General features: G+C 41.1%; 2 protein-coding genes and 1 long non-coding RNA gene across 4 annotated transcripts; 1 reads left to right on the plus strand and 2 right to left on the minus strand.

Moving 5' to 3' along the window:
- Positions 1 to 5,564: 5,564 nt before the first annotated feature.
- LOC114276721 (uncharacterized) lies at positions 5,565 to 34,035 on the minus strand. 2 transcript variants are annotated; one of them, XM_082920156.1, is made up of 11 exons: positions 33,997 to 34,035; positions 32,440 to 32,540; positions 32,211 to 32,320; positions 29,694 to 29,763; positions 28,934 to 28,990; positions 28,736 to 28,803; positions 28,550 to 28,630; positions 12,950 to 13,027; positions 12,670 to 12,825; positions 10,334 to 10,486; positions 5,565 to 5,847 (listed from the first exon to the last, which is right to left on the minus strand). In XM_082920156.1, exons 3-11 carry the CDS (start codon positions 32,301 to 32,303, stop codon positions 5,764 to 5,766), a joined length of 840 nt encoding a protein of 279 aa, XP_082776282.1. In that variant the 5' UTR covers positions 32,304 to 32,320; positions 32,440 to 32,540; positions 33,997 to 34,035; the 3' UTR covers positions 5,565 to 5,763. The 2 variants fall into 2 exon arrangements, with proteins under 2 accessions (XP_082776282.1, XP_082776283.1); XM_082920157.1 differs by lacking the exon at positions 33,997 to 34,035 and having other exon boundaries at positions 32,440 to 32,548.
- LOC145822630 (uncharacterized) lies at positions 7,393 to 12,829 on the plus strand. Its single transcript, XR_014364211.1, has 2 exons — positions 7,393 to 7,559; positions 11,794 to 12,829. It is a non-coding gene; the product is annotated as an uncharacterized LOC145822630 (long non-coding RNA).
- An 18,817-nt stretch (positions 34,036 to 52,852) lies between the features above and the next one.
- On the minus strand, positions 52,853 to 87,385 carry LOC145821046 (F-box protein SKIP31-like). The gene is made up of 10 exons (XM_082917654.1): positions 86,757 to 87,385; positions 85,405 to 85,480; positions 85,181 to 85,237; positions 84,499 to 84,666; positions 84,266 to 84,384; positions 83,025 to 83,141; positions 80,407 to 80,498; positions 79,406 to 79,525; positions 53,491 to 53,611; positions 52,853 to 53,111 (listed from the first exon to the last, which is right to left on the minus strand). Exons 2-7 carry the CDS (start codon positions 85,471 to 85,473, stop codon positions 80,492 to 80,494), a joined length of 537 nt encoding a protein of 178 aa, XP_082773780.1. The 5' UTR covers positions 85,474 to 85,480; positions 86,757 to 87,385; the 3' UTR covers positions 52,853 to 53,111; positions 53,491 to 53,611; positions 79,406 to 79,525; positions 80,407 to 80,491.
- Positions 87,386 to 144,179: the final 56,794 nt, after the last annotated feature.

Below are 144,179 nucleotides of genomic sequence, written 5' to 3' on the forward strand. Positions count from 1 at the left end.
AAACTCAAACTGAACAAATTGTGTAACTCAAAAAAATTAAAAAGTTAAAAACTAACTTTTAACTAAAATTCCAAAATTGGCCATTAATGAAATATGACAAATATCTTCTATCACTCGTAATGCTTCAAGTTTTTGTAGACAACTTGTAGGCAATGTGATGAAGCAGCAAGTAAGTCAATGCCAGTACCACAAACACCCTCAAATTTCTAAAAAAAACTTCTCCCCTGCAATGTCAAAAAAAATAATAAATAATAAATAAAAATTAAATTAAATAAATTCTTACCAAGAAGTCAAAAGTTTCAAATGTGCTTCAGCTTGGTAACATAAATAACAATGTTAGAGGGCCACAATTTTTGTGACCATAATGGCTTAAAATTGTCAAAACGACGTCGTTTTGGTATGTTTTGCACCCAAAACGACGTCGTTTTGACAGTTTTGAACTATTGTAGCCACAAAAATTATGGTACTCAAACATTTTCCGTAACATAAAATATAAAATTTAAAACTTAGTTACTATACATAATGTAAATGAAGGATCGCCTCAACCCTTGGCGAGTTATGCATAATGGCAGATTATGATGGCACATTCAAAATATTGTATTTTTTCATCACCACAAATATTTGGAAAAATATTTTCGTCACCAATTTCGTCGCTATATAATTGTCACTAAAAGCCTCCATAAAGAAAATGCATTTCGTCAACAATGCAGTAACTTTAGGGTCGAAATTTTTCATCACCCATTAGAGAGCATTTTATCACAAAAAACCTTCTATTTGGCCACTAAAGACAAATCCAGTATTATATATATAGAATTTTGAGTAAATTATATAAATAGTCCCTGTAGTTTACGTAATGTGTTAATTTGATCACTATTATTTCAATTTTCTTAATTTTACCCTTTAATTTAATAGATTGTATCAATTTAGTCCAATAAAGCTTGGTGGACTGAAAGTCATACTATGTGTCAATTTGATTCCTATAGTTTACATTAGTTTACATAATGTGTTAATTTGATCCCTATAGTTTACACAAACTATGTGTCAAATTGATTGAAAGTCAAACTCTTTGCTTGATTTTGACAGGGATCAAATTGACACATTATGTAAATTACGGGGACCAAATTGATACACTGTTTAGATTTTTCGTCCACCAAACTTAACAACAATTATTTATTGGATTAAAATAATACAATTTGTTAAATTAATGGGTAAAATTGAGCAAATTAAAACAACATGGACCAAATTGACACATCGTGTAAACTACAAAGACTATTTATATAATTTATCCTAGAATTTTTGTTGACAAAAAAAATTTTGTCACAAATTTTTGTCACTGGCGAGGAAATATATTTTATCACGATAAGTTGTGTATGTGATGAAATTTTTCATCACAAAAAAAAAGAATAAAAAAAAGTTATTGTTGCAAGGAATACACATTTCATCACAGTAAAAAAAGTATAAGTAATGAAACATTTGGTCACAAAACATGTTTTTCTCTATATGGGCAAATTTTATTTTACTGAGTTACGTATGGCTTACCTCCTCAACGTTTGAAAATGATCACATAACCCTCACATGATTTTGTGAATTACAATGCACCGTTAAACTTTCCGTCCAATTTAATAGTAAATGTGAAATACGTGGCAGATATAAGGAGATTATATGTTTATTTTCAAATTTCAAGGGGATAAATTGTGTAGAGAATAAAGTGTAGGAGTTAAAGTGCACTTTACCTTCCAAACAAATCATGAAAATATCCATAATTTACAAATTTAAGTTACTTATATATTGGAATATTTTAATTTTTTTTATTAAATCGTTAACGGGCCTAACAATACAATGCATTTCAATCCACAAGCCACAAGGAATTATGTAGTCATTTCCAAACATTAGAGTAATAAATCATATATGGCCCAAACTATGAGAAATAAAATAATATTTGCCATGTATTTCAAATTTCAATTTAAATTATTTTTCACAAATACCGTTGTTGAATGCTCAAACGTGGAAAATCTAATAACAATCCACTAACTATTCAAATCTAAAAACATTACACTTTAGTAATACCTTGGTATTACTAGTCCCAATGCCCTTCCTATAGCCCAAAACAAACGGGGCCTAACTGTTATAAGCAATTCCATAAAATAATTCATTAAACAACTCGTATTATAAATCAAAATATATCCATCAAATAAATTTTATGATCTATAAATTCTAAAACAATAAAAATATCACAATCAATCCTAACATCAACAAAGTAACAGTTCCCAAAAATCAACACTTAATTTTGCTTTGCAAAACAAGCTACCTACAAAGAATCTATCCACAAAAACCAACAAAATGAACACTTGATCTGGCTTTTACCAACGAAGTATCTGAATCTAAAGGATCAATTCCAACAAATATTGAACTTAAAATAAAAAGCTAAATTGATTTATTTCTAAAATTTTAATATTTAATAAATGGGAGGAAACCCATTCTTCCAATTTGTTGCTTGTTTTGTTAATGAATTGAGTGAATTTCCTTTCTTTTTTTTTTTTTTTTTGATCAGCAAATAGAATCTTTATCGATGACAAATCCATACAATACATATGGGGGGACATCAATAAAGATGAGAAACAAGGAAAGGGAAAAGAGAACCAAACAAAATGTTGGTGAGGAACCAACAAAGCACACTCAGACAAACAGCAGCAACCACACCAAAAACCAGTAGTATAACAACACCAATGTAGCAGCAGTATAACAACAGCAGCAACCACATCAGCAGTATAACAGCACCAAAAACCAGTCAAAGCAGCTTCTATCAACCAGCACTCCACCTGATTTGGTGTAAATTGGATACTATATCATGAACTGAGTAGTCGACCTTCAAATGCCATTTGGTCCATAAGGCAATCTGCAATTTAACCTTCTCAGTAAAAACTTGAAAATCAGGATGGGCTCCCTTGAACAAACACTCATTCCTCAACTTCCACACAGACCAAAAAACAAAAGAGGGGATAATCTGCCAGATTTTAAGCTCCCAAGACTTGTACCTGAATTTACCAGCAGACCACCAATGTAGCAGCCCTGCTACTGAACCTGCAATAGCCCAGACCAGATCCCACCAGTCTACCAGATGAGACCAACACTTCCACACCAGAGGGCAGAACAGAAACACATAATCGACAGTTTCCACCTCAGCTTGGCAAAAAGTACACAGATTGTTAGCACTTTCAGCAAAGGCCCCTATTCTTTGGAGGAAGGAAGCTGTTTTAGCCTGCCACGCCAAGCCAACCAACATAGAAATTGCATTTTTGGAGGGGCAAAACTTACCCACACCCCTGCTGGGAGTGAATTTCCATATGCACAAGCCCATTTCGTCTTGTGATTCTTTCATTGTAAAGAAATACAATAGTTTATATTTACAATTTGTCTTGAACATCACATCAAACAAGCGAAAGAAACAAACAGAAAATTATTTATAGATATTTACCATTTGTTCCTTATGATAACTGGGTTCATGAATTACAGTCAACAAACAGTACAACAAATGGTACGACAAAGTTTCATTATTACCTTATTCCACACGAATCATGTACCAGTAACTATTCAATACACTTATGAAAATGGATCACATCGGAGTGATTTCATAGCTAAATCCACTTTGAATTTGTTAAATGCATTGCTTGTGAAGTATGTATTTGCGTATGCTCTATAGATCTACCCGTTGTTGATTGGAAACAAATATTTGAAAGAAACGGTTGCTTAATTACAATATTGATTTTGAAATTTGTCTATTTTGTGGCAATTGCAGAACATTTAAATAAGTTTGATTCTTTATTGGAAATATGTGTCTAAATTTTCTGTGTTTAGGACAGTTCTAGAACAATCTAAAAATTAAAAAAATCCAACGAAAAGTTCATGAAAGACAAAAACAACATTAAATATCATGTTAAAAAAAAAAAATTAGTGTACTTTTTTCAAAAAAAAAAAAAATATAGTTTCTTTTTTTTTTTATTAACTTTTTTGATCTGTTTAATCTAGTAGGACCTAAAAGTACATTTTTAAAAAAAAAAATTTCACTAAATAAAAAAACTGCTGAAAAGCAATAACCAAAACAAGGGTTGCACTTACAGTTCAAAAAAATAAAAAAATAAATAAGGGTTGCACTTTTCACGTCTGTCTAATAATCTATGTGATATGTATGTTTGAACTTTGAAATCATAAAGTTAAGTTTGGTTAAGAAAGTGGTAGAAATTAAAAAAAAATTAAAAAAAAAAATATATATATATATATATCTTTTGGTACAATTCATGATAGCATGATAAATGATTATGTTTGTAGTTTCTTGCAAATAAATACAAGAAAAAATAAATTTATTATAAAAGTAGTTACTTATAATTAAAAATCCTATTTTTCCTTTTCTTGCAAAATTTGTATCCAAATCAAATTCGTACAATATAGGGAAAATAAGCAGAACCAGAGAAGGTTGCAATTTGCTGAGCTGGTGAACCTCTGAATGCTTGATTTATGTGTTTTAGGCCGTTAAGATACAGAAACAAGCACTTGTCAGCCTTAGATCTGAATCAAGTAGTAGCTTCTTCAAGGACATCCACATCTACTTTTGTTTGTTAATGCATTTAATAACTCTCTCTGTATTGATAATACCTGTTCGGTTAGGCCTCGTTTGGAAACAAACTATTTTAATAATTTTTTGACTTTTTACAAAAAAAAGTGCCGAAAAGTAGAGAGAATGATGTGACAACTTATAGTAATTTTTTGACTTTTTAGCTAAAACATGTAGTCGCCAAACGAGGCCTTAATACCCTTTTAATCCATTAGGTAATGCTCCCATGCATCCCTTAAAAAATGGTGTACATATGCAAGTTATGATATATTACAAAGTATCATAACTATATCACTTTATGTCATAATTGAATGAATCATAACTGACCACTTTTGAAGTATAGCCAAACATCTTTTTAGTCATAATCAAAATTACAATCACGATATATCATAACTGAATCATAATTAATACCACAATGTATCATAATCAAATATCACAATAAATCATAATCAAATACCATAAAGATCATAATTAAAACATATGATACATACGTTTTAATGTGTGTACTATAGAATTTCTTCTAATCGATATTATAAGAATGGGAAAAAAAGAAAGATGGCATTTCCCGGAAGTTACACCGGGGGTAGAATAGAACCGGAAGTGGGAGAAAAATTATAAGTCAACGTTTGATGTTAATCATGCAACTTGTAAGGTCATTGTGTGGATGCTGATATAAGACTGCTAGTTTTGTATTTTTAGGGAAGTAAGCGGCCAGTTCATATTTAAGTGTGGTTCTCAATAGGAGATAAATTACAAGAATAATGCTTGGGACCCCCTTTTGGGGGTCACCCCCTCACCCCCCTTTGCCACGTGGCAGGGGGTGATTGGAGGAGCAGGAAAAAAAAGAAAAAGAAAAAGAAAAGGTAACCAATGAGAGAGAGAGGGGGTCAAAGGGGGTGGGGGGAAAAGGGGGATGAATCATTACTCAAATTACAAATATACTGAGAATTACATCTAACGGAAAATTAAACTTTCAAAGAATTTTCAAAGACCAACATACAATCACAAACATAGAACAAATCTAATAAACACAATTCAAAGACGGTCAACAAATATAAAAGGGGAAAGACCCGCAAATAAGTGCGAAGATTCACGGGGCACAAATGACACACATGAATGATCTGAAGCCAGCCACAAACAATTACTAAGCAACATCAAAATCTAGTCCTTTTCCTAATGATTCCAGCTATGATTTGTCCGAGCTCTTCACCACAATCCTCCTGTACATGATGCCCTGCCTGAAAAGGCAACAAATCGTATATATTTATCTCCAAACAAAACTTCTCTTAAGGACAATGGCACTCAAAACAGAAAAAGAGTGTGTGACAGCCCAAAGAACATCAAGTGCCATAATCATATTATTAACCAACCTTGAATACCTTACGTTAAATTCACTATCTTATTATATAAAGTACACAAGGTAAAGTAGAAATTGGTGATTAAGAAGCTTGAAACATAAACATGTGAGTTATACTATCAACCATTAAGACTTAAGAACTAGTCACCTCTCGAATATAGCAAGCAAACAAATATTACATCAAGTATGCTTACATAATATGACTGAAACTTATCTTGATTTAATTACCTCGCAATATCCTAAAGATAGAGATATGAAAATGTTCGTTATGAGAAAATGCAGAAGGTGTTAAATATGAATAGGGGACCTAGCTAGCTTTGATGGACCAGAATGTGAAACTTTAAGAATGAAAACTTAATTTGTATTGAAGAGTTAGGGAAACTATTTGAAATGGAAAGTTGAATGTTTAGACGATTTAGAAAACCTTAAGTGAGGAGTTTAATCATTTTAGTTTAATGAGCAGAGTTTAATGGATACTTCATTAAAAATTAAGCAGGATTAGTAAAAGTTAAGAGAGATTAACTAAGCCTAAGCAAGATTAATGAAGCTAATGAAGATTAAGAACTAAACATGATTAATTAGAACTAAACATGGTTAATTAGACTAATGGAGCAATTAGTGATTAAGCTAATCAAATCATACGAAATAAAAGAGAAGAATTTAGAGAGATGGAGAAGAGTCAAGAAGTTGGGTGTTCTTGAGCTCAAGAAGAAGAAAGCAAAAAGAAAAAGAATAGAAAAATGAAGAAAAATCAAAGGAAGGTAGAATTTAAGCCTAGAAATCAAAGAAAAATCATCCATAGGTAAGAAACTCAAACCTCTTTCATATTTTAATACCATAATCTAGCTAGAAATTCATTTGAACTAAGTTCTAGGAAGATTAATGTGAAAGAAAATAGAAAAGTTAGAAGTTAGAAAAGGGTTTAATGATTTGCTTGAAAAACTAAGTTTTGAATGGTTCTTACCTTCTACGTTACACGGACTCGGGTACAGGTATGGGTATCGGGTACCGATGCGTATCTAGGGGTCAGATACTTCAAAATTAAAAATTGAAGATACTTGGATATAGATCTAAATTTGAATACGGGTACGGAAATAAGTTAAACAGTTATTTTTTAAATATATTTATTATACGAAGATGAGTTAAAAAAAACTAAGGAAAAACAAATTTTGTTTAAAAAAAATAACGAATAAAATTATAAAAATTATTTTAGACATAAAATAAATTATATTATATATGATAAAAAAATTATTTTTATTTTAGACATAAAAATTATATTATTTGTGATATATTATATTATACAATATTTTTTTAGATAAATAATATAATATAATATGAATAATATATGGCAACTTCTGGAGGATATAGCATCAGAAAGAAAAAATATTGTATTATATAATAATAATATAAATCTAATAAAAAAGAAGAGAAAGAGAAGTCAACAGAAGAAGAGAGAGAGAGAAAGTAGAAGAACAGGGAGATCGAGAGATGAAAGAGAAGATAGAGAAGGAGATCGAGCATTGAGCAAAAATCGAAGCCCACGGCCAAGTCAACAATTAGATCGATGTCTTCACCCTTTCGAACGGCGACCAGGTTCTCTCTTGCTATCTCCTCTTTGATTTCTTCTGCTGTATCCGCTTGTAAAGAGCTGTATCCCGGCCGTATCCCACACCCGTATCCGTGTCGTGTCAACGCGGGTACCTCCGAAAATCTAAAAAGTTTGTGTAACGTAGCTTACCCTAGATTTGAGTTATATAAATGCTATACTATGAATCTATATCATTTCTTCATACCTAGGAGCCTTAAAATCATGTATTTGAGGATTGGAAGTGGTGAAATAAAAAGAAGTTTGGAAAAGATATGAAACTTGAATCAAATCACATCTTTTAGTTGTTTGATCTCAAAATCAACACATAAAAATGAGTTTCTATTGATTTTCCATCATATTTCTACGCATTAGGGAGTTATATAACATGTTTTAGGTTTTGGAAGCTTGAAAAATGGATTTTGAACCTCAAGAATAGCCAAGAACAGCAAGAATTCGAAGCTGCCCAAATCTATCGCACGTGCGGCAGCAAAAACTGCACATGTAGCGTGCCCTCTGCACATGCGGCAACCCAACCCTGAACCAAATTGGAGGCTTGAAATAATTGCGCGTGCGTCCCGCACATGCAGCCCTGGATCCCGCACGTGCGGAAATCAGGGTAGTTGCCTGTTTTCTTTTCTTTTCGATCCTTTCAACCCTCAGATACCCTTACGCACGTTTTGAACCTAAATGAAAGATGAACACGATTCGAAATCAATCTAAAACATATTTAACTAGAAAAGAAAAAGCTAAGTTAAGATAATTTAACTATTAAATCTTTGCTTTATCAATATTTGTATTCTTATGTTTAAACCGAGACCGTTAAGGAGTAAAGCCGAGCATGAGCCATCTGTGAGTAATATTTTTGTTAAGTTATGTTTGAAAAAGTGTTTTATAAAGTGAAAAGTGTTTTGTTTATGAAATGTTTATTTTATTCAGAATAAATGAATATTCTATATTTCTGTGAATCTAGTAGTGACATCCTTTAGTGAGGCCCAGTGAGGCTCTTGCCATGGGGGGGTATAATACCATGGCCCTTCGATTATTGATTTGCAGAGATCTTCATTTGACAACCATGTATGGTTGGATAGTTTACTCTATTGGATGTACCATGTTATTATGCTTTTGATTATAAGCTATTCGTATGAATTATTCGAATGCTTTTGAAATCATGAACTGGAATGGATCTTTTGTAAATGCTTGGAATTCATTTATTTACCACTTTACTTTAATATTATTCACTAGGCAATGGCTCACCCCTCACCTTATATATATGTATGATATATGTTTCATTTCATATAGCAAAGCACTGCTTTGAATTGATGTTTTAATTGGACTCAATATAGGTAATTAATGACTTCTACACTCTTTTGTAAAGAAACTTTTTGCCCCAACTATCATAAGAGTCCAGTTTGATTTGATTTTTGTTCACCCAGGCCTTCGGTAGTCAGCGACTACTGGCCGGTCACCTCACCATCCTATTTGGGACGGGTTGGGGTCGTGAGAGAGAGAGAGAGAGAGAGAGAGAGAGAGAGAGAGAGAGAGAGAGAGAGAGAGAGAGAGAGAGAGAGAGAACCATACTACATTTGGAAGTAGAGAAGACAGATGTAAATTGGAATAGCTAACCCAAGGGGCAAGCATGAGAAATTATGAATACTGATTAGTGGAAACAACTTAGAATACTGAAGAACCTGATGAGAACCTCCATGACGAACTATTTCAAATGCAACATAAGCATTGACATAACATGAGATAGCATACAGAGAACCAGTTTAAAAGGCAATTTATCAAAAAAATTGTGTTAATGTTTCCAATTCGAATTCTTAAACGTCTTAAAATAAGTTCCTACATGAAAGATGTCATTTATGGGTGTGTTTTTGACAATGGAAAATACCACTTGAAAAAACTATTACCTCATGTTCTTCAAGCATTCCGCTTTATTTTCAAATTTGATTTTTAAAAATAAAGTTCTCCCTCATACCATATGGACAGGAGGAAAACTGAAACATTTTAAATCTAAATGCATACATAAGCTCAGTTCCCAAAAGAAAAATACCCACATATGTGGAGGATCCAAAGATTGAAAGGAAAAGGTTTCATTTTCTAGAATGCCATAAAATGAAATGAACTGTTAAACCTTTGCATATAAAAAATTATCAGGTTAGTCAGGAACACCAGTGTGGCAGTATGCTTGTCCAATTACACACATTCAAGTGTTCACTTTGTTCCTATTTTTTTTCGGAAAAATGGTGACATGCCACCTATTGTTGGTGGGCACATGACCTTACGGCGTTCCAGGAACACCAAATAACTTCTTGCTATATAATGTGTGTTCTCTATGTTCCACTTTTAAAGAAAACACCTATGGATTTTCTGATGCGGAATGTGTGTCCACCATGGATATTTTATAATTTTTCTTTATTTAATCTGTTTTAATATTTTGTTTTAATTATAGTTTAATTTAGAGATTTAGTTTGGTTAAGATTTTATTATTATTTGTTTCCATATTCTAATAGGATCTGGTTTCCTTTTCTATTAGGGTTTTTAGCCTATATAAGTATTAGGTTTGCATTGTATTCTTCAGCTTTGATTAATGAGAGTTGAAGTATTAAGGCTGTGGCCGTTGTGTTAGGACTGTGGTCCTCTTCATCCTGCCCTCTCTTTCTTCTCTCTTATCTTGCTCTAAAGCATTCTACATCATTTTCCTTTTTCAAGGTAAATGGAAGGTAAAACATGTTTCCCCAAACAATTCACATTAGTTAGTAAAAAGAACTGTTAATACCATAGGAAGTTCGATGAGTCTATGCTTTGAAATTTCACAGAAATCTTCGACTCCATCATAGGTTAACCAGCGGTCTCTTTGGCCCCAACATATTGTGGTTGGAACTCCCCAATTTTTGTCCATAAGTATCTTCCTCATTTCTTCAACATAGGTCTGCATTAACAAAAAAAGAAATGAAGTTGAATTAAAAATCAGCATCATCTTTTTCTATGATACATTGGGTTCTGGAATTTCTGCATGCACCATTTGGAATAAATGGACTATTAACCCAATAGAATGTAGCAGAGTCTAGTCAGTTCCCTAAATCTTGGCATAAGGCACAAAGTTTGAAGCTGTCTAAAGCATGCACCATGCATCATATCCCACCAAGATATTTCTTGAACTTAATTTTGGGATGAATAATGAACCTTTCACATACAATGTTTTTGTTTTAGTAGGGGAGAGTAAATACAAACTTCTATGTCAAAATAATTGTCATAGAACCTTTTAAAAACCAATCATGAAAAAATTATGCTACAACTGCACAGAGCATTTAAGATTCAAAAAAACAAATACCATCTCAATTCACAGACTTCCAACTATCATTAGTCACCTCTCTCTTACAATAACAAATAATATCCTCAATAATAATGATTGAATAGGCCTCACTTTAGCACTAAATTTTTTTTTTTTAAAAAAAAGTACACAGTTTAATACCCCCTGGATTGGATCTGGGAGGGGTAGATTCGGTACAGACCTAACTCATGTTCAAACTGACAACCCTAAGGTTAGAATAGGCTAAGGTTTAACCACTGAATTAGTGGCCCTTATACTATGTTCAGGTTAGTAGGCCTCACTTTTGCATTGGTATCAATGATAGAATCCACTCTAGTCCAGCCCTAGGAGGGCTGAACACCTCTGCAACGTTGTGTTCCTGTTAGTCCCCCAATACAATTACCTAGTACTTCCTTAGTTCAACTGATCAACAAGCTTAGCATCCATCGTAAGCCTTATTCAGTCATATAGTGTGTGTGTGTGTGTGTGCGGGCGCGCGTCCCAAATTTGTAGCTGCCTTCATTCTATCATGATGTAGAACATAGCACAGCAAATGCTTAGACTACAATACAGACACATCCTGAACATGAAAATATGCATAATGGTTTCTATAGAACAAACAAGTCATCTCAATTTAGGAGTTCCATATCCAAGGATCTGTCCCACCATATCTTCGTCCTGGAGTGCATGAGGAACAACACTGAGGATACTGCTACCTTTGTGCTTTTCCATTGCGTTGGTCTCTACTTCTCAAAAGTGAGTGGGTCCATGAGTTCAAGGATTTTCAGACCCCCAGCATGGCCACAAGCCTTTATGTGATCATCTTGAAGTCCTCTACATATGTTCAGTTATTACCCTTCAATAATCTCTCCCTGGTTTACCATTGTTAGATGGAGACATTAACAAATGATTTATGGCATTCTCAGCAAGCATGGACACAAGAAGGATGGTTCCTAGATCCATTGTTTACGTGTTTGAGTGTATCAAAGAAGTCTTGGTGTCTGACACAACATCAACATGGAGACAACTCTACAGAGAGTTCCCAAGTTACCTAGATGATCATACCAACAGTGGTGTAGAACCAGAAAACGAAGAAGTACAATTAGAGTTTCTGAATTCTCTCAATCAATATTCATCAAGCAAAACATGAGTATCTCCCTTACAGAATCCCATGTATGTGTGTGTGTTCCATAACCAAATAAGGAAATTCAGCGAAAAAATTAGAAAAAAAAATCCTAAAATTATTAGGCTGTCAATTGGCGCCTCTTGAACCTAAAATATGTCTTCATGCCTTTCCTTGCTTGATCACCATCAAACAGCTAAAGATATTTTTTGTATTGTAATTTTTTTTTTTTTTTTTGGCAAGTCATTTATGTATTGTAATGTTATTATAACTTGATTTTTATTTTTTTATTTTCGCTTGGAAAGATTTACCTGTGACTACCCCAACCTCCCCACCTCCCTATACAACCTAAGTGAAATAATAGAAACATATTGGCTATTTTTTTTATTCTAAGCATTCACATATGTATATTTTTTTTCAACTAGGCAACAATCACACTTAAACCCAACATAATGTTGGGATACCGAGGGGATACCATCTAGCCCACTTTCCTCTTCAGTTTTTTTGACTTGGAAAGGTACTTACAAACAGGTGAAAAACTGCCACCAGTAGAACTTAACATTGAGTTTGTTATCTCTGAATGTATACCCCTTCTTTTGAACATAACATTCATAATGTGCTAGAACAAAAGTGTCCAGGTAACTAGACCAAAAAAGACAATGGGAAACCATAACTGTACCTCAAGTTCCTTCTTCATTGCCCTACTGATCGCATTCAATGCAAACCCTGAGGAACCAGATGTGAGGTAAGGTCTTCGATAAACCATTGCATCATCTTCTTTCATTTTGTAAGGACCACAGCTTGTCAAGGCTTTATCACTGGCCCTCAGAGGATCCTGGATAGCAGATGAGCTGGATCAAAAATCAAATACTAACATCTATATTGTAAAATCTTCAAATAAAAGATAAAATGATCCACATGAGTATGATAATCTTAAAATTTTCTTGCACTCTTCCTACCTGGGAAAATATTTCACCCAACAAAAAGTTGCTGAATATGGACAATGTTGATGGCAGGTTGGCATGTTTTGCTGTTAGCTTTAGTACACCATGAAGAAAAAACAGTATTAGGTTTCATCATTTGAAAAAAGGCAAAGAACATGCATGCATCACGCCTAAACGAAATTGAATAAAAATATGCACACTAGTGTAGACGTCCCCAAACGCCCCGGGAGGACGAGGCCCCCCATTCTGTTCGTATGTGGGCTCACTACAGTTCGGACTCTCAAATTGTCACGGTTCTAAATCTGAACCAAAGAGTCCAAATTCGGCAAATCGTTTTGAGAAAACAGGTTTTGAAAGAAGTGCCAAACATGGACTGCTTTGCCAGATACAGAGTCGCCACCTAATATTTTTTATGGGGGAATTTAGGAAACCCTGACTTGGTGCCAAAGACCACGTGTCCGTCATCACCAAAGTTGCCTCGGCTCGGGAGCTTGGGTATGATTGGGGAAGGTCAGCTATGAGCACCCCCTCTCGCCCGATCCGAAGATCGGCCTCTACTAACCATGATATCCAGTTTTGAAAACGTTATGTGTTCTTATTCCATTTATTAGCCTAGAATTACTATGTTATGCGCGCAGCAAACAAGTATAGACCAAATCGCCTAAATTGGAACAAAACATTGCATATCCGTTTGTTTGGAAAGCGCTTTGGAATTTGCTACTTACAAGTAGGTTAAAACACGGATTTCAACGAGTTATCCCAACTCAAACAATCCAACCTTCACCCACGGGCATTCAAGCAATTTATATCACATAAGCATCTAGCCTCATGGTAGTCATGCTATTATGTTAACGTTCACACTCATGTGAGATGCTAAATCATAAAGAGCTCACCTAGTACTCCGTGCCAAAACAAGAACATGTTAGCAATCATGCATGATCCAAGTCCATGTTTAAATGCCTAATGCAACGCATACGGAATGTCATTAGAGTAGGCTCGGCTAGTCTATAAATGACATGTTAAAATGCACAAGTAGCACGTATTCAAGTTAGATTTGAAATACTTATGCAGTTAGTATGATGCGCCGAGCCTGGTACATGCAAGACTAATGAATGATGCACGCATGCATAGCATAAGATATGCTAAAGTAAACATGTCCTAGTACTAACCATCAAAGCAGGTAAGTAAAAGGGAGAAAAAAGTGGGGGTTGGAAGACAAGCACACACGCACCCACACTTATTACAAATTCACCTTCGCTCGGAGGGACCAAAAGAATAATACAAATTAATTAACCTACAAGCTAATTAATTATTACAGACCACCTAATTAATTAAGCAAATTAACTAAGCTAAGAAAGTAGTAAAGGCCTCAGGAAGAGGATCCAATGCGCGCATGCTCGGGTTTGCTCGGAAATCCAACGCCATGCACAAGTTTGCCTCTGCTTTGACTGTTTTGCTTCTCTGAAAATTGCACAACTCCCAAGGTTGCTTCTCTGAGTGTTGTAGAACACCACCGGCTGAGTGGGATCATCACTGGCCATTTTGAAGTGGTCATCGACCATCAATTGAACTCTCGGCCAAACATTATTTGCCGCTCGGCACTAAACACTGCCGGCCGGCCAAATCTTCCTGCTGAATCTGTTTTGACAGCAGCAGAGGACAGAACTTGGCATGGCAATGTATTTCAAGCAATGTATGCACCAATCACACCCCTTATCATGTGTCTGGCTCAAAGGGACATGGTCTTCGATTCTCGGACCACCAATCGCGCATTTCCATGCATGATGGCCCAAAGAATCAAGTGTGTATCTTGATATGGAATGCAATGCACATAATCAAACAAATTGAACTCAACCTCTATCATACTCACTTCAAGAGGTCAAGCATGCATACTCATGCAATGCAATCCTAAGCATGTGAACTAGCACACAACATGGCAATGCAATGCGAATATGCAAGTATGCAAGCAAACATACAGGGTGAGCACACAATCAAGCAAAGGGGATGGACTTAAACTAATTTAGGATGACTCGCAAGCATGCCAAAATCAGTGGCCGAAGCTATGGAAATGATAACCAATACACACACACACATGCATGCAAATAGGCTAACACTTGAACATCACATAAGCAACCACTCAGAAAATATGAGGAAGGAATATATTTTTAATCACTTAAAGAATGAGAACATGATTCTCTCTTATAAAGAGAGCAATTACAACAGAAAAGGAAACTAATTAAAGCTAATATTTGACAGCTTCTACTTTCCTATTTTTCCTGATTCTATATAGCCTTTACTTTCCATATTTACATAGGAAAAAACAGATCCTAGAATATTGACTAAATCAAGGCAATAATAACCAAATTTTCAGCACTCCCCCTCAAGCTGGTTTGAAGATATCTTCCATAGCCAGCTTGCTAGTCAGCTTATCAAATTGCTTCTTGTGTAGTCCCTTCGTTAGCACATCAGCTAATTGTTCACCTGTTGGAAGGTAGGTCATACATATTATGCCAGCATTGATTTTCTCCTTGATGAAATGTTTATCCACTTCTATATGTTTTGTGCGATCATGTAGAACTGGATTATGAGCTATGGATATAGCTGCTTTGTTGTCACAATAGACCTTCATAGGAGTCGGTCGAGAAAGCTTTAATTCTTCAAGAATTCTTTTAATCCACATTACTTCACAGATTCCATGGGCAACAACTCTGAACTCTGCTTCTGCACTACTTCTAGCTACCACATTCTGTTTTTTACTCCGCCATGTAACTAGGTTCCCACCTACAAAGGAGCAGTATCCGGATGTTGATCTCTTGTCTGTAACACTTCCTGCCCAGTTTGCATCTGTGTATGCTTCAACTTGAAGATGTCCATATTTCTTGAACAGTAAACCTCTTCCTGGAGTTCCTTTCAGATATCTTAAGATCTTATAAACGGCCTCAAAGTGCTCTGCCCCTGGTGAGTGCATGAACTGACTTACCATGCTGACTGCAAAGGCAATATCAGGCCGCGTATGAGACAAGTAAATCAATTTCCCTACAAGTCGCTGATATTGTTCCCTCTCTTTGATTTCTTCAGCCTTAGTAGCTTGTAACTTCAAGTTAGGCTCGATCGGAGTCTCCACCATCTTACAACCAAGCATACCTATTTCTCCAAGGAGATCAAGAACATATTTTCTCTGATTAACGAATATACCTTCCTTGGATCTTGCAAATTCCATTCCGAGGAAATACTTGAGGGCTCCCAGATCCTTAATTTGAAATTCTTTTGCGAGTTTCTCTTTGAGGGCTACTAACTCTGCTTCATCATCACCAGTTAAAATGATGTCATCAACATAAACAATCAAAATTGCAATTTTACTGTCTTTTGAATGTTTATAAAATATTGTGTGATCTGCTTGACTTTGCGAGAAGCCACAACTGATAACTACCTTTCCAAAGCGTTCAAAGCACGCTCTTGGTGATTGTTTGAGTCCGTATAATGACTTGTTCAATCTGCATACTTTGTCGCTACCAAGTCTCTGCTCAAATCCCGGCGGTAGGCTCATGAACACCTCCTCTTCAAGATCACCATTGAGAAATGCATTTTTAATGTCAAGTTGATGTAGAGGCCAATCTGAATTTACTGCAAGAGATAACAGTACTCTGATGGAATTTATTTTAGCAACAGGAGAAAACGTCTCCTGATAGTCGATCCCATAAATTTGAGTGAAGCCTTTAGCCACCAGTCTCGCCTTGTATCTCTCAACGCTTCCATCTGCGTTACATTTTATCGTAAACACCCATTTACACCCAACTGTTTTCTTGTCTTTGGGTAGATCAACTATCTCCCAAGTACCACTTCTCCTTAAAGCATTTATCTCCTCCATAACTGCTAATTTCCAATTCGGATAATCCAATGCTTCTTGTATATTCCTTGGAACAAACAAGTGTGAAATCCTAGATGTGAAAGCTCTATGGTTTTTAGACAGTCTTTGATAGGAGAGGTAATTTGTAATAGGATGTTTAATGCAATTTTGGACACATTTCCTAATTGTTATAGGAACATCAAGGTCGGAAATAGAAGGAATAGGATTACCTAAAATTTCGATGCCAGAACCCGGGTGGACATTCGGGTCATTAGGATGAACATTCGGGTCATTATTCCTCAGATGAAATCGCTTCCTAGTATAAACCCGAAGCTCAGAATTTAGATCATTTTGTAGTACTTCTCTCCCTAAACAAGAATCTTCTTGACTAGGCACCAAAGAACTTGGTTCTCCTAAGTGATCATTATCAGACAGATGTGCTTTTTGTGTAGGATAAATGACATTGGGGAGTGGGATAGAAATATTCCAAAAATTGTCTTCTACTCCACTTGTCTCCCCCTGAAGAGAATTGTTGGGGAAGTAGGATTTTGTTTCCACAAATGACACATCCATACTCACATGAAATTTCTTGGTTTGAGGATCGAAACACTTATACCCCTTTTGGTTTGAGGAATAACCCAAAAAAAACACATTTTATAGCACGGGGGTCAAGTTTTGAACGAAATTGACTGGGAACATGAACATAGGCAGTACATCCAAAAACTTTGGCGGGTAAATCAGAAAACAACCTCGTGTCAGGGAAAAAAGTTTTGAGACAATCAAAAGGTGTTTTGTATGTTAACACCTTTGTAGGCATCCTATTTATCAAATAAGAGGCTGTTAAAATTGCTTCACCCCATAAATATTTAGGAATATGCATGTAAAACATTATAGCACGTGCTACTTCAAGTAAATGTTTATTTTTTTGTTCTGCAATGCCATTTTGTTGAGGGGTATCCCGACATGTAGATTGATGAAAAATCCCCTTTTTTGCCAAAAACTCACCCAACTGCTCATTGAAATATTCTGTTCCATTATCAGAATGTAAAATACTAATTTTGGTTTGAAATTGGTTTTCAATCATATTGTAAAAATTTGTGAATAAAGTTTTCACGTCAGATTTTTTATTCATCAAATAAATCCAACATAAGCGGGTATGGTCATCAATAAATGTAACAAACCATCTTTTACCAGAAAGAGTAGTGATTTTAGAAGGGCCCCAAACATCACTATGAATCAAATAAAAAGTTTGGAAGCCTGGTAATGTTTTGGCAAATAAGTAGAGCGATGAAATTTTGCAAAAATGCAACTTTCACAATAAAAAGAAGAACAATCAATCCCTTTAAATAGTTCTGGAAATAAATGTTTCAGATAAAGAAAACTAGGATGTCCTAGCCTATAGTGCCATAGCATTATTTTTTCTCGAACAGAGATTGAACTAGTACTATTAAAACTCTGAGCTTTTTTATTACTAAAAGGTACTTCATCAAAGTAGTAAAGACCTTCAAGCATCCTAGCACGCCCAATCATCATCCCCGAGTTCTGGTCCTGAAATTCACAATGGGATTCAAAAAATGTAACACGACAATTAGAATCCTTAGATAGTTTACTGACAGACAAAAGGCTACAGGCTAAGTTGGGGACGTGAAGAACAGAATTGAGATTAATTTTCTCAGTTAGTTTAATAAATCATTTTTCTGCAAAAGGTGAAAAACTACCATCAGCTATTCTGATTTTGTCATGACCAGAACAAGGGAAATAGGTACTAAATAAATGGGAAAAACTAGTCATGTGATCGGAGGCACCGGAATCTATGATCCACGGAGAGAAGTTTAGGCAAGAGAAGGCTTTAGGATTTCTACCTGTTTGTGCCAAAAAAACACTAGGAGTACCTGATGAGGAGTTGGATTTTATCAGCTTTAAGAGTTGATCAATCTGCTCTTTGTTAAAGGGACCTGAATCGGCTTCATTAGCAGTAGGAAAGCCACGATTCTTCTCTCTTTGTTTGCTGCTTTTCCAGTTGACAGGTATGCCATGGATCTTCCAACACGTTTCGCGTGTATGGCGAGGCTTGTTGCAAAAATCACACCAGACCCGTGGCTTATCATCAAACCCGCGCTGGTAATTTGCAGCCTTGTTGGCCGCAGCATCGCTAATTAAAGCAGAAATTTCAATTGACTCACCAGTACCTTTTTTCTTAAGCATGACGCTCCTTCGGCTCTCTTCCCTTCTGACTTCGGCAAATACTTCGCCAATGGATGGGAGAGGAGGGCTGCCAATAATTCTTCCTTGCACTTTATCGAACTCAATGTTGAGGCCGGCAAGAAACTTGTAAATACGGTTGTCTTCCACAGTTTTCTTGTGGTGGTTGCAGTCGTCAACTGATTTCCATTCGTATGTGTTGAAGATGTCAAGATCCTGCCACAACCTTTTCAACGAATTGAAATATTTTGTGACGGAATCATCTCCTTGACGAATCTCTCCCAACTTCAAAGTCAATTCGAAAACTTGAGATTGATTTCCTAGGTTAGAATACATCTGACTAACATTATCCCACAACTCTTGTGCAGTAGTATAGCACATGTAATTAGAGCTTATATCCTCCTCCATGGAATTGACCAACCATGTCATAACCATGGAGTTTTCAGCGTCCCAACTGTCGAACAGCGGATCATTAACAGCAGGAGCCTTCTTGTCACCAGTGATGTAATCGATCTTTCCTTGCCCACGGATATACATCCGGATAGATTGTGACCAACGGAGAAAATTATCACCATTTAGGCGGATGGTGGTGGTTTGGACAGAGTGAGAGTTGGACGTTTTCACCGGAATGGTAGCGGCAGGGGTTGAAGTGGTTTCGGACATGACTTCCGACATGGCTACGATGGTTTTAGGCTGCTGTGTTTTTTGCTCTGATACCAACTCAGAAAATATGAGGAAGGAATATATTTTTAATCACTTAAAGAATGAGAACATGATTCTCTCTTATAAAGAGAGCAATTACAACAGAAAAGGAAACTAATTAAAGCTAATATTTGACAGCTTCTACTTTCTTATTTTTCCTAATTCTATACAGCCTTTACTTTCCATATTTACATAGGAAAAAACAGATCCTAGAATATTGACTAAATCAAGGCAATAATAACCAAATTTCCAGCACAACCTTTAAGCACACTTAATAGGAAGACAAACATGGGCATATGGCATGTGTCATAAGCTCTGAAATTGCATGAAAGAGAGGTGCCAAACCAATTAATCAAAACAAGCAAAGCATGCAATAATAGTCCAAGTACTTAAGGCAAGCTAAGGAGGTATTGAACTACCCTTAGCAAAACCAAACATGGCATGAATTAAATGATCAAAACAGAGTTTCAACATATTAAAACAAAGCCTAAAGACCACTTAGATGGTCTCTAAATGACTTAAATTTAAGGGCATGCACAATGACCAAATATGGAGCACAAGGCACAACCTCATAAGGCATCAAAGAGGCATCAAAGGCAAGCATACAAGCATGTCATAAGGACTGAAATAACATGGTAAGTGGTTCCAAACCACTGAAACGATGCAAGTAATGCATGCTAGAGAGGCCACAACTTAAGGCATTCAAGAGGGATTGCATGGTAGCTATACAAAGCAAGACTTGAATGACTCAAATGACCTAAAATAGTCCTTTAGCACATCAAAATATGCATGTAAGCTTCACAAAGCTAAGTCTAAATCATGCTAGAACAAGGGTCTACACCTAAAGCATGTTAAGGCAAAAATGTGGCATTACAAGACATGTATGCAAGGCATGCAAGGTGTAGAGGCATCAAAGGCAAGCATACAAGCATGTCATAAGGACTGAAATAACATGGTAAGTGGTTCCAAACCACTGAAACGATGCAAGTAATGCATGCTAGAGAGGCCACAACTTAAGGCATTCAAGAGGGATTGCATGGTAGCTATACAAAGCAAGACTTGAATGACTCAAATGACCTAAAATAGTCCTTTAGCACATCAAAATATGCATGTAAGCTTCACAAAGCTAAGTCTAAATCATGCTAGAACAAGGGTCTACACCTAAAGCATGTTAAGGCAAAAATGTGGCATTACAAGACATGTATGCAAGGCATGCAAGGTGTGTCCAAACCAACTGAAAATAGAGCTATATTATGACATAATAAGCACAAAAATCAGTTAAAGCATGGCCAACATACACTTAAACAAGATGCTCCCTCAAGAGGCAAAAATGACACTTTTCAAGGACAACAAGGAGAGGGGGTGGCCCTCTCCTTCCTAGGACCTCAAGGCACCATCCTCATCATTGAAATCCCTCAAAATTTCAGTGGTGAGGAGGCCCAAACACAATGGTCCCGGAGCTCAACCGAAATGGCACAAAACAAAGGCCAAACAAGCCTTAAGAGGGGTCAAACAACCCCAAAGCTTAAAACACCCTTAACAAACTATTTAGAGCACTCAAAAACAAGACTTTTCTATGTTATATGTTAAGCTCAAAAACAGTTGCAAATATGGCAAAACAAGCTATGAAAAAAAAGCTTAAAAGAGGTAAAAGCTCACCCTTGAAGCACAACAGCAAATCAGCAACTTTTGAACCAAAAAAAGGCTTCAAATCACCCCAAAAATCACCTTCAAGGACCTCAACTCAATAAAGGGAGTAGAGAACTAGGTGTTTGTATGCAAAAGTGCAAAGAAAATGCACTTTTGAGCACAAACAAGCCCTAAACCTTAGAGAGAGAGAGGCAGAAAATGTAGAGAGAGAGAGAGATTTTTTTGCTCCAAGTTGTATATCTCTTTTTCCCCCTTGTTCCTTCTCTCCTCCTCCTATGTGAGAGAGCTTGATTGATATAGATATGTATCAATCTGCAGCTCCTCAGAACACCCACGTCCAGGTATGGGCTGGGGTATGGCCTAGAATGACAACTGCCAGCTGTCTACAGAAATATCTGTTGAAAACCACATTTGGCCGGCCGGCCGGCCGGCCATCAAAGTGGACGACCGGCAGTCAAATTGGCCGGCCGGCCATCACATTTGGCCGATGGCAACAAAACACAGCCAGTGGCCTCAAGCCATGGCCGGTGGAATGTTGGGATGTCCCAAAAGCCATTCCCTGCCCTCAAAAGCAAAAACACAAGTGTTTGGTGCAAAACCAAACACAAAACGATCGAGTCGAGAGATCCTGAGGCAAGGCGCGTAGCCGAGGCCTCCGGGAACTCAAGACGAACACAAACATGGATGATCACCGAGTGTTCAAGCGATGACGTCCAAGTCTTGAGGACGGTCAAAAATGGGGTGTCTACAACTGGCTTGTGTGTACAGAATTTGCTTCCATCAAACTTGTCATGAATAAATTTAATACACTGAAAATTGCAGAACATCCACTAAGGTTTTTCAGAGTTTCACTGCGTTTCCAAGAGGATTTTGCCCTTATCGACATAAAATTTGTTACGAGACAATGCGTGCTAGAATAGAAATAATTTAATGAAAATTAAAACTGAAAAGAGGCAAGGGTAAACCAATACAAAACTCAGGGGAGTTTAGATTACTGCAAAAACCTTAAGGGGGAGAGCCATAATTTCAAAAATGTCATGGGAGGTCAGTATTGTGAGAATATGTGTATATTCTATATTTGGCATGATTGTGATTGTACATATTATGGGCGTAATTGTGTATAGGCGTGATTGTATTTTCCTTTTTTGGTTTTAGTGTTAGAGCTATATAATCTAGGTCTTCTTGTAATCAATTACACAATTGGAATATACAGAAATACAGAAAGCTTACATGGTATCAGAGCCACGTCTGAAATCCTGGGTCTGGCCTTGATCATTCGAAGTTCTCTCTCTTCGTTCCCGCTTGCTCGTTTGAAGTCTTCTCTGGTCTTCTCCAAAGCCACGAAGGTCTTTCTAGGCTTCTCCGGAGTCGCAACAGTCTTCTCCGAAGTCACCACAGCCCTCTCTGTCTCCGCCGAAGTCGCGACTGACTTCTGGTGCTTGGTTTGACGTTGCGACTCTAGCCTGGGTTTGAGGGATCTCTCTCTCTCTCTCTCTCTCTCTCTCTCTCTCTCTCTCTCTCTATCGCGACCTCTGTTTTGGCTCGATTTTTGGTTTTCTCTCTCTGGCTGTGTCAATCAAAGCTTCTACTTTGGCTTTCTCTGGTCTTTGCTCTCGATTTTAGTTCTCTTTCTGCTCCCTGGTCTCTGTTTTTTTATTCCAGTCCACTAGTATTTGACCCCTCTGTCTCAACTTTGGGTTATTACAGTTTGACCCCTCAAATTTATTGGGTTTTATCACTTTGCCCCATCAGTTCCCTTCTCTTTTATTTCTAGTTCATTATAACATCAGAAGATAAAATCCAAACTATTAAATGCAAATTTATAGGTGACAACTATGCTTATTGGTCTAGTATTATGAGAAATTTTCTTCTCGGTCAAAAAAAATAGGAATATGTTTTTGTTTCTGTTTCTGGTTCTGGTTCTGGTTCTGGTTCTGTTCCTCGTCTATCGGATCTTAAACAAGAAGAATATCTAATTTCCTATGACACTTGGGATTGTGATAATGCTCAAGTTTTGACCTGGTTCCATAACTCTGTGGATGACCGTATTGAGATGATGTTCTCTAAATATAGCACTGCCAAAGAGATGTGGGATTACTTACAAAGTGTTTATCAATAGTCCAACTTTGCCAAACGATATGAGTTGGAGACAGCTATTCAGGAGCTCGTCAGCAGGATCTATCTATTCAAGATTTCTATATTGAAATGACAGGTCTCTGGGATTAGTTGGCTCTTATGGAACCTTCCAGCCTCAAGGTTCTAGATGCTTATATTGAGTTTCAGGAGCAGGGTCGTTTAGTGCAGTTCTTAACGGCTCTCTCCCCTCAGTATGAGACTATCCGTGGTGGCATTCTTCACCGGTATCCTCTTCTCTCTGTGGATGCCATTGTTCATAAGCTTCTCTCCGAGGAAACCCGTCTCAAAATGGCCAGTCAGACTCCGTCTCCATGTATCTTCCTAGCTCCTGCTCAACCTCCACTATTATCGACCTCACCGGTTCAGGCCACTGCCAAGCCAAAAACAAGGCCCTTAACATCCGATGAGTGTGCTTTTTGTCATCAGAAAGGTTATTGAAAGTACAACTGTCCCAAGAAGGGACGCTCATCATCTCAGCAGTCTCAGTCCCGAGCTCCTACTCAGAGTTCTTTCCAGCCTCACGCTGCTTATACTGCATCCACTCTGGCTTCACGTCTTGATTTGGCCTTCTTGAGTACTCAGCTTGCTAAACTTCAGCAGATCTTGTCCACCGCTCAGTCATCTTTATCTACCTTTGCTCTCACCTCTCTTCATTCAGGTTTGCTTGGGTCCTCTTTAGGTATTCCTTTGTCTATTTGGCTTTTTGATTCTGGTGCCTCTCATCATATGACTCCTTACCTTTCCTTACTCCAAAATTGTATCCCCCCTCATTTTCCTATTACTATTAATCCTGCTAATGGGTCTGATATGTTTCTTTCTTATCTATTGGGTCTGTTTTACCCTTTGCCATGTCTACTGTTACTATTCCTTCTATTCTTTACGTTCCTCAACTATTTGACAGCTTACTTTCTATCAGTCAACTTGATACTTCTGGTTTTGATGTTATCTTTTTGTCTTGCATCTGTTGTGTGTAGGATCGGGTGTTCAAGAAATAGATTGGCACTAGCTGTAAAGTTGGAGATCTCTATGTGGTGAAAGGCCTGCATTTTCCTCTATTTACCTCTCCCGTTGCACGTTCATCTTTTCAGTTAGATTCTCAGTCGAGTCAGTTTTATTTATGGTATTCTCGCCTAAGTCATTTGTCTGTTGACCGTTTACGATCTTTAGCTCAGTCAGGATTATTGGATAAAGTTTCTCCTAGTCAAATTAATAAATGTCAAGGATGTAAACTTGCTAAAATGACAGCTTTACTTTTTACTAAAAGTTCCTCTATTTTTGTTTCTTTTTTTTTTCTTGTCCATACTGATGTCTGGGGACCCTCTCCTATTCTCACTAAAGGGGGTTCTACATACTATGTATCCTTTGTTGATGATTGTACCTGATATACCTGGGTTTATCTTATGGATCATAAATTTGACTTTTACTCGATCTATCGTACCTTTCAGTCCATGATCACTGCACAGTTTGGGACTATAATTAAAATGCTAAGGTCTGACTTGGGTGGGGAATACTTTAAAACTGAATTTTGTGAGTATTTGACCAATTTAGGTACCACCGTTCATCAAACTTCTTGTACTGATACACCTACCCAAAATGGTCGTGTTGAGCATAAACAACGGCATCTCCTTGAGACAACTTGATCTCTCCTTCTCTCTGCCTCTGTCCCGGCCCCATCCTGGGGTGAGACCGTTCTTACTATTACTTTTCTACTCCACCACATGCCGACACCTCTCATTTCTAGGCGATCTCCTTATAAGACTCTGTATTCCCAACCTCCTAATTATTCCCTCCTACGTGTTTTTGGGTCTGCTTGTTTTGTCCTTCTTCCCTGTAAAGATAGGACCAAACTTAGTGCCCGGTCTGTTCTATGTGTCTTTTTGGGTTACAGTTTTACACAGAAAGGCTACCACTGTAACGACCCTGTCTCTCACCATGTTGCCTTTCTCGAACGTCTGTCTTACTTTAAGCTTCCCCCTCTCACTGCTCTAGTCTCAAAAGCAAATTTGGTTGCTTCACGTTAACCCATTTCCTTTTGAGGTCCCGTCTGATGTGTATATCTCCACTGTTCCTCCTGAACTTCTCCTCCTGCTTCTCCTCCTACTTCCCCTTTAGCTACTACCCCTCCTTCGGCTTCTTCTTCTCCTTCATTGTCAGTCTATTCTCGTTGTCAGGCTCCCCCTCCACCAGTTGTCTTGGGCCCGGTTGCTGCCCCTTCTGCTTCTTAAGACTTTGATCTTGCTCCACATCGATATCCTACTCAAGCGCGTCATTCTCCAAACAGGTTGGGCTAGTCTAATACATGTTTTTCTACTTCCTATAGTACTTTTTTGTCTGCTATTCATTCTTTTTCAGAATCTCAGTCTTACAAGGAGGCCTGTTAGGATCCCAATTAGGCTCGAGCTATTGATGATGAGTTGTCTACTTTGCATAAAACTCGTACTTGGGAGTTGGTTCCTTTGCCTATTGGTAAGAATCTGGTTGGTTGCAAATGGGTCTACAAAGTTAAGACTCATTCTGATGGTTCTCTTGAGCTTTACAAGGCTCGCCTGGTTGCCAAGGGTTTTTCCCAAGAGTATGGTATTGATTATAAGGAGATCTTTGCCCCTATCGCCAAGATGAATACTCTCTGTACTTTGATATCTGTCGCTACTGTTTGCCATTGGCCTCTTTTTCAAATGGATGTCAAGAATGCTTTTCTTAATGGTCATCTCACTGAGGAGGTTTACATGCGTACTCCCCCTGGCCTTCACTATTTCACTGGACAGGTTTGTCGTCTTCAGCGTGCTCTGTATGATCTAAAGCAATTTTTTCGTGCTTGGTATGATCGCTTTTAGACTATTATTACTGTACTTGAGTTTCATTCTTCTGCTTCTGACTCTGCTTTATTTCTGTGCCATACCTCGGCTGGTTTTGTTGCTCTCTTACTATATGTGGATGATATGATCATCAGTAGCTCTGACTCTTCTGCTATCTCTGATGTCAAGCAGCATCTCTTCTGCACCTTCGGCGGATATACCGATCCGCCAAAACCGACCGAACCAAACCAATCCGCCGCATTTTGGACAGATGCGTGATGACGAGCGGACAGTTACTGATTGATTTTTTCCAATTCGCCAATCTGGCGGACGGATGACGGATTTGAGATTCCTTTGGCCGCAACCGAACCGCCAAACCTCGAGCACCCCTAGTAATTTATAAGACTTTATGTTTTCAGTTTGTTTAAATATTTTGTTTGTATTTTCAATTAAAAAAGAGTTTAAATATTCCGTTGAAAAAAGTTTTCAACTTGAATATCTTTTTTGAATTGAAAAAAATAAACGTATTATTTATCTATATTTTTTTGTTTTTAAATCTATCACTAAAAATAATAAATAGAAATATGATATATGCTGGTTGGTTTTTTATTTCAAAAACAGATATAGATTGTTTTGTTTATGGTTTTGGTGGTTTGAATTGTTTTTATATTTTAAGAACCACAGATTGTAATACTTTATGTGGATGAGGCATGCAGTGATTGTGGTATGTGGATGAGGCATGCAGTGATTGTGATATTCTAAAGTTTCAAACTTTATTGCTTTGGATGAGACATGCAGTAATTGTAATATTTTTTTAAGTCATTGACTGTAATACTTTCGTCTTCTTTTTTTTGAGGAAGTGCACAAGTTGAATTATGTTGAAAATTTATAAAATTTTAAACCTCCAAACCGATTCGCATCTATCTGCCAAACCGTCAATCCGCTCAATCCACATCCGCCGAATTAGCGGACGGATGCGAATTGATTTTCTTCAATTCGCCAATCTGGCGGACAGATGGCGGATTGGAGGTTCCGTGGCCGCAACCGACCCGCGCCCACCCTTAGATCTGTGTCCCTTGCGGTATTTTCTTGGTATTGAGGTTGTTTCTTCTCCAAAGGACTATTTTCTGTCTCAGGCTAAGTATGCTAATGAGGACATTCACCATACTGGTCTTACTGATCCTAAGGTTGCTGAGACACCTATTGAGCTTAATGTGAAGCTCAACTCTACTGATGGTGTCCCTCTGAATGATCCCACTTTATATCGTGAGCTTGTGAGTTGTTTAGTTTATTTGACTGTCACTCGTCCTGATCTTACTTATGTTGTTCATATGGTTAGTCAGTTCGTTTCTGCTCCTCACTCTACCCATTGAGCTGATTTGGTTCACATTCTTCGCTATCTCAGGGGTACCATCTTTCAGGGCTTACTATTGTCCTCTACGTTCTCTTTGGACTTGGTAGCCTATGCCGATTCTGATTGGGTTGATAATGTTGCTGATCGCAAGTCTACATCTGGTTTCAGTATGTTTCTTAGTGATTCCTTGATCTCTTGGAAAAGTAAGAAACAACTCGTTGTTGCTCGCTCTACTGCCAAAGCTGAGTATCGTGCTATAACTCATGCCACTGCTGAGATTGTTTGGCTTCACTGTCTCCTATTTGATTTGGGTGTCCCTCAATCTTCTCCGACCTCTCTCTATTGTGACAACTGCAGTGCTATTCAGATTGCCCAAAATATTGTCTTTTATGAATGGACGAAACACATTGAGATTGATTGTCACTTTGTCCGCCAACATCTGTAGTCTGACTCTATCTCGCTTCATTTTGTCTTTTCGGCTTTGCAACTGGCAGACTTCTTCACCAAGACTCACACTACCACTTAGTTTCAGTTTTTTCTTAGCAAACTCTTAGTGTTTTCTGCTAAAACACCTTGAGTTTGAGTGGAGATGTGAGAATGTGTATATTCTATATTTGGCTTGATTGTGATTAGCGTTAGGGCTATATAATCTAGGGTCTTCTTGTAATCAATTACACAATTGGAATATACAAAAATACAGAAAGCTTACAAGTATTACTGTCATAAACTTGAAAACAGGAATAACAATTTTTTAGTTATCAATAATCCAAACTTGGCAATCTGATAGACCCAAAACAATCAGAACAGTAGAATCAGAACTTATGTTATGATTAGATATTTAAACATATAATCAAAACAGTCAGAAATTAGAATGAGCAATGACAGAAAAATATATCAAAACTGGACAAGAATGTTTGAGTACAACATACTGGAGGATTGAGGAGTATAAGATTGTTGAGCTTGTCCTGATGACTGCTAGCATATTTGACGACAACTGGAGAAAAATATCCCTGAAAAGCATATCATCAATGGAGATTTTCTTCACCAACATGTCCCATAGGGGGCTAACTTGACTGCTATATCTGTGTTTTCAGATTCAGAAAAGACAAATATACCTGTGCAACGAGAGAGACCTTGTTGGTACCAAGTTCATTAAGAAAAGATTCCAAGGATGAGACATATTCTGCAAGCCACAACAAATATTATAGTATGGAAGATTCTCTGTTAACTCTCAAAATCAAGTTTTGGCATAGCTGCACTAATCTAGAACTCTTATCCTGCAATATTTTTAGTTGAACTGGAAAAGAAATTACCAGCCAAAGTGTAGTCAAATCCATATCCAGGTTGGGGCTTATCTGAAAATCCAAAGCCTGTAGGAATGGGAAAAAGGAGGAGAGATTTTCCTTTATTAAATAATAACCAGCATAAGATGCATTGTCATGGTGAGAGATGAATCACTAAGCATGACAAACCATCATATTTAAAGATTAATAGGATCCTTTGTTACATAATAATTAGAACAAGGATTATTGCTACAAAAAGTGATAAATCATTAAACATAACAAACCATCAGATTGAAAAATCATCAAATTTTGGAAATAAGATGGTTTAAAATACAGTAAATCTCACACAATACGAAACCACATGTTAGAGAAAGAGAGAGAGAGAGAGAGAGACCCAGCAGAAAATGTAATCCGGTTAAACACAGTCAGAAATGATTGCTAAGTCAAATGATATCATAAAACTAAAGGTTTAAGTGAAGAAATCTGACTCCTGTGAATGCTGGCTAGATCATCAAGAGTACAAACTGTTCATCGATTCAGTCATTTAAGAAATAAAGAGCCACATAGATGAGAAACAGAAAAGACTGATTATCCAGTTGTTGAAGTACATTCAAACAACATTTCGACATACAATTGCAATGCTCCATTAATCAAAAAAAATTCATAGTTACTGTTTTACTGTCTTTAAAAATCACAAAACAAATGAAAATTCATAGGAAAAAACTTGCAAGGAACATAGCATTAATCATTTAAAATTATTTTTTCTTTAAAAGTAAGTCTAGGATCTTACCTAGCCAATCAAAACCAATGGCATGATAGTCCTTGGAGAGTACAGGAAGAACTTTGCGATAAGAATATGCCTGCAACATAAGGAATGGAATATATTAGTGAATTGAGAATTTAATCTACATACACTGTTAAAGCAACAATAACTTCCAATCCGTCATAATTTTTTATAGGTTAACATTGCAATGGACAGCAACAAGTTGTTACTAATAACTCTCTGGAATTACCTGTATGATAAGGGAAGTTACCCATCAAGAATCAAGAAATTAGTCTAGAGAAATTAATAAGTTTGTCTGAATGGAAAAGCACAATAAGCAATTGTAAACAACAAAAGTAACCATGATACTTGCTCACATTATGATGATAAATTTGAAATTCAAGTATAATGAAAGTCGGAAGTAATTCAGAGTTCATTGATCTAACTGGAAAAACAACATGACCAAAACAAGGTTAAGATTGAAGCCAGTAAAATTTGAGGGAAAATAAAGGAAGTTGTTGCAATTTGAGAAAGTAAGGCATATTTTTTTTGGAATTTTTATTTCTTATTTTTTCGTGGTTTTCTTTCCTAATTGGTGAAATGAGTTGCTGAGGCAGTGGGTAAAATAACAATGGTTACAATAACAATAATCTATAAGTTTTTGCATTAGAATCTTCTACCAATAGAATGAGAGTCATGAGTATTAAAAAGGCAAATGCACACAGAAACACACTCACATGTCAATTGGATAATTGAAACCATCCCTAGCTTGGCATTGAGATGATGGGTGGTCACTGGTCATGAGAGGAGTTCCAAATTCTAATGGTTCAAGGAGGCCCCGTGTTTGACTCCAATAAATTATTTGATGTTCAAAGCTTGTCATTCTTCTAATATACAAAATCAAATGGTTATATGGCATATATGCCTAGAAAAGTAGATGTGTTTGATTTCATAATCCGTCCAATCTTATTGGACAAAGTGCCATTATAATTCGAGCCAGGGTCTGTAAGGACCTTCAAACCTGAGTTCCATTCAATGAAAAGGCATGGTAGTTTGACATAGTTATGGTATAACATAGATATTGTCACCCAAAACTAGCAATACAATATGCATTGCAACATAGATAACTGCATAATCAAATTATTAGCAAGAATGAGATAATCTATGAAGACAAATCATAACATCGGACAATGCAATGCTATATGGTAGAAGCAACCAACTAGACAATGGGGCATATTCAGATAAGACAGATCTTCACTTTTTCATTAGGTTTGATCAAGATATATGAAAGGTTCATTCTACTGGCCACTGTCTTAATCTATTGACTGAAACATATTGTGCGTGCCAAATCTCCCTACCCTTTGATTGGATTTGTAGAAAAGCTATGGGGTCACATGTATTTAATTTTACATCTGAAGAATACATTGCTCATTTTTTATTCACGGATATAAACAGCAACAAAGCTAAGTAACAATACAATTGTTCATACATGAAAGTTCTTCTCCTTTTGCACCGAAATGTATGGGTGCACTAAGAAGGGAGGGCTTGGTGTCATTGTGAGGACATAGAATCTTCTTTGTCCAAAATAAGAAGTGCTTCAGCAGCTGCCAGTAGATTATGGGCAAAGATAAATGTATTTTCTAATTCACCGCATCTTGTTGCTTTATTTTCCACCTTTTTTTCTTGGTTTTCTTTTTTAAAAAGAACAGAAAAAAAGAAAACCTTTCCTAACAAAATCACTGCATTTGGTTCCTTAATCAGTATTTAACAATAAGTTATTGCGATCATCTTGCACATACTTTATCTTTCAGGTGCACTGGCATCTTTCACATAGGTTGAGAGCAAGAAAATTAGAAATCATTATAACACTGTAGCAATCATGAGAAGTTCAAAATTCAAAATGTTCACTCTCAAAAAGGTACAAGTTCAAAATTCCAAACCGTAAAACTTCTTTGGACAGGTCTCCTGACAGTAAAAAAATATTCAAACTGAACAAATACATTATCCTTCGAGGATATATAATATCATTATTCAACGGAAGACTCCACCAAAAATTAAAACTAGACCCGGAAGAATCAGACAAGTGCCATCTGTAAACATAACATCCACCAAACACATTTAACAGTATATTCGATACAAGAGCACATAAATAAGATGCATGCACATTAACTACTCAACATGATACATAAAACATTGAGGATTAATCAATACAACTATTCAAGCTATGACATCATAATTCCACAGAAAAACATAAATTTTTATTGCTTTAAATATTGACAATGATTATGTAAATCAGGATCCACATTATTTCAACTTCAGCTCAAGTGAGTTTGTTCAAATCATTATGTACACCGTGACAACGCTGCCAGTTGGTGTGTTATGCCATATGTCACTATGTTAATCAGACAAAGTGTTAGACAAAAATAAATATAGTTCACATATATTTGTAAATGTTAATGAAATTATCTCAGAATTCGAAAGCAGCACAAAGATGAAGAAATTCCTTGCATATTTGAGCAGATCAGAAAAGAACATAAGCCTCACCTGCGAAGGGAAGCCATGAATTAAAACAATAGGAGGATTATCAACGCTTCCACTTTCAATGCAAAACCATCTATTGGAAAATATATAGAGCATTTTTCAATCGGTGAACCCTGGAAATATGCCATCCTCAATTTCTGCATGATATGGGGACCTAAGCCCATGACAGGATTCAAGCATGTTCAAGTCCTCCATTACAAACCAGTGATGTTCTAAATACTCCCAAATTTACCTGAAATTATCATCTGAGGTCTGAGAACCACCACCCATTGCAAGACCAAAAATTGGATCTTTTGCCTTCTTGCCAGCACCAAAAACAGGATGAGCTTTCACCTGAAAAGCTTATAACCACCAAAGAATTCTTAGATAATGATATATGATCTCGTGACACTTAGTAAAAGAGATTTGCTTCCAACAAGGAGAATATCTACTACACACATAATAGAATTTGCACCTAAAATAAATATATATATATATCCATCAAAATAAAACCCTTTTCTGTTTTTCTATTCATTCCTTTTTTGTGGGACTAAGAGAGAGACTAGATGGAAAAACAAGAATTAAAGGTTCAATTTGCTTTTAGGCTCCTTTTTTTTAGCTTAGCAAAAAAGGGCAAGAGAGGCGACAAGTGGCAACCCTCCTCAGGCAAGACCATAGGAGCCCCTACCCGCTGGAAAGCTAGACAGGGGGCCTAGATGGGTCTGCAAACATGGGGGATCCAAAGGCGCTCCCTCAAGATAGGCTGAGCCATAGCATGAGCCCAACCCCACCGAGAGCATAGTAGCAAGGAGCCAAGGAGTCAATGGCAAAAGATCAGTGGACATAGTGAAAGGGTATAGTTTGCTTTCAGCTAGTAGTTGAAAAAGATTGATATTGTTGAACGCATTGGATCAATCTTAAGAATTTCAAAGAATAACAATGTTCCAATCTCATTCTCACCTATGGTAAGAACACGTTCTACTAGTATCTAGTACCCAAAGTCATTAAAATTTCAATGCATTTCTCTTGGTATACACACCATTCAAATTGAAGGAGACTAGTTCGGTGAAAGAATAAATTAGAACTTTGAACCAATTATGCTTTCATAATATATATAGGGCTTTTGCCTTGCTAGTTCACAAAAAATGTATCAAATAACTTCACATTTTTTCTTTTCATGTGTGTCGCAAGTTCGCAGCTCCATTTTCGATGATGCATTAGTGCCTCTAATTTTTATGAGGAGAAATAGAAACCATTTTCACATTTGTTTGCAGTTATCTTTTGTGGATTTCATACTGTGAAAAACTGTTCAAATTAAAGAAGTAAATTACTCAGGTCAGAGACCACATGTCATTGGCATGAATATGCATGTATCCTAGGAGTATCTAGAACCCAAAGTTGTTAAAATTTCAATGCATTTCTCTTGGGATACACACCATTCAAAATTGAAAGAGGCTAGATTGGTGAGGGAAGAAATTAAAACTTTGACCCGAATATGTTTTCATAACTTGTCATATGGGGCTTTTGCCTTACTAGTTCACAAATAGTGTACCAAAATAAGGCAAAACCAAGCAGAATGCACTCATTGCAGTCTATGAATTACGATTACAATAAATATTATATGAAAAGAAAAATGTAATGTCATCAAGTTTTGAAATTAGCCCTCTTTTTCTTTTTTGTTCACACAACAATGACCTACGTATAAACAATTTAAGATGATTTTTTTAAGGAGAATCCAAGCTAGTTAAAGAGTAAAAATTTTGTCCTAAAAATTCAAAGTGGGAGTAGAAAAGGGGCAAACAAGACTTACAATCTTTCCTCTGCTGAACCATGCATCTGCCGGATTCGGCCCATCCGAGTACTTCCCTGTCCAAAACCAAATATAACTTCAGTCATACTGAAATCACTACTAAATATCATTTCCCTTTGGCTTTCTTTAGAAATAGACAATTCACAAGTCTGTCTAGCCTCCACTGAAAGAAAATCCATCCCCAATTGAAACAGGAGCATCCAGCAAATAATCCTAATATTGATCATACCAATAATAACACTAAAAAATTCACACCACAAAAAGGGCACGCATTGAAAATAACACAACATGAGAGAGCTTCAATCACGTTTATACTTAAAAGCCTACCAGTCCAAGTGTTAAACTATTAAGCTTGCGAACGACACATCTGGATGGTTTTAATAGCCCGTTTGGATTAAGTGATTTGGAGAAGAAAAAAAGAAAAAGAAAAAAAAATATTTATCTTGATTTATGTCACTCGTTTGGATAAGTGAAGAAAAGAAAAACATAGTGAAATGGGAAGGAATTGATTGAGAGAAACCTATTTCTTTTGTAATCAGTGGCGGAATCAAAAATTACTTTAAAAGGGGCATTAATTAATCACAATCTTTTAAATTTTTTTTTTAAAAAAGTCTTGTAATTGACAACAACAATATAATACAATTTTTTTTGAGTTTACGCACAAAACATAATTATTCATTACAAAATAAAAATACTTTTCAAAAATAAGAAATGAAAAATTACAATCTATGTAGTTTGTCTAGTGTCATTTTGGTTACAATAACTCTAAAAGGAGAAATTATTCAATCTTTCCGGAATACTAAACTAATCATCATTTAATATACTCTTCATGTTTCTCAATCACCCAACACAATACCCCACCTACTCATCTTCTCCACAAATCACAATGTTATGAAATATCACATGTTTATACTTCAAGATTACTAAATAATTACCCATCTAAAAGCATCAATTGAACGCTTAGAATTTCACATTGTGTTAATTTAGTAAAATTGACAGTGCTACTTTAAAAATTGAATTGAAATCAAGAGTATAATGGTTCATTCCAAAGTGTATGTCAACCTCTCAATCACTATGAGGAGAGTATATTTTTATCAAATTTCCCCGTTAAAAAAAAAGAAAGAAAAAGAAAAGAGCTATTTTTTCCTTAATTTTCTTTCAATTTATTAATGAATGTTACTAATTGAATTAAATTAACATAATGTAAAAAACAATAATAATAAAGTCCAAAACTAATATAACAATAACTATACAATAAGTTTATGGTCCTAGATTAATCCACCCAGAAAATTCTTGGTAGGTGATTGTATGGTAGAGATTAATTTGTGTAGTATGCCTCCATATGTAGAATAACTTTGAACCACGATTTTGGATAATTTTTGGATTGATAAGGGCAAATTGATATAACAAACAACATACATGGACCACATGTATAATTTGCCACAATAAAAAAATTAAGAAAGGGCTTCAAAAAAAATTAAATGAACAATGATATAAGAGAAAAATTAACTTTGCAAGGTGAGGAAAAAAATAAAGAGATGAGAGAGATGACAGGAAGAGTTATTTATGTATTCAGAGTTTTTATGCGATTTATAAAAGTAAATAAATAAATAAATAAGAAGGTTTTTTTTTAAAAATATTTTTTAAAGAATCTTAAATGATTTGGAGTGGACACAATTATAATTTTTGAAGGGTTGAACAAATAATACTCCCCTGTGCAAATATATAGATACTGAGAGGGTAAATTTTGGTGAAAATTGGGTCGAGCTGTGAGATGGACTTTGTGGCCCAAAGTACGAAGGATTGTGTAAAAAAGGCCGAAAAGTTACTCCGGCCCAGGAGAGATAAAGTTACTCCGGTTCAAGAGTGATAAAGTTACTCCGGCCTAGAAGAGATGTTGAGTTACTTCGGTCCGTGCAACTTGGAGTTAGGCTGGTCTCAGAAATAGTCCGGTCATGATGTATTCTGGGTAGGTCGGTTGGAATGTTGCTATTTAGTAGATCGGTCCAAACACACCATGGTTCGTGTATGAGAGAATCGAGATATGACGCAGCAAGAGGAAGAACCGAACTACTATTAGTACGGCCTACTCTGTGGCTCAGTATAGCCAGGTTTATCTCGGTCGTATGGCAGTTCGGCCGTGGTGAAAACCATCCCACTTGGTTTAAGCAGTGGGGGGGGGGTGTAAAAGGATAAGCATTATCCTTTAGGAGTATGAATCCTAGGAGGATTCTGCATGGAGAAATAAAAGTCCTACTAGGATTGTGCCACTCGAAACCTATAAAAGCTCACAAGCATCACCTTGGAGGAGGTAACATAACACAACATACAATTTTTCTTCCTGAACACATTGAGCTTTGTCTATTTGTCAAGTTTTCTGACTTAGGCATTGGAGAGGTTTCCGGCACATACCCGCCGGCTAGCTCACGTTTGTGTTTTCAAGTGACAAAGCGACGTCGTACGGAGGAGCGTGGACTTAGTCAACAGGATTATACAAGGAGAATTATTTCTTCCCCGTACAATTGGCGCCGTCTATGGGAAAGCCAGACAGAACAAAACCTCTTGATTAAAGCTTCTCCCCTTTACAATCAATGGCACACATTGAAGACTTGCCGCAGTCCGCCATCGATGGACTAACTCCAGAAGGGGGCGCAAGGCGTGAAGGATTACCTTCTGTCCCTCCCATGGCGGACTTGGAGCCCCAAAGACATACCTCCAGGAGGGATGCTAGGGGGAGACGGACTCACAGCCCCCGTCAATCCCATTCTCAAAGTCCCGACAGGCAAAGACGGAGGATTGACCCTCAAGCTCTGGAAGATCGCGTGAAAGAGCAAGATGAATTGATAAAGAAGATGGCGGCGGACATGGAGGCCTTGAAACGCCAGATGAAGAAAAAAGAAGTGGCGACACGAAAGGGGCACAAAAACAAGACGTCCCCTCGCCACTCAAAAAATCGTAGTAGGAATACTACACCCTCGCAAGGAGAGAGCAGAAGCCTCAGGACAGGCGACACTCAATCCTGGTCTTCCAGAACTCGTCACTCCAGGTCTCAGAGGACGAGATCTGAAAGGTCATACACTGAAGGAAGCACATATTGGCCTTCACATTCGCACCAAACCAGATCTAGACAAACAGAATTACCCAGATCATCCGACTTACGAACCGTGCTCGAAGAGAAAGCACGATGTAAGGAGGATGCCAGGGCAAGGGATCCACATAGAGTTTCAGCCTTGCAGCGGTTGGCTCCTCGGACGCATGGAAGCGTCGAGGTTGGAATGCCACTACCGCGCCCTACCTATGAACCGACGGACAAGGCATTAGCAAGGCTGCAGACTTCACCGTTTGTTCCAGCAATCGAAAACGCGCCCCTACCATCAGGCTTCCTTCAGCCGAAATTCACTACATATGAAGGGAAGACGGATCCCTACTCACACTTGAGCCACTTTCGTCAAGTCATGGCCGTTTATAGACGAAACGAGGCCTTAATGTGCATACTCTTCCCATCTAGCCTTGGCGACCTAGGCTTGACTTGGTTTGAGAAACTTCCTGAGGGCAGCATAGCCTCTTGGGCACAGTTGGCCGAAGCTTTCGTAACAAGATTCCGAACGAACACTAAAACCCCGGTGGAGATCGACCAGCTTCTCTCCATCGACATGGGTGAAAAAGAGACCCTCAGATCTTACAACAGTCGCTACTGGGAGACATTCAATCAGATAGGGGACTGCCCCACCAATCTCGCCATTGCACAATATAAAAGAGGCCTTCCAGTTGGGAACAGACTGAGGGACTCGATTACCATGACGCCACCTCTTACTATGGAAGCCCTGATGGAAAGAGTGCATCAGCACATCAGGGTAGAAGAGGATGGCGCACGTGCCAAAGCAAAATCTAATGCGACCGTAGTACCGGAAAAGAAGACCTCAGCGAAGGTCAATACAGTAGATCGTCAAAACAGAAACGGACGTGGCAGACGAGATAACGGAGAAGACCCTGATAAGAGATGGTTGAGAATCTGCACTGCCATAACCACGGTGTTCAAGAAACCGATATATCGGATTCTAAGCGAGATAAGAGATGAGCCTTTCGTCAAGTGGCCAGCCAAGCTAGGAGAAACTCAGAAGGACTATGACGAGAGATCGCGGTGCACCTTCCACAAAGAAAAGGGACACCGCACGGAGAATTGCACACCATTGAGACAACACTTGGAAGAGTTGGTAGCAGCAGGCCACTTGGACAAATATATTGAAGAAGGGACGCAACCAGCCCCCCAAGATCACAATAACCCCAACGGAATGCCTATCGACGCCCCACCTCAAGGCATTATCAATGTAATACATGGAGTCTTTGAACCTGAGCATGTATGCGAGCTTAGGGGATCAATCAAGAAGGCTGAGCACTTTAGAGAAGTGTTAAGTGCACAACCTGCCACCAAGAAGGGGAAGACAGAGGCAACAAATGTTTTGTCTTTTTCGGATAAAGACTTGGATCGAATATACTGTCCTCACAATGATGCCCTAGTCGTCACTCTCTGAGTCAAGGATTTTGACGTCAAGCGGATTCTGATTGACCAGGGTAGTTCATGTGAAATCATGTACTACGACACATTTAAACAACTGAAGCTACAAGACAAAGACTTGGCGTCTGCAGTCTCTCCCCTAATTGGATTCAACTCCATGCCAGAGTGGCCCGTCGGCAAAATAATTTTTCCAGTCAGAGCAGGAAGCGTAACAAAACAAGTGGAGTTCTGGGTATTAAAGGTCCCCTCCACTTACAACATCATCTTGGGCAAAACATGGCTGCACGCCATGCGTTCGGTAGCGTCATCCTACCATCAGGTAATGCGGTTCCCCAACGACACCGGTATAATTGAAGAAGTATATGGAGATCAAATCATGTCAAAACAATGTTTCGCCACGGTAAATGGCAGCCGCGCTGCCAAAGGATACGTTCATTCGGTGGAGGAACCTGAAAGTAATGAACTATTCGCGGACGTCAGTAAAAAAGCTGATCAGAAAGCGGTGGAGGACTTGGTGGAGGTAAAAATAGATGAGAAGAACCTGGATAAGTTCTTCTTGCTTGGCTCATCATTGTCCAGCGCTGAGAGATTAAAGGTCTTGGAATTCTTGACCTCTAACATCGAAGTGTTTGCCTGGACACCCTACGACATGCCAGGCATTGATCCAAACTTCATCAGTCACCAACTCAATGTCCACCCATCCGCCAGACCAGTCATTCAACGCACACGCAGATCGGCACTCCACCACGCCGAAATAGTGGCAGAAGAAGTAGGCAACCTGCTGGAGGCAAGAGCAATTAGAGAAGTGCACTACCTAAGATGGATCTCCAACACAGTCGTAGTGCCAAAGAAAAATGGCAAATGGCGAGTCTGCGTCGACTACAAAACAGTCAACAAGGCGTGCCCAAAAGACAGCTTTCCTCTACTGCGGATAGATCAACTAGTGGACCTAACGGCGGGGCACAACCGACTTAGCTTTCTGGATGCATACAGAGGCTATCACCAAATCGCCATGCATGAACCAGACCAGGAGGTCACATCTTTTACAACTCCAAGAGGATTATACTGTTACAAGGTCATGCCCTTTGGCCTAAAGAACGCAGGAGCAACATTCCAACGGATGGTCACCAAAATGTTTGAACCATTGTTAGGCAAAACAATGGAAGCTTACATCGACGACATGGTGGTCAAAAGCAAGGATGAGAATGACCATCTTAAGGACCTAGGCGAGATGTTCCAGATCCTGAAGAAGCACAAGTTGCGCTTCAATGCGTCCAAGTGTGCATTCGGAGTAGGATCTGGCAAATTCCTAGGCTTCCTCGTGACCAACCGAGGTATAGAAGCAGACCCCTCCCAGATCAAGGCAATCCAAGATCTAGAGAGACCGAACTCAGTAAAAGAAGTGCAGCATCTCACCGGCATGGCAGCTGCACTCAACCGGTTCATAAGCAGGTCGTCAGATAGACTACGACCATTTTTCCATGCCTTAAAGGCCAAGTTTGAGTGGGACGAAGAATGCGACCAAGCTCTGGAAAGCTTGAAGGAGTATATGTCTTCCCCACCACTGCTTGTTACCCCAGTACCTGGTGAAGAACTCTTCTTGTACCTGGCAGTCTCTCAGCACGCAGTTAGCGCAGTATTGGTTCGTGTAGAAGGAATTCAACACTTGCCCATCTATTATGTCAGCAAGACATTGCTAGGAGCCGAAACAAGGTATTTGCCACTGGAAAAACTGGCACTAGCCTTGATGATGGCCTCCAGAAAATTGACACACTACTTTCACGCCCACACCATAGTCGTCTGCACAACTTTTCCACTAAAAGCTTTGTTTGAGAGGGCGAACTTTTCTGGGCGAATTTTGAAGTGGGCAGTAGAGTTGGGACAATTCGACATCAAGTTCCAACCCAGGACCGCAATAAAAGCCCAATCTTTGGTAGACTTCGTCGCAGAGTTTACTCCTGGAAGTCATCATATCTGCCCAGTCGACCTAACTGACACAACCGAACTAGGGACGGAAGTTGACGCCGGAATAGCGCAACCCCTAGTAGAAGGTACTTAGTCAAACTCCAAGGCAGACCAGACTAAGGACAACAAGGAAGAAACAAACAAAGGCTCACCAACAGTACAACCAGATGGCGAGGGGCAAACAACAGGCATGGACCTTGAAGAAAACACCATTCTTGACCCCACGACATCATCTGACCCCTCCACTTGCTGGAAGTTATTCGTTGGAGAGATGTGGAAGCTCTTTGTGGATGGAGCATCCAACCGGCATGGTGCAGAACTTGGCATAGTCCTCACCTCTCCAGACGGCCTGGTTGTAGAGCAAGCAATCAACCTTGGCTTTCCAGCATCCAACAATGAAGGGGAGTATGAGGCGCTTCTCGCAGGACTCAAGTCAGCACATTACATGAAGGCCACCGAACTAATGGTCTACAGCGACTCACAGCTGGTGGTAAATCAAATTTCTGGCGACTACGAAGCAAAGGATGACAGAATGGCCAAGTACCAAGAGCTGGTCAGAACAGAGATCAAGAAGTTTGATGTAGTAAGGATAGAACAAATTGGCAGGGAGGAAAACAGCAGAGCAGACGAACTAGCAGGCTTTGCCTCAATGGCAGATGCATTCACCCCTCATCCATTGCTCATCGACTACTTACCAAGACCAAGCATAGAAGACCCCGAAGCAGAAGAGGTATGTTGTGCAGAATTAGGCCCCTCTTGGATGGATCCCATCATCCTGTTCTTAAAAGACGGCATCCTACCAGAAGAGAAAAAAGAAGCCAACAGAATAAGAGCGAAATCACAGCGATTTTGGCTCTCCCCATCCTTAGCATTATACAAGAAGTCATTCTCAGGACCCTACCTAAAGTGCGTACATCCCAGCAAAGTAGAAGCTTTCTTGTACGAGATACATGAAGGGGTGTGCGGAAGCCATCAAGGTGGAAGATCGCTAGCCTACAGGGCCATTTCACAAGGTTACTGGTGGCCATACATGCAGGCAGACTCAGAGAAATATGTAAAGAAGTGTGAGAAATGCCAAAAATTTGCACACCAAATTCATCAACCAGCAAGAGAACTCCTACCAATGACCAGCCCATGGCCTTTCGCAATGTGGGGCTTGGACATAGTAGGACCACTTCCAACTGCGCCCGGCAATAGGAAGTTCTTTATCGCAGCAACAGACTACTTCACAAAGTGGGTGGAAGCAGAGGCATTGGCATCCATAAAAGAAAAAGATGTGAAGAAGTTCGTTTGGCAGAATATCATCACTCGGTTTGGCATACCAAAAGCCCTAATCTCAGACAATGGCACTCAGTTCGACGGCAGAATCTTCAGAAGCTTTTGTGAAGAATACAAGATAGATTTCTACAATTCTACACCGGCATATCCTCAAGCAAATGGCCAAGCAGAAGCATCAAATAAAGTCGTCTTAGATGGACTTAAGAAAAGACTAGAGAAGGCAAAAGGCAAGTGGGCAGACGAACTTCCTCATGTTTTATGGGCTTACCGCACCACACCTCGACGATCAAACAGGAGAGACACCATTCTCCTTAGCCTATGGAATAGAAGCAGTAATCCCACTGGAAGTTGGCCTCCCCACAATCCGAAGCAAAAATTTTGATCCAGACTTAAATGAAGAAGCCATAGCGTTGGAACTCGACCTTGCGGAAGAAAGAAGAGAAAGGGCATTGGTTCACATTGCTTCATACCAATAACAGTTAATTAGAAAATACAACAAAAAGGTGCATCCAAGACAATTCAAGATCGGCGATTGGGTACTGCGCAAAGTAATGGGAAACACCTTGGTACCAGGAGATGGCAAGTTGGGGCCAAACTGGGAAGGTCCTTACAAAGTGGTTGGGTTAGCAGGCAAAGGGGCATATCATCTAGAAGACAAGGACGGCAAAGCAATCCCTAGACCATGGAACACGGCCAATCTCAAGTTGTTTTATTTTTAGCTTTTCTTTTTCAAACATATGTAAATTTTTCTTTCTTCAATAAAACAAGCAATTCTTTTCAGCACAAGTTGTTCTTTGTAAAAGTTAGCTTTAGTGAAGATTAGGCATAGCTGGAATAAACCAACACCCTTCCTAAGCCCAGGATAAGGATCTAGGCTGCAGGACGTTTGGTCGGAATAACCAAACATTATTCTAAGTTAGCTGGAAAAACTAACTTAGAGGGTTGGCTGGAACAAACCAACTCTTGTTACTCTTCAGCCAAAGTAAGGGCATGGCTGAAGAGTGGTTGGCTGGAATAAACCAACTCTTGTTACTCTTCAGCCGAAGTAAGGGTATGACTGAAGAATGGTTGGCTGGAATAAACTAACTCTTGTTACTCTTCAGCCGAAGTAAGGGTATGGCTGAAGAGTGGTTGGCTAGAACAAACCAACTCTTGTTACTCTTCAGCCGAAGTAAGGGTATGGCTGAAGAGTGGTTGGCTGGAACAAACCAACTCTTGTTACTCTTCAGCCGAAGTAAGGGTATGGCTGAAGAGTGGTTGGCTAGAACAAACCAACTCTTGTTACTCTTCAGCCGAAGTAAGGGTATGGCTGGAGAGTGGTTGGCTGGAATAAACCAACTCTTGTTACTCTTCAGCCGAAGCAAGGGTATGGCTGAAGAGTGGTTGGCTGGAATAAACCAACTCTTGTTACTCTTCAGCCGAAGCAAGGGTATGGCTGAAGAGTGGTTGGCTGGAATAAACCAACTCTTGTTACTCTTCAGCCGAAGTAAGGGTAGGGCTGAAAAATAGTTGGCTGGATTAAACAAACTCTGTATACTCCTCAGCCGAAGTAAATATATCGGCTAAGGAGTGGTTGGCTGGTAAGCATAGTTTAACCAGCTAAAACCGGAATAAGAGTTCAAACAAAAATTTCATTCAAGACATTACAAATGCAAGCATACGAATCAAAACCGGAATAAGAGTTCAAGCAAAATTTTTCATTCATTGAAAAGCCATTACAAAGAAGGGGCATAGCCCGGTTACAAGAACAAAAAATAACGAAAGGAAAAAATACATAATCAAGAGAAAAGTTCTTCAATTTCGGCATCAAAAGCTGCATCACCATCAACTCGAAGACCGGTTTCAAGAGGAAGTTCGCTCTCGGTTGCCAGGATGGTTTCGGTTGGAACCACAGTTTCACCTAGTGGTTCAATAGTCAGGTCTTCTACCATGGGCTCCAACCGAACTGATGGGTCCGCACTAACAACCGGAGTATCTTCAGAAGTAGAGGAGTCGCCGGAATCTGAGTCTTCTAGAAACTGCTGCTGCAGGGCATTAGCATACTCCCCAAGGGAGCTCGGTATGAAGTAGGCTGGAGGGTTGAAAACCTCGGTCTGTGGATCGTGACCGAGCTTCTCAACAGCTGCCCTCCAGCCGCACTTGAAGAACAGCTCCTTGGCAGCATCGCACTGTTTGACATAAGCATCCTCTGCCTTCTTGTAGCCCTGTTTTTTGGCTCCTTTCGCGCTCTTTTTTAGTTGGGTTATTTCGGTATCTTTTCTCTTTTCAAGCTTTACCAACTCGCGTAGATACTTGTCTTTCATAGCGATGGCGGCTTTCTGCTTCTCTGCTTTGGCCGAACTAACCAGACCGGCAAGTCGGCCGTTCTCAGCTTGTAGCTCGGCCATTTTCTTTCCGGCTTCTTCTAGCTCGGTCACCTTTGCTTCGGCTTCCGCCACTGCTTGCCTTGTTTTTTTTCTAAACTCTTGGACTTTCTTGTAAGTAATGTTGTTTTTCTGTAAGGCCTGTCAAAACGAAGACTTCCCTTGAGCCGAAGTAAAAGTTGGAAAAATTAGATAGAAAAACGGACAGAGCTACTTACCAAAATCATGGACTTCGATGAAGACCGGATGGACTTCAATTCGGTGTTTAATTGCTTTTGGTGGTGCTCCATATCTTTGGGGAGGCACACACTCTTGGCCAGGTTGAAGGCCAATTGATGATCTTTTTCAGCAACAACCGAATCAGAATCTTTGATATCTCGGTCGTTGAAGGTTAGCTTCGGAGCCCATTTGGAAGATTCTGCTCGGTCAGTTTGCTCCGGTTGAAGGGTAGGTTGAGGACTTCGAGGGATGGATTTGACCTCATCGACAAGTTGCTGTTCGGTCGATATAGATCGGGCGCGTTTTGAGGGGCGAGATGAAGAAGGCTGTTGAGAAGGGAGGGCCACAACGGCAGGCTACGATTGGATTGATGGAGGTACTTCGGCCCTGGTTGTTGCGGTCAGAAGGGCCCTGACTCTGCTTTTCTTTGCCATCTCTTCTTCAGCGGTTAATGGGACAAGTCTTATTTCGGGCAAGGTTGGGTCCGGTTCTGGAGCGTCTTCAAGAAGGAAATCGGTCACTCTGGATTTTCGGCGACCGCTATACCTGTAGGTCGGCTCAAAGTTTAGAAGCTTAGCCCAACTCCTTTCTTTAGACCGTAATGCGGCTCGGAGTGTGTTCAGATTTGGGTAACTATACAGGGATGCAAGATGAGATGAGTCTGCAAAAAGATACAACTGTCAGATCGGTTGTGACATCTGAAACCGAAGTAAAAGAAAACATGCATAAAACCGAAGTAACTCTACCAGGTTCTCCTTTTTTCCAGTTAATACTTCGGCCTGGGATTTGGGCTTGCTGGTCTTCAAAATTGCCCGATACCCAGAAAAAGTCATCATCATTTATATCCTTATCCGGCGTATCTTTTATTATCTTTTCTCTACGGCGGCGTATCCTAAGGTAATAAACCCAGCCATCGTCCTTGGAACCTATAGAGTACTGGTGGAAGATTTCGGCTAGACCGAGGTTCAGGCCTGCTTGGCGGTTTAATTCGGCTATACCCATTATTATCCAGTATGTGTTGGTAGATAGCTGGGTTGGGCATAATCTGGTTTGCCTAAGAAACTCACAAATTAAAGGCTGAACTGGGAACCTTAGTCCGGACTCTATTATGGAAAGCAGGGTAAAAGTACAAAGCCTGCTTCGCCCCATGGTATGATGTCCTGCTTGGCTAGGGTAAGGTGTACATCGTCTGGAATGCCATAATCCCTTCGGAATTCGGCCATGCCACCAGGGGTCTCTACCAAATACCTATACTTACCCATTTGTTGTATAATTTATGAATAACTTATATCGGTGCAAAAATTGTGCTCAGTAACACGGTTGAGCGCACGAAGAAGTGCCTGGGCAACCTAAGTCTGCAAAGTAGAAAACAAAGGGGTTAAGCACAGATCATAGGACCGTGCTACAAATTAAAAGCAAGGTACAAGAGCCCTACTTCGGCCTTGTGAACTGGTTCTACCTCGGTTCATCAAAAGGTTTGGTAGCTTGGTTTGAGCAGGTTACTCATTAGACCGGTTCATCGTCTGGGGACAGCTTTCTAAGTTCGGTCTAGAAAATTAAGAAAGCTGGCTTAGCCCCGAAGGCCTAATTCGGTTAAAACTTTGAGTTTTGTTACTTCGGTTAAGCCTCTAGGGGCAGCTTTCTGAGTTCGGTATAGAAACTAAGAAAGCTGGCTTAGCCCCAAAGGCTTAGCTCGGTTAAAGACTGAGGTTCCTAGTTTAATGTATTCAAACTTCGTTCGGTGATCTTATTTCGGCTAAGGTGAATCAGAAGGTTATTTTTTGAAGCTGCTGTCATCTCTACAAGTTCTAGTCCGGTTATTGTCTAAGGGGATCTACCTATATAGGACAAACAGTATCCTAGTTCGGTTGCTACATGATTTTAGATCCAAGACTGGTTTTCTACAGGATAATTCATACACACATGAGTTCTACTGATTTTTTCATGAAGGTACAGAAGCGAAGCAAAAATGGAAGAAAATGTTTTGCAAAAACACAGTAAACAAAATGCATAGACCAAATACGAAAGCAAAAACAGGGGAGGGAAAAGGATTTGCTTACCAGATTGAAGAAGAGGGAACTGGAGATGGAGCAGTTGCAGCAATGAAAAGCACGGGCTTGGAAGTGAAGAAATTGAGGCACAGAGAGAGAAGACGAAGAATAGAAGAGTAAGTGATTCAAAAATGAAAGGATAGGGTTGTTTTGTGTAAAGGACAAAAGGCAAAAAGGGCGAGACTGTTCAAAAGTTTCGTAGTACGAGGGCGGCGTGACAGCTGCCCCCAGCCTATCAGAACCCGCCACGTGTCATTGGAAAGGGAAGCGTTACAGTCGTAATTGAAGAGACGTTTTGACCAGGCAAAACAGAGCCCAGAGTAAAGATTAGCTCGGCTGGAGAGGCTAAAGGGTTTTTAGCTCGGCTGGAAAAGCTTAAAATCTCCAGCTCGGCTAGTAGACTGGTAATCCCAATCATGCTGTGCAGATGGAATTAAGGGGCAATTGAGAGGGTAAATTTTGGTGAAAATTGGGCCGAGCTGTGAGATGGACTTTGTGGCCCAAAGTACGAAGGATTGTGTAAAAAAGGCCGAAAAGTTACTTCGGCCCAGGAGAGATAAAGTTACTCCGGTTCAAGAGTGATAAAGTTACTCCGGCTCAGAAGAGATGTTGAGTTACTTCGGTCCGTGCAACTTGGAGTTAGGCCGGTCTCAGAAATAGTCCGGTCATGATGTGTTCTGGGTAGGTTGGTTGGAATGTTGCTATTCAGTAGATCGGTCCAAACACACCATGGTTCGTGTATGAGAGAACCGAGATATGGCGCAGCAAGAGGAAGAACCGAACTACTGTTAGTACGGCCTACTCTGTGGCTCAGTATAGCCAGGTTTATCTCGGTCGTATGGCAGTTCGGCCATGGTGAAAACCATCCCACTTGGTTTAAGCAGTGGGAGGGGGGGTGTAAAAGGATAAGCATTATCCTTTAGGAGTATGAATCCTAGGAGGATTTTGCATGGAGAAATAAAAGTCCTACTAGGATTGTGCCACTCGAAACCTATAAAAGCTCACAAGCATCACCTTGGAGGAGGTAACATAACACAACATACAATTTTTCTTCCTGAACACATTGAGCTTTGTCTATTTGTCAAGTTTTCTAACTTAGGCATCGGAGAGGTTTCCAGCACACACCCGCCGGCTAGCTCACGTTTGTGTTTTCAGGTGACAAAGCGACGTCGTACGGAGGAGCGTGGACTTAGTCAACAGGATTATACGAGGAGAATTATTTCTTCCCCGTACAGATACTATTGTAAATTATAAGAATTGAGCACATGTCCCTCTTGATCCCCTTTTACATTGGCCCTTGCTCATAACCCCTTTTTTGAATCTCTCCTGGGGAGAGTAGGAGAGAAAAAAAATCCAACTAAATAATAGTTTGTTATTATACTAAAACTATCATTTTAAATATAGAAGAAATAAAAAGGAAAAAAAAACTAAGGTAAACTATTGATAGATCTTAATAGTAGGATTTACTTCCAATCAAATAAGTCTTAGTAAAATTTCTAAAACTAATTTTTTGTATATGTCCATAAAAATTGACAATTAGTGACTTTTTTTTTATCACGATTTTTATAAATTATTGCTAAAACTTACAATTAGTGACATTTTTCTGTGACGAATTTTTCAAACTATCGTTAAAAGTTAAAAAGTAGTGACATTTTTTGTGACTATTTTTTAAACTGTCTCTAAAATTTGTAATTAGTAACATTTTTTATGACAAAATTTTCAAACTATCGCTAAAAATTAACAATTAATGACATTTTTTAATAGTGTTTAATGAAAAACACCATTAATTCTCACAAGACTTATTGGATAATGAGTTCACCTATTATGACTTACACGTAAGTCTCCCAAAAAACTAACACCTATATATGGTTAATTTGGTAATAAAACACTATCATTTATTTTATTTTTCTTTGATGTAGTTTAACTAAATCAGATGGGAGAGAAATTAATATATTTTCTTTTCTTTTCTTTCTTATTTACCCAAACAAGAGGGAGATAAATTACAATCTTTTTCTTCTTTTATTTTCTCTCTAAATTTACGTAATTATTTCTTTTATTTTCTCTCGTTAAGTTTCCAAACTAGGTGTAAATTTACCTTAAAATGTTGGTTGGGCACTCTATTTCTTAGGGTGCTCCAAGTCCAAATTAACATTTGTTTTTTTTTGGTCTTTGAATGCCCCAAACCGCACTCATCCCAACGGCCCACCCAGAGTCCTAAGCCTAGCTCCAATAATCTCCTTCCCAGCTCTGGCATCAGAGGTGACTCAAGCCCGTTTGAGGTCTTAGACCAAAATTTAAATGAGGTATTCACAAATTTTTATATTGTTAGATTTTTGTAATTGATAATCCCGTTTAGGAAAATTCTTTTCAATTGTAATTTTTTTCACTTTTATGTTTCAGTGAGGATGTGAGTATTTAAATGCAAATCCAACCCAAATTGTACCTATGCAGAGGAGTTTGTGATATTTAGGCTTTTATGTTTGTCATTTCGCTGATTATGTACGGGGATTGAGCTGCCAGCGAATAAAAGGATCATCTATTATTTTTGTAGAGCGTCTGAACTTCTGGGAAACAAGTTTTACCTCTTGAGCGGTGAAAGTTGCACTCGACTGGTCAGCATATATGTTTCGCACCGCCTTTAGTCACACTGCTCGATTGGTGAAATGTGCATTCGAGCAGCCTTCGTGATTCAATTTACTATAAAGTGCGCATTTTGTTGTTTTTAGGGTTTGAGTCTCCATATTTTCGGAGAGGAAGAAAAAAAAAATTGTTTTATATTGGAGGGTATTTTATGAGTGTTTTCTTGATAATTTAAGAGTGAATAATAGATCCATGAACCTTATATCAATATCGTCAAGGGGTTTGTTTGTTTTCTTTTATTCATAAAAGCGAGAGTTGTTCTTCGGTGAATTCTGGACAATTGGGTCTGAAGCTTTGGTGGATACCCGAGTGATTTATTGTCATAGGTTCGACATCAGCATTGTGAATTCAACGTTGGGTAAGACAATATCGAAGTAAAGATGGTGGTGGAATAAATATATCGGGGTCTGTTCAATTCGGGCTTGGATTCACTAGGTAAGTGAGAGTACACATGTATAATTCTTTTTTTTTCTTCTTAATGGATTGTTTTGTGACTTTGGCCTGTGATTTCTTTTTTATCACAATTAGAGGCGTTCTAATTGTGATTTTTTCACGTTAAATCGTTGTGTTGATTTATCTTAATTGTTTGATTAGGAGTGTTATTTATTGTTTTAAATTGGAATATAATCACAAATCAAAATCTCAATAATCTTAGATTTTTCAATATTGCAATTTTTTTTTTCAAAAAATAAATTTTCACTCTTTAAGATGTAAAGTTACTAATTAAAACTTTAGAAAAAAAATTATAAATAAAACCCCAAGCTTTGATCTTGGAACAAAATAAATTCGAGTTTTAAATTTTGTTAATTTAAACCCTAATCATTTAGTTTTTTTTAAATATAAATCATTTGTCTATTTTCATTAAGTAAAATTGAAGAAAAATGATATTTTAAAGTACTTTTTAAAAATAAACCCTTAGTTTTTTTTATTTATTTATAATTTTCTCTAAAACTTATTTATATTCAAGTTTTGTTAACAAATTTAAAAGCTACTAACACTTCATTTGTTTGAGCGCAAAATATTTTTAAAAAAATGTTTTTTGTATTTTTTATCGTTTGGTACAACGAAAAACAAAAGTTAATGTAATACATTTTCTATGGTCAATGGAAAACAAAACTATTTGGGCAAAAAATATTTTTCACTTTTAAAAAGCGAAAAACGTTTTTCAAATTAAAATTTTATTAGTGCCACCACATTACCACCACTATCATTACTTCCACCACCACCACATTCACAACCATCAGTACCACCATCACCTCCATCCCCCACAACTACCGCCACTACCATCTCTGCCTCTTTATACGACCACTACCACCACTACCGCCATCACTGTCACGTTGCCACACCCAACGCCTCCATTTTCACTCCGCCCTAATGTAGCTGTTAGTACATTAATCTTAAAAATACAACCAAACAAAACAAAATATTTTTTACTGAAATAAGCGGAGCATAATTACATCTAGAGTTGACTGTTTCTAATACAACATTACCCATAATCAACCACAACTAATCACATAACCATATGGTGCAAGAGATATTTATAGTTGGTTATGTGATTAATTATTCTCCAACATTTCTATTGTTGATATGAACTTTTATTTTATTTTATTTTGACCTAGAGATAAAATGATGAGGTTTGTTGTTTTCACCCAATGATAAGGGTATTTTATTCAAAAAATGACAAACAATTTTGTTTTTCATATTTAACAATAGTGTTGGAAAATAATGATTTTCGGTAATTTTAATTTGAAATTAAAGTGGGATACAACCGCCAGTTGAGGTAGGTCCGAGTGGGGTTGTATTCTTTTAAGTGAGAAGATTACAATATAAAAATCATGAGCCGAAACCATTAGGTTGTGAATAAAAATTGTCTCATAAAGTGAGCATCAACAAAAATTGGGCTTAGATTTGGACTTAGTCTTAGTTTGAACTGGCCCTAGACTTGTACTTGTGCTTGTGCTTGTGCTTGTGCATGTGCTGGGTTTGGTCTTGGTCTTGGACTTGAACTTAATCTTAAGCTTGGGCTGGGTTGTGTTGTGTTGAATTTAGCTTGTGTATGCGTTTGAGATTACGCTTGGATCGGGTTGTGACCTAACACCCACATCCGTTTATGACCCATATAGTTTGATTATTTAAATAGCTTTATATATATAATACAAGGGAGGTTTTCAACCTTTGTAACTCTCATCTTTTGATGATGGAGTTGATGGTAATGTTAATGGCCATAGATTTTCTATCTTTGTAACTCTAGCCCTAATGGCTAGAGTTGATGGCCTTCGTTAATGGAATTTGATCACCCTATTGATGTTAGCCTTCATAGCTAAGGCTCTCCCCTACTAGTATAAACAGAGGCATTTCCCCCCTAACTTAGTAGGTTGTTTTTAGAGAGGTTTTTTGTGATGGAAAATGAGATGGTGTTTTGAGATAATAAAATTAGAGATGGCCTTTATTACCAAAGAAATTTTTTCCTATCTTCTTTATGCTAGCCCCTTCTTTGGTTTTTGTTAGAGAGAGAGTGTGTTGCTATTGTCAAGTTTGCTGAAACTATTCAGAAGGTGTTTCTACATTAGCTGGTTTCGACCAGCGTATCCTGAGAGATAGACGCCAGCGTGCCTCCAACACCCATCGGGAGGTGGTGAATCTGTTTTAAGAAAACTGTGATATCACACAGGTTTCGGTTTGCATCCCTTATTTCTCCTTCTTCAAAGTTTTAAATTTAAACTTTTTATTGTATATTATTTTATATGAGCATGTAAATCTGCCTTGCAATTTGTTCCATGATGTAATCTAATTCATTTCTATATTTTTAATTTTGTAGTTTATTCTGTATTTCATTCTTTAATTAAAAACCAAATTTGTATTGTCAGTTCTTTTTAATTTAATTTTATATATTTTTCTAATATTATTTTGGAAAAATACCAATTATCTTAAAATTGATTTTTATAAATAGTTTTAATAAAACAATTTAATTTTTATTATAATTTTATTCTAGTGACTTTTGGAATTAAAACTAATTTAATTGCATAGAGTTATTGGAATTGAGTTGTTTATTTCTAGTAATTTATTCATACAATGTATTTTATGTTAATTAGTTGTTATTGCATGAGTTATTTGATTGTTAGTGCTTAAGTTGTTAGTAGTTCACTACAAGAATTAATACTTTTGGCAAAAAAAAAATTAGTCGCTAAAAGTCTATTTTTGGTCGGCAAAAGTTATCCGCGACCAATTTTTTTGGTCGCTACTTTGGTCGCCAATTGAGGGTCGGCAAAAGTAATTCGTGACCAAAATTTTGGTTGGCCGGCAAAAGTTGGATTTGCCGACTAAATTTTTGGTCGCTAATTATTTAATTACCGCGACTAATTTATTTTGTCGCTAAAACACTTTGGTCGCGAAAAGTCGCCTTTTGCCGACCAAATTTCTTAGTCGCTAATTAACACATTTCGCGACCAAAAAGTTTGGTCGCCAATTGTGACATTCCGCGACCAAAAAATTTTGGTCAGCAATCGTGACATTCCGTGACCAAAAAGTTTGGTCGCCAATTGTGACATTCCACGACCAAAAAAGGTTTTGGTCGCCATTTGTTACATTTCGCGACCAATACTTTTGGTCGGCAAAAGTGAGTTTCCACGACCAATAGCTGTTTTGGTCGGCAATAGATGTATTTTTTGCGACCAAAACTCTTGGTCGGCAATTGTCATTTTTTGCGAAAAAAAATTATTTATTTGTCACGACTAATAAATTGGTCGCCAAAGCAGGAAAACAATACATCTGTAATTCCTAATAATTCATTCAATCCATAATAAACCTATAACTTTAAAGCATCATTCAAATTAACTGAATCATTAACATTCAATCACAATACATAATTCATTAACATTCGACACAATACAACTATTCTAAGTTTTCATTCACAAGTCACATCCATCTAGCATAACAATTTGAAACATAACTATTTGTTATCCATGCACAGCTATCAACAAATAAAACTACTAATATTTGCTATCAACAAGTAAGGTGCTTAGCAGCTGCTTTAGCATCCTTTATGTTCCTAATGCACTCCACTGCCTCCTGATTTGTCATTACCTGATACCAAAAGTCCAGTCTGTTCAGAGCATACATCACAGGGAAAAAGAGAAATATACAAAAAAAAAAAAGGTGCCAATAGAAACCAAACACGGAATGGGACCCAAAACTCTGTGTTCCTAGCATGACTGATATGATACAGGTCAATTACAGCACCAAATTTCACAAGCTGCAATAGCTAGAAAATGTTTAATATCAGTTGAATCAGCACAGACAGTGAACTGATATGTACCAATGATAACAAATGATTTAGTAAGAGAATTTTAAAATTTGTAGACAAAGTAGAAATGTATATATATATATATAATCACAATCTACAATATAAACAGAGTAATTAACACCAAATGACCCATAATACAGTGATGACGATAGTTTTTACCTTATCCGCTAGTTGAAAGCTCATGATTGCATGATAAGGGCAGCTAGTGTTTGTCAATAAACATTGCCTAAACTTGGATTCAGGTATTTGATGGCATAGATCACTGTAGGTAAGTCTGGAACTGGAAGATATTTAAAAACTAAATCAGAACCAGCATGGTTTATGCTAAAACCAAACAATGTATGCAAAGACATAAAAGTAACACCTACTACTTTGCATATTGGAAGGTTCCAAGTCCTGCCAAATTTAAATAGTATCTCAGTGATGTAGACACCCCATTTTTGACCGACCTTAAGACTCAGACGTCATCGATTGAGCGCTTGGTGATGTTGCATATCGTGCTCATTCAGAGGTTTCAGAGTCTCGGCTGCGAGCCTCGCCTCCGGACTTTCGGACTCTTTTATGCTTTGCCTCGGTTTGTGAACTAGGCTCTGTTTTCTCTTCCCGAAGGGAGGGAGAGGTCTTGTAGATCATCTCTCAGTGGCCATAGGCTACGTTTCGTGGTCGTAGGCCATTTTGCCCGTTTGGAGTCCGGTTTTCGATTTTTCGGAGCTGTTGGCCGTGTGCCTCGGTTCGGAACCGCTTAACCACCTCCATTTGCTTCGGGTTTTGGCATGCATCTTATTTTCTCCCTTTTGAGGGACACTGTGGCCCGAGAGACCAACTTCGTGGTCAAACACCACTTCCGGTGCCTAACAGTCAGTTTTAGGGGCCTCGGGCTGCGCGTTTCGGCCCCCGAACCTTCATTTTGCATCGGTTTGGGCTCATTTTTGGTGGAAACCTTATTTCACTCCTAAGGAGGTCGTAGAAGGGTGGGAGGCCAGTAATTGTTCTGACAACCAGTTTTATTCCTCCATCGCCCTCCGTCGCCCGTTTTTCTCACTTGAAAGCCAATGTTGACCACCCTAAGGCCACTTTTTCCAGCCCTAAACCACATATTTGTGTTGTACGCACCTGGGAAGCCACCAATATCACGTGGCCGGCCAGTAATTGTGTGTGACCCTTTTGAACCCCTCCTAAAAGTGGCATTTTCTCTCTCCTGGTTCATTCTCTCTAGTTTTTGACCACATGGTTGTGTTGTGCACACATGAGAGGCCCTCTTTTTGGCATGGCCGGCCATTAACCTTCATTGACCCTTTTGACCCTTGGCCGACCGGGTACCTAAACCCTAGGAAACCGGCCGGCCATAATCCTCTCTCCAGGTACTTTACAAAAATGCCCTCTGTTTCCCCCCAGATTTTGTATCCGGGGGGCGCCAACTTTTGGGGGGAAATTTGAATTCCATTCCCCCCCTTTTTTCCCTCCTCTTTTTCCTATATATCCAAGCCCTCCAGCTCCCATTGGAGGGTTTAGAAATTTTTTTTTTAAGCCTCCTACATTTAATTTCTCTCTCTATATATTCCAAGCATCAAAACCCTTTTGTTTTTTTTTTTTTTTGGCCCCTTTCTACACCACCACATAGCACCACCTCCCCACCATCCTTTCCAACACTTGGAGCTGGTTTTCCAGAGGCAAGGAGCACCTTTTCTCAAGCCAAGAGTTGTTGAAGGATTGGTCTTCAAGGGTAAGTCTTCTATCCCTCTCTTTGGCCCTATTTTTGCTCAATATATTAGCTCCTCTTGCTTGCATATTTGGGCTCCGACCCTAACTGAAAATAGCATTATTTTGAGCTCTTTTTCATGTTTGTTTAAGGGCCTCTCCCTTTTTGAGGCTTCCTTTTTACACTTGCTTCTTTACCTCTCTTGTATGCCTCTTTCTTGCATAGTATTTTAGGCTCATTTTTAAATTGTTTCGAGCTTGGTTATAAACTAAAAAGTGGCTTATTTTGAGCCCTTATTCAACATTTTTGAAGGGCTCTTCACTATTTGAGGCTTCCTTTTGTCACTTGCCTCTTTATCCCTCTTTTGGCCTTATTTTTGCATGTTTTGTTAGCCCCTTGTGCTTGTATTTTTGGGCTCTGACCCAAACTGAAAATAGTCATATTTTGACCCTCGCTTCATGTTTGATCAAGGGTCTTTTGCTGTTTGAGGCTCCCTTTTTACACTTTGTGTTTAAACCTTCTTTTAGGCCTATTTCTTGCATAGTATTTTAAGCTTACTTGTACACTGTTTTGGGCTAGGCCATAAACTGTAAAATACCTTGTTTTGAGCCCCTCTTCAAATTTGTTGAAGGGCTCTTCATTTTTTGGGTCCAGCATCTGCTACTTGCTTCTTTATCTCTCTTTTGGGGCCATTTTTGCATGTTAACTTAGCCCTATTTGTGTTCACTTTTTGGCCTTGCTTAAAACTGGAAATATGCATGTTTTGGGACTTCCTTGATTCTGTATTTATGCTTCATATTCAAATAATGCATGCTTTGTATAGCTATAAGTCATTCCATGCGCCTAGTTTCGAGTTTTGGGTCTCATTTCATGCATCGGGTGCCATGTTTCCATGTTTCGGGGCTGTTTTGCATCATATTTTGGTATTGAAATTTTCATGTTTGCATATCATGTTTCATACCGTGCCATGCTTTGTTAGAGTGGCATTTGTGCCTTAGGTTCGGTCCTCGATTTGCGTGCACGTGTGCACGCATCTCGAGTGTCTCATTTTCATCTAATGGCCATTGATGTGAGTGCGGCTGAGGTCCACTCATGTTGGTGTAAGTCCATCATGCATTGTGTATGCCATTTCAATTCATAGCATTGCGTATGCTAGGTTGTATGTTAGAGCATCGTGTATGCCATGTTACATCGCGCATTGTGTATGCCATTTCATAGCATTGCGTGTGCTAGGTTGCATGTTAGAATTGCATTCATGCATGTCATGCATATTGCATTGTGTTTGGGATAGGTGTTAGCCCGAGCTCGGGAAACGAGGGACGTTTCGTACTCCGAGTGACGGAACGTGTCTCAATTCCCAGTCACCAACACTCCGGATTATCCATGATGGAGTCTCGGTCTTGTTGTGTTTATGTGTGCATTCATTTCATATTAAGTCGTGCAATTCGACTCCTCGGCCATCATGCATCGAGATGCGTGATTGGTGGCACGAGGATCGAGGACTACACTCCCTAAAGAGTAGTCAAGCACATATATGTGAAAATACTTTGCCATGCCCCTTTCTTGCTCTCTGTTACAGTAAATCAAGAGTCAGCAGCCTTCCAGAGCTTAGCGCGCATCCCGAGAACAATTGCAAACAGAGGCAAACCGGGGCATCGCAGTGGATTTTCGCGCAAGGCGACTCAAGCATGCATCATCCATCATTCGGAACAGAGTCGAGGCAGTCCCTAGCTTGCATGCTAGTTTACCGCTTTCCTAGTTAATTTGTTAATTAATTAGGGTTTTGTAATATTTAAGTATTTATTCGGGACTGTGTTATTTATCCATTTGGGACTGTATTATTCTTTCGGACCCTCCGCGCGAGGGCAATATTGTAATAAGTGTGCGTGTGTGTGATGTATGTCTTCCAACCCCACGTCTTTCTCCCTTTTATTTACCCGCTTATGATGGTTAGATTAGGGCATGTTTCAATTAGCATACAGCATGATAGCATGTTTGAATTCATTCATCTGTCTTGCATGCACTGGGCTCGGCACATCATACTAACTGCATCGGATTTTCAATTCCAAGTTGAATACGTGTTAGCTGTAGCATTTCATATGCCATGTTTAGAATAGCCGAGCCTGCTATAGTTGCATTTTTGCATGTGTTGCATTAGACATTTCTGTATAGTTAGGATCATGCATGGATTTCTAACCTAGCTTCTGTTTTGGCTTGGAGTACTCAGTAAGTTTTACGCTTTAGCATCCTTGCATGCGTGTGAGTGAATGCCATGATAGCATGCTTACCATGAGGCTATGTGCTTATGTGATATAAACTACCTGAATGCCTGTGGGTAAAGGTTGGGTTATTTGAATTGGAACAATTCATTAATTGTGAGTTTTAAGCCCACTAGATAGTGGCAAAATCATGTTTTCTAAGCCCACCTGAGGGTGGCAAATCCACGTCTTAGCTACTTGCGGGTAGCACCATCAAACCATTTTCAAACAAACAAACATGAAATGTTTTGTTCCAATTCAGGCGATCCAGTTTATACTTGTATGCTGTGCACATCACATAGTAATCTAGGCTAATAATCGGAATAAGAACACATAATGTTTTCAAAAATAGATATCATGGTTAGTAGAGGCCGATCTTTGATCTGGCGAGTGGGGGAGCTCACAAAGTGACCTTCCCCAATCGTACCCAAGTTCCCAAGCCGAGGCAACTTTGGTGATGACGGACACGTGGCCTTAGGCAACGAGTCAGGGTTTCCTAAATTTCCCAAAATAAAATATTTAGGTGGCGACTCTGTATCTGGCAAAGCAGTCCATGTTTGGCACTTCTTTCAAAATCTGTTTTTTTCAAAACGATTTGCCGGATTTGGACTCTTTGGTTTAGATTTAGAACCGTGACAAATTAAGAGTCCGAACTGTAGTGAGCCCAATATCGAACGGAACGGGGGACTCGTCCTCCCGGGGCGTTCGGGGACGTCCACAGTTTCTGGCGACTCTGCTGGGGAGTTAGAGAACTTGACTCAAACTCATGATATCTGGTTTTGACAACACTTATGTGTTTTTTTGCATTGTATTTGCATTGGTGCGCCTAGGAAACCGTGTTTTCCATCTGCTATTCCTGAACGGTTTGCCGGAGGCTTGTCTTGTCAAGACATGACCATAAGGCTGACCGGTTGTGGGCTCTGCCAGTATAGGAATACAAACCCCGGTTTTACCGGGGCACCCTTTTAACCATTCGACCTAGTGCATATTCGGAATCCATAGTGACCATTCAAAGCTAGGACAGGTTGCTTACCCGATAGGTTGTTTGAAACCGCTGCGTGCGTAGTGAAACCCTAGCTCCTAACAAAATAGAACAGGGAAAACCCTACCCCAACATAGGGGTGTTTTGGCTCTCACTTATCTGCTATGTGCTTTTAGAGTGCATTTCTACAGGGAAATGCATGTATCAGTTTATGAGTTTGGGGCATCAGGCCTACGGGCATCAGTCAGTGTTTGAGAATCGGTTATCTGCGGGTATCAGATTCAGTCTTTGAGGACAGTGATTCAGGGATAATGATCAGTGTTGGAGGACAATGTGTATTCAGCTTATCGACCGTGTGTTGTTATGCCCAGCCGTGTGTTGTGTATTTACTTTAAGCTGTTATGCTGTCCGTTTATCTATTTATTTATTTCCTTATTGCTTTATTTACCTTTTTACTATGGCAGTTTTAGCACAATTGCTTCCGACCCAGTAGATATTCCCCAAGCACTTTGGACAAGAGGTCGCCGGCTCAATCGATCCGAGGATCTGGTTGACGGACAGCCAGTGTTTCATTCTCTACCCCCAGTTGTCAGAAGAAGGCCAAGAAGACGCAGTGTGTCTGAGCAGAGGTTACCAGAACAGTGGTCTACCCTAGCAGTGAATAGTCAGGCTGAGGTTTTAGTTTCTGCCATAGAAATACACATACCAGTCAGTCAGCAAGATCAGCAGAATACTGCCAAGATGGAAGAAATGATGCGCCAGCTCCAAGAGAGCATGAAACAAATGCAGGAGGATGCTGCCCGCTAAGCAGAGTTCTCTAAACAGCAGGCCACAGTCATGGCTCAGCAGGCCGAGCTAATCACTAGACTGCAACAGCAAAATGCAGCATCTGCCTCACATCAAGTTCCTCCTCCACCAGGGGTACCGTTACCCGAGCAGGCACCTATTGTCCAGAATGCCCTGCCAAACACCCAGAACACCTTACCCAATGTCCAGAACATCCAAGAGGACACAGACCTTCCAACGAGGCTAGCTCCGCCCCCGCTTCCGCCTCAACTGTCCAAGACCCATACACCCAACCACCCAAACTCTCCCTTCGAGTTCGAAATAGACCATACAGCTCTGAAACTGAGCAAGCTCGAGACGCTTTTCGAGAAATCACAAGGAGTAAGGCTATTCCGGATATCAAGGACGTATATACCGATGTGGCCGTAATGTTGCCAGATAGATTCAAGATGCCGCAGATTGATCGTTTCGACGGATCTGGGGATCCCATAGTCCACGTCTGGTTATTCTCAGATATACTGCGGCCAATGGGCCTAACTCGACCACAAAAGCTTTTGCTGTTCGGCCGAACCCTGTCGGGTGTGGCCGCTATCTGGTACGCGAAGTTGGAAGATGAGGTAAAAAGAAGTTGGGATGAAATGGCCGAGGCCTTTGTCGCACAGTACTCGTACAATACCCAGATCGAGATTACAACTCGTGATCTCGAAACAACGAGGCAGGAGCCCAAAGAGACTTTCTCAGATTTCGTAACTCGGAGGAGGGCGAAGGCATCGATGATGACTTTGAGGCCCACTGATAAGGACCAAATCAGGATGATTGTGCGTAACCTCCAACCAAAATTGATGCAGAAGATGATTGTACTCCCCTTCCCCACCTTTTCGGATCTACATGAGATGGGGGTACAAATCGAGGATGCGATGAAGCAAGGTCTGATTGACCAGGACAGGGAGCAACCCCGGAGAACATTTAACCGTAACAATAACGTAGGCCCGAGTGGCGCTGCAACCGCAAGAGCTTCGGAGGTCAGCATGGTCGCCACCATTCCCCCTCTCCTTCCAAGGCCCATGGCAGCCACACCCTTCTCCAGTGCATCCGGAAGTAATACCCAAACCACTAAATACCAGCCCAGAGGCCAAAGAACCTTCACCCCACTGTACATGCCTTTGTCTAAGGCTCTGGGGGTCTTAATCAGAAAGGGGCATCTAAAACCCCTGGAGCCGAGGCCATTACCAAATCCACTTCCACCCTCTCACAACCCAGCCAAGTACTGTGCATATCACCAGCAGCACGGTCATGATACTGACCAATGTTTCAGGCTGTGTCACGAGATTCAAGACCTCGTTGACAAAAATGTGATTCTACCTCCAGAGAAACCTAACGTCACAACCAATCCACTCCCTACACACAACCAAGCTCCACCTCCCAAAAGAGTCAATCTTATCCAGACTGGGGTCGTGTCTTACAATCCTAGCATCTATATTACTCCTACCCATCTACCTAAGCCGGAGATGCTCCTTCCCGACTGCACTGACTTCTTGTGCATATTGGACATCTCTACAACCCAACTTGAGCCAGTGGTGGCGACTGTGAAAGACAGCACAATAGAGGTTGCAGAGGAGGATAGAATGGTTGAGACAGGGTTTGAGCAGTCTGGAAACTTTGCTGGGGAAACCTACGACCCAAGTGAGTACATCCTGTCAGTGGGCCAATCTGAGCTAAGTGTAGGGCTGCCAGAAAAAGCAGAACTATGCGTGATTTAGGGGGACAGATTTGAACAAGGAACGGACAATTTGACGGCTGTAAAAGAGGGCCTTGCCAACCTCCAGTTCTTCAGTGACCAAGAATCAGGGGATGCAGCAGTCAATTGTTTTGAATATGAGGAGTCGGCAGAAGTTACGGGATGGTTAGATGATCAACCAGACATTGTATAATTTCAACCAGAACAAGGCCAAGCAGGGGCGAGAGTACCAGTGATGGCCGGAAGGGCCGAAAGTCAGAGTACATTGCCGAAGAACGCCGGTACAAAGAATTTCGCTCAGGACAGAAGCATTGTGAATGTAGGGAAAGTTGAACAACAAACTGCACTGATGCAGGTTGAACAACAGGGTTCTGAGAGAACCGGGAAAGCCAAAATCCATGAGGGGATCGGAAGTGCTGTGGGCACAAGAACAGAGGATGCTGTGAGCATGTAGGCTGAAAGTGCTGTGAGTACAAATATGCCCGAGCCAGACTGGTGCCTTTTGAATGCCAACAGAATGTGGTGGGAAGACGATGACTTATGTCTTGCCTACACAGACGAAGACTGGGGAAGCAATCAACCAGACGACACCTGGTACCTCGATGAGGTTGATCACATGACAAGAAGCGGGCAGCACTTCAAGCCCCCGCACCTAGACCAACCTGAGGCATCTGGAAAGGACAAAGAAGCCGAGAGACAGAAAGAGAAGCAGATCGAAGAGGAAGCTGTACTGAAACAGCTGAAGAAGATACAAGCAGACATCTCCATCTGGGGACTGCTTATGGCGTCGTGAGTACACAGACAGGCTGCCTTATCTGCCACGGACAAGGCCAAACTCTCTATAGATACTACACCAGAACAGCAGGTTTGGCTGGTTTTTCCGGGAGGAGGTTCCTCGGCATTAACCTTTTCAGACAAAGAACTACTACCTGAGGGCACAAATCACAACAAACCCCTCTATGTTTCTGTGGAATGTAGAGACAAGTGGATACCGGTGGTACTTGTTGATACCGGGTCTGCCATCAATGTCTGCCCAGCCAGAATAGCGTATGCAATCAGGTTGAAGCCCGCGAACTTCGTGCCGACTGCTCAGGTGATCAGAGCATATGATAATACTAGCAGGGAAGTGATGGGGACTGTCAAAATTCAGACCCAGGTTGGTCTCGGACAACACAACATTGAATTCCATGTCTTGGACGTTCCCGCAACCTTTAATCTACTCTTGGGGCGGCCGTGGTTGCACCAAGTAAAGTCAGTCTCTTCCACTTTACATCAGATGTTGAAGTACCCTCACGGGAAGGGGGTGGCTATTGTCTTCGGGAATTCATCAATCCATCCGCCGCCGGAAGTGTCCACACCAGCCTTGGAAATCGAGCATGGCACTGAGGATGTGTTCTTATCAGGGTTCACTTTGGCTGAGGCTCGAGTGGTGCAGAATATTATGGCTGTGAATGAGGGGGTGTATGTCAGTGCTCAATCCGTCTACCTCATGAACAAGTTACAACACATCCCCGGGATGGGATTAGGAAGGAGCGGCCGGAAGGGCGTCGCAGCATTGGCCGAAGTGCCACACAACCCTCATACCTTTGGCTTGGGTTATATGCCCACCAAAGAGGACTGGGTAAGGAAGGGTAAGGAAATGGCCGGAAGAGCCAGAGCAAAGCAGGTTGGGAAGCCTTTCGAATTAATGCATAGGCCCATTCGGGGTACCCTGAACGGACGCTTCGTCAGGGAGGGGGAGGTCTTTCCGTTTTGCGGCTTCCCAGAGCCGTGGCTAAACGCGGAGAAGAAGCGCGCGCCAGGTTTCGAGATCTTCTTCGACCTGTAACTACCCGGGACGATATTGCTGAAGAGCAGACAGACTTATCAGTTGAGATTGGGCAGTGTAAGGCAGTGGATTCCGAAGGCGCTGAAATTGAAATGGGGGTAGCGCTGGCAAGTCTACTCTCAGATCCTTCGATCGACCATAAGTGCTTGGGGGATAACTTCTCGGTTTCCGTGATTGGGGATGAAACGGTTGCGGGCCTACCAGCAACTATTTTGGATGCATCTATCGCACCCTCTCTCACTTGGCAGTACGAGGAGGGGTTTTTGTCCAGCAACGCTGGGTCAGGTAGTGAGCCGAAATCTGATTCCACCGAATCTTGTGAGTCAGAATTAGGTTCCAGCTCGACTGAGTCTGAGTCTGGTAATCCTGGGGATGATAACCCGGATGCCAAAGTTTTGTCCAGGTCGTCTTTTTCTTTCTCGTTTGAGTCTGTTGTAACCGAGAATTCGGACGATTTGGATGTGCTTAATGAGAATCAAGTAACTGTGGTTTCTGAGTACTTTTCTGTGCCCTTAATTTATTGCATAAACTCAGACTTTCAAAATTTTGATGAAAACGACGAGGAAGAAATTCCTCCGGTTTTGCAACGTTTAATTGAGCAGGAGCAAGAGAGATTTGTCAAACCCTTAACGGATGAAATCATTACCATGAATATTGGTACTGAGGAGGACCCGCGGCTGGTCCAGATCGGGTCCACTTTGTCTTCGGAGGAACGCGAGCGCTTAGTCGCCTTATTAAAAGATTTCAAAGATGTTTTCGCGTGGTCCTACGAAGACATGCCTGGGATCGATCCTGAGATTGTACAGCACCGGATCCCCCTTAACCCCGAGGCCCGACCTGTCAAACAGAAACTCAGAAGGATCCGCCCAAACTGGGCTCTCAAGATTAAAGAAGAGGTCACCAAGCAAATCGATGCAGGCTTCCTGCTGGTGTCCGAATACCCAACTTGGTTGGCCAACATCGTTCCAGTGCCGAATAAGGATGACAGGATTTGGGTGTGCGTGGCTTTCAGGGATTTAAACAGAGCTAGTCCGAAGGACGACTTTCCCTTGCCGCATATTGATGAGTTGGTGGATTTCACAGTAGGGCATGCTTTGCTCTCATTCATGGATGGCTTCTCAGGGTATAATCAGATAGTAATGGCACCTGAAGATTAGGAAAAGACTGCATTCACCACCCCGTGGGGGACATACTGCTACAGAGTAATGCCGTTTGGGTTGAAGAATGCCGGAGCTACTTATCAATGGGCCGCGACCACAATATTGCACGACATGATCCACAAAGAGGTTGAGGTGTACGTGGATGACATGATTGTCAAGTCCAAAGAAAGAGAAGGCCACTACACCGCCTTACAGAAGTTCTTCCAAAGGATCAGGGAATTCTGGTTGCGGCTGAATCCTCAGAAATGTACATTCGGTGTTACAATGGGAAAAATACTGGGGTTTCTGATTACACAAAGAGGTATCGAAATCTACCCGTCCAAAATCAAGGCCATCCTAGAAATGCCCCCACCAAGGACTGAAAAGGAGGTGCGAGGCTTTCTGGGTAAAGTGCAATTCGTAAGACGGTTTATCTCGAAATTAACCTTGACCTGTGAACCACTTTTTGGCCTCCTGAAGAAAGGAAAGAAATTCCAATGGGACGGCCGATGCCAAGCTTCTTTTGAACAGATCAAGGAATATTTACAGAACCCGCCCGTGTTGTCACCGCCAAAGCTGGGGAAACCGTTGATATTATACCTTTCAGTGACTGAGACCACAATGCGTTGTATGCTCGCGCAAGAATCCGAGGACAAGGTGGAGAGGGCTATCTACTATCTGAGCAAGAAGATGCTAGAGTATGAGACTCGCTACACACCATTAGAGAAGGCTTGCTTAGCTTTGGTATGGGCTACTAGGAAGCTGCGGCACTACCTGTTAGCTCACTCCGTAATGTTGGTTTCACGACTCGATCCCATCAAATATCTTTTCGAGAAACCGACACTTACGGGTAGGCTAGCTCGTTGGTTGCTGTTGCTCTCCGAATTCGACCTGAAATATGTGACACGCAAGTCAGTCAAGGGAAGAGCAGTGGCAGAGTTCTTAGCCCATCATCCAGTGAAAGGAGGTGAAGCAGTTGAATACTTATTCCCAGATGAAGCCATTTTGCACATCGACGACGAGTATTGGACGATGTACTTTGACGGAGCGTCAAATCAGTACGGGTATGGGATAGGAGTGTTGCTGATAGCACCCGACAATTCCCGTATCCCTCTAGCCTTCAAACTCCGGTTCAAAGTCCCGAACAACGAAGCAGAATATGAGGCATGCGTTGCCGGTCTAGAAACGGCCCTGGAACTAGGAGCAAGACGGTTGGACGTCATCGGGGATTCAAACCTTGTTGTGTCTCAGGCAAAAGGAGACTGGAAGGTCAAAGAAGAAAAAATGATGATGAATCACCAGACCTTGGACTTGTTAATTCCTCGGTTTGAAAAGCTAAACTTTGCTCATCTTCCAAGAGAGAACAACAGATTCGCAGATTCTTTAGCAACTCTATCTTCCATGATAGACATCCCGTTTGGAATCCGGATGCGTCCAATTATCATTGACCAGAAATTTGCACCTGCCTACGAGTCGATTGCTGCTATAGATGAGGTTCAGGATGAAAACCCCTGGTATTACGACATTTGGAACTTCTTGGAGAAGGAAGCATATCCGCCAGGGGTAAATGCCAAGGATAAAAGGGCAATCAGAAGAGTGGCCATTCAGTTCATCATTTGTGGGGGTAAGCTGTATAAGAGAGGTCATCTGGGAATGCATAAGTTGTGTGTCGAAGCCGAGGAATCGAAGCGCTTGATGGAGGCCGTCCACGGAGGAGAATGCGGTGCACACATGAACAGAGTAATGTTAGCATAGAAGGTCCTCAGACAGGGTTACTATTGGTCCACCATGGAGGAGGATTGTGTTAGTTTTGTTCGGCGATGCCACAAATGTCAGATACATGCAAATCGCATGAATATCCCGCCGTCGAAGCTGTACAACATGACTTCGCCATGGCCGTTTTCAGTTTGGGGAATTGACGTGATCGGGGCTGTCACTCCGAAGGGGTCGAATGGGCATGAGTTCATCCTGGTCGCGATAGATTATTTCACAAAGTGGGTTGAGGCCCAGTCTTATGCGGTGTTGAAGGCATCGCATGTTGCGAAGTTTATCAGAAATAACATCATCTGTCGCTATGGGGTCCCGAACGAGGTCATTTCAGATAATGGTTCTCACTTCAAGAAGGAAGTGATTAGCTTGTTGGAAAAATACAACGTGGCTTTTCATAAGTCATCCACATACCGGCCGCAAACCAACGGAGCGGTCGAGGCCGCCAATAAGAATATCAAACACATACTGCAAAAGATGGTGGAAACCTACCGGGATTGGCCAGATAAGCTGCCCTTTACTCTGTGGGGCTACCGGACGTCAATCAGAACTTCTACCGGAGCGACTCCGTATTCATTGGTTTATGGGATGGAGGCCGTTCTACCTATTGAGATTGAGGTTCCGTCATTGCGAGTATTGGCTGAGTGTCAAATAGCCGAAGTAGATTGGCAGCAGAGCAGGTTTGAGGAACTCATGCTTTTTGATGAGAGGAGACTGAAAGCACTGTACCATGTTCAAGGTTATCAGCGCAGAATTGCCCGAGCTTTCAACAAAAAAGTTAAGTCCAGGAATCTAAAGGAAGGAGATTTGGTGCTCAAGGACAATCGAGCTCCCATCCACGACCCAAGGGGCAAGTTCAGACCTAATTGGACTGGTCCCTATATCATCAAAGCTATTTGGTCAGGTGGAGCTGTGGTTCTGATGGACCTAGATGGCCTGGAATTTTCCCAACCGATCAACATGGACAAGTTGAAGAAATATTACCCCTGAGAGGCTCGCTAGGCCGAAAACCCGAAAGGGCGACCTAGGCAAAAGTTAGAGCGTAAAAGGAGAGTGAAAATACTCGAGTGAACCTAAGCCTGAACTACGTAAGGCTTGATTCCCATCTTCGGGATACGTAGGAAACTTCATCCTGAAGTTCAACCATAAACTTTTCCCCGATCAACTTTGTCCATTTTGACCATCTCAGTCATCTTTATCCATCAGCATTTATCGCAATCTCCGGTGCAGTGCTATTCAGACTAGGGGCAACTTTCCGTTGCCACACGGTGTCGCGGTACTATTCAGACTAGGGGCAACTTTTCAGTTGCTAGGATTCGGGGTTGTGCATCTCAGTGACAGATCTTAGGCGTGTCCAGTTCTGATCCATATCGAAAATGGTTTTGAAAAGTTTTAATAAAAGTTGACTTTGTTCAAATTAATCTCTTTACAACTAAGACCATTTTTGGACCAAAGCGGAAAATTTTCAGTACCACAACCTTCAATTTCATTGATTTCAAAACAGAGTTCTCCTGCTCTTACATACAATCGAAGTTGCTTTTTATTACATTCATAAAGAAAACTTGAAAGTACTAATAAAGCAATAAATCCGGGGCATAGTCAAGTCAAGTATCCCTGCGCCCCCTCCCAGAGCTAGTCGAAGCCTCTGATGCCAAGCTGGGCCCGACCTGTGCCTCCACATTAAGCCAGTCCCAACACTTGTCAGACAAAGTGCAACTGAAAGTGGGAGCAGGGGCCAGGAGCTCTCTAGTCCTCCATGCTGTGGCATATCGGACAAGCTGTGCACCTCGGACCGGGAAAGCAGCCGGGTACTCAATCCCCTCTGGCGGGCAAATCTGATCATGACCGAACTGGCGCAGGAACCAGAACGGAAAGTAGAACACACAGTGGGTCAGACCAATCAACTGGATCCCGATCAGCCGGGACATGCTATAGCTCATTGCCGGGAGATTAAGCCAAGGACAACGCCAAGCAATGCGACCTGCAGACAAATTGCACATCCAGTCAAACCACCACCTTTCATCAGGGGCATCGACTAGGCGCTGTCGAAAGAAATAGCCTCGAGCTGAGTAGGCTGGGCAAGAGTCCACGACCTGCAATTTGTCCATCAACCATACCTGGGGAGGGATGAAAAATGAGAGAATAAAGAATAGAGAGATGTACGGTGAGAGAAAAGTGAGAAAAGGGTTTTTGTGAGAAAAACCGAGCCTGAGGGCCGAGTGATGTGAGAAAATACATATGTAAGATTGGGTGGGAAACATTACTTGCAGTAGCAGTGGACTCCCAGCAAATCTAGTCATCTCCTGGCAATAGATAGCATCCAATCCCATCAGTGTCTCGGCCAAGGTCATGGCGATGCAGCTCTTTCCTTCTTTTAAGCCTTGAGCAACTTCAATCAAACGAATGCTAAATCTGCCAAAGCCCGGGGAAAGCAGAAAGTGAGACAGCAGGCAAAAGCAAAGGGCGTGTTGCCGAAAACCTTGCCAATAATGGTTGCTGCGGTCACCAGCGTCAGAAAAGTGATGAATCAAACCGAGGATATCCAGTTCCCCATTACAGATCAGAGACCGAACGTCATGCGCGGTGAGTCCACACATCCGCCCTAAAGCTTGGGCGTGGCCAAAGCGGAACTGGGGCAAGATCTCTTCATGACATTCAGATTCCATCAAAACTTGAAAATGTTCAAAAGTTGGACATACCTCTTGCCCGCCAAAGCTAAAGACATGCGTCACCGGGTTCCAAAACCTCGCCGCGGCATGGAGGAAAGGAAGGTGCAGCGGAGTGCGACTCAGTGCGAACAGTGCATTCAAGCCGAAACCCCGGAAGTTCAACTTTTTCGAACCATCTAGAGAAGCGATCCAAGTTGTGAGATTTTCAACGAGAAACGCCTCTATTTTTGTGCAAAACTAAGATGAATTGAATGAACCACGGAGCTAAGGCTTTTAAAGAGGAAAAGACACTATTCGGGGGACAAGTGTCAAAAATTTGACGGTTGCTGAGCTGAGTGGCCGGCCGGCCACCTTTTCTGGCAGGCCGACCATTTCTTTTTTTTAAAAAAAAAAACCTGGCCGATGGCCTCTCCTTTGCAATAAATCTGGTCGGCTAGCTCCCAAAAGTAGCAGGCCATACCCTAATGTGCGTCTTTAGCCCTGTTTTATCCTCCAAGAGAAAGTTTCAAGCATTTCCATGCAACGGGTGTGTCTAAGGCCTCTATTTCCCTCTGTTTCGGATGCGTTCCGTTGCCCAGATCGTCCGAAGTACACTTTGTTTTGTTAAGTTTTGTTTATCGAGTTGTTGTTTTGTTTATCGAGTTGTCGTTTTTCTTACCGAGTTGTTTGTCGAGCTGTCGTGTTTCGTGTTTTTGAGTTGTTACTCTTTGTTTAAGCAATTTTTGTTTGAGTCTTGTTTATTGAGTTGTCAACACTATTGTGTTTTGCTTATCGAGTTGTAAACTTGCTAAGGTTTTGTTATATCTTAGAAAGTTAAGTTGTTGCGTCGGTTCACTACCTGACTGGGCAAAATGCACAATGCACATTTCCATTCAATCTCATTATAGTGCAAAATGATGCGATATGATGCTAAGAGTTTAAAATACAACACTTTTTTCAAAGGCTATTTCATTCCATCATGCCTCGCTTGTTACAACATTTTACAGACTAAGGCACAAGTTTTACAAAGAATAAAACTGCCCAATAATGTACAATGTGCTACAACTACTAGCAAAAGATAAATAAAACAGGAAACAGCCGCATCTGTGCTCTCAAGAGCAGGAATAAGAGGCCCTCTTCGCCCTCTTCTGCGGAATAGACTCTCCACCACCATCGCCATCATCATCATCTGAATCGGAGTCGTCATCCTCAGGATCCCCCTCAGCCTCGCCTCCACTCCCGGAACCCAGACCGGAGCCGTCCTCTCTGTCAGCAGATGTCTCCGACTGACGATCTGCAGCCTTCTCCTCCTCATCCTCACCGAGCTCCTCCTCTACAATGTGTGCTCTGCGTCTACGAGACGACCCCCCTGCAGCTCCTTGAAAAGGCCTGGATGGCCCAGCTCCTCGAAAAGGCCCAGACGGCCTAGCTCCTCGAAAAGGCCTGGATGGCCCAGCTCCTCGAAAAAGCCCAGATGGCCCAGCTCCTCGAAAAGGCCCAGATGGTCCACCTCCTCGAGAAGGCCCAGGTGGCCCGGCCTGCGGCTGAGCATATACCGGGGGCATCTGAGAATGAAAAGTTCAATTTAAATACATCAGTCCAAATATGTACATCAGATGCAGATACAAGAAAACTACATGAAGTGGGTACATGTAAACACAGTGTATAAGTGAGGTGTGTGTCAGATGTGCTCTACACAAGTAGCCTATCAATGCAGTAGAAATCAGCATATCATCAGAAGTATGATAAACGCCAGAAAACTAAAGGGTACCTGGAAGCCCATGATGGACAACTGCGCCTCCCTCCGCAGGACCATCCCCTCAAGTGAGGCTACCATCTCGAGCACCTGATCCATGTACTCAACAGGGGGCTGCAGATGCAAAGGCAAGGGTATCAGTAAAGGAATGAACGTCCAAGTATCTGAGTAATGAATCAAAGCCGTAAAACATACCGGTGGTGAGTCGAGGTCTCTAACATATCGATGACCGAGCATCGGAGGCTCTATCGGGATCGGAATTAGAGAGGTAGTCCCATATTGCCACCCCATCAACTCGGTTGCCATGTCCGGCCATCCAGGATGAGAATAAGTCGGAGGAATTGGGGGAACCAATCCACCCCCACCTTTAGATGTACCAGCCCTACTGGTGGAAGGGGCGTCTGCAGCCCGAGCCCGGGCCTGGCTCGAAGATGGCATGCCAGCAGGCCTCATCGTCGGAGTACGAACTCCCGTCAATGGAGGCATCAGGTATATGTGACGGTAAGTAGCGTAATCCCCCTCCTCAAGGTGTAGCAAAGCATCAGTACCCAGCATAGCACTAACAACATCCCGGGAAGAGAGCCTATCAGCAATCCGCATATCGACTGGGGGTGCTGAGGGAGGGTCCTGAGAAGTGTACCCGCAGACCTGACGCAAGAAGCGATCCCGTAAAAACCAGGCCCTACCAACTGGCCCTTCGAACAGGATCCTGTACCGGGAGACACCCCACCCTCCGACAAACTGGAATCGGAGATCTTCACCTAAAGACGCCCAGGGCTGCCATGTAATCTACGGATAACAGACGCATAAACCAAGCAGAAATCAAAAATGTACAGGACAAATCAAAAATGAAAACAGAAAGAACTGAGAGTTCTGAAATACCTCCGTCGACCGCACCGTGTCGAAGTACTGCCGCAGATAAAGGAGCGACTCCCGAGGTCTTGGCCGGTGCTGGCCTTCAAATACAAGTGAGTACGGGGTCATGAGAGGTCCCTCTACCACCAACTCCAGGGCCAATGTCGGGAAATACACATAGACCCACAACTGTGGAAAACAAAGCAGAATACGAAGTGCTGAGGGCAAAGCGCACGATACAGAGTATAAAGTGCGCCGTGTGTGCAATGTGCAGGTAATGAGGAGCAGAAATGTAAATCAAGAGGGCAGAAAGTACCTCCCAAGCTCTCCAATAGCCGCCAAGTAAGTCCCCCCGTCCGCGGGAGGTCGCGCTCATGTAGCAATAAAGGGTAGCCAAGCCGGCGCCACCCCAGTCATACCGTCTGACCTGTGACAGGTCCACAAAAGCACTCAACAGATAAAGCCCAACAGTGTTCCCCCTGTCGGCAAACAAAGTGGTCCCAAAGAGGAACATCAGAAAGCCGCGGGCATACTGTGCTGCCTCCTCAGGAGTCCCAGGCTCCATCTCCACCCGTCGGAAATGGGAAGAGAACCAGGTGTATCGGACTCTCCCCGAAGGTCTATCAACAGGCGGGCGAACCCCCAGCAAATATATCCAAGCAGCCTCCCACTGGCCCATGTCCTCGTCGTAAGGGATGGGCCAACCTTCCACATCAAGGCCAGTCAGTACGACAAAGTCAAACAGGGTCATAGTCAAGTCCCCCGTGGCAGAAAAATGGAAGGAGTTGGTGGTGTCCCACCATCTCTCCACCAAGGTGGCCATCAACGTCCTCCTGGCAGGACAACGGGATAGCCCAGTACAGAAGGGCCCAAACCCCGCCAAGTCAACCAAATCCCGAACAGCCTCCAGGAGCTCGGCGTACCAATCTCTTGCCGCGGTAGAGCCATATCCCCGCACAGTGCGAGAAGTCACCTGCATTCAGAATGAATACATGTTTCAGCATAAAATGAATAAGCTGTGTGCAAATAAAATGAATAGGCTGCGTGCAAAGTAAAGTAAGTGAGCCGCGTGTTCAGAATTAGTGTGTGCTGCGTGTTCACCTTCAATTTGGGCTGTGTGTTCAGAAAATCAGTGTTTTGGGCTGCGTGTTCAACTCTCAATCAGTGTGTGTTGTGTGTTCACCTTCAATTTGGGCTGTGTGTTCAGAAAATCAGTGTTTTGGGTTGTGTGTTCAGAAAATCAGTGTTTTGGGCTGCGTGTTCAACTCTCAATCAGTGTGTGCTGTGTGTTCACCTTCAAATTGGGCTGTGTGTTCAGAAAATTAGTGTTTTGGGCTGCGTGTTCAACTCTCAAGTGTTTTGGGCTGCGTGTTCAACTCTCAATCAGTGTGTACTGCGTGTTCACCTTCAATTTGGGCTGTGTGTTCAGAAAATTAGTGTTTTGGGCTGCGTGTTCAACTCTCAATCAGTGTGTGTTGCGTGTTCACCTTCAATTTGGGCTGTGTGTTCAGAAAATCAGTGTTTTGGGCTGCGTGTTCAACTCTCAATCAGTGTGTGCTGCGTGTTCACCTTCAATTCGGACTGTGTGTTCAGAAAATCAGTGTTTGGGCTGCGTGTTCAACTCACAATCAGTGTTTTGGCCACGTGTTCAACTCTCAATCAGTGTGTGCTGCGTGTTCACCTTCAATTTGGGCTGTGTGTTCAGAAAATTAGTGTTTTGGGCTGCGTGTTCAACTCTCAATCAGTGTGTGCTGCGTGTTCACCTTCAGTTCGGACTATGTATTCAGAAAATCAGTGTGTGGGCTGCGTGTTCAACCCTCAACCGATGTGTGCCATGTGTTCACAATCAATTTATGGGCTGAGTGTTCAGGAATTCAAGTGATTGAACCGTGTGTTCAGAGTGCAAACAGAATGCTTGAAAAATACATAATATGTTACAGAAAAGGTAAAAACAAAGTAAATACCTCTCGTGCCTCATAGGGGAGGTGATACTCTGGCTCCTGCAGAAGGAGATCTCCGGGTGCTCGCTCGTCGAAATCGGTGAAGTGATAGAAAACAGCTCGCGGAAGAATATGTGTCGGTGGGTCGTACCTCTCGGGTATGAAGGGTCGAACCCTCGAAGGCAGAGCCATGATATCGGGATCACCTCCGGCATCGGGAGGACCTCCACCGTGGGGGGAAATGACCAGCCATTTCAGAAAATCTGCAAAAAAGGCAAAAATAAGCAAAAATGAGCCAAAAATGGAAAAAGTCAACAAAAGTCAACTCTCGGGAAATGAAAAAGTCAACAAAAGTCAACTCCCGAGAAAATCTTCCAAATATTGAGACAAACTCACCTCAAGTGGCGAAAATGAGAAAAGAAGCCCCGAAATCAAAATTTAATCGGTTCAAAGTGCTTAAAACTGAAAGATTTCGCGAAAACAACTTGCGTGGGGCTTTGGAAAACACGTGTAGAGCACAGATCTGAGAGAGAAGATGGTTTGGGAAGGTAGAGGAGATGTTTTCGGTGCTGCACTTGTGAGCACAAAGTGTTTGGATGAGTGGATTTAAAGAAAAGAGGGTGAAAGTACAAAATTGCCCCGAATTCGGCAAAGTGGCCAGCCGGCCACTTTTTCTGGCAGGCCGGCCATTCCCTTTTCAAAAACTGGCCGGTGGCCTCCCTCTCCCAATAAAGATGGCCGGTGGTGTTCCCCACATGCCCCCCAAGGTCCCTGCAAATTTTAGGGAGGATTGGAGTCCCCGGGACCTGAAAAAGTACAAGAGAAGTGCACTTTCTGTCGCGAAATCGCTCCGCCGGAACCTCAGCTTCAACTTCCGATGCGTGTCTCATCATTACTCATCGAAAGTGAGATATATCCTTTTGAACATGTTGTAACCTCTCCGGGAGGTGAACTGGAGGCCGCGATCGAGTCGCCCTCGCCGAAACGCGCATTTCCTTGCTTGTTGTTTTGTGACAAACATATATCCTGGTTTACGCTTGTTCTGCGTTATCATGCACGTGACTTGCATTCTCATGCACATACTTGCATTGTTATGGACGTCTCTTTGATATCATCGAGCCTCCGTGCTTAAACTCGCGTCGTCACACGCGTTCCTTCCTGCATTGCGATGCACTTTTCCATCGGCACCGCGATTGTCTGCATTCGATATCACATTGAACCTATGTTGTTATATCTGTTGTGCTTGTTGAGTTTCTTTCTTTTGCAGGCACGATATTGTATGTATGGTTCATTTGAAGCTGGTGCGACCAGACGAATCGCGAAGGTATCGTATCTTCTCCGTGTGAGACGCAACGAGAATTGAATAATTCTCTGCATTCCTAACTGCATGAAATATAGTTGTTGCTTTGCATTCTTGCTTGAAACTGTTGCATCTACTTGCGAATACTTGCTTCATTACAGCTTGCCGGATTTGCATGATCATCAAGTCACATCTGGCCTTGTGTATACCGTTTTGCATTTTGCCCCCTGCCTGCGGGTACGCTTGTGAGCACATCTCTGTTTATCTCACCTATTTGTCTAAGTCTTCGGCCTTGTCAAAAATGGGTCGTCTCTGGGCTTTGACATTCACTCCCGTCACTTATGACTTTTGAGTTCTGTCAAAGAGGGGCAACTGTAGACACCCCATTTTTGACCAACCTTAAGACTCAGACGTCACCGATTGAGCGCTTGGTGATGTTTCATATCGTGCTCGTTCAGAGGTTTCAGAGTCTCGGCTGCGAGCCTCGCCTCCGGACTTCCGGACTCTTTCATGCTTTGCTTCGGTTTGCGAACCAGGCTCTGTTTTCTCTTCCCGAAGGGAGGGAGAGGTCTCGTAGATCATCTCTCAGTGCCCGTAGGCTACGTTTCGTGGTCGTAGGCCATTTTGCCCGTTTGGAGTCCGGTTTTCAGTTTTTCGGAGCCGTTGGTCGTGTGCCTCAGTTCGGAACCGCTTAACCACCTTTGTTTGCTCCGGTTTTTGGCATGCATCTTATTTTCTCCCTTTTGAGGGACACTGTAGCTCGAGAGACCAACTTCGTTGTCGAACACCACTTCCGGTGCCTAACAGTCAGTTTTCGGGGCCTCGGGCTGCGCGTTTCAGCCCCCAAACCTTCATTTTGCATCGGTTTGGGCTCATTTTTGGTGGAAACCTTATTTTCACTGCTAAGGAGGTCGCAAAAGGGTGGGAGGCTAGTAATTGCTCTGACAACCAGTTTTATTCCTCCATCGCCCTCCGTCGCCCGTTTTTCTCACTTGAAAGCCAATGTTGACCACCCTAAGGCCACTTTTTCCAGCCCTAAACCACATATTTGTGTCGTACACACCTGGGAGGCCACCAATATCACAAGGCCGGCCAGTAATTGTGTGTGACCCTTTTGAACCCCTTCTAAAAGTGGCCTTTTCTCTCTCCTGGTTTATTCTCTCCAGTTTTTGACCACATGGTTGTGTTGTGCACACATGAGAGGCCCTCTTTTTGGCATGGCCGGCCATTAACCTTCATTGACCCTTTTGACCCTTGGCCGACCGGCCATGGGGAAGGCCGACCGGGCACCTAAACCCTAGGAAATCGGCCGGCCATGATCCTCTCTCCAGGTACTTTACAAAAATGCCCTCTGTTTCCCCCAAGATTTTGTATCCGGGGGGGCTAACTTTTGGGGGGAAATTTGAATTCCATTCCCCCCCTTTTTCCCTCCCTCTTTTGTCTATATATCCAGGCCCTCCAGCTCCCATTGGAGGGGTTAGAAAAATTTTTTGTTTAAGCTTCCTACATTTAATTTCTCTCTCTCTCTATATTCCAAGCATCAAAACCCTTTTGTTTTTTTTTTTGGCCCCTTTCTACACCACCACATAGCACCACCTCCCCACCATCCTTTCCAACACTTGGAGCTGGTTTTCCAGAGGCAAGGAGCACCTTTTCTCAAGCCAAGAGTTGTTGAAGTATTGGTCTTCAAGGGTAAGTCTTCTATCCCTCTCTTTGGCCCTATTTTTGCTCAATAAATTAGCTCCTCTTGCTTGCATATTTGGGCTCCAACCCTAACTGAAAATAGCATTATTTTGAGCTCCTTTTCATGTTTTTTTAAGGACCTCTCCCTGTTTGAGGCTTCCTTTTTACACTTGCTTCTTTACCTCTCTTGTATGCCTCTTTCTTGCATAGTATTTTAGGCTCATTTGTAAATTGTTTTGAGCTTGGTTATAAACTGAAAAGTGGCTTATTTTGAGCCCTTATTAAACATTGTTGAAGGGCTCTTCACTGTTTGAGGCTTCCTTTTGTCACTTGCCTCTTTATCCCTCTTTTGGCTTTATTTTTTCATGTTTTGTTAGCCCCTTGTGCTTGTATTTTTGGGCTCCGACCTGAACTGGAAATAGTCATATTTTGACCCCCTCTTCATGTTTGATCAAGGGTATTTTTCTGTTTGAGACTCCTTTTTTACACTTTGTGTTTAAACCTTCTTTTAGGCCTATTTCTTGCATAGTATTTTAAGCTTACTTGTGCACTGTTTTGGGCTCGGCCATAAACTGTAAAATACCTTATTTTGAGTCCCTATTCAACTTTGTTGAAGGGATCTTCATTTTTTGGGGCCAGAATCTGCTACTTGCTTCTTTATCTCTCTTTTGGGGCCATTTTTGCATGTTAATTTAGCCCTATTTGTGTTCACTTTTTGGCCTTGCTTAAAACTGGAAATATCCATGTTTTGGGACTTCCTTGATTCTTTATTTATGCTTCATATTCAAATAATGCATTCTTTGTATAGCTATAAGTCATTCCATGCGCCTAGTTTCGAGTTTTGGGTCTCATTTCATGCATCGGGTGCCATGTTTCCATGTTTTGGGGCTGTTTTGCATCATATTTTGGTACTGAAATTTGCATGTTTTCATATCATGTTTCATACCTTGCCATGCTTTGTTAGAGTGGCATTTGTGCCTTAGGTTCGGTCCTCGGTTTCCGTGCACGTGTGCACGCATCTCGAGTGTCTCATTTTCATCTAATGGCCATTGATGTGAGTGCGGCTGAGGTCCACTCATGTTGGTGTAAGTCCATCGTGGATTGTGTATGCCATTTCAATTCATAGCATTGCGTATGCTAGGTTGTATGTTAGAGCATCGTGTATGCCATGTTACATCGCGCATTGTGTATGCCATTTCATAGCATTGCGTATGCTAGGTTGCATGTTAGAATTGCATTCATGCATGTCATGCATATTGCATTGTGTTTGGGATAGGCGTTAGCCCGAGCACAGGAAACGAGGGACGTTTCGTACTCCGAGTGATGGAACGTGTCTCAATTCCCAGTCACCGACACTCCGGATTATGCATGATGGAGTCTCGGTCTTGTTGTGTTTATGTGTGCATTCATTTCATATTAAGTCGTGCAATTCGAATCCTCGGCCATCATGCATCGAGATGCGTGATTGGTGGCACGAGGATCGAGTCCCTGAAGAGTAGTCAAGCACACATATGTGAAAATACTTTGCCATGCCCCTTTCTTGCTCTCTGTTACAGCAAATCAAGAGTCAGCAGCCTTCCGGAGCTTAACGCGCATCCTGAGAAAAATTGCAAACAGAGGCAAACCGGGGCATCGCAGTGGATTTTCGCACAAGGCGACTCAAGCATGCATCATCCATCATTCGGAACAGAGTCGAGGCAGTCCCTAGCTTGCATGCTAGTTTACCGCTTTCCTAGTTAATTTGTTAATTAATTAGGGTTTTGTAATATTTAAGTATTATTTCGGGACTGTATTATTTATCCATTTGGGACTGTATTATTCTTTCGGACCCTCTGCGCGAGGGCAATATTGTAATAAGTGTACGTGTGCGTGATGTATGTCTTCTAACCCCACGTCTTTCTCCCTTTTATTTACCCGCTTATGATAGTTAGATTAGGGCATGTTTCAATTAGCATACAGTATGATAGCATGTTTGCATTCATTCATCTGTCTTGCATGCACCGGGCTCGGCGCATCATACTAACTGCATCGTATTTTCAATTCCAAGTTGAATACGTGTTAGCTGTAGCATTTCATATGCCATGTTTTGAATAGCCGAGCTTGCTATAGTTGCATTTTTGCATGTGTTGCATTAGACATTTCTGTATAGTTAGGATCATGCATGGATTTCTAACCTAGCTTCTGTTTTAGCTTGGAGCACTTGGTAAGTTTTATGCTTTAGCATCCTTGCATGCGTGTGAGTGAATGCCATGATAGCATGCTTACCATGAGGCTATGTGCTTATGTGATATAAATTGCCTGAATGCCTGTGGGTGAAGGTTGGGTTATTTGAATTGGAACAATTCATTAATTGTGAGTTTTAAGCCCACTAGATAGTGGCAAAATCATGTTTTCTAAGCCCACCTGAGGGTGGCAAATCCACATCTTAGCCTACTTGCGGGTAGCACCATCAAACCATTTTCAAACAAACAAACATGAAATGTTTTGTTCCAATTCAGGCGATCCAGTCTATACTTGTATGCTGTGCGCATCACATAGTAATCTACGCTAATAACCAGAATAAGAACACATAATGTTTTCAAAAATAGATATCATGGTTAGTAGAGGCCGATCTTTGATCGGGCGAGCGGGGGTGCTCACGAAGTGACCTACCCTAATCGTACCCAAGTTCCCGAGTCGAGGCAACTTTGGTGATGACGGACACGTGGCCTTAGGCAACGGGTCAGGGTTTCCTAAATTTTTCAAAATAAAATATTTAGGTGGCGACTCTGTATCTGGCAAAGCAATCCATGTTTGGCACTTCTTTCAAAATCTATTTTTTTCAAAACGATTTGCCGGATTTGGACTCTTTGGTTCAGATTTAGAACCGTGACAAATTGAGAGTCCGAACTGTAGTGAGCCCAATATCGAACGGAACGGGGGACTCGTCCTCCCGGGGCGTTCGGGGACGTCCACAAGTGAGAATGTCGTTCAATGAAAAAGTGTCTGCGTGTGTGTGTATGTGTGTGTCATTCAACCATTATTTAATTATCCACTCTATCAAGGGCTATATGCTCGCATAATTAATAATTCATATATTCCGCTTCTACCATTTCCATTTACGGTGATCATCATTTGTAGATGACTCAAGGTTATAATTTTGCATGTAATACAGTGGCTTCAAAATGATAACCATAATGATATACTTGGTTCTATTGATCTTAAGGAAATGTAACACACAAACCACGCCTAGGCCAAAGAAGTCCAAACCCACAAACTTATCTCCAAAAGGGCCTGACTCACGAAAGAGTGATGGAGACTTATTGGCTCACTAGGGTGGGGCAACTACTGGATGTGGGCCGAATACACTTTTCTGTCCTTTGATCTTAAAGAAGTATAAAAGAAACAGAGAGAAACCATATCGGAACAAAAATAAGTCCAAACTCATGCACTACCTCCAGAAGGGCATAACACTAAGATGACTGGAGAGTTATAAGACCCACTAAAGTGAGACAACTATGCGATGAGGGACGGGATACACTTTTCTTTCTTTTGTTCTTAAGGAAATCTACAGATTGATAAACTACACCTGGCCCAAAGAAGTCCAAACCAACACACAAACACAATGATATGCAAGTATCTTGTTTCTTTTCACTTTGTTTATCTCCAGCTGCTTCAGTAATGAATTCAATTGATAATAGAATGCAGTAGCATACCTCCTGCAAAATATTTTTCAAGACAGAATGGGTTACTGAGAGAACCTCCTGCATAAAGAAGCTTTGTATCTTTTCAGCAAGACCAGAAACATCCCCAATCAATGCATAAGCATCAACCACCTATAAAGCATTGAAACACTCGTATCAAGAAAAAAATGAAAACAACAAGAATGCTGAACAACAATTGTTACTTTCTTTTTTCTTTTTACCATTGTATTGGCTAAGTTACTTGTACTGTGTTTCGTGTGTGTGTGTAAGCAATGGACATGTGTGTCCCCCATGCATCAGAAGTGTGTCTTGGTCTAAAACTAATAAAAAATAATAATATAACACATTTGACTATATGCCCAACACATGTCAGGAAGTGTCCGATGAGCATTGGTTTGGACATGGACATGCGCCTTGGAAGTGTCCATGCTGGTAACAAGTCCATTGAAAAAACCAACCACGTAATGAATGCATAAAAAGATGTCAGAGAGAGCAGAACACATCAAACATTGCAACAATGATTAATCCCCAATCAATACTTACTATAAGAAAAGAATTGTAACAATTATTTAATAATATCTAGAAAAGAATTGAAACATTGCAACAATTATTTTATTTCTACATCATTTTAGTTAAATTTTAAAGTTCAAAGCTTCAAGGTAAACCGCCTCAATATACTCATGATGTTCAAGTTCAAAGTTTCAAGGTAAACTGCCTCATTTTAGTTAAATATACTCATATTGAGATTACAGAGAGTATATCCTAACTTATGATGTTAGAGTTCAAAGTTTCAGGGTAAACCGCCTCACCCATAGTGAGCCTGAAAAAGGACTTGTGAGCCTAAAAAGTATTTTATTTAATGATGTTATAATCTCCTTGTGAAACAAACAATTTGTGATCATGCAAAGCTTTTTAACTACAAGTTTGACTATGCGGCTTTGTCTAACAGTGAAAAGACACATAATAAATACTAAATAGAAAGGTGAACAGAACATGGCATAAATGACACTTACAAAATAACTAAGCACGGCTACAACTTTGTCACCAGCTTTAAATTTTGTGACTCCAGACCTAACCTCCACTACTTCTCCTGCTATATCAATTGCTGTTCCAAACACAAGAGGGAGAAAGAAAAAAAAAAATCAGCCAGAAAGTAACCTGCAATTCTTCGAAGGTTTACATTATAAATTCCCTAGGCTATAAATAATACATTAGCATGAGACTTGAATGCAAGAAAATTCCTTCAGATGTAAGACATGTACTGGCTAACAAAACACAGTTAAATCAGGAGAAAAAGGGAGTTTTCAATTCCATATAGAATTAAAAGAGTCATGAATCATTCACATGTGATATAGGTATTAAATAGAATAGAAAACTTTCAGATTATTTGTGAACTACTGAATTTGTAACAATTCTAGAAGTTCTTGATATTTCCTTCCTGTTAAAAATTTTATTGCTTTCCCCTAGTCATTTCAATCTAGAAATTTCCCCCAATCATGGTGATTCCTAGAGGACAACCGTGTGGAGAATCTGGTGATCATTTCAAAGATACAGAAAATCATGCTGAACAATCAATATTTTCAGGGAAATATCTGTTATAATAGTTTAACGGTGCTGGTTTGAATGTTGGACTGAAAATACTGCAAAGATAAATTTAAACTCACCTCCCTACTTAGGAACATTATGTCAATTCAACTCGGAGATAGCACTATACTTAACAATCAATGTATACAAATGTTTCTCCTCAGATAATATAAAGTTTTTATTAATAAGAGCTACATTTGTATAAAATATTGCTGCCTCTTTCTAGTTTAAATATATATTCAAGTAACATCATGCCACATTCAGCTTTTTCACCATTTCAAAATGACAAACATTCCTTCTTACATCCTTCATGCAACTTTGTGAAAGTCATTCTTACTTTCATGTGCTCCAATTTTTTTTATTTTTGGGAAAAATTATAAATAGGTGAAAAAAAGTAAAAATAATTATAAAAATATAAAGATGCAAGTGGATCTGTGCTCTAGTGTAAGTAGAGCAAGTTCTTTACTTAAACCTTTATATTTTTTAACTATTTTCACTTCTTTCTAATAGATTTGCAATCCCTCCACACCACACCACACCACACCACACCACACCACTTACAAAAAGCAATAGAGGAGGTCATTTGGTGGTCTTACCACATTGCTGGGTTCAAAAAACTAACAAAAATAAAAGTGATAGGGTTCAACTATTTATTTTAAACCAATAAAAATCCCAAGTTAGAGTGCCACATGCCCATAGCCTTGCCCTAAGAGCTCTGAATAATTTTCCCTTAAAAAATGAAGTGAACTACTCTCTTTAACCCTATAACACAACCAAATCACTCTCACAAAAATATCAGGAATATCTACCGAGACAAAATGGCAGGTTCCATATATTATATACCATCAAGACAACAACAAGAATATTTTCCATATTACTTCAATAATGTCTGAGGCAATCATACTTTCTATACATCAGGCCAATAACAAAGAAAGGAAACATGATAGTTTAAGGTTCTCAGTTTAAGGTTTTTAGCCAAAAAGTCACTACAAATTAATATGGAAAATTAACTAGGTAACAAAATATTGTAAAGATCCTGCGTGATCCTGTTACCAAAGGGATGCAACCTGTAAAATTCGCACAAGGAGAGGCAATTATCAATCATGTTAGAAGGTTTAGGATTAAGTGTGTTTACAATTTCCATAGACATCAATGTGCATATATATTATTCATTATATACATGTCTAATATTCTTCCAACTAAGAACCAATCAGTATTGCCTAATAATAGGGTGAATTAGAAATACGCCCCCTGGAATGTGCACCACATCCCCAATTCTTCATCTCCAACACGCATTATATTAGACATACATATATACACACACAAGTTCAATCTATGTAAAGAATTCTTCAACTCCAACACGCATTAAGATAAGAAACAAGTTCAATCTATGTAAAACAAAGATTAAAACACGCATTAGTTTGCTTTGTTTTTTTGTTTGCTTTGTGAATGCAAAACACAGATTGAAACACAAACAAGTTCAATCGATGTAAAGAATTAGAGCTCTTACAGGTCGATTACAGAGAGAGAGAGAGAGAGAGAGAGAGAGAGAGAGAGAGAGAGAGAGAGGCACCAAAATTTGAAGAAGATTGAGTTCCCAATCTGCCTTGGAGCTCCCAACATTAGGGCTGAAGATTGAGCAAACCCGTTGAAAGAGAGAATGAGCAAGTTAGGGATGAAGTGAAGTGAGGTCCCGACTTTTCAATTGTTAAAATGATGAAAATAATTGGTCTCGAATTGTTTTTAATTGATAATGACGAAAATATTTCGTCCCTAAAGATGTTAATAATATATCAGCAACCAAATTTATTGGTCTAAAAGAATTATGTAAATATTAAGTGAGAATATTAATAGTCATTTTTATAATCTTATAAGTAAATTATCATATGTTTAAATTAGTTCCTAAAAGATTATTTTTAGCGACCAAATTAAATCAGTTCCTAAATATTAGTCTCTAAAAGACTAATTTCTTGTAGTGTGGATAAGTTTTTAAAATGAATACATTCCACAAATTAATTGAATAAGGATCCCTTAATACGTGTATTACCTCTCCATCGATGGTAATATTGGGAGCCTTGGTGGACGGGGCCTGATCCATTGAGGACCTAATCTGTCCATTAATACCAAAGTAAATTGTGATTTTTTATGCTTTCTCATGATGATCCTGCATACAAATAAACAAAAGGCATGTAAAACAGAAACTAAAATTTAATCAAAATTTCGAAAGTTGAGTATCAAAATTTCAAAAGGAAAGCCATTCAAACCCCAATGCTCTTAATCACTGAAATCAAACTGCAATACATAAACATGCCACATGTCTGCTGTCCACTAGTTCAGAATATTTAAGTTGGTTTGATTTCAAGCTTCAGACCATAATTAATCAACATCCTATTTCAATGAACTCATACTCCAAGTAAAGGGCCAATAGAGAAATCAACTGTTTGTTTAACAAGATCAAACCAACTACAGAATGACAAGTGCATAAACTATTTTTGATGAGTTCATTTCCAAACCATACAATTTGTAAAACAATTCATAACAATCTTCAAACAAAAAAAAAATTAAACTCTTTTATCATGTTTAAATGAATACATCTGCAAAGCATATTTCCAGACTGTTGCAACATTCCTACTGTCTATTGTAATATCTGAATCCAAATACAAGCAGTATTTTAACAGCTACAGAGTTGTTTAAGATCACAAGATTGAACCTCTCAAAGAACTGAGAACCTCCTAGAAAAGTTTTTTGATAGATAACCAACCAAAAGGAATGCTGAGGTTTCCATACACTTGAGCTTATGTGCTCTTCCATAAAAAAGGCTGAATTTCAAACAGAAAATCTGCCACCAATCACAGTGAACAAAACCTATCACAATTTGTGCCAGAAAGCCACCTAAAATCATATCACATTCTCCACCAATTCTTAATTTGATCAACAAACCTAATACCAATAATAATTAGCAATACACACCTTATGCTTCTCCTTAAAATGAATTGGAGAGAACGTGAAGGGATTTAAGAAAGGGATTTATCACACTGATTGTAGTTTGAAACACATGCATATATGATTAACCAAATGAAAAGGATTACACTATGAAGAGATGATGGTCCAACAATCATAAGTTCATATATGTATTGTGAAGTATACGAGCCAACAGCATCATATGATAGCCATAGACATGCACAGTGAAGGTCTACCTCTTCTTTTTTCATTTTCATATTTTTAACAGGTCTAAGTGTGTTTTATGACGAAAAGCCAAAAGTGTAAGCTAGAGGAGATCTCTCTTACAGTGTCTGGTTCCATTTCAGCTGGTGACAGAAATCTATCAAAACAATGTCCAGATATTGTACAAACCAAAAGCTCATTTGTAGGGTCCAAAACAGCTTCTCTATATGTATCATCACAAACTGCATGAACAAAGAACATAAACCATTAATAAAAATCTATGTAATTGTACCTATTAAAGAAACAAACAAGGTTGCCACATTCAATAACAACAACTAGTGTTTCATATCATGAACCTGCCCAGTCTTCTCACAAACAAATACATCTCCAATTTGATAGTAAGTACATGTTTCTCCAGAGCAATCATGGTCCAAGACCACCTTATCAGTCAGGCCTCTGCTGCTTTCCCATATAGACACTTGATCAGTAAGAGTCTTGTCAAGAATAATCCGGTCATCATTCACCTTCAGATATATAAAGAGAGAGGGGGAAAAAAAAAGGAATAAATAGTGATTAAGGAAATGCATTTGCTAATTTTCATTGAGACTCATTTGAAGAAGTCAATCCCTATGCATGGTTCATCCACTATGGCAAGTACAAAGAAAAAATAATGTAAGCAAACCTCCAATAAGCTTCCAACATAATTCATCTGAGAAGAGAGAGAGAGAGAGAGAGAGAGAATTGGAGAGTTGTTTGGAGAGGTGGGGGATAAGAAAGAATGCGAGATGTCTGCGGTTATCAAGCTATCATTAATAAATATTTTCAAGGAGTCCAATATCCAAAATCCTATACCCCCACCCTCCCACCACCAAACAGGGGAAAAAAGGGGATTCATGCATTAGCAAGTTATGGATTAGATTCCAAGGCCTATTGATTTGTACAAAGTTTACAAGAAAGAATGAAAGACAGTGATTCCCCAAATACCCTATTTAAATCTTAGAAGGCAAAAGTTTCAGCCCAATAGCTACCCCTGTTTACCTGAGAAGGAAGAGGTGTTTGGCTTCTCTTTGCTGCCTGCATTTGGACATAACTAATCTGAGTAAGCTCAAAGAGACAAGTTTCTTTAAAGTCAATAACTAATCTCCCTCTCACTTGATAAATTAGAAGAAAAAGATGGAAGAAGAGCTTGGGTATAAAAAATCAACATCTTATATGGATTTTGATATGCTCACCAAAAAGCTGTAAGTCGAACCTAAATATACCTGGATGTAAAGCTTTTTCCAAGCACATTCCTGTAATTTTTTTGTAGGGGGTAGCAGACCCCAACGCATACAGTACCTACAGCCAATTTACGAATGCGTTATAGATACGAATGCAAGTCTCTGTTTTAATACACCCATACCAACAAAGTTACATGTGCACAAACCAACTAAAAAATGAACTACTATTTGGCAGCCATGATAAAAAAATCCTAAATTAATTAGAAACAATGGCTCTATCACCAATTTCAACATTGTTTAATACCCTCAAATGTGGAAATTTACTAAAGGCAACATTTTCTCCTCCAACCTCAAAAAAGGCTGGTGCTAAGCATTGACAATAGCACAGCTAAGTTAATATGAAAGAATAGATCACCTACTGCAATATGAAAAAATATTTACTTTACAAACTAGGTGATATCAACTAGATAACCATGTAAAAAACACATGCAACTTCTTTTTACAGCAAGTCAAATACAAATGCAACTCCACTAGGAACAAAACTAACACTGAGATTCCAATCGGTTCAACTAAGTCATTCAAGATGACCCCGCAGGAAGTTTCCCCATAGAAATTAATAAAATAAGAAAGAAAGAAAAATATTCCTGGAGAAAATTCAACGGTGCCCCACCTATAGCAATATACCAACCACAAGGGGATCGACCCAAACCACATACATGGAGCTCTTAAACCTAATTATGTTTTTTTTATTTTTTATTTTCTAAATCCAACATTAAAATGAAATAACAAGACAATAAAATGAAATAATATATAAAAATGAACCCAAGGCACAAGAACCACCAAATTCCCAATATTCAGAGTCTCTGAGATAATGCTCCATTCTATTCGGGTTTCAAAAACCTTTTTCCCATTCTCAAAAATTATAAAAGAAAATAGGTTTTTAGATGTGTGTGTGCAGGTCTTGGTTGGACTTTTTTTTTTTTTGGGGGGGGGGGGGTGGTTGTTAAATTCCCCTGAAATAAGCATTTTTTTGAAACTTGAAACATAATTCTAGTAATTTTCTGAAGTTTTAGAAATCTACTTCCACTGGCAATTGACAATTATTAGAAAACATATTTTCTTTTTCTTTTTCTTTTTTTGAATAAAATTTTGCTTTGATTTTGATTGATCAATTGAAAGGGTTTCAAAATTTTCATTTTTTGAAAATGACATCAAGCCAACCAAATAGATCCAAAATCTAGTCAAACACTTCCAATTGCTACTGCTCTGCTCTGCTCTGCCTCAATTGGTTCAAACAAAAACAAAAAATTTAAAAATATCCTTTTTATTCAATTGTTTTCTCAGCACCAAACAGCAATCAAAGAAATTTATCAAAAAAAGAAAAAGAAACCGACCTCTGAAATAGGATTGTGAGATGGATCAGACAAATGCGGAGGTAGAGAACCCGAATGCACCGATCTCAGTACCCCCATTCTCTCTCTAACTCTCATCTCTCTCTTGACCGCTTTCTTCTCTTCCAAATTGTCCCCAACCCTAGGCGACGGAACCTCATTCATCTCCCACAGCGTCGCTGCCAACTTCCTCGCAGACACCGGCCTTGACCTCCCACCACCGCTCTGCGACAGCGCGTACTTGGGAGAATCCAAAGCTGCTGCCATCGTCCTCCAAGATGGAACCGGAGTGCTCGATCTGGATCCCCGAGGCTTACCCACCGAAATGGCCCGCTTGAATCGGTAATTTTGCAACACAGAGGACAAAGACGAAGACGAAGAGCAACCCCTCTTTTGGATCTTGCAGGATCTGGGAATCAAACCCTCCATAACCCAATTTTGCCTTGGCATTATCAATTTCAATTTATCACACACACACACTCTCTCTCTCTCTGATCTAAGAAGAAGAAGAAGAAGAAGAAGAAGAATGGATTTGCATTTGAAAATTCAAACCCTAGAAATTTATGATATGGGTTTTGAAAGTGTATGTATATGCTTTTTCAAAGCTGGAGCTGGTGGATGGAATGGGTTGGGGTAATCAGTAGTAGGAGAGCGATGCAAACAAAAGGAAATGAGAGAGAGAGAGAGAGAGAGAGAGAGAGAGAGAGAGCATGTGAAGGTGAATGCGTGGTACAAAACGACGTCGTTTAAAAAATGGCGACCAAATTTTTTTGTCCAAAAAAAATTCAATTCCCACCTTTTTTTCAAATCAAATTTCCCTCCCAATCTTTTGGCGACCAAAAGACCATATTAGTCGTAGAAAAGGTACCTTCGCCGACAAACTTTTTTAGTCACCAAATCTCAATCAACGGCGACTAAAATATTAGTCGCTAAAAGTACAAATTTGGCGACTAATTGTTTTTTGGTTGCTGAAAATAAGTTTTTGGCGACCAAATTTTTGGTCGCCAAAAAATATGTGACCTTTCGCGACCAAATTTGTAGTTGGTTGGCAGACACATACCACTGTCTGTGACCAATAATATTTGGTCGCCAAAAATAATGATCATTCGCGACTAATTAATATTTGGTCGCCAAATATCATTTTTTTACGACCAAAATTTTTTTGGTCAGCAAAAATGGTCGGCAAATGTGTAAATTTTTGTAGTGGTTTATAAAAATAAAATAAGAATTTTATTATGTAAAATTTTTACTATTTTAGTTTATTTGTTTTCTTTTTGTAGCTAACTTTCACAGGTTTACCTAAGCGAGAAAGGAGGATATATAATACGAACAAATAAAATCAATTGGAATTAGTAAATTGGACTACTAATTTTTTATTTGAACAAGATTACGTCTGCGTGGAACAAGAAATAATATTGGACCTTCGGAATTTTAGTCAATTTAATTATTCACTTTATAGTTCAATCTAATTTCGGATTTATTCCGTATGTCATTTTGAAAGTTTGGTAACAATTTCAATTTAATTTGATTAATTAAATTCTGGAAAAAATAAAGAGTTGGATTTTGAGAATTTCAAGAGATTCGGCTAGTTGAGAGGTTTTCGACAGTATAGAATATCTCCAAACAAGTTTGTTTTGGGAGAAAATTTAATAAAATAGTTTCGATTTTTCTAGTATAATAGTCTTATTACTGTGCTTGTTTATAATTATGTTGCATTATCGCATGATGGTAAAGCTTGGCATTGTAATGACATTAACTCTTATTCATTCTATGTGTTTTGTTTTGTTTTTTTTTTTATTGTGTCAATTGTGAGTTCTTTCATGTCTTGATGTGTATTCAAGGAAATTACTCCAGAATATTTTTGTATTCATGGAATGGTAAGTAGAAGTTTAACTCTATTGTTTATATATTTGCTCATAGTTAGATGGTTGGAATACCAATGCTATGACCATAATATTCCTCTATATGTAGTTATTTCATAGCCATGAAACTCATGACATTCTTATAATTGCAATGCATCTATAGCTGTTTGAATTACACAATGCAAATTGTAACTTAAATTACTTATGTAATATGAATTATATAATTTATTGGTTCATTAACTCGTTTTGTATCCAAGTGTGTATATAAGCAGCGAGCATGGAGGTTTAGCGGTAACGTGGATATAGTTTTTTACACATCCCTTTTACATGGAATAGAACACTGAGTTTATTTTTTGTAATGTGTTTTATCCAAAGATAAGCATTACTGGTGGAGAAGTATATTCTTGGCTAAACAAATCATCCCGAACGCAACTGTGAACTCCAATTTTGCAGATTTGGGCAATTTATAATTGTAACAACTATATTTCAATTCGTAGTAGTTTTAATTTCTAATTTGTAATGGTTTCACTATAATGAAAGGAAAGAGGGAAGGAAAAAAATTATAAATCTTTGGGTTTAGAGAAAATATTTTGGATTAATTTTATTATTCTGAAGTGGTTTGGGTTTTTGTAATAAAACCAAAGTTTAGCCTTGGCTAAAGAGTATTTTTGACTTATGTTCAGAAATGGCAACTAAGATGGATATGGTTGATGAAGTCTTTGGAATTAATTCCAAAGTGTTAGAAGACCAATGTTTGAGAAAGTCTTTGGTTATAATATGATTATTTCCAAAGTATTTTCGTTTTTGGTAAAAGAAACAAAATTTTAGCATTAGCTAAAATATTTCTAATTTTTATTCAAAAATAATTGGCTTAGTTCTAGGAGTACCGATTAACTTTTACGAGTGGTGTAATTCTGGTTGCAATTTTTCTTTGCTTGGGAATTAGTTTTTTAACCTGGTTTATCCCCTGGAAACTTAATTTTGAATTTGTTTCCCATTGACAATAAGTCAACAAGCTCTTGAAAGTTTTGTCTAAGGTAACTTTCCTGACCTTGTTCGATTTTGAAGTTAGTGATGAGATTAGTTTTGAATTAAATTTCAATTTTTGGGATTTCCTAATGTTAATTTGGTTTCTGGAAAAACAGAATAGTTAGAATTTTATTGTAGTTTTTGGAAATGGCTTCAAATGTGACAATAGGAAATGTTGTTCCACCTGACAACCTTAAGCCTTGTGAGATTCTTAAAGGAAGATCAAAAGAGATCAAGTGTGATTAGAGGAAACCATAAGATTGCATAATAATATCTTTGAATTAATCAGAGGCAATTAGTATGTTATCCTTGTGTCAATTATAGCACGTATGATTGCTGTGTGGCTTTGCTTAAAAGAAAAGATGAGACAACCCGTTAGGGTGGGTGAATATATTTTCTGAATTTTTAAATTCCAAATATATTCTTAAATTAGTAGCTCCTAGTGAGTGTAAGATCACTAATCATAGAGATAGAAAACCGGTGGTTTCTATGAGGTGTTAAACCACTGGCTACACAATTTTGAGATTATGGTTCCTAGTAGTAAATAGGTATGTTAAGAAATAATGGTTCCTAGTAGTGGAGAGGCTACTGATCATATATCAAGACATGATGATTCCTAGTAATAAAAGTGACTATTGATCACATTTAAAACATTGTGGTTCCTAGTAGTGGAAAGTCTACTGACTACGTGATGAGAAATTAGTGATTCCTAGTGATATGACTATTGACCATGTTATGAAGTTTCGAATAGTAGACTATTGATCACTAGGTTTATGATTCCTAATAATAAGGCTATTGAATTCAGAGTGATAGGTTGGACCAAATATGTTTTGGTGCCTTGAATTTGGAAAAGACTTAATTTGGTTGATGATGATCTGGGAATGTGTTTTTTGTGATATGATTTTGAGAGTCTCATAATCATTGTGACACAAAGGTAGGTCGAAAGCCTTCGTATAAATTCTACAAATGTGGGGTGTCATGCAAAATGTGGAAATACCTAAACCCAAGCAGGTATGATATGTAGCAATCCCAGTTTCGACCCTTCTTTTATGTTTTGCCACATCGACTGGGCAGGTGGGGATCGAGCTACCCGGTTAGCTCGCGGAGGTCCAGGGGGCAACGCCTCTTGGCGAGTCTGAGGGCAGCGCCCTGGCGGGGTCAAGGGGCAGCACCCCTGAAGCAGAAATACAAAATGCATTCGAAGTTGCTTGAGCCACACATGCGAAAAACAAGGGAGGGCTTGTTTGGCTACTGCAATAAATGCAAGTGTGGGAGTGCAAGTGCGAGAGAAGCACCGCACGTGCGGTGGTAGGTGAGTCCGAAATTTTAGTCTTTTCTTCTCTTTAGGCTAAGTGTATCTCACTCTTGTTAGGTCTCTCTCACTCTCTCTAAAAACCCTTTCCTCTCTCTTCTCTCCACATTTCCCTACGCCAAATTGGATCAAAACCTTGATTTCTCAAGATCCATTAGAGTTCTGCCATAGTTTCTTCATCAAAGTTGGTTAACTTCTCGAGGGCTCCGTTGTGTGCGGTGAAGATCGAGTTTCGACACTGTTGATTTTGGGGGTTTCATCTCATTTCTTCTTCAAAACTTGAGGTAGGGATTTTCTTAGATTTATATATATGTTTTTGCAAGATCTACATGATTTTTGAAATCATCTTTCGATTGCTTTGAAAATTAATTGTTGATTCAAGAAGTTGAGCGATTTTGAAAGTGGGTTGGTCTCTTGTTCTTTTAAAATGATCTTATGGGTTTTGATCTTCGTTGATTAAAGAAAAGATGATTTTGGAAAGTTTTCTTTCAAAAGATTTAAGTTGTATAGTTTTGATGAGAAAACCTAGAATTTGGGGATTTTTTTTAAGAGATTGAAAATCCGTGAATGATATTGTTTTATTTATTTTGTGTGTCAAAATAAATGGATGTTTGGAAAATTTCTTATTTATATTTATATAAATGATGAATTTCAGGGAATATGAGAATTATTGTTAATTTTGAAAATTATTATTCAAAACGTTGAAATAGTCTTGAAATGACTAATTGTTGAGGATACTTGAGAAGAGAGAATTGTGTCATTCCTTGGATGATGAAATGGAATAAAAGTATTTATATTCATCTTGTGTTATTGGCATATCAATTCATTTGATTACATTAAATTTTGAAAGTTGATTTGAAAACTTGCATTGAGAAAAGAATGTTGAGCAAAAAGTTTTCATAGAATGGTTTTGGGGTAAATACGTTGGTAAGTCTTGATAGGTGGTGTAGATGATATTGAATAAGTTAACCTGAGAGGCCGGGGTGAAAGACCGAAAACCTGCGCGGATAGGTGTCGAGTTTTCCGGTTAATACCGGTAAAAATGACAAATTGATAGTACTTGTATAGTCTACTTGCAGACATCGACCTAGGGATTACCAGAGTCGTATTTACCACTCGCAAAATGAATTGTTAAGTTTTGAAGAATTGAAATTGCATGACATCATTAAGCATGGGGGTTTTCAAAGATGAAGATGTGATTTTCTTTCAAAAGAGCATAGCATGGCATGTGCATTTCATCTCTTGAGACTTGTATAAAATGTATATACTTTGTTAAGGATTTTTTACTGACCTTTATGCTCACACTACGGGATTTTTGTGTAGGAAAAGATGTGGTGATGCTGCCTAACTAAAGGCGAGGAAATGTGTGTTGAGTGTACGGGACTCTCATTTTGTTGTGACTCTATGTGTAAGCTAAGGGTTGTATGTGTGTGGGTTTGAATAATCATTTTGTGTAACCAGGCTCAAGCCTTGGAAACTTGTAAACCCTTGGGGGTATTTATTTGTTTATTTACTTGTTGTTGGATTAATGTATTGTTGCATGAAGAACTATTGTATCATGTAATGTAAGTTTGGAGATTTATATTCGATTTTCCTTGAAAGAGCCATGATTGTTGTATTATCATTTGGGCTAGAAATTTGGGTCGTTACAGGATAGGCCTAAAAATTCGTTGACTTTGTGTTCAACAGTTATGCACAATATAATAATGCATATCGGCTTTCTTGTTGACAAATCTGATATTCAGATTTACACAATAATACCATCATGGAATTGAGGAAGCGGTTGTCATTAGAAAATAGATGAGTAAGGCTAGGACTTTAAAGTTTCCTCTGTCCAATCTTATGGTGGCTCGTGAGGCTAAAAGCTTATTTAAAGCTGTGATTTCTCTAGAAAGAAGTTATTAATTTAACTTTATCTTGCATAGGTAGTAAGCCTTGGGATGCAAGTGAATGAAAGCCTATAAGACAGTCTTATTATCAAAGGATACATGCAAAAAGAAAACCTGGATTACTTTGATACGTGATCACCAGTTATGGTGAGTGTGATTGCAATTGTGCAAAGTCTAGAGATACTTCAAGATGGATATTTGGATAGCTTTCCTATATGAAGATTTAGTTGAATAAATCTTTATGGAACAATTCGAAGGGTTTGTCGGCTCCAGGATGAGGAAAGTCTGTAAGCTTGAAAAATCATTGTATTGTTTGAAGCAAGCCCCTAAACAATGGCATGAGAAGTTTGACAACACTATGTTATCAAATGGGTTTAGAATCAACAAATGTGTATATGTCAAAGACATTGACAGAGGTTATGTCATTTTGTGTCTATACGTTGATGACATACTCATTGTTAGTAGTAATGATGAAATGTTCAATAATACCAAGTGAATGTTGAACTCTAAGTTTGATATGGGCCTTGCAGATGTATATTTGATAATTAAGATTACCAGAACATCTAGTGGTGTTGTGCTTTCGTAGTCTCATCATGTTGATAAAATACCTGAGAAATTTAGTAAATCAAATACAAGTGTGTCGAGGACACTAGGAGACTTGAGTCTCTATTTGACCAAGAATAATGGAATATTCTTGAGTCATTAGAAGTTCGATGTATTTGATAAGTTACACAAGGCCAGATATAACCTACTCAATCAGCAAGCTAAGTAGATACACGAGTAATCCTAATGCCTATTTTTAGAAGGCGTTTGTGCGGGTACTAAGGTACTTACTATGAAGCTGGCGTAGACACCCTATTTTTGATCACCTGCAAGACTTGGACGCTTTGTCCTGCGCACTCGATGATGAAAGTTGCATTGAGTATGGTTCAAATTCTCAATGAAGAATCTAAGTTCAAGCTTCGAAACGAGCCCAGACCTTTCATATTTACACTGTTTGTACCCCAGAATTTCATTTTTGAACCCTATGCTAACCTGCACTGAGCCTGAAACAAAGGAACAGGGGAGCACATTGGGAGCCGGCCGTGCCCCACTGGGAGCCAACTGTGGCATTTGGGGCCGGCTGGGTCTCTTTGGTGAGAAACACTGTTCTGGGTGGGAATCAGCCAGCTATCTTTTTTTGAAGATATTTTCGATCTTTTTTGGTCAAATTCTATAAATACGAGCTAATCACACTGTGTTGAGGGTTAGAAAAATTTCAAAGAAGCTAAATCACATTTTTGAGCTCCTTCTTCTTGTGCAAGCTAGCTTTGAGATATTTTGTCACCCTTACACCATATCTATACACCATATACAACCTTAGAGAAAAACCTTAGAGCCTTGGTTGAGACTTGTGAATCACAATTTACACTTGAGAGGGCCTTTGGATTGAGTTTGGTTTACAACAAGAGCTTGTCCTCTTCAAGAGGTAGAAGCTTACCACCTTTCTCTTTGCTTTCATTTATGTCTCTTTCTATCTATTTCTAGTGTTTTTGTGTTGTTTTGGACCCATTCCAAGTGTTGGAACTTGGGGTTGAATAGCTACTAAAGGTAGAGAGGGCTAACACCCTTTCTTGTGCCTTAACTCATAGCTCATACCTCTTGTTCTTGCTCTCTTTTTCTTTGGCTTTCAAACTGATTTTCAGAGTTTAAAAGGGCTGAAAAACATGGTTTAGAAGTCTCAAAAAGTAGAGAGGTTAGCCACCTCTCCTTACTCTTGTTTACTAGCTTTGTGTCTCTTCCTTCTTCCTCTTTTTTTTGTGCATTTTTAGCCACTATTTTTCACATATTAGAGGCTATTTAGGGCTATCCTAATTTATTTAATTAGTTTATGTTTTGAATATCTAACTTGTTGTGTTGTAAGTCCACGTGGCTTCGGTTGTTTAGGCCCTTAGACACCGAGTCATTTGAGTTGATGGTTTTGCTTTATTTAGTTTTCATATCAAGAGTCTCATCCTAATAATCAAGTTCACGTGATCATTTCTGCACTCTCCCTCATTTCTTCTTTTATTTCGTTTGAGAGTTATTTCAAATGATTGATTGTTATTCAAGGCATGAGAAAGATACCTATGCTCAATAGCTTAATCTCTACGGAGGTTCATCGTCAAGGCGTAGTCTCCCTTTAGTGCTATGAATCACTTCTTGTTTGACATTTCTTCTCATTTAGTGGACTTAAACATCACTTTGGACAAATTGATTAAAGAATGGAAAGGATTAATAAAATTGGTTTAAAATGAATGAAACCGACATAAAGAAAATGTTTAGATGGTTGGATTTGGCCGGACGTTATGCCAAGTCCATCGCTCCAAGAATTGTCACTTATCAATTCAAGATACGTTGATGAAACTTAGAGCGTGTCTACTTCCCTTTTTAAGCCTTCATGATAGGAGGGAGGGGTAGTCGTATTCATTGCATTTATTAACGTTTTTGTCCAAACGTGCCTGAAATCATCAAGCAATCGACTTGTTATCGTTGATGGTTTCGGACTCGAATTCATTCTTCTTTTGAGTTCCCATGACAAAGAAGAGCAGAAGGCACAAACAAGGCCTAGAAAGGCTCTGGCTGCACTGTTCTCACCTCAGAGCACAAAAATATTTTTGGCATGAAATCAGGGCACGACCGGCTGTTTGTGGACCCGGCCGAGTCTCATTTAGGGCCAGCCAGCCCCAATGTTTGGTAAATAGTGACTTTTGGCAGAAACAATAGGCAGTGGCTGAGGGTGAGGCAGAGTAGTCTGGGCAGACAAAACAACTTCTGGGCACTGTGCATGCGATCGTTGTGCCTCATTGTTGCTTGTAATTATCATTGTTGTAAATAATTATTGTTGCAATTTCATTGTTTGAATTAGTATTGTTATAATATCTTTGTTGTAATAAAATTAGATAACTAGATTAAGTTAGAATTCATTCAAATTTGTAATAAGTAATTAGTTTGTTTATTATTCATTCGGTGTTGTAATAGCTAAGTAGTTTAATTCGGACACTCAGACATTCAAACCCTCTTGTATGAGGACAAATATGTAATAATGGTGTATGTTTTCCAACCCCCATTTCTTTCTCCCTTTTATTTACCCGCTTACAATGGTAAGATAGAGCATCATGTTTCCTTAGCATTTCACGTGTTTGCATACACTCGTCTCAGATACATTTGGGTTCGGCTCATCATACTAACCAATGTCGCATTCAACTCTCTTAAATGAATACATGATTTATCACATGTCTTGAATTGGATCACATATTATGCTAGTAGTCGGCCCTATTTACTTGCATGATTGCATGTGTCATATTAGTCATATTGCATTGTTTAGAGGCATGCATGCTTTCTAAATCTTTTGTTTTGTTGGCTTGCCTTGGAGTACTAGCTGAGCGTTTATTTCTTTAGCATATTGCATTGCGTGTGATTATCGCCATATCGAGCATGCTTTTCGTGAGGCTAATTACTTAAGTGATATACCTGTTTGAATGCCGATGGATGAAGGCTAATTGTCAAAATTGAGATAAAGTGACTAACGTATATACAAACTCACTTTTTCAAGTGATGCGTATTCAAAATAATTTTCAAACAAACATGAAATCAAAGTATTTCAACTTTTGCAAATTAGTCTATACTTGTGTGCAGCACCTTTCATAAAAATCACATCATGATTAGCAGAGGCTGATCTTTGATCGAGTGAATGGGGTGCACAATTCATGACTTTCCTCTTTCATACCTAAGTTCCCGAGCCAAGATACTTTGGCAATAACGGACTCATGGCCTTTGGCATGAGTCACGGGATTCCTAAATTTCTCCAAAAACTATTTAGGTGGAGACTCTGAAATCTGGCAAAGTAGTCAATTTTTGGCATTTTATTCAAACATCGATTTTTCAAAAGATTTGCTGGATTTGGACTCATTTGTATTTATCTATTTCACATTGCATTTGTGAAATCAAATTCAAAACCATAAGAGTCCGAACTGTAGGGCTAATCATATCCAAAAGAAGCACGAAAACCAAGCGACAACTGGGATCATAGGTTGTATTACGCTAGATATGCGGTTGTACCAGAAGAGTACAGTGACGTCACCTAGATATCTGATATAAAGACTACAAATCTATTAGTGGATTTGTTGTCATTATTGGAGGTGCAGCTGTGTCTTTGAAATCTTCCAAGTAAATGCGTATCACAAGATTAATGATGGAATTGGAATTCAGTGATCTAGATAAAGCTACTGAAATAGCTGAATGACTTTGCCGTTTTCTTAAGGATATTCTATGTAGATCAAAACTTGTGCTAGCAATTTTGTATACTTTGCAACAATCAATCAAGTATGGATAGAGCACAGATGGAAAGTCTAGACATTTTCATTGAAGACATAATTCTATACGACGACTACTCTCGTGTGTTATCTCTATAGATTATGTAAAGTCTAAGGATAATATTCCAAATCCGTTAACCTAAGGGTTAAATCGAGATTTAGTAAGAAGTCGTCAAGAAGAATGGGGTTAAGGCCTTTAGTGAATATTACCAGAACAGAAAACCCAACCTAGTTGACTAGAGATTCCAAGATCTAGGTTTAAAGGGACAACCTAATTGTGTGTAACGAGTAAGTCACTATGGAGGTAAAATCCTCCTGCCCATTCCTTTATTACAGTGATACCTTGTGAGGTGAAAGGTTAAACTAATGCTTTTAATGACCTAAGTGCTATGAATAGTCAACCCGTGGTATAACAAAATGCCTTATGTAACCTATGTGAGTACGAAGTGGGGCTGCTTCTTTAATAATTGATGAGGCCAAATTCTTTAAAAATACTCACTAAACCAAGCTAGTGTTCTAGAACCAAACTGGACACACCAGTGAGAACAAGAACAATGGTTGAAGTAACTCCTGTGTGAGGTCTATTGTCTCAGTTTACACAAACGGCAGAACAGTTCAAAACATCATGTTCATTGGTCAACCAGTAAATCTGATAGGCTTTCACTATGAAAGGTTCAAGGCCAACATCTACCTTTTCCAATGTAGGGTTATTCTATGTGCTCAGTCTCTCAATCTTTGTTGTTAAGCATTGTCTATTTTCTTTATTCAGCCAATTTTATTCATGTGGGGGATTATTGAAAAATAATGATTTTCAGCAACTTTAATTCGAAATTAAAGTGGGACCCAACCACCGGTTGAGATGGGTCTAAGTGGGGTTGTATTTTCTTAAGTGAGAAGATTACAATATAAAAATAATAAGCTGAAACCATTAGATTGTGAATGAGAATTGTCTCATAAAGTAGGGCATCAATAAAAGTTGGGCTTAGATTTGGACTTAGTCTTAGTTTAGACTGGGCCTAGGCTTGTGCTTATGCATGTGCTGAGTTTAGTCTTGGTCTTGGACTTAGACTTGGACTTAATCTTGATCTTGGGCTGGGCTATGTTGTGTTAGGCTTAGCTTGTGTATGTGTTTGACATTGGGCTTCAATCGGGTTGTGACTCAACACCCGTATCCGTTTTGCGACCCATCTAGTTGGATTATTTAAATAGCATTATATATATATATATTTATTTTTATATATAATGCAAGGGAGGTTTTCAACCTTTATAACTCTCATATTTTGATGATAGAGTTGATGATCATATTAGTGGCGATAGGTTTTCTACCTTTGTAACTCTAGACCCTAATGGCTAGAGTTGATGGCCTTGGTTAATGGAATTTGATAACCCCATTGATGTTAGCTTTCATGGCTAAGGTTCTCCCCTACTAGTAAAAATAGAGGCATTTTCCCTTTATTAGCCCCAAGGTTATTCACATTTCAACTTTATTGATTTTGATTATTGACAAATATCTTAAGCTTATTCATTATTCAAAGTTTCCAAAATATTCCCACATCTTTGCTTTTCAATAAATCTAAAGAATATATGCTCCTAAATTATCATATTCTTATAAATATTGGCACCTCAAAATAATAGAATTAGTATAAGTGTGCATAATGTTATTCTTTCTCAACACAGGTCAAAGGGTCAACACCAAAAGATAGTGAACAAAGCTTAGGTTGTTCAGCAGCAAAGGGTTGACACCAAGACATGATAGGGTCGACACCAAAAAACAACGAGCAAAGTTTAAGCCTTCCAACAACAAAGGGTTGACACCAAGATGTGACAGGGTCAACACCAAGACATGACAGGGTCGACATCAAAAGACAAAGAACAAAGTTTAAGTCTTCCAGCATCAGAGGGTCGACACCCATTTAAATGAGGGTCGACACCAAGAACATATGACAATCAAGATAGAAAAGAAAAGAAAGAAAAGGGTTGACACCAAAACTGTAGGGGTCAACACCCTTATGTCTGGGTTTCAAAACCTAGCCGCCATTTCTGACCTTGAGCAGATTTTTCTGACACAACTGAAGGGACAAGTCTTATTCTATTTCAAAAGAGTTGTGGGTAGCCATTTTTGACTTAGTGGAGGAAGATTATCTTATCCACATCATTCCCAAATCTGAAAAAAGTGAAAAGCATGGAGACATATCTTATCTCCACCTACCAATATTTGAATTATAAGCATGGACATCACATCTTTTGAGAAGGCTCCACCTCCAAAGGCGTGATGACAGCCTGTACACACCCATGCTCTACTCCAACAGCTAGAAGACATCACCCATGCTCTGCTCCAACGATTGGAAGACATACTCATGTTTCTCTCCAACGGCTAGAAGATATTGAAGTCTATAAATGCAGTACTTCTCTAAATCTGAATAGACAAGAACTTTGAGCATTCAAGTATTATCCCTAATCAATCTTGTTACACATTACACTTATACTTTCACTTTCACATCTGAGTTTATTCTAAGCATATCTCAAAATTCCCTCTGCTCTTACACTTTCATATACATCTTTTAAGAGAGAAATCTTGTAAAAGAGGACTGTTGTGCCTCTTGCTCTTATTCCTTTTATTCTAAGTGAAAACTTGTTAAGTGAGGCATTTAATTGAGAGATCCTCAACAGATAAAGTAAGTCATGTAGGCATTTAGTTGAGAGGTACTCAACGGATAAAGTAAGTCCTGTGTAAAATCCACAAGCTTGGAAAAGCATTGGTAGTGTACTGATTTGATTCATAGTGAAGAAATTCTCAATGAGGAACCTTGATGAGTGGACGTTGGCCCGGTGTGCGAAACCATTATAAATCCTTGTGTTTAGCTCTCATTTCTTTCTCTTTTATTTCAGTATTATTGACTGCTTGCTAAAATTTATTTACTTGATTTATTGCATTTAAATTTCTGCATTTATTTTTTATTAACCCAATTCACCCCCTCTTAGGTTTCCTACCTAGGCAACACCCTCCAACTTAGTAGGTTGTTTTTAGAGAGGTTTTTTGTGATGGAAAATGAGATGGTGTTTTGAGATAGGTGGTGTTTGGCAAGTTTTTCTCCTAGGTTTTTTTTTTTTTAATTTTTTCCACTAAAAGACAATTTTTGCAAAAAACAAAAAAAAAAAAACAAATCCAAACAAAATATCACATCCAATCCCATAATCATTTCACTTTTTCTCTCACAAACATCACATCCAACCACAAAAAAACCCAACTTTCTTCCCAAACACTAAAATTTTTTTCTCCAATAATATCCCACAACTAAAAAAACCTATATAAAAACCCACTTCCCAAACACCCACATAATAAAGTTAGAGATGGTTCTTATACCAAAGAAAAATTTTCCTATCTTCTTTGTGCTAGCTCCTTCTTTGGTTCTTGTTAGAGAGAGAGAGTGATGCCATTGTCAAGTTTATCAAAGCTATTCGGAAAGTGTTTCTGCATTAGCTAGTTTTGATCGTCATACCGTGGGAGGCAGACGCCAGCGTACCTCCAACACCTATCGAAAATAGTGAATTTGTTTTAAGAGAACTATGGTATCGCACAGGCTTCGATTTACATCCCTTATATTTCGTTCTTCAAAGTTTTAAATTTAAAATTTTTATTGTATATTATTTAATAGGGATGCAACTCGGACGGGCCCAACCCGAGCAACCTGTGCCCAACCCGAGTTTTTTTAGGGCTTGGGTAACAATATTTTGTAATCTTAACGAGCCTAGGAAAATTTTTGATACTCGAATTGCAATTTGGGCTAGGCCTAGACAGAGGTTGTGTGCAACCCGAGCAACCTGAACCGAAAATGCATTTTATATATTATAAAAATTATATAATATATGTATAATTGTGGGCACGTCTACTTCATTTTGCCTTTCAACCTCATTTGCTTCAGAGGTTATAAATGGAATTTTGCTTTGTGGAGTAGGCAACCATGTGGGGCTGCCTTTAAGGCTATGCGAAATATCGCCTAATTTGCTAAAACCATACCGATTCGCATTAATCTGCACCACCCTATCCACTAATCGCAGTTTAAACTTTAAAATTTATAATCCACCTTCGAAATCGCACCGCTCCGCTCCACTATAATTAATACATATATTTTTTAACCTACAATAAAATATCAAAGTAAAAATGAGTGAGAGAGATTTAAGATATGAAATTTATTACAAATTAGTAGTTATATATATGAAAACTATTATGTAAAATTAATTTGTGTTATATATATGAAAAGTATTATGCAAATTAATGTTATATATTATCCAAAGGCTTGATAATTTGTTAGAATATTATTCAATCCTCCAATTCGCCCTAAACTGCTCAAACCGCAATTTGTCAATTCACCAATCCGTTAATCCGCGATTCGGTTTATAATTGTACTCTCAAACCGCCCAAAACATACCACGCACACCCCTAGTTGCCCCTCTTTGCTTTCACTTTGTCTTCTCTTGGGCCGAGAGACCACCCCCTTTTCCTCATTGCTGTCATTTCCATTTCTCTCTCTCTTTGATCTCCATTGAAGTTCAAGCTTTGAGCTTCACCCACATGATCCCTCATTCCTCTTGAGATTTATGAACAAGATCATAAGGCATCTGATGTATCCTTTTGTAGATTTAATTTGTATTTTTTTTCCCTCGAAAAAAAGTGTTGAGTTAGGTTCCATACTTTATCCCTCAACTTCTCTCTCTAAAACTCTTGATAAAGTTGTCTTCTATGTTCGTTTTGTTGGATTTCCAGGTAGAAAAAAAAAAGAGAGAGATCATTTTTATAGAAGTAATGATTTACTTGCAGATAGTTTGGGTAAATTTTAATGTAGATATGATTTAATTTTTTAATGGATTGTTTAGAAATTTCCTTCTTTTATGATCTAATTCTATTTGAATGTGATGAAGATGAATTATTTTTCTTTTTTATTTGGTACATGATTGTTATTGAATCACTCCTGATCTAATTTTTTTTTTTATTATTTATTTATCTATTCAATTGGGAAATTCGGGCAATTCGGCTAACCCAAGTTTAGATTATGTACCTCGGTCTGAGCTTGGGCAGCCAAACTTTAGTTGATGATCAGGCTTGGGCACTTACAAACACAATTTGAGCGAGGCCTGGGCAACCCTCCAACCCGAGCCAACTCGCCCAACTTGCATCCCTATTATTTTATATGTCCATGTGAATCCGTCTTACAATATGTTTCATGATGTAATCTAGTTCATTTCTATAATTTTTTATTTTGTAGTTTATTCTGTAGTTCATTCTTTAATTAAAAAATAAATTTGTATTGTCATTTCTATTTAATTTAATTTTATATATTTTTCTAGTATTATTTTGAAAGAATACCAACAGATAGAATACTTTATTTGATGTGTATGAAATATAATTTAATAAGAGATTCTTTTGGATACTTTTTTTTTTTTTCAATTTCATTTTGGCCGTCATTTTTATTTTCATGTGATATATACTGTGGGAGCCGAATAAATACCGGAATCAGATAAGCATACACTTGGAGGCCTAGTAGACAGACATTATTCGGCCCCATTCTGCACAATCAGGAGGCCGAATACAATAAATAGGCCGAATAGCTATTGAATTATGGAGCTGAATAAATAAGAGGATAATGGGCAAAAAGTGGGCCAGGCCCCGAGGCCCAGGAAACGAGTATAAATAGAGGAACAACAATCGAAGAAAGGTACGTGAGAACTAGTGTGCTTAACTTAAAATACAAGTAATCCAGAGAGAATAGAGACTGACTTGTCCGTCGAAGTGCTAATTCCGGCACCCCCGACCGGAGTGTTCATTTCTTTTCAGGTGTCTATTTGAGGATCACGAGCGTCCCCCAGGATCTGAAGAGTATTTCCAAACCACTTGCCCACAATTGGCGCCATATGTGGGAATACTCAAATTCATCCCTGGCGGGCGTAAAGGAAGACCCTTCAATAGTCACTGACGAAACCACACAGAGAGACGATCTCACTCCAACAAACATGCTTGGACCAGATCGACTTCAGTGCCTGAGACAATGCAAGCGATCATGGAACAAGCAAAGCAAAACGAACAGAGGTTGGAGAACATGATTGCTGAGAAAGTCCACGTATAAGGCATAAGCGAAGAAGAAACAGTTCAGACGACGAAGATCAGCACGATCCCTTTGTATAACGGATTGCAAGGGCAGTGCTACCTAAGAAATTCAAAGCACAGTCATTCACCTTGTACGACGGAAAATCAGACCCCACCGATCACATCCGCCATTACAAGCAAGCCACAACACTGCATGCAGACGACGAGGCTCTCATGTGTAGAACATTTTCGAGCAGCCTGGGACCACTGGCTGTCAGGTGGTATTATAAACTAGAGCCGGCTTCGATCAAGAGCTTCCACCAACTCCAGAAATCCTTTAGGGCAAGGTTTATCACTAATGAGGTCCAGCCAAAGCAAGCCGATTCCCTTTGGGCAATGTAGATTCAACAAGGGAAAACCCTTCGTGTGAATTCGACGCAGTATTGGGAGTGTTTTAACCTGGTATATGATGCTTGCAATGACTCCATGGCCATTACCGCCTTCAAGATGGGGTTGCATCCCGACAGTGCCCTCCGCAGCTTTTTGACCAAACGGCCTTCCAAAACAGTCTGGTCACTGATGAAGAAAGTTGAAGAATATTGTAAAGTGAAAGATGATGCCTTGTGGGTTAAAGCTGGAAATGTGACCAACAAGACGGCTCCTTCTGAAATTGCTCAGCCGTTAAATTCTATACCACCTTAGAGCCCTAAACCACAGCATCGGGCTAAGCGAGACAAAAGACGGGATTCTCGCCGATCAAGCAACCAATGCCCCCACCGAACAAATGAACAACTGCAAGTCAATAGCAGGTGCACAAGGCGTGCCGACAAGAAATATACAAAGTTGTCAGAGTCGATTAGTGCGGTTATGTCCAAAGTCCAACACCTTCCATTCTTCAAATGGCTGTTGAAAATGGTGGGACCTCCCGACACGCAAAGACGAGATAGGCGGTGCGAGTATCACAAGGATCATGGCCATGACACTGAGAGTTATTATGCGTTGAAGGATCACCTGGAGGAATTGGTACAAGATGGTCGGCTACAATAGTACGTTCGAAAAGGCAACTCAACCAAAGCAATAGCTTTGAGACAAGATTCACCTCCACTCAGCGTGATCCACATGATCTACAGCCTGCCAATGTCATCCGCAGTGCATACGATTCAATCGAATCCCGACCCTCAAAATCAACTCACTCCAGCTAAACGGCCCCATGAAGCTGCGAGCATTGTTTTTGGTGATTTAGATTTGGCTGGAGTGACACTTCCCCACATTGATCCCTTGGTAATCGAGTTATGAGTAAACCAATTCACCGTTGAGCGCGTACTCATTGACCCAGGGAGCACATCGGAAGTTATGTATTATAAGACATTCACCAAACTCGGCTTCTTCGAATCGGATCTCTCTCCGGCTCTTTATCTACTTTTTGGTTTAAACGCCAATCCAGAATACCCGTTGGGAAAAATCACACTACCCATTTGAGCGGGCTCCCAAACAGTGGATGTTGAGTTCTTGGTCGTCAAACTGCCATCGTCGTATAATCTCATCATGGGGCGAACTTGGTTGCATACTATGTAGGCCGTGCCAAGCACCTATCATCAGCTGCTACGCTTCCCTACAGAACGCAACATTGAGCAAATCCGTGGCTCCCAGAAGTCGGCACAAGCATGTTATCTCCTTGCCGGAAAGACACCAAAGGAGTTGCAAGTGAATTCTATCGAGGTGCCGGATCGGAAGAGCCTTGACGATGTTGGGCGGCTCCCAAGTGAAAAGGCCACGGAAGCCCTAGATCGAGCTGAAATCGACGGAAACCCAGACAGGTTCTTCATGGTCGGCGCCTCCCTGAATCAAGCCGACAGACAGCAGCTAATTTCCTTCCTGCTCAGCATCCTTGATGTCTTTGCATGGACTCCATACGAGATGCCGGGTATAGATCCCTCTGTTTCGCAGCACTGTTTGAATGTTGACCATAAATACAAGCCGATCATTCAGAAAAGCCGGCGGTAAGCAGCAAAGCATACTGCCGCCGTTATTGAAGAGGTTGACAGGTTGCTTGACGCCAAGGCAATCAGGGAAGTGACCTACCCTACATGGCTCTCTAATACTGTGGTTGTGAAGAAGAAAAATGGGACTTGGCAAGTGTGCGTTGATTTCAGGAACCTAAATAAAGCCTGCCCCAAGGATTGTTTTCCCCTACCCAGAATTGACCAGCTTGTGGATGCGACGGCACGCCATCAGTACATGAGCTTCCTCGATGCTTACAGAGGCTACCATCAAATCGTTATGCATCCAGAGGACCAAGACAAAATTGCATTCCTCACCCCAAGAGGAACCTACTACTATAAGGTTATGCCTTTTGGGCTGAAGAATGTGGGGGCAACTTACCAAAGATTGGTCACTGCCATGTTCAAGGGACAACTTGGCCACACTATGGAAGGGTACATTGATGACATGGTGGTCAAATCCAAAAAACAGCAAACTCATCTAGCCAATCTAGAAGAGACATTCGGCATTTTACGCAAATACAAAATGAAGCTGAACACTTCCAAATGTGCGTTTGGGATCGGCTCTGGAAAATTCTTGGGTTACATTGTCAACCACTGAGGAATCGAAGCCAACCCGAGGCAAATCACAACAATCATGGAGCTCGGCTTCTGTAGACACCCCATTTTTTACCGACCTTAAGACTCAGACGTCACCAGTTGAGCGCTTGGTGATGTTGCATTTTGTGCTCGTTTTGAAGTTTTAGAGTCTCGGCTGCGAGCCTTGCCTCCGGACTTCGGAGCTCTTTTGTGATTTGTCTCGGTTTGCGAACCAGGTCCTGTTTTCTCTTTTTTCTCTTTCCAATGGGAGGGAGAGGTCTCGTAGATCATCTCTCAGTGGCCGTAGGCTACGTTTCGTGGTCGTAGGTCATTTTTCCAGTTTGGAGCCCGGTTTTCAGGTTTAGGAGCCGCCGGCCGTGTGCCTCGGTTCGGGACCGCTTAACTACCTCCGTTTGCTCCAATTTTTGGCACACATCTTATTTCCTCCCTTTAGAGAAACACTGTGGCCCTGGACACCACCTTCGTGGTCATACGCCACTTTCGGTGCCTAACAACCTGTTTTCGGGGCCCTAAGCCGCGCGTTTTGGCCCCCGAACCTTCGTTTTGCATCCGTTTTGGTCCATTTTTGGTAGGGGCCTTATTTTCACTGTTAGGGAAGTGGTAGGATGGTGGCCGGCCACCTATTCCCCGGAAAAGCTAGGTTACTCTTTTTCTCTCTCCAAAAGCCGATTTTTCTGACAGAAAGCTGGCTTTTCCCACTTTTGAGCCACATTTTCTGGCTTTTCATACCACCATTGTGATCTACTCATTTGGGAGGCCACCAATATGGGTAGGCCGACCAGTAGTTCACCTTGACCCTTTTGAACCTTGTTTAAAAACTAGCTTTTCTCTCTCCTGGGTCACTTTTTCTAGTTTTTCTCCACAGGGTTGTGATCTACTCATCTGGGAGGCCACCTTTCTGGGTAGGCCGACCTGCAATTGTTCTTGAACCTTTTGACCCCTGGTCGGCCGACCAGGGGGAGTGGCCGACCGGCCACTTGAACTGGCCGGCCTGCTTATTGTTTTTCCTCTCTTTGAGTGTAATCCAGCTGTGCCAGCTAGAGATCACTTGGAGCATCCTCCATACACCTGTATGGAGGATCTTTCAAGCTTCCAAGAGAGGCCCTCCTCTATGTTCATAGGGGTTAGACATTTTTTGACCAAGGCTTATACACGTCTCCCTCCATTGCTACCATTTTAAGCTCCAAACCCTAACTTCCTTGGTCCATTTACACTACAACCCATAGCACCACACCACCATCATCCATTCCAGCCCCTTGGAAGTCATTTGCAGAGGTTGAAAGCTCATTTCCTTGGACCAAAGGCTGCTGGAAAGTTAGGCTACAAGGGTAAGCTCCTATTCTCCCCATTTTTGCACTATTTTGTTCAATATCTTAGCCCTATTTTCTTACATTTTTGGGATTTTTCCTGAACTAAAAAAAGTTTTATCTTAAGCTCATCTTCAACTTTGTTTAAGGACTCTTCACTGTTTGAGCCCATCTACAGCCCCTTTCCCTTTATCTCCCTTTTAGGGCTATTTTTGCATCATATTTTAGGCTTACTTGTGAGCATATTCGAGATTTTTCATAAACTGTAAAGTATCTTGTTTTGAGCTCCTATTCAACTTTGTTGGAGGGTCCTTTGCGATTTGAGCCATTTTGCTTCCCTGTTTGTTCTATCCCTCTTTTAGGGCTATTTTTGCATGATACAATAGCCTTATTTGTGAGCCATTTTAGACCTCGACCTAAACTAAAAAAAATCTTTTTTTGATATCATCTTTATGTTTGATTAAGGTCTATTCTCTGTTTGGGGTCATCTTCCCCTATGCATGCTTCATTCCTTCATGATTAGGGCCATGCATTAGAGCACTTGCATTGGCCATGGTTTGGCCTCTTAGCCACTAAAATCCAGTGGATTTTCAGTGGCTTTGATTTATTTTTGAGGGCCGAAATTAGAGGGGGGTGACCCCCTCTCTCCTTGTTTTGTTTGGGGATCTTTTGGGCCTTCCAAAGGGACCCTAATTTTCATGCATCGAAGTCACTTTTCAGGCCTCATTATGTGAGTTTTAGGGTCTTCCTTAGGTCTTTCCAAGGCCCTTTTGATCATATTTAATACCTACAATGCATGTGTACAACAATCCCATTCAAGGCCCTTCAAAGAGGCCTTTCTTTGCATGTTCCCTAGACCAATTTCAGGGTCAATTTGGTGAGTTTTAGGGCTGTCATATTTGATTTCCAGAGCTGGTTGTGCCATGCTAAATGTCCTTGATGCATGTGCTTAATTACCCCTTGTATGCCCTTCCAAAGAAGCCCCTCATTTTTGCACATGTTGGCTGCATTTCAATGATTATTTGGATGTATTTTGGCATGTTTTATTCACTGATTTTTTCTGGTTTGGTGAGATTTCATATGCTTCATATGCATGCCATGTAAACCATGTTTGCTAGTCAAAGTTACATGCTATTTTAGTCCATCATGCTAGCATCTTTTGGTCATGCTTTGAACTAGAAATGTTCATGTGTTAGGACTGCCTTGGCTCTGTCTTTGTGCTTTATGGTCAAATAATGCATGCTTTGTATAGCTACAAGTCAATACATGTGCCTAGTTTTGAGTTTCGGGGCTTACTCCATGTATCGGGTGCCATGTTTGCATGATTCGGGACCATTTAGCATTATGTTTGAGTGCTGAAAATTTACATGTTTGAATGTCGTGCTTCATCCTTGCCATGTTTTGGTAGAGTGGCATTTAATGCCTTAGGTTCGGTCCTCGGTTTGCGTGCATGTGTGCACGCATTTTGGTTGTCTCATCTTCATCTTATGGCCACTGATGTGAGTGTGGCTGAGGTCCACTCATGATTAGTGTAAGTCCATTATGCATTGTGTATGCCATTTCAATTCATAGCATTGCGTATGCTAGGTTGCATCTTAGAGCATTGCGTATGCCATGTTATATCGAGCATTGTGTATGCCATTTCATAGCATTGCGTATGCTAGGTTGTATGTTAGTCGCATTGTGTATGCCATTTCATTTGCATTGTGTTTGGGATAGGAGTTAGCCCAAGCACGGGAAACGAGGGACGTTTCGTACTCCGAGTGACGGAACGTGTCTCAATTCCTCGGTCGCCGACACTCCGGATTACCCATGATGGAGTTTAGGTCTTGTTGTGTTTTCATGTGCATTAATTTCACATTGAGTCGTGCAATTCGACTCCTCGTCCATCATGCATCGATATGCGTGATTGGTGGCACGAGGATCGAGGACTACATGCATACATATGTGAAAATACTTTGCCATGCCCCTTTGTTGCTCTCTGTTGCAGTAAATCATAAATCAACGACCTTCTGGAGCTTTGCACAGTATTCCGAGAAAAATTGCAAACGGAGGCGAATCGGGGCATCGCAATGGATTTCTGCGCCGGGAAACTCAAACACGCAACATTCCACCATTCGGAACAGAGCTGAGGCGGTCCATAGGCTTGTAGGCTGATTTATCGCTTTCCTAGATTAATTTGTTAATTAATTAGGGTTTTGTAATATTTAATTATTTATTCGGACTGTATTATTCATTCGGACTGTATTATTCTTTCGGATCCTCCGAGCGAGGGCACAATTGTAATAAGTGTGCATGAGTGTGATGTATGTTTTCCAACCCCACGTCTTTCTCCCTTTTATTTACCAACTTATGATGGTTAGATTAGGGCATGTTTCAATTAGCATACAGTATGATAGCATGTTTGCATTCATTCATCTGTCTTCACGCACCGGGCTCGGCGCATCATACTAACTGCATTTGTATTTCAATTCCAAATTGAATACTTGTTAGTTGTAGCATTTCATATGCCATCTTTAGAATAGGCGAGCCTATCTTAGTTGCATTTTGCATGTGTTGCATTATGCATTTCTGTATAGTTAGGATCATGCATAGATTTCTAACATAGCATTTGTTTTGGCTTGGAGTACTCGGTAAGTGTTTATGTTTTAGCATCCTTGCATGTGTGTGAGTGACTGCCATAATAGCATGCTTACCATGAGAGTAATTGCTTATGTGATATAATTGCCTGAATGCCTGTGGGTGAAGGTTGGGTTATTTGAATTGGAACAATTCATCAATTGTGAGTTTTAAGCCCACTTGAGAGTGACAAATCATCTTGTTTTCTAAGCCCACCCGAGGGTGGCAAAATCTGCATTTCAAGCCTACTTGCGAGTAGCAAACCGCTTTCAAAAACCAACATGAAATGTTTTGTTCCAATTCAGACGACGCAGTCTATACTTGTATGCTGTGCGCATCACGTAGTAATCTAGGCTAATAACCGGAATAAGAACTCATAATGTTTTCAAAACTAGATATCATGGTTAGTAGAGGCCGATCTTTGATTGGGCGAGCGAGGGTGCTCACGATGTGACCTTCCCCAATCGTACCCAAGTTCCCGAGCCGAGGCAACTTTGGTGATGACGGACACGTGGCCTTAGGCAATGAGTCAGGGTTTCCTAAATTTCCCAAAATAAAATATTTAGGTGGCGACTCTATATCTTGCAAAGCAGTCCATGTTTGGCACTTCTTTCAAAAAATCTGTTTTCAAAAACGATTTGCCGGATTTGGACACTTTGATGATTTCATCGGTCTTGCATTGCACTCTGCGAGATTAGATATAGGACCGTGACATTGAGTCCTGAACTGTAGTAAGCCCAATGAACAAAACGGGCGGGATTTCCCTCTCGAGACGTTCGAGGACGTCTACAATTTTTGGCGACTCTGCTAGGAAATTAAAGAACTTGACTCGAACTCATGATATCTTGTTTTGATTACACTTATGTGTTTCTTTGCATTGCATTTGCATTGGTACGCCTAGGACACCGTGTTTGCCATCTGCTATTCCTGAACGGTTTGCCGGAGGCTGTGTGCCATAAGGCTGACCGGTTATGGGCTCTGCCAGTATGGGAACACAAACCCTGATTTTACCGGGGCACCCTTTTGACCATTCGACCTAGTGCATATTCGGAATCCATAGTGGCCATTCCAAACTAGGACAGGTTGCTTACCCGATGATAGGTTGTTTGAAACCGCTGCGTGCGTAGTGAAACCCCAGCTCCTGACAAAATAGGACAGGGAAACCCCACCCCCAACATAGGGGTGTTTTGGCTCTCTTTGCTTGCTATGTGCTTTTAGAGTGCGTCTCTATAGGGAATGCATGTATCAGTTTGCAAGTTTGAGTATCAGGCCTGTGGGCATCAGGATCAGTATTTGGGGAATCAATTTTACCTGAGGGTATCAGTTCACCGGCAGAATTTTGGGCAGAATTCAGTAGAGAGCACACTCATTCAACTATGCTCATATTTGTTCAGGTGAAATCAGACTGATATGCTGCATGTTTTCTCTTTTGCTAGGTAGTCTTGGAACCATAGCTTCAGAAGGCTCCGATATCCCCCGAGGTTCATTGGACTTGTGCTGATAGACTTTGTCAGGTTAGAGATTCATTTCAAGGGCAAATCAGTGTTCCTCCGCCAGAGGCAGGGTAAAAGAGGCCAGTTAGGCACAGATCACCGGTTCAGCAGTTACCAGATTAGTGGCCTTATCCACCCCACCAGTGAATAGTCAGGCTGAGGCCTCAGTTTTTATCAGTTTTTAGTCACCCCACCAGTCAGTTAGTCGGAACAGCAGAACATGGCAGGGATGGAGGAAATGATGCGTCAACTCCAAGAAAGTATGAAACTTATGCAGTAAGTTGCTGCCTCCCAGACGAAATTTTCCAAACAGCAGGCTGCAATCATGGCCCAGCAGGCTGAGCTAATCACCAAGCTGCAACAGCAAAACGGAGCATCTGCTTCGCATCAGGCTTCTTCTCCACCAGGAGCTCCAGCACCTGGGGAGACACCAAATGTCCAGGAAGGTACGGACATTCCGATGGGGCCGGCCCCGCCCACAATCCTACCCTAATTATCCAAAACACCCACCAACCTGCCAGATTCTCCCTTTGAGTCTGAGGTGGGCCCCACAACACTAAAAGTAAGCAAGCTTGAAAAACTATTCAAGAAATCTCAGGGCATCAAGTCCATCCCGGACATTGAGGATAGATATACCGATGCGGTCGTGACGCTGCCAGACCACTTTAAAATGCCACATATCGACCGCTTTGACGGATCTGGAGATCCCCTGGTGCATCTCCGGTTGTTCTCAAATATACTACGGTCGATGGGCCTCACCAGACCGCAAAAGCTTTCATTGTTCGGCTGGACCCTGTCAGGTGTGGCCGCTATCTGGTATGCAAAATTAGAAGACGATGTCAAACGGAACTGGGATAAGATGGCCAAGGCCTTCGTTGCGCAGTACTCTTATAACACACAAATCGAGGTCACAACCCGTGATCTTGAGACAACAAGGCAAGAGCCTAAGGAGAGTTTTTCTGATTTCGTAGCCCGCTGGAGGGCCAAGGCCTCGATGATGACCCTTAGGCCCATTGACAAAGATCAAATTCGGATGATTGTGCGCAATCTCCAGCCCAAGCTTATGCAGAAAATGATTGTTCTCCCCTTCCCCACCTTTTTAGACTTACATGAGATGGGAGTACAGATCGAGGACGCTATGAAGTAGGGCCTTCTTGACCAGGAGAAGGAGCAGCCCAGGAGGGCATTTTCCCGTAGTTCGAATGCGACCACCAGTGGTGATGCAGCTGCAAGATCTTCTAATGTGGGCATGGTTACCACCACCGCATCAAAAACAGCTATCCCATTCACCGGTGCGTCCAGAAGTAGCTCACAAAAAACCAAATATCTGCCTCGAGTCAAGAGGGTTTTTACCCCACTTTATATGCCTTTGTCAAAGGCTCTAGTGGCCTTACTCCGAAAGGGATATCTGAAAGCATTGGAACAACGGCCTCTACCGGATCCTCTCCCTCCAAAGCATGACCAGACTAAGTACTACACCTACCATCAACAAACCGGTCATGACACTGACAGTTGCTTTCGTCTGCGCCATGATGTACAGAATCTGTTTGACAACAAGGTCATCGCCGCACCAGCTCAGCAAGGTTTATCGCCACTGGATCAGTGAACTTGGGGGATAGTGCGAATATGTGATCAGGGGATGAACCACCTGCGGGCGGCACTCAGTTTACTCCAGATGTGGCGTGTGCTGTTTTGAGCATTTGCGAATGCTCTGACTTGGGTGTTGAGTCAGTTCTGTGGTTTTGTTTTGAGTCAGTCTTTTTGATTAAGGGTCTGTCTTGTTGTATCGAGTCAGTCCTGTTGTACAGAAGTCGGGTGATTCCGAGGGTGTTACCTCGGATATCATTATTTTTTTTTGTGTATGTCTTTTCGCTTCCTTGTGAGTCTGTTTCTGCCGGGGAGCCAATAACACCAGAAGATTTGAATGAAACGACAGTGGTTTTTCATGCTTTTGTGCTTGCTTCTGCCTTGTGCCGGCTGTGCCAGAAACTTGAATGAAACGACAGTTCTCTTCACCTGCTCTTGTATGCCTTGAAATCATTGTATTGACCTAAGCTTTTCAAAACTTTTTCTAACATTGTGATGAAAACAAAAAAGAAAGAATTCCTCGGGATTTGCAAAAAATTTTGATCAACTGAGAGAAAGAGAGGCGTGCTAAGCCCTTAATGATTGAGATCATGCTTGTTAATGTGAGCACTGAGAAGGATCTTGGCTTGATCCAGATTAGTTCTACATGGTCTTCCGCGCGAGCGATTAGTCGCTTTCTTAAAAAAATTTCGAAACAAAAATGTTTTGCGCAGTCCTGCGAAGACCTGTGTGGAATCGCTCTCAGCCCTGAGACTCGACCCCCCCTTTTGCTTTCCAACCTTGAGCCTTAACTCAGAATGTTCAATGGTCAACCGCAATGTGAGGCCTGTGTGGCCAAATTCGAAGCAACCCTCGACCTAGAGGCAGAAAGATGCCAGATTGTGCTCGAAGAGCCGAAGATGGATCATTCCACAAATCAATGAAGATCGGCAAGAATGGCAAACCCCAGAAGGGAGGAAAGAAGAATACATTGCTGAAGGACAATCGAGTTCCTATCCACAACACTAAGGGGCAAATTCAGCCCCCATTGGATGGACTCCTGCATCACCGGCGAACAACATCCATTCTCCTGGATTCAAATGACTTCGGGATCTCAAAACCATTTGATATGGACAAAGCTACACTTTTACCCTTGAGAGGCTCGCTGGGCCGAAAACCCGGAAGGGCGACCCAGGCAAAAGTTAGAGCGAGAAAAAAAAAGAGAAGAAAAAAGAAAAGAAAAAATGCAAAAAATGAAGAAAAAGAAATAAAAATCTTGAAAAGATTGAAGAAAAGAAAATGAAAAGAAATGAAAAAAAAAGAAGAACAAAGCTCGCAAGGTTGAAAACCCGGAAGGGCAACCTTGGCAAAAGTTAGAGCGCAAAAGGAGAGGTTAAATACACGAGTGTACCTTAACCCCGAACTACGTAAGGCTTGATTCCCATGTTTGGGATACGTAGGCAACTTCATTCTGAAGTCCAGTTGTAAAACACTTCAAAATCAACTGTGTCCATGTAATGGTTTTGATCATCTTTGCCTTCTCTGTATCCGAGAGTTCGGTTGTCATTGTCACTCTGAGGAGTGATTACAATACGTTGCGATGCTATCCAAATAAAGGGCAACTTTCCGTTGCCATACAGTGTGCCGTGGTGCCATTCAAACAAGGGGCAACTTTCCGTTGCCGTGCAGCTCTCTTCAAGCAAGGGGCAATTTTCCTTCAAATCTGAGGTTGTGCATCTCAAGAGTAGGTCCCGTGCTTGTTGAGCATTGGTCGTTTGCAAAAATAGTTTTTGAGAATTTTTACAGAGGTTAACTGATTTTCTCGAAAAGTATTCCATTTTTCAAAACTGGACCATTTCTTGGATCCAAAAAAAGGAAAATTTTCAGTGCTCATAGCCAAACTTGCATGATTTTAAATCAGAAAATTGAACAAGTATGTTAATCTAACTCTCATATTGGTCAAAATTGTTTTAGTAGAAAATCAAAACAAAAAATGGTCAAAATGATGAACTAGGGGCACAGTTGAGTCAGGTGTTCTGTCTTTTCCCCATTGTCAACACACTTGCTAGAAAGGGCACTCTATCTGCCAGAAAGGGCATTCTACCTGCCAGAAAGGGGGACAACTGAAGTTGACCACAAAAGGGCAGAAAGCTCTCACATCCTCCAAGCAACGAGGTATCAAGCCAAGTGCGAAGCACGAACTGGAATGGATCAAGATATCCCACTCCCTCATCTAGACAGGTCTAACCACATCCAAACTCCCCAACAGAGCATCATCAACCGATGTTAGCTGCAGATTTGCTACACATCCTGTTGTAGCACAACCCCTCTGTGGGAGAAACTCACTGTTGTGAGCAGAAAAAAGAGGATCTAGCAGAATGCTAGGGGCATGAGCCCGTAACTTCCTGTTCATCCATCAACCACCCAGGGGAGGGATGAAAAATGAGAGATTGAAGAATAGAGAGATATGCGATGAGAGAAAAAGTGAGAAAAGGGCTTTTTCAGAAAAATAGAGATTGAGTGCCAGAGTGATGTGAGAATCACAAATGAGAAAGTGTGGGAAGCAATACCCAGAGAAACTAGTTCCTCGCGAACTGAGAGGTCTCTCATCTTTGTAACATGTCTGTGTGTTGTGTCTCTTGTTTTTTGTTTGTTTCGATTCTTATTTTGAGTCGTTTCAAGTATCTGTGTTTGTGTTTAGGTTGTTTACCTTTTGTTTTTCGTTGTTGAGTCGTTTTGACTGTGGTCAGTTGTAGGCTCGATACCCAATTGAGAACTCCTCTCATTTTCAAAAAAAAAAAATCGTTTTGTGCTCAGAGTGCCGTGCTGTTCTTCGCATTTGTGCAAAACAAGATTTGTTCTTTCATAAAACCGCAGGGTTCAACCTAGGTCATGTCAGAACAGTAAAGCTAGGACCTATCTGAAGCTATATGGGCTCTAGACTGCAACGCAAGAAAAAAGAAAAAATGTCGGGTATCTGAGTTTGTTTCAACTTCAGTAAGTTCCGAGATTGCATTCCGTGTGTACCTCTTCAGGTCTTGCCAATGCTCCGAAGTACGAGTGTGCCTCTACCTCAAGCTCAAGATCAAGTCTTGTTCAAGCCAGAATGGCGACCAAAAGTGCTCTCCCTGAGTACCATTCCCTACCAAAGGCATCTTGGCTGTGTTCGCAATGAGTTCCTAGGAGACCAACTGCGACGGTGGAAACTAGAGTTTGAATGGCTGTTGCCTAGAATGCAAAGGTTCGGGATTTCCGAGACTAAAGTCTGGTTTAAGTACCCAGAGGCGTGTCCTCGGCTTGAAATCTGTATGGAAGCCCTATAGGTTGAGATAACGTGTATGCACCTTAATTCTGGATACTGAACCAACCTAGTCTGTCACCCCGTTGGAGAATAGGGAAAGTTGTGAATATGATCAGGAAGAAAGGCAGCATCCAAAGTGTTCTACGTGAAGAACCCTTGTCAGTATTTCAGAGCCTTTGTACTGTGAGTTGAAGGTAAGTGTTCGAAGAGCACGAGGGGAGATCCCCGTCACAATAGAGTGGTTCATCGCCACTCACCCCATGAGGTGCTTTCTAAAGCGCCGCTACGCTTGTTTATTGCGTTCCTTAAACATCATGCATTGTATTGCATTATACCTATCAAGTTTCTTTCTCATTCATGCACGATATTGTATGTACGGTTCATTCAAAGAAGTTCTGTTTGAGATCATTTATTTAGTGTATCAATCACACTTCATTCAGTTAGTGTATCAATCACACTTCATTTATTTTAGTGTATCAATCACACCTCATTCACCCTTAGTGTATCTATCACACTTTCTTCAATCACACTTCATTTATTTAGTGTATCAACCACACTCTCCTCACTTAGTGTATCAATCACACTATCATTTACTTAGTGTATCTATCACACATATTCTCATTTTTCTGTATCTATCACACACATTCTCGTTTTTTGTATCTATCACACACATCCTCATTTTGTGTATCTATCATGCACATATTCACTTCATTTACTTTAGTGTATCCATCACATTTCATTACCTTTTGTGTATCCATCACATTTGTTCACATAGTGCATTTATCACACTTTGTGTTCATTTTTAGTATATCTATCATACTCTGTTCACATAGTGCATCTATCACACTTTGTGTTCACCTTTAGTGTATCCATCACACTTATTCACATAGTGCACCTATCACACTTTGTGTTCACCTTTAGTGTATCCATCACACTTGTTCACTTAGTGCATCTATCACACTTTGTGTTCACATTTAGTATATCAATCATACTCTGTTCACTTGGTGCATCTATCACACTTCGTGTTCACATTTAGTATATCAATCATACTTTGTTCACTTAGTGCATCTATCACACTTCGTGTTCATATTTAGTATATCAATCATACTCTGTTCACTTAGTGCATCTATCACACTTCGTGTTCACATTTAGTATATCAATCATACTCTGTTCACTTGGTGCATCTATTACACTTCGTGTTCACATTTAGTATATCAATCATACTCTGTTCACTTAGTGCATCTATCACACTTCGTGTTCACGTTTAGTATATCAATCATACTCTGTTCACTAAGTGCATCTATCACACTTTATGTTCACCTTTAGTGTATCTATCACACTTGTTCACTCAGTGCATCTATCACACTTTGTGTTCACCTTCAGTATATCTATCATACTTGTTCACTTAGTGCATCTATCACACTTTGTGTATCTGTCACACGTTCACTTTGTGTATCCATCACACATGCTCACTCTGTGTATCTATCACACGTTCACTTCGTGTATCCATCACACGCACGCTCTGTGTATCCATCACATGTTCACGTTAGTGTATCTATCATTACACTCGCTTTGTATGTCTATCACACATGCTTACTCACTCTGTGTATCTATCACACCTCGTCCACTTTTGTGTATCTATCGCACATGCTCGCTAAGATTGCATAATCTTCTTATATCCTCTCTGCATGTAATGTAGTTTGCTTTGTATTCTTGCTTAAAACTGTTGCATTTATTGCGTATGTTTGCTTCATTACAGCTTGCTTTGTATGATCATGAGTTATGTTCGGCTTTGTGCATGTCTTTTGCATTTTGCCCCTGCTTGCGGGCACATCTTTGTTATCTTGTATGTTTGTCTAAGTCTTCGGCCTTGTCAAAAATGGGTCGTCTCTAGGCTTTGATATTCACTCCCGTCACGTATGACTTCCAAGTTCTGTCAAAGAGGGGCAACTGTAGACACCCCATTTTTGACCGACCTTAAGACTCAGACGTCACCAGTTGAGCGCTCGGTGATGTTGCATTTTGTGCTCGTTCTGAGGTTTTAGAGTCTCGGCTGCGAGCTTTGCCTCCGGACTTCGGAGCTCTTTTGTGCTTTGCTTCGGTTTGCGAACCAGGTCCTGTTTTCTCTGTTTTCTCTTCCCGAAGGGAGGGAGAGCTCTCGTAGATCATCTCTCAGTAGCCGTAGGCTACGTTTCGTGGTCGTAGGCTATTTTTCCCGTTTGGAGCCCGGTTTTCGGTTTTCGGTTTTCGGAGCCATCGACCGTGTGCCTCAGTTCGGGACCACTTAACTACCTCCGTTTGCTCTGGTTTTTGGCACACATCTTATTTCCTCTCTTTAGAGGAACACTGTGGCCCTAGAGATCACCTTCGTGGTCATACGCCACTTCCGGTGCCTAACAACCTGTTTTCGGGGCCCCGAGCCGCGCGTTTTGGCCCCTGAACCTTCGTTTTGCATCCGTTTTGGTCCATTTTTGGTAGGGGCCTTATTTTCACTGTTAGGGAAGTGGTAGGATGGTGGCTGGCCACCTATTTCCCTGAAAAGCCAGGTTCCTCTTTTTCTCTCTCCAAAAGCCGATTTTTCTGACAGAAAGCTGGCTTTTCCCACTTTTGAGCCACATTTTCTGGCTTTTCATACCACCATTGTGATCTACTCATCTGGGAGGCCACCAATATGGGTAGGCCGACCAGTAGTTCACCTTGACCCTTTTGAACCTTGTTTAAAAACTAGCTTTTCTCTCTCCTGGGTCACTTTTTCTGGTTTTTCTCCACAGGGTTGTGATCTACTCATCTCGGAGGCCACCTTTCTGGGTAGGCCGACCAGCAATTGTTCTTGAACCTTTTGACCCCTGGTCGGCCGACCAGGGGGAGTGGCCGGCCGGCCACTTGAACTGGCCGGTCTGCTTATTGCTTTTCCTCTCTTTGAGTGTAATCCAACTGCGCCAGCTGGAGATCACTTAGGGCATCCTCCATACACGTGTATGGAGGATCTTTCAAGCTTCCAAGAGAAGCTTTGGCCTCTGTTCTCTATAAGAGAGGCCCTCCTCTTTGTTCATAGGGGTTAGACATTTTTTGACCAAGGCTTATACACCTTTCCCTCCATTGCTACCATTTTAAGCTCCAAACCCTAACTTCCTTGGTCCATTTACACAACAACCCATAGAACCACACCACCATCATCCATTCCAGCCCCTTGGAAGTCATTTGTAGAGGTTGAAAGCTCATTTCCTTGGACCAAAGGCTGCTGGAAAGTTAGGCTACAAGGGTAAGCTTCTATTCTCCCCATTTTTGCACTATTTTGTTCAATATCTTAGCCATTTTTTCTTACACTTTTGGGCTTCGGACTGAACTAAAAAAAGTCTTATCTTGAGCTCATATTCATGTTTTATTAAGAACTTTTCTCTGTTTGGAGTCTTCTACTCCCCCTTTGTGCTTTATCCCTCTTTTGGGGCTTATTTTGCATGATATATTAGACCTGTTTCTGGGCATTTCTGGGCTTCGAGCCAAACTGTGAAGTACCTTATTTTGAGCCTCTCTTCAACTTTGTTGAAGGTCTCTTCACTGTTTGAGGCCATCTACTACCCCTTTCCCTTTATCTCCCTTTTAGGGCTATTTTTGCATCATATTTTAGGCTTACTTGTGAGCATATTCGAGATTTTCCATAAACTGTAAAGTATCTTTCTTTGAGCCCCTCTTCAACGTGGTTGAAGGGCCCTTTGCGGTTTGAGCCCTTTTTTTGCCCTGTTTGTTCTATCTCTCTTTTAGGGATGTTTTTACATGATACATTAGCCTTATTTGTGAGCCATTTCAGACCTCAACCTAAACTGAAAAAAATCTTGTTTTGATATTATCTTTATGTTTGATTAAGGTCTATTCTCTGTTTGGGGTCATCTTCCCCTATGCATGCTTCATTCCTTCATGATTAGGGCCATGCATTAGAGCACTTGCATTGGCCATGGTTTGGCCTCTTAGCCACTGAAATCCAGTGGATTTTCAGTGGCTTTGATGCATTTTTGAGGGCCGAAATTAGAGGGGGGTGACACCCTCTCTCCTTGTTTTGTTTGGGGATCTTTTGGGCCTTCCAAAGGGACCCTATTTTGCATGCATCGAAGTCACTTTTCTGGCCTCATTCTGTGAGTTTTAGGGTCTGTCTTAGGTCTTTCCAAGGCCCTTTTCATCATATTTCATACCTACAATGCATGTGTAGAACAATCCCATTCAAGGCCCTTCAAAGAGGCCTTTCTTTGCATGTTCCCTAGACCAATTTCAAGGTCAATTTGGTGAGTTTTAGGGCTTTCATATTTGATTTCCAGAGCTGGTTGTGCCATGCTAAATGTCCTTGATGCATGTGCTTAATTACCCCTAGTATGCCCTTCCAAAGAAGCCCCTCATTTTTGCACATGTTGGCTGCATTTCAATGATTATTTGGATGTATTTTGGCATGTTTTATTGACTGAATTTTGTTGGTTTGGTGAGATTTCATATGCTTCATATGCATGCCATGTAAACCATGTTTGCTAGTCAAAGTTGCATGCTATTTTAGTCCATCATGCTAGCATCTTTTGGTCATGCTTTGAACTAGAAATGTTCATGTTTTGGGACTGCCTTGGCTCTGTCTTTGTGCTTCATGGTCAAATAATGCATGCTTTGTATAGCTACAAGTCAATACATGTGCCTAGTTTTGAGTTTCGGGGCTTACTCCATGCATTGAGTGCCATGTTTGCATGATTCAGAACCATTTAGCATTATGTTTGAGTGCTGAAAATTTACATGTTTGAATGCCGTGCTTCATCCTTGCCATGTTTTGGTAGAGTGGCATTTAATGCCTTAGGTTCGGTCCTCGGTTTGCGTGCATGTGTGCACGCATTTCGGTTGACTCATTTTCATCTTATGGCCACTGATGTGAGTGTGGCTGAGGTCCACTCATGATTGGTGTAAGTCCATTATGCATTGTGTATGCCATTTCAATTCATAGCATTGCGTATGCTAGGTTGCATGTTAGAGCATTGCGTATGCCATGTTACATCGAGCATTGTGTATGCCATTTCATAGCATTGCGTATGCTAGGTTGTATGTTAGTCGCATTGTGTATTCCATTTCATTTGCATTGTGTTTGGGATAGGAGTTAGCCCAAGCACGGGAAACGAGGGACGTTTCGTACTCCAAGTGATAGAACGTGTGTCAATTCCTCGGTCGCCGACACTCCGGATTACCCATGATGGAGTTTAGGTCTTGTTGTGTTTTCACGTGCATTCATTTCACATTGAGTCATGCAATTCGACTCCTCGGCCATCATGCATCGATATGCGTGATTGGTGTCACGAGGATCGAGGACTACACTCCTTGAAGAGTAGTCATGCATACATATGTGAAAATATTTTGCCATGCCCCTTTGTTGCTCTCTGTTGCAATAAATCATAAATCAGTGGCCTTCTGGAGCTTTGCACAATATTCCGAGAAAAATTACAAACAGAGGCGAATCGGGGCATCGCGATGGATTTCCGCACAGGGCAACTCAAACACGCATCATTCCACCATTCGGAACAGAGTTGAGGCGGTCCATAGGCTTGCAGGCTGATTTATCGCTTTCCTAGATTAATTTGTTAATTAATTAGGGTTTTGTAATATTTAATTATTTATTCGGACTGTATTATTCATTCGAACTGTATTATTCTTTCGGACCCTCCGAGCGAGGGCACAATTGTAATAAGTGTGCGTGAGTGTGATGTATGTCTTCCAACCCCACGTCTTTCTCCCTTTTATTTACCAGCTTATGATGGTTAGATTAGGGCATGTTTCAATTAGCATACAGTATGATAGCATGTTTGCATTCATTCATCTGTCTTGCACGCACCAGGCTCGGCGCATCATACTAACTGCATTTGTATTTCAATTTCAAATTGAATACTTGTTAGTTGTAGCATTTCATATGCCATCTTTAGAATAGCCGAGCCTATCTTAGTTGCATTTTTCATGTGTTGCGTTAGGCATTTCTGTATAGTTAGGATCATGCATAGATTTCTAACATAGCTTTTGTTTTGGCTTGGAGTACTCGGTAAGTGTTTATGCTTTAGCATCCTTGCATGTGTGTGAGTGACTGCCATGATAGCATACTTACCATGAGGCTAATTGCTTATGTGATATAATTGCCTGAATGCCTGTGGGTGAAGGTTGGGTTATTTGAATTGGAACAATTCATCAATTGCGAGTTTTAAGCCCACTTGAGAGTGGCAAATCATCTTGTTTTCTAAGCCCACCCGAGGGTGGCAAAAGCTGCATTTCAAGCCTACTTGCGAGTAGCAAACCGCTTTCAAAAACCAACGTGAAATGTTTTGTTCCAATTTAGGCGACCCAGTCTATACTTGTATGCTGTGCGCATCACATAGTAATCTAGGCTAATAGCCGGAATAAGAACTCATAATGTTTTTAAAACTAGATATCATGATTAGTAGAGGCCGATCTTTGATCGGGCGAGCGGGGGTGCTCACGAAGTGACCTTCCCCAATCATACCCAAGTTCCCGAGCCGAGGCAACTTTAGTAATGACGGACACGTGGCCTTAGGCAACGAGTCAGGGTTTCCTAAATTTCCCAAAATAAAATATTTAGGTGGCGACTCTATATCTGGCAAAGCAGTCCATGTTTGGCACTTCTTTCAAAAAATCTGTTTTCAAAAACGATTTGCCGGATTTGGACTCTTTGATGATTTCATCGGTCTTGCATTGAACAAAACGGGCGGAATTTCCCTCCCGGGACATTCGGGGACGTCTACCGCTTCCCTCGTTCAGTGAAAGAGGTTCAAAAGTTTATGGGGATGGCCGCCGCACTCAACAGGTTCATCAGTTGGTCCACAGATTGCTGGCAGGGCAAGGCTTTCAAATGGTCCGCCAAGTGTGATGCCATTTTCAACGACCTTAAGACCTACCTCCGATCAGTGCCACTCTTGACAACACCTTCGGCCGGTGACCCGCTCATTTTGTATCTGGCAGTTTCTGACTAGGCCGTTAGCACCGTACTGATAAAGGAAGAGCTGGGGGAGCGGCCAGTGTATTATGTGAGCAAGGCAATGGTTGACGCCAAAACACGCTACCTTCCGTGGAAAAGCTCATCCTAGCCCGAGTCATGGTGGCAAGAAAACTGATGCAATACTTCTAGGGGCATAGCATCGGGGTGCTAACAGATTACCCCCTCTGATCAGTACTACGTAGTGCAGAAGCATCAGGACACGTTTCAAAGTGGGCTCTTGAACTTGGCCAGTACGATATTTAGTTTCTACCTAGAACCTCAATCAAGGGACAGGTGCTTGCCGACTTTGTTGCCGAATTCACTGGGGGTCTTACCGACTTCAAGTCTGATGAAATTCAACCTAAGCCGAATTGGAGAATTTATGTTGGGGACATTTGGCAATTGTACTGTGATGGATCATCCAATCAACGGGGCAGTGGAGCCAGAGTAGTAATCATGGCTCCTGACGGCGCAACAATTGAATAGGCCGTCAAGCTTGGTTTCAAAGTATCAAATAACGAAGCCGAATACGAAGCCCTTCTAACCGGTTTGCGGAATGCACATCTTCTGGGGGCTCGATGTTTGTTTGTATTTTGCGATTCAAAACTAGTGATCAATCAGCTAAAAGGGGAGCACGCGGCAAGAAATGACCATATGGCAGCTTACATGAAAACGGCTAACTCCTTGCTGGCAAAATTTGACCATCATGAATTGAATAAGATAACACGTGATCAGAACACACATGCAGATTCCCTAGCTTGCCTAGCCTCCGCCTTAAACTTAGAAATTAAATGGACCATCGATGTAGGTTTCATCCCAGAGCCGAGCATTGGCCCTTCGGAGGAAGTCCAGATCAATGTCATAGAATCTGGATCGAGTTGGATGGATCCCATTGCTGTATTCCTGTCTTCCGAACAACTCCTAAAAGACAAGAAAGAAACGCACAAGCTGCGAAACAAAGCCTAGCAATACTACTTGGATCCGCAAGGAAAGCTTTACAAAAAATCCATTTCTGGTCCATACTTGGAATGCGTGCATCCGGACAAAGTCGAAGAGCTTCTGACTGAAATACATGAAGGCAGTTGCGGCACCCATTCTGGCGGGCACTCTTTGGCTCATCGAGCCGTGACACAGGGGTATTACTGACGAACAATGAGAGCCGATGCCGAATGTTACGTGAAAAAGTGTGAACAATGCCATAAGTTCTCTCATATGACCCACCTGCCTGCTGAAGAGTTAAGCTCCATAACTAGTCCTTGGTCGTTCGCCCAATAGGATTTGACATCGTTGGACCACTGCCTCGTGGCCTGGGTAACAAGCGATTTTTGATTGTCGCGACAGATTATTTTACAAAATAGGTAGAAGCGAAGGCACTAACGCACATCCAAGATATCGACATGAAGCATTTTGTTTGGAGAAATGTCATAAAACGATTCAGCATTCCAAGGGCACTCATTTCAGACAACGGTACCCAGTTTGATTGTGGCGTCTACCGAGAGTTGTGCAGCAAGTACGGTATCCGGCCTTACTTTTCCATGCTGGCTTATCCACAAAGCAATGGTCAAGCTGAAGTCTCTAACAAATCCATCTTAGACGGCATCAAGAAGAGGCTGGAGAAAGCTAAAGGCAAATGGGTTGAAGAATTGCCGAGTGTGTTGTGGGTTCATCGAACTACGCCGAGGCGATCTACTAGGGAAACGCCGTTTGCTCTATGCTTTGGAACCCAGGCAATCGTACCCCTGGAGATCGGCCTCCCAACCTTGAAGTCGAAAGTTTTTTATATGGGCCAAAACGACATGATGCTGGCCTTGGAATTGATTCTGATTGAAGAACGAAGAGACCGTGCCCTTGCATCCATGGCGCGGTATCAGCAGCAGCTTGCTAAGTCGTATAATCAACGTGTTCAGCTGCGCTGCTACACACCAGGAGAGTTGGTCCTGAAGAAGGTACTCCCAGCTGCCAGGAAACCGGCTGATGAAAAATTGGGTCCTAACTGGGACGGCCCCTATCAGGTCGATTCCATCGCGGGAGTAGGGGCATATCAGCTCAAAGACATGTCTGGAAGGAGTCTGCCACGGCCTTGGAATTCAATGCACTTGTGTAAATTTTATCATTAAACCCGACATGTGGAGAATGATACTAGTTTTGAATGGTTCACCATGTACATATTTCATACTTGCAATGCAAAGTCTCCCATTTCCTCATTGCGCAATTCAGTTCAAAAGTCTCCGGATTTGGAGCCCCATTGGTGCATGACACCTTTGGGCCGATTAAGCCTCCAGATTTGGAGCACCCTTTGTGGATATCACGATTGGCCAAAATAAGTTTTCAGATTCGGAGCACCCTTCGTGGATATCACGATTGGCCAAAATAAGTTTCCGGATTCGGAGCCCCATTGGTGCATGACACCTTTGGGCCGATTAAGCCTTCGGATTCGGAGCACCCTTCGTGGATATCACGATTGGCCAAAATAAGTCTTAGAATTCGGAGCCCCATTGGTGCATGACACCTTTGGGCCGATTAAGCCTCCGGATTCGGAGCCCCATTGGTGCATGACACCTTTGGGCTGATTAAGCCTCCAGATTCGGAGCGCCCTTCGTGGATATCACGATTGGCCAAAATAAGTCTCCCGATTCGGAGCGCCCTTCGTGGATATCACGATTGGCCAAAATAAGTCTCTAAATTCGGAGCCCCATTGGTGCATGACACGTTTGGGCCAATTAAGCCTCCGGATTCGGAACGCCCTTTGTGGATATCACGATTGGCCAAAATAAGTCTCCGGATTCGGAGCCCCATTGGTGCATGACACCTTTGGGCCGATTAAGCCTTCGGATTCGGAGCGCCCTTCGTGGATATCACGATTGGCCAAAATAAGTCTCCGGATTCAGAGCTCCATTGGTGCATGACACATTTGGGCCAATTAAGCCTCCGGATTCGGAGCGCCCTTCGTAGATATCACAATTGGCCAAAGTAAGTCTCCAGATTCAAAGCCCCATTGGTGCATGACACCTTTGGGCTGATTAAGCCTCCGGATTCGAAGCCCCATTAGTGCATGACACCTTTGGCCCGATTAAGCCTCCGAATTCGGGGTGCCCTTTGTGGATATCACGATTGGCCAAAATAAGTCTCCGGATTCGGAGCCCCATTGGTGCATGACACCTTTGGGCCGATTAAGCCTCCAGATTCGGAGCGGCATTTGTGGATATCACGATTGGCCAAAATAAGTCTCCTGATTCGGAGCCCCATTGGTGCATGACACATTTGGGCCGATTAAGCCTCCGGATTCGGAGCCCCATTGGTGCATGACACCTTTGGGCCAACTAAGCCTCCAGATTCGGAGCACCCTTCGTGGATATCACGATTGGCCAAAATAAGTCTCCAGATTTGGAGCCCCATCAGTGCATGACACTTTTGGGCTGATTAAAACTCTGAATTCGGAGCCCCATCCATGCAAGTCACGCCTGGGCCGAATGACACTCTGGATTCTGAGCATCGTATCCATATGTTTGGGCCGAATTCGCGACACTTTACGGAATTGACGTTTCGGCCAATTAAATCCTCCTAATTTGGAGCAATTCGTGCAAGCCATTGAAGTCCTAGTCATGGTCACTTTATGAACAAATATATGATCATACTATCATAGTTAAATCCACTCATGAATTAGTTGGTACAACAGGAAAAATTTTTTGAAAAATATATGTTCTCATTACACTAATTTCAAATACATTACATTGGCCTCGAACACATTATTAATTAAACAAAAATTTGATAAATAAATACAAAATGTATTTATTTTTACATAAGATTTTATTCGGCGGCACCTTCATCGTCGCTCTCCTCTATCTCGTACACCTCGAAAGGAAGATTGCGGCGATAATATAACGGTGAAGCCGACTGAACACCTGTTGTACGGAGGGTATCCGCGGCCTTAAGCGCCTCGATCCACCTATGCCAAAATCCCTGATTCTCGCATTGGCAAACCTCATCGGCGAGTCTTTCCCTAGTCTTTTCAATTCTGACCTTCCGGCCTTCGTGGAAGCCTTTTTCGTAAGCTTTTGTCTTGGAGGACTCAATCGCAAACATGCTAGCCGTATCTTGGTTGGCAATCGCATGACTTATTAGCCGTTGGGTCACCCTTTCCTCCACGATCGGGTTAGACTTTCCGGCCGACTGTTCCCCACCAGTCTTGACCTTTCTCAGCTCACGCTCGGCTTTCTCTATGCGAGCTTCTAGGCTTCGAATACGTTCGTCCCTCTGCTCTATCTCTTGCCGAGCAGCATGAAGGCGCATACCGATTTTGTAGGCAGTATATAGCCCCTTCACTGCCCCATGGATGCCCTCTCGAAACACTTCGAAGTCTCGTCGACCAGCCATCGACTGCTGAACTTCTGACAGAAAATCTGTCGTGCAAATTCGGCAGCCACGTTTTGATCTCGGATGATTGAATCTGCCTCTGTCATCGGTTTGTTATCGACAAAAACTACAAAGATCAATGGGCATGGTGGCCCACTGGCTTCACTGCGTGGACGAGGAGAACTTCCCCGTTGGCGTTTCTCCCTTCTGGGTGACCTGCTTCGTCGACGAGGAGAATGACACCTCTCATGCTCAGCAGATGCTCTAACTCCCGTTCGGGGAGGTTCGCCACCTCGATTCATTGAGTCCAGCTCCGCTAGTGTCCTGTCTTTCCCTTTACTGTTGAAGAATAGTCTACTAGACATTCACTCTTCGCTGCCCACGTTCGACATACAGGGTCGAGTTTTGTTTGGACACAACCCCCTCTCTAAATAATTCATGGGCACACCGCGTTCCCGAGGCAACCTCATTAATGAACGCACTCCATAAGTTGCCGGTTTTCGGCTTTCTAGATTCACCCCAAACTGGGGCAATTCCTTAACCTTAATATCTAGGCTGAGGCAAGGGCAGATTCCTTAATCCTAACGACCAATGGCTTTCTACTCAAATCGGCTAAATCCCTTGGCCTAGAGCCGAAAGGATCGTGCCTCAGCCATTTCATGAACCGGACTCATTCGGTGGTCCAGTTCATATCTGAGGCAAGGGCAGATTCCTTAATCCTAACGGCCAATGGCTCTCTACTCGAATCGGCTAAATCCCTTGGCCTTCAGCCAAAAGGATCGTGCCTCAGCCATTTCATGAACCGGACTCATTCGGTGGTCCAGTTCATATCTAAGGCAAGGGTAGATTCCTTAATCCTAACGGCCAATGGCTCTCTACTCGAATCGGCTAAATCCCTTGGCCTTTAGCCGAAAGGATTGTATCTCAGCCATTTCACGAACCGGACCCATTCGGTGGTCCAATTCATAGCTGAGGCAAGGGCAGATTCCTTAATCCTAACTGGACTCATTCGGCGGTCCAATGCATATCTGAGGCAAGGGCAGATTCCTTAATCCTAACGGCCAATGGCTCTCTACTCGAATCGGCTAAATACCTTGGCCATAAGCCGAAAGGATCGTGACTCATCCATTTCACGAAGCCGAAAGGATCTTATGCCTTCACCATTTACACATAATGCAAGGCCTGGCACCGATTGGTTCAAATGCAAGGGCATGTTCTTAAACCTATTCGATTAATCCAAAGTCTAAATCATGAATATTTCCCAATTCTTGAATTATCCATCTTTTTAATAGAACGAGTGTCTAAAGAAAAACAAGGAGATACATTCAAGAATTGATAACGGTAATTAAGTACAGACATAATGCAAAGCAAAGGAAAATTTCATTGATAAACTGAATACAAATAAGGTATCACTTTATACATGAAGATCACTCTGAGTAAAAATAAAATAAAATAAAATAAAACACATTTAAAATCCTTGGCAAAAACAACCAGTATGTCGTCCTAATCAATCCTTGGGGTCCTCGGGGTCAGACTCCAGTGGCTTGATGTCCACTTGCTCGTATAGAATCGGCATAGCCAATGTTACATTTACAGCAGCAAGGGCTTTGAGCCAGCCATGCTTAAATCCCCGGTTCTCAAATTTGGGAACTTCTTCCACGTAGTTTGCAAGGGCGGCACCTTGCCTGACCTTGTACGCCTTAGAAGTCTCAGAGTTGGCTTTTTCTTTTGCCTTCTTCGATTTTTCTAATCCGGTCTCCAGCCGGGCAATCCCCTGTTGGGCTGACTTGAGCGCTTCATCGCTCGCGTTATCCCTCTGCTCGGTGACCAATCTCTACTGTTCAGCATTTTTCGCTCTTTCCATCTTGGCCTCTGCCCTTGCACTCTCCATCGTCGCCCTCGTCGCTTCAAAGTCGGCCCTACTCCTTTCTCTCTCCACCTCCGATCTTAAACGGCCAATTTCTTCGATGGCGCCGCCCTATCTCGGCTATCCTTCCGACTATCTGTAAAACAGAAAATTAAAACCAAGACAATATACGCAAAAATGCAAAAGACAAGATCAAGCTATATACCAGAAGAGCTGTCTGAGCGGCTAATGCAATTGCCAACACGTTCGGCTCTGAGCGGAAAGCCGCCTTGTCAACCGGCAATGTGACCGACGAAGCCAGGCTCAACGCTACGGCTGGGTCTTTCATAGCTGATGCGTCAGAGGAGATCGACATGTTTTTATCTTCGGCTGAACCACAAAAGGAACAACCACATCCAACTCCTCTAAGTGCACCGTTTTTCCACTGGGTTTTCTTCGGAGACATCCTCGAAATTGGCAGGATGCTTCTCCCTCCCCTTATCGGCCTCTGGAGTCAACCGTTCGACCGACCATTCCGCCTCGACGGAAAAAGTTTGAACCGTTTCAACCACGACAATCGGCACAGAGGATTCAGAGAGGGCTAGTTTGGAACTAATGGCCTCGGCCTTCTGACCGGCGGCCAAACGTTCGGCGTTCTTTTTACGAGCCAGTTGGGAAAGAGATTCCTTCGCCATATTCTCGGAATAGGAGCCGGAAAGATCTTCCAAACCAGTAAAAATATCTCCAAAGGAAAATTTCCCCAAACCTGAAATGGACGGAGAGTTAGACTGGTTAAGACCGGCTGCCTCAAACGCTGAGTTTAGAGCCTCGTCAACCTCTCCAGCTTCCGCGGCGAACTCTCTCGTTGGTTCGGCAATCACCTCGACCACCGGCTCTACATCTTGCTCCGAATCAGAAGCTTCAAAACCAATTTGCCTAAGGTTTTTGAAGCTGGAGAAGACAAGAGCTGTAAGATGTTGTTTCCCGGATGGGATTAGAATGTTGTCCGTGACCGAGAATGTAGTGTAAGTTGGTTCGTACCGCAGGAGTATATGGGCGGCTCTCCCTTGCTTCTGTACGTTTGAACGACCAAAAAATGTGAGTGCAATCTTGATCTCTGCAAGGACTGCATCGTCGGCCGAGATCAGGATTTTCTTCAAATTGTTGCCTACATAAACAAAGGATTAGACTTAGAGAAAAAGCCAAGTAAAATAAGGATCAATAAACGCAAGGAGCTACACGACAACCTGGTTCGCCCCTCCGTCTGGGTGTAGGGTCTAGGCGATCTTTGCCTCCACCGAATTCCTAGTTGCCTCGGGCATGGACCATCACATCATCAACTCACTTGCCAGAGCTGGCAAGCATGGTTACCAAGTGATGGTCAGTGTCCTTGGCCTTGTGAAAGTAGCGCTTATGCCAACCGGAGGATTTGGCTAAAGCATAGCAGTGCCGAATGGCAAGAATGCCAAGGTTGATCCTAAGGCGTCGGTTCAACTCTACGACTCCCATTATGATTCGAAAAAAATTCACATTGGGTTGGGAAGGAATCAGACCCCAATGGCGGAGGACGGCCCTAAGAAATGGGTGCAGAGGAAAACGGACTCCGCCCTCCGCAATGGATAGAAGAGGAAAGACGGTTGTATTTTCATCATCCCTCTCCATATCAAGAGTATTGTCCATCACGAGAGATAGATGGACATCATCAGGGATAGAGAAATGTCGTCGGAACCCAAAAATACGACCATCAGAAATGAGGTCTTTCAAATGCTTAGTCGTTCTAGTAAGGACTCAAGGGTATGCTAAATCGAAAATAAACATGGAAAATAGGATTACAAAAAGAAGAGAAGAAAACTTACAAGAGGCAAAGGAGACAAGAAGAGACGGGAAGAAGTTGCAGAGGACGCAAGACAGAGGATGAATACTGGCTGGTAGTCTAGGAGGCTCAAATATTCAAAAAGCATGCATTCGAAGAGACCGGAGTTCCAAATCGTAATAAATGCAAGAAATGCACGAATGAGGCGGGAACGTATAATGATGATCGAATGGTGTGTGCGTTCTGACATTCACATTGGGATAGGTGAAGCCGCCTAATTTATGTTTCTTTTGACTTTTCAAATTCGAAACCAAACACGCCAATTAACTGCCGTTAATAGGGAGTTTGGGGGGCAATTGTAGGAGCCGAATAAATAGCGGAATCAGATAAGCGTACACTTGAAGGCCTAGGAGACAGACATTATTCGGCTCCATCCTACACGATCAGGAGGCCAAATACAATAAATAGGCCAAATAGCTATTGAATTATGGAGCCGAATAAATAAGAGGATAATGGGCAAAAAGTGGGCCAGGCCCCGAAGCCCAGGAAACAAGTATAAATAGAGGAACAATAATCGAAGAAAGGTACGTGAGAACTAGTGTGCTTAACTTAAAATACAAGTAATCCAGAGAGAATAGAGACTAACTTGTCTGTCAAAGTGCTAATTCCGGCACCCCTGACCGGAGTGTTTATTTCTTTTCAGGTGTCTATTTAAGGATCACGAGCGTCCCCTAGGATCTGAAGAGTATTTCCAAACCACTTCCCCACATATACATAGCATATCAACAGATATATAAAAATGAGACCTTCATTTATGTGGGGTCTTAGGCGAGTACCTAACTTACCTAATGGTAGAGCCACTAGGCTTCCCAAACCTATTGAGGGTCCAAGGTAATTTTTTTTTAGTGAGGTCTTTTGCTATTTAAATATTAATTATATTATATTTTTATTTTTATTTAAAATTATTTTTTCTTGATTTTTGTGATACAAAATTATTAATTAAAATTTTGTAATCAAAATTTTCTAATGTGTTTTTTTTAAAACAGGCAATAAATGCCTACAAGGAAATCTTAATGAGAAAAGAACAACCGAAACCAAAGGTCAGTCTGAGCTCACAAGCAGGAACAAAATATATATTTACTACATCATGACATGTAAGTAAAATATATATATATATATATATATTTACAATGTCATCTATTCCCCTTCACTGTATCAAGTGCATAAGTTCTCATTCATCCAGTGTTATACTGCTAAAATTATCATTACTAAATTGCATTGTAATCAAAACTGATATATTTGCAAAAAAAAAACAGTATTTGTTCACCACAAAGGATGAGGCAGAAACAAATCAATTGTTGAACAAAATAATGTTAGAAGTTGTCAGGAAAAAATATCTTATTTTCCCAATTTTCAACGAAAAGCATTGGACGTTGTTGGTACTCGATATTGAAAATGGCTCATAGAAGTTCTACAATTCATTGAGACCAAGCACAGAAACAGATAACCACTTAAATGAGGCAAACAAAGTGGTAAGAAATTTTTAAGTAACAAATTTTATTATGCATTTATTTGTCAAACACCAATTAATTATGCATTTATTTTGCAGAGAAAGGTTATTGAGAAATACCTTCAACATCACAATCCCAAACTCATTGAAGGTAACAAGTTTCATGAAGAAATAGAAATTGCAATGAATTGTCCCCAACAAGTTGATCTTTCGTAAGTGTCTGAAAACCAAATCACATTACAGTGATAAAATTATCATTGATGACTACTAACTTTGTTTTTCCAATGTTATTGTAGACTTGATTGTGGTGTCATAGTTTGTTATCTCATGAGAGAATATGTCTGTAACAAAGACATTTTCCCCAATCTAACAAAGGACCATTGACAGCAAATCAGAGCAAATATCATAGATGCTCTGTTGATTGACCAACTGACAGACACATAACAAATTATTAATGAGGCAATAGAAGCAGTGCTTGAAGACAAAGATTTTTGGAACACAATACACAATGACAACAATGAAGTTGAATAATTTGATAGTTGACAATACTTTAGTAAACACTAACTCCTTTTCCAGTATATGGTTGGAAGTAGAAACAAATAACAGTATAGCATGGTTTTTGGGATACATTTATCACTGTTGGAACAAAATGGAATTATTATGATCTGACAGTTGACAATTCTTTCGTGAATTATGAACTCATTTTTCAAGTAGATGATTGCAAATGCATTAGCTGGTGTTAATAGTATTTTATGGTTTCTGTGGGGACATATTTTTTGGATAGCAACACGTGGCCAAGGTGGCACCGAAGTGCCAGACGAGGTGCCACCTATCCTTGACTTAACGCCGAGGTAATCTCGCCTAGGCCGAGGTTACCTACGAAGATATCAGAATCTGAGATGAATGGATAGGGAACAAGAGTCCTAGAATGGGGGAGGATCTTAGCTTGGATAAGGATAAAGCTCTTAGGGAGTTTATCTTTATCTATTGGAGAGTCCAGGATAAACATTAAGCCAGAGTCCAAGAGGAGCTAGGCTTCTACAAGGATCAGGTTAGTGCTGGCTATAAAAGAAGGACACCCTCGTGGGTCTAAGGTATGCTTTTCTATTCTGGCTTGTGAGTTAAAAACAATTGGTTATCTTTGAGAGATATTGATTACTAACTTGACCGTCGAAGTGCCCCCGAGTGGACGAACCACCGCCGGAGTCTTTTCTTTTTGTGACAGGTTGTTCGGGCGTGATCTATTCTGCCGGTGTTCTTCAGCTGAGTACCTGTGGGAGCCGAATTTACTTGGATCAATAGAGACGAATGGACCAGTCCGGTCCAGAACATAACCTCTCTTCGGCATTGATCCTAGTCAATTGAAGAGCCGAATAAAATGGCTGGCATTCTAACCAGTAGAACAAAGGCCGAGTAGAAGTACATGTAAAGGATCAGGGGTGGACCAGGCCCTAAGGCCCAAAGATAATACTATAAATACAGGATCTTCAATCAGAGAATGGTATGTGAGAACCATTACGCTTAACTTAAAATACAAGTAATTCAGAGAGTAGAGACTGACTTGCTCGTCGGAGTGCTAATTCCAGCACTCCCGACTAGAGTATTTATTCTTTTTCAGGTGGCTAGCTGAAGATCACGAGCGTCCCATAGGTTCAGAAGAGTATTTCCAAACCACTTCCCCACAATTGATGCCGTCTGTGGGAATACTCAAGCACATACATGGCGGGCGTGACGGAAGATCCTCCGGTAGTCACTATCGACCCTACACCACAAGATGAAACCACTCCAAGCAATATGCTTGGGCTAGAGAATATTACCGCAAGAAGGGCCTTGAACTTCGGTTCACCCTCGACATCAGCACAAGAGGCAATGCAAGCGATTATGGAGCAAGCAAAGCAAAACGAATAGAGGTTGGAGAACATGATCGCTGAGAACAAACGTCTCCCTCGGGATTTGGCCTTGGAAGTAGCGAAGTCCAAACAAGCTATACGCCAAGATCCGAAACAACCTCTGAGGGCAGGTGGTCGATGACCTCGAGCCCGACAACAGGACACTGACAATGACTCTGACTCATTATCCCCGGAGCCTAAAAAGTAGGGTCGACTCGAAGCTACTAGTTCTTCTGAAGAGAGTGTACGTATAACGTATAAGCGAAGAAGAAACAATTCAGACGAAGAAGACCAGCACAATCCCTTTGTACGACGGATCGCAAGGGCGATCTTGCCCAAAAAGTTCAAAGCTCCGTCGTTCACTCTCTATGATGGAAAATCAGACCCCACCAATCACATCCGTCACTACAAGCAAGCCATGACATTGCATGCAGACGACGAGGCCCTCATATGCCGAATATTTCCCAGTAGTATGGGACCATTGGCTGTCAGGTGGTATTATAAACTGGAGCCAGCTTTGATCAAGAGCTTCCATCAATTACAGAAATTCTTCAAGGCCAGATTTATCACCAACGAGGTCCAACCGAAATAGGTCGACTCTCTCTAGGCAATGCAGATCCAGCCAGGAGAAACACTAAGAGCGTATTCGGCATGCTACTGGGAGTGCTTTAATCTTGTTGATCACACTTCCAACGACTCCATGGCCATCACCGCCTTCAAAATGGGTTTGCACCCTGACAGTGCTCTTCGCAGCTCCTTGACTAGAAGACCCCCCAAAACAGTCTGGTCGTTGATGAAGAAAGTTGAGGAATACTGCAAAGTGAAGGATGACACCTTGCGGGTTAAAGCCGGAAACGTGGCCAACAAGACGGCCCCTTCTGAAATTGCTCAGCCGATAAGTTCTGTACCACCTCAGAGCCCCGAACCGCGACATCGAGCTAAACAGGACAAAAGACGGGATTCTCGCCGATCGAGCGACCAATGCCCCCACCGAGTAAATGAACAACTGCAAGTCGATGGTAGGCGCACAAGGCGCGCTGACAAGAAATACACAGAGTTGTCAAAACCGATCAGCGCGGTTATGTCCAAAGTCCAACACCTTCCATTCTTCAAATGGCCGTCCAAAATGGTGGGACCTTTTGAAACGAGAAAACGGGATAGGCGGTGCGAGTATCACAAGGATCACGACCATGATACTGAGAGTTGTTACGCATTGAAGGATCACTTGGAGGAATTGGTACAAGATGGTCGGCTACAACAATACATCCAAAAAGGCAACTCAACCAAAGCAATAGCCTTAAGACAAGATTTCCCTCCACTTGGCACGATCCACATGATATACAACCTGCCAATGTCATCCGCAGTGTATACGATTCAATCGAATCCCGACCCTCAAAATCAACTCACTCTGGCTAAATGACCTTATGAAGCTGCGAGCATTACTTTTGATGATTCAGATTTGGTCGGAGTGACACTTCCTCACAGCGATCCCTTGGTGATCGAGTAACGCGTAAATCCATTCACCGTTGAGCACATACTCATTGATCCGGGGAGCACATCGAAAGTTATGTATTATAAGACATTCACCAAACTCAGCTTCTTTGAATCGGATCTCTCTCCGGCTCCTTATTTACTATTCGGCTTCAACGCCAATCTAGAATACCCGTTAGGGAAAATCACACTACCCGTTCAAGCGGGTTCCCGAACAATGGATATGAAATTCTTGGTCGTCATGCTACCATCGCCATAAAATCTTATCATGGGGCGAACTTGGTTGCATACTATGCAGGTCGTGCCAAGCACCTATCATCAGCTGCTACCCTTCCCGATAGGGCACAGCATTGAGCAAATCCGTGGCTCCCAAAAATCGGTACAAGCATGTTATCTCCTTGCTGAAAAGACGCCAAAAGAGTTGCAAGTGAATTCAATTGAGGTGACCGATCTTGAGAGCCTCAACGATGTTGGGCGGCTCCCTAGTGAAAAGGCCACGGAAGCCCTAGGTCGAAGTGAGATTGACAGAAACCCAAACAGGTTCTTCATGGTCGGCACCTCCCTGAATCAAGCCGACATGCAGCAGCTAATTTCTTTCCTGCTCGGCAACCTTGATGTATTTGCGTGGACACCATATGAGATGCCGGGTATAGATCCGTCAGTTTCGCAGCACCGTTTGAATGTTGACCATAAATGCAAGCCGATCATTCAAAAAAGCCGGCGGTCGGCAACAGAGCCCACTGCCGCCGTTGTTGAAGAGGTTGACAGGTTGCTTGACGCCAGGGCAATCAGGGAAGTGACCTACCCTACATGGCTCTCTAATACTGTGGTTATGAAGAAGAAAATGGGACCTGACTCGTGTGAGTTGATTTCACGGACCTAAACAAAGCCTGCCCCAAGGATTGTTTTCCCCTACCCAGAATTGACTAACTTGTAGATGCGACGGCACGCCATCAGCGTATGAGCTTCCTAGATGCTTACAGAGGCTACATCAAATCGCCATGTATCCAGAGGACCAAGACAAAACTGCATTCCTCACCCCAAGAGGAACCTACTGCTATAAGGTTATGTCTTTTGGGTTGAAGAATGCAGGGGCAACTTACCAAAGACTGGTCACTTCCATGTTCAAGGAGCAACTTGGCCACACTATGGAAATATACATTAATGGCATGGTGGTCAAGTCGAAGGAAGAGCAGAATCATATAGCCGATCTAGAAGAGACATTTGGCATTCTACGTAAATATAGAATGAAGTTGAACGCTTCCAAATATGCATTTGGGATCGGCTCTAGCAAATTCTTGGGTTACATTGTCAACCACCGAGGAATCGAAGCCAACCCAAGGCAAATCACAGTAATCCTAGAACTCGACTCCCCTCAATCGGTCAAGGAAGTTCAGAAGTTAATGGGGATGGCCGCCGCACTTAACAGGTTCATCAGTCGTTCCACGGACCGCTGCCAATAATTCTTTCATACACTACGACAAGGCAAGGCTTTTGAATGGTCTGCCGAGTGCGAAGCTGCTTTCAACGGCCTCAAGACCTACCTCCGATCAGTTCCACTCTTGACAACACCTTCTGCTGGTGATCCGCTCATTTTGTATATGGCAGTTTCCGACCGGGTTGTCGGCGCCGTACTGATAAAGGAAGAACTGGGGAAGTAGCGGCCAGTGTATTATGTAAGCAAGGCAATGGTTGACGCCGAAACACGCTACCTTCCGTTGGAAAAACTCATTCTGGCTCTTGTCATGACAGCAAGAAAATTGATGCATTACTTCTAGGGGCATAGCATCGGGGTGCTAGCAGATTACCCCCTCCGATCAGTACTACGAAGTGCAGAAGCATCAAGACGCGTTTCAAAGTGGGCTCTTGAACTCGGCTAGTACAATATTCAGTTTCTACCTAGAACCTCAATCGAGGGACAAGTGCTTGCCAACTTTGTTGCCGAATTCACAAGGGGTCTTATTGACTTCAAGTCTGATGAAATTCGACCTAAGCCGAACTGGAGAATTTATGTTGGGGACATTTGGCAGTTGTACAGTGATGGATCATCCAATCAACGGGGCAGTGGAGCCGGAGTATAATCATGGCTCCCGATGGCGCAAAAATTGAGAAGGCCATCAAGCTCGGCTTTGAAGCATCAAATAACAAAGTCGAATACGAAGCCCTTCTAACCGGCTTGCATAATGCACATCTTCTGGGTGCTCTGCGTTTGCTTGTATTTTGCGATTCAAAACTGGTGATCAATCAGCTAAAGAGGGAGTACGCAGCAAGAAATGATCGTATGGCGGCTTACATGAAAACGGCTAATTCCTTGCTGGCAAAATTTGACCATCATGAATTGAATCAGATAACACATGATTAGAACAAACATGCACATGCCCTAGCTTGCCTAGCATCCGCCATTAACTCAGAAATTAAACGGACCATCGAAGTAGGTTTCATCTGGAGCCGAGCATTGGCCCTTCGGAGGAAGTCCAGGTCAATGTTATAGAATTTGGACCAAGTTTGATGGATCCCATTGCTGCATTCCTATCTTCCGAACAGCTCCCAGAGGACAAGAAAGAAGCGCACAAGCTATGAAACAAAGCCCTGCGATACTACTTGGATCCGCAAGGAAAGCTTTACAAAAAATCATTTTCTGGTCCATACTTGGAATGCGTGCATCTGGACAAAGTCTAAGAGTTTCTGATTGAAATACATGAAGGCAGCTGTGGCGCCCATTCTAGCGGGCGCTCTTTGGCTCATCGAGCCGTGACACAGGGTATTACTAGCCGACAATGAGAGCCGATGCCGAATGTTACGTGAAAAAGTGTGAATAGTGCCAAAAGTTCTCTCCTTTGACCCACCTGCCTGCTGAAAAGTTAAGCTCCATAACCAGTCATTGGCCATTCGCCCAATGGGGACTTGACATCGTCGGACCACTGCCTCGTGCCCTGGGTAACAAGCAATTTTTGATTGTCGCGACAAATTATTTTACAAAATGGGTAAAAGCGGAAGCACTAACACACAACCGAGATACTGACGTAAAGCGTTTCATTTGGAGAACTATCATAACACGATTCGGCATTCCGAGAGCACTAATTTCAGACAATGGCACCCAGTTTGATTGTGGCGTCTGCCGAGAGTTGTGCCACAAGTATGGTATTCGGCCTTACTTTTTCACGCCGGCTTATACACAAAGCAATGGTCAACTGAAGCCTCTAACAAATCCATCTTAGACGGCATCAAGAAAAGGCTGGAGAAAGCTAAAGGCAAATGGGTCGAAGAATTGCCGAGTGTGTTGTGGGCTCATCGAACTACGCCGAGGCGATCTACTAGGGAAACGCCGTTTGCTCTATGCTTTGGAACCCAGGCAATCATACCCTTGGAGATCGGCCTCCCAACCTTGAAATCGAAAGTTTTTGATATGGGCCAAAATGACATGATACTAGCCTTGGATTTGATTCTTATTGAAGAATGAAGAGACCGTGCCCTTGCATCCATGGCGCGGTATCAGCAGCAGCTTGCTAAGTCGTATAATCAACGTGTTCAACTGTGCCACTACACGCCAGGAGAGTTGGTTCTGAAGAAAGTACTCCCAGCTGCCAGGAAACCGGCTGATGGAAAATTGGGTCCTAACTGGGACGACCCCTATCAGGTCGATTCGATCGCGGGAGTAGGGGCATATTGGCTCAAAGACATGTCTGGAAGGAGTCTGCCACGGCCTTGAAATTCAACGCACTTGCGTAAATTCTATCATTAAACCCAACCTGTGGGGAATGATACTAGTTTTGAATGGCTCACCATGTACACATTCTAGTTTTGTAATGCAAAGATTTCTGTTTACTTACTGTGAAATCCAGTTCAAAAGTGTTCCGATTAAAGCCTCCGGATTCGGAGCACCTTTCGTGGATGTCACGATTGGCCAATGAAGTCTCCGGATTCGGAGCCCCATCTGCGCATGACGCCTTTGGGCCGATTAAAGCCTCCGAATTTGGAATGCCCTTCGTATCACAGTTGGCCGAATGAAGTCTCCAGATTCAGAGCCCCATCTGCGCATGACGCCTTTGGGCCGACAAAGCCTCCGGATTCGGAACGCCCTTTGTGGATATCATGATTGGCCAAATGAAGTCTCCGAATTCGGAGCCCCATCGGCGCATGATGCCTTTGAGCCGATTAAAGCCTCCAAATTTGGAGCGCCCTTCGTGGATATCACGATTGGCCAAATGAAGTCTCCGAATTCGAAGCCCCATCGGCGCATAATGCCTTTGGGCCGAATAAGACTCCGAATTCAGAGCCGAATAAGACTCACGATTGGTGCATGACGCCTTTGAGCCGAATAAGACTCCGAATTCAGAGCGCCATTGGCGCATGATGCCGTTCGGCCGGTTAAGCCTTCGGTTTCGGTTGGCTAAGTAAAGTCTCTGTATTCGGAGCCCCATCGGTGCATGACGCTCATGGGCCGAATAATATTATGAATTCAGAGCGCCCTTCACGACGAAGGTTAAAGCATACAAAACAAAACATTTACACATCAAAGTGGGATGCTTCATTAAGTTAAGCCGAAAAAAACCATTTACACATCAAAGCATATAAACATTCGAAATGAAATGCTTAGTTAATTTGGGTCAGTCCAACCGCATGAACAAAACAAAACATGCCAACATTCGAAATAAGATGCCTAATTAAGCATGTAAAAATTCAGAATGAATTACAAACATTTAAAATAAAACATTTTATTCAATTAGACAATAATTACATAATCTTACACGCAATCTGCATTTGAGCATTACAATGTCTATTTTTGTCCGGCATCTCCCTCGTCGTCACTCTTCTCGACTTCGAAGGCAGAAAAGGGGAAGTGATCACGTTGGTATAGTGGCAACGCCGAATCAACGCCCGTTGCTCGGAGAGCTTCCTCAGCTTGAAGTGCCTTGATCCAACCGTGCTTAAATCCACGATTTTCACATTGGCAAACTTCCTCGGCAAGCTTTTCCCTGGTCTTCTGTATCCCTACTTTTGGCCTTCATGGAAGCCTTTTTCATAGGCCCTCCCTTTCGCAAACTCTATTGCAAACATGCTCGTCGTATCCCGATCAGCAAGTGTAGTATTGATAAGCCACTAGGTCACCATTTCTTCCACGATTAGGTTAGTCTGTTCGGTTGGTTGTGTCTGAGTGGCCTTGACCTTCCTTAGCTCGCGCTCAGTCACTTTCGCGCGAGCTTCCAAGCTTCGAATGCGTTCATCCTTCTTCTCTATTTCTCGATGTGCAACACGAAGGCGCATGCCGATTTCATAAGCGATGTACAGCACCCCATGAACGCCCTCTCGAAACACCTCGAAGTCAGGTCGACCATCCATCGACTGCTGTACTTCCGGCAGAAAAATCTGTCGTGCAAATTCAACCGCCACGTTTGGGTCCCAGATGATGGAATCTGCCTCTATCATCGGTCTGTTCCCAACAAAAACAGAAAAGCTCAATGGGCGTGGTGGCCCACTGGCCTCACTTCGCGAACGAGGGGAGCTCTCCCACTAGCGCTTCTCCTTCCTTGGTGACCTGCTTTGTTGACGCAGAGAGTGGTGGCTCTCGTGCTCTGCAGATGCCCTACCGCCCGTATGAGGAGGCTCGCCACCTCGATTCATTGATGAGTCCAGCTCCGCCAAAGTCCTACCTTCTCCCTTACTATTAAAGAAAAGTCTGGTTAACATTCACACTTTTTCAGCCATGAAAGACGAGCAGAATCGAGTCACTTTATGAAACCTAGATGGAATCTCTCAACCCCTTTTTAATCACTCAAGAGTGCACCCTACTCCCGAGGTGACCACCAATATTCAGTATTATTGATTCATTCCGATCTAGAAGTGCTATTCGGCTTTCAGAGTTCATACATTGGCTGGGGCAAGGGCAGATTTATTAATCTGATCGGCCAAATACCTAAGCCTAATGCCGACCGATTTATGCCGCAGCCACTCCATAAACTAACGATATTCGGCTTTTGGAGTTCATACATCGGCTAGGGCAAGGGAAGATTTATTAATCTGATCGGCCAAATACCTAAGCCTAATGCCGACCGATTTGTGCCGCAGCCACTCCATGAAATAATGATATTCGGCTTTTGGAGTTCATACATTGGCTAGGGCAATGGCAGATTTTTAATCTGATCGGCCAAATACGTAAGCCTAATGCCGACCGATTTGTGCCGCAGCCACCCCATGAACTGACGATATTTGGCTTTTGGAGTTCAAACTTTGGCTGGGGCAAAGGCAGATTTATTAATTTGATCAGCCAAATACCTAAGCCCCACGAACTAATGATATTCGGCAAGATCACATTTATTAATCTGATCACATTTATTTACCCTTAGTTATCTAATCGGCAAGTGAATACGAAAACAAAATAGTAATCTTCATTGATAACCACAATTAAATACAGGAAATAATGCCAAGTAAGGGAAATATTCATTCATAAATTGAAAACAGCATAGTCATCATTTTATACATGAAGATTACCCCAAGCAAATAGTTGCCTACTAAGAAACTAAGAAAACAACACATGTTTGCAAAAACATACATTGAAATTGAAAATACCTAACAAAACCAAAATGTCTCCCAAATCAAGCCTCGAGATTAGACTTGAGCGGCTCAACGTCCATTTGCTCGTATGGAATTGGCATGGCCAATGTAACTCTAGCAGCAGCAAGGGCTTTGAGCCAGCAGTGTTTGAATCTCCGATTCTCAAATTTGGGGACTTCTTCTACATAGTCTTCAAGGGCGGCGCTCTTCCAAGCCTTGAATTTCGTGGAAACCTCGGACTCGGCTTTTTATTTAGCCTTCTTCAACTCTTCCAATTCGGCCTCCAGCTTGGCAAGCGCCTCCTTGGGTAACTTGTGCGATTCCTCGCTCGCGTTTGCCCTCTTCTCGGTGTTAGATCTGAGCTGGTCAGCAATCCGAGCCCCCTCCTTTTCAGCTTTGGCTCGTGCACTTTCCATTGTAGCTCTCGTCGCCTCGAACTCAGCCATGCTCCTTTCACCTTCGACTTCCGACTTCAAGCGGCCAATTCTTTCAATGGCATCATGCTAGCGGCGACCTAGTTTAGCTATCCTTCCAACCGTCTGAAAAACAAGTTGGGTTCGTCACATACCAAGAAATACCGTATACAAACCAAACCAAATAAGGAGTTAAGATCAAGTCACATACCAGAAGGGCCGACTGGGCAGCTAACGCTATTGCTACCAAATCCGGCTCGGCACGAAAGGTTGCCTTGTCAGTCGGCAAGGAGACCGAGGAAGCCAAGCTCAACGCCATAGCTGGATCTTTCAAAGCCGACGCTTCAGAGGAGATCAGCATGTTCTTTATCTTTGGTTCAACAACAAAAGGAGCAACCACACCCGACTCCTCTAAGCATGGCCGTTTATCAACGGGGCCCTCCTCGGAGCTGACCTCGCTCTCGGCGGTACGTTTTTCCCCCCGATATTCTGGAATCGACTGTTCTTAGGTAATCGGACGCTCGGCATCCTTCTCTGTCTCAGCCGCATGAACTTGAGCCATTTTTTCTACAATAATGGGTTCGGAAGATTCACTCAGGGCAGGTCCAGAACGAGTGGCCTCGGCTTTCCGTCGAGCGGCCATGCGTTTGGCATTTTTCTTTCGCGCCAACTGCGTAAGACTTTCCCCAGCCATACCCTCAGAATAAGCGCCGAGAAAGTCTCCCAAATTTGTAAAAATATCTTCGAAGGCGTCCCCTCGGCCTGATGTGGACGGTGGGTCAGACGAGTTCAGTCTGGCTTCCTCTAAGGCCGAGTTAATAGTTTCGTCAACTTTCGCTGCCAACTGGTTTGGGTCCTCGGCGATTGGTTCGGCCACTTGTTCTTCTACGTGTTCAGAATCGGATGTTTCTAAACCAATCTATCTGAAGTTTTTGAAGCTAGGGAATATGAGGGCTGTAAAATGGTTATCGCCTCGCGCGATCGGAATATTATCTGCCACCGAGAATGTCGTGTAAGTCGGCTTGTACCGCAGGAGGATATGGGCCGCCTTCCTTTGTTTGTGAAGGTTTGGACGGCCGACGAACTGTAGCGCGGTTTTAATTTCTTCAAGCACAACGTCATCGTCTGAAATTAACACTCTCTTCAAGTCGTTGCCTGCATAAAC

Source organism: Camellia sinensis, chromosome 3 (genome assembly GCF_055761805.1).
Source record: "Camellia sinensis isolate YWXY chromosome 3, ASM5576180v1, whole genome shotgun sequence".
Taxonomy (NCBI): Eukaryota; Viridiplantae; Streptophyta; class Magnoliopsida; order Ericales; family Theaceae; genus Camellia; species Camellia sinensis.

Excerpts from the sequence above, each read along its gene's own strand:
- LOC114276721 (XM_082920156.1), bottom strand. The coding sequence starts at position 32,303 with ATGCTCTATATATTTTCCAATAGATGGTTTTGCATTGAAAGTGGAAGC. Across the intron at positions 29,764-32,210 it reads TTCATGGCTTCCCTTCGCAG|GCATATTCTTATCGCAAAGT; the intron begins GTGAGGCTTATG and ends CTTATGTTGCAG. Across the intron at positions 28,631-28,735 it reads AGGTCTCTCTCGTTGCACAG|GGATATTTTTCTCCAGTTGT; the intron begins GTATATTTGTCT and ends TATGCTTTTCAG.
- LOC145821046 (XM_082917654.1), bottom strand. The coding sequence starts at position 85,473 with ATGCGTTGGGGTCTGCTACCCCCTACAAAAAAATTACAGGAATGTGCT. Across the intron at positions 84,667-85,180 it reads AAACACCTCTTCCTTCTCAG|GTGAATGATGACCGGATTAT; the intron begins GTAAACAGGGGT and ends ATATATCTGAAG. Across the intron at positions 83,142-84,265 it reads CTGAAATGGAACCAGACACT|GATCATCATGAGAAAGCATA; the intron begins GTAAGAGAGATC and ends ATTTGTATGCAG.